The sequence below is a fragment of the Ranitomeya variabilis genome, chromosome 4 (genome assembly GCF_051348905.1).
Source record: "Ranitomeya variabilis isolate aRanVar5 chromosome 4, aRanVar5.hap1, whole genome shotgun sequence".
Classification (NCBI taxonomy): Eukaryota; Metazoa; Chordata; class Amphibia; order Anura; family Dendrobatidae; genus Ranitomeya; species Ranitomeya variabilis.
Window position 1 is genome coordinate 532,526,114 of NC_135235.1, and position 144,179 is coordinate 532,670,292.

Sequence of the window (144,179 nt, forward strand, 5' to 3'; positions counted from 1 at the left end):
AGCATGAGGTATCTGCTGGGCGTGCAGCACGTGGGTGACTCACACCCTGTACCTGGACTTAGGATAGGGGGAGGGGAGGCTGTCACATCAGGGAAGAAGGAAGCCAGGATCGCAGCGATGTATGGAGGTGACCTGGGGAACAGGTGATAACAGTGCCATAGGGGAGGGGGTAGCTTACCAAACTAGAAACTGTTGTGGGCATCAGTGACTGGGCACTGGTAGTAAAACTATAGGCAGTAGAATACCTGTAAAAATCAATACATATACTGTTACATGGGCATATTAGTGCGAAATGGGACATTATGTAGTAGCAGGTTAGAAGACGTATATTGGGTGAGGGGGTGGAGAGTTCTGTGTTTAGTCGGTGCCATGTGCCTGGGGAGCATTATGGGCAGGTATAGTATGTGAGTCTAGGTGGAAACCTGGGGATTGAGGGGGACATGACATCAATATTTTTTTAAATGATTTAGTGTATATGATGTAGGGTTAATGGCGTCTCCATAAAGCCACAAGGTGCCTTTGGGTGTTGCTTTATGAGGGGACAACTGCCTATAGAGAAGGGTTAATTGTATTTGTTGGTCCTCCTGTTACTACAGAGGAGGTGGCGCATTGTCAGAGGTGTGAGGCTGGGGATACAGCTGCCCACAGGGAGGGTGCAGAGAGACAGGTAAATATTGAGGGAGGGGAGAGATGAGGGCAGGAGGGAGGGAAGGGACCCACGCATGCACACAGTGACTGTCCCTGCCTCCCCCCCCACACACACACATCCAGGGACCTCTCATCATTGTGGGTCCCTCCTCCCCTGTACAGGGAGACCCTCCTCATAAGCTAGGGTGCAGCGCACACCCCCACATTGCACGCTCACTACACATAGAATAGGGGAGGGTGCATATAACATTGGGTATTACACATCACACCGCACATGCCTCCTCACACACGGCTTCTGTACTGTCAGGATCACAGCTTTTAATTAAGCATCCCCCCTAACACCCCTCCCTCTGCTTCTCTCCCCCTCCCTCCTCTTGGAAGCCAGAGAAGAAGCAAAGAAAAGCGGAGGGGGAACAAAGGCGGGGGGCAAGAAAAGAGGGGAGACAGTCTGAGGAAGAGGAGAGGGGCACTGGGCACTAGACTGCAGAAGAGCTGCCAGGTGAAGGACTGGGCATCCTCATTGCTGAGACTACAGAGAGCATTGTGCATGGAGCCTACAAGCTGAGACAGCTGGAGACCAGTGCAGAGACAGCAGCAGAGACAGGTGCTGTCTGTCCGTCAGTGCGGAGAGCGTCTGGCACCTGCTGACTACAGACATGGGCAGTGGGTAAGATAGTGAGGGCACCAATCTCCTGCCTACAACCCTCCAGGGGCTAACACTTCCCACCGCATCCCATTCCCATTTTATTTGTTATCGATATCATTGCACTCACTTTATATTATCGGCATATGGGGCCCATGCTTTTGACCATTGCTGGGTCCTGACCTTGCTCTGTTTTTGGAGGATATTTCAAGTCTGGGTCCTATATCCACCAATACACTTCTGATATTTTGTATATTTTTGAACAATCTGGTTATTTTTGTGTAATAGTCTTTCATTATCATCAGGATATTCCATCGATGTGCACTGAGTTAACCGGGTGGACATTTTCCCTACATCCAGGATCTTGTTTTTGAGCGACCTCCTCTTTTTCATAAAAGGAGCCTATTTCTATTAGTAGCTTCTTATGTACATTCATGTTGCCCGGTACACCTTCTGTCTACTAGTGCCTCATATGTTTGGGGGGGCTCTGCCCCCTACATTTCCATTTTCATCCATTTGCACCCTCAAACCATGAAGCCTTTGGAGAAATTTTTAAAGAAGCAGAGCTCCCATCTGTCAGGTCCCAGAAATTTACACCGTAGGCAAAGTGTGTCCAAAATTTTGCCCTCATTTTTGCGTGATACCCCGGGAGATTCCTCTAGTGGTGAAAAAGTTGAAGAAGACCCATCTGGAGCTCCACAACCTTCTCATGACTGCTTAGAGCTGCCTGATGGACTACGCTCCCCACTCTCCTTCTCATCTGATGAACTGTCACCTTCAGAGCCTTTGACACCACCGCCAGGTTCTGTTGGATGGTCCCTTACCCCTCCCGGACCACTTCTTGCCCCGGATACTCCAGAATCCCTCTTGGGCAGAGTACTGGACCAGTTACTGACTGCACCTAGACTGAGCGATGCAGCTGGTAAGTAAAGGGTTAAAGCTCAAAATGGATGATGTATACATTGGATGGTACAAATGATACTTTATGTCTGGACCATGAATAATGGAATTTCCAGAAATGTGGACTAATCTTGACACATAGAGGATTAGTGAACATGTTCTGCATATTATATAGTGATGATGTCTTGTTTTTTATGAAGCCGGTGATTCATGTTGTGTGTCACAAACTGGTATATGACGTCCTGTAGGAAATAACAATACCTGTTTTGTAGCCCATGTATCTAGGGAAGGTTAGAGACTTATGGGTGTATAGGTTCCTAGCTATATTGAGTCTTAGTATAATTTTTAAGTTCAGACATGTAGAGGAACACAAATACATGGAAAACATACACTGTCCCCATAGATGCTGACCTGTAATGGGGTAGTGATGGTCACTATGACTGATATATTACTGCGCACTGAACCAACATGGCCTACTGCAAGAAGTCAGTCTGATATAGTGTTAAAAGGTTCAGAACAATCTGCCATGTAAAGGGAAGGTGATAATTGGTGTCTACTGCCAAATTCCAGACTGGAACACTATTTGTCCAATAGACAGATCCATTTTGCTGTTTTTGTGAGTCCCACAGATTTTGTATAGAGCAGCTGAGCACATGTTCACCCAAAGCTCCATTCAAAGGCATCCTTGCTGGAGTCAGGCAGCTGGGGGAAAGTGTTGAGCAGGGTCCCCAGTTCTACCAATCGTGGGGGTGCCAATGGTCATACCCCCACGGATCTATCATATTTCTCAAATCAAGTGGACAGGTGATATATGTTTTTAAAATGAAATATCCCTCTTTTAAATTAGGGATGTTATTCAGTCCAAAGAGTCTTATGCTTATGTGTCGAGACTTATGATGACTACAGGAAAATCCCCTTCTTGACAACTTTTCATGGTTAAAATTTACTTAATGGGAACCTGTCACCAGTTTTTTAACTTATAAACCATACCTATTACCTCTAATAGAATGTAAATGAGGTTCCTGCATCCTCTTCATACTTTCAGAGGTGCCCCTGCACACCTCCAAAACAGTACATGTCCTGCACTGCAAGCAAATTGTGTGGTCTGGTCTGATGGGCGTACCAAGATCGAGCTGAGCGCAACCTTGGTCCCTTCATGACCAACAGAGAAAAGAGAAACCAAGCGCACTACCATATAAAAAATACCTCAATAAAGTAGGGGGGCAAAGTCAGTGGTAAATACTGTAAGACATGACCAAGAGAGAACCTTGGTCCCTTCAAACGCCGCCTCTTCTATCTGGGTGGAAGTAGATAACGTCTGTCTTCCACACATTACTTGAAGTCTGCACAGTGGAATCGGTGACGTGTACAGGCGCGCCTCACTCTGCCATATTGATCATCCACAGCTACAGTTTTTTTTTTCAGATAAACTTTGTTTTCCTCACCCTCCACAGGTTCAATTCTAAGGCCGGGGTCACACTTGCGAGTGTGATGTGAGAAACTCGCGCATCAATACCCGGCACTGCCGCCGGCACTCGGGACCAGAGTGTGAGGCTGCATGGAAATACATGTAGCCGCACGCTCCGGTCCCGAGTGCCGGTGGCAGCGCCGGGTATTGATGCGCGAGTTTCTCACATCACACTCGCAAGTGTGACACCGGCCTAAGTCTATACCACTGCTCCTTGTGTCTATTATTATCTGGAGTGCTGATATCACATTGAAAGCGCTGCAGCCAATCAGTGAGCTAAAGCGGTTCTGAGTGACTCGTACCATCAACTTGAGCAGAGCCGCTGAGCTCCGTTATTGGCTACAGAGCTGAAAACAATAACAAACATTGGGAGCAGAGGTAGAGACTCAGTGATGGACCCGGGGAGGGTGAGTAAAACTCAGCTTTTTTTTATTTCACAAACTACAGCAGGGAGAGCAGAGTCTTCCAAAACCAAAAAACCTCTGTAATTATGAAAATGCTTATTTCTAGCCATACACACTGTGAGTTACATGACAGATTGCTTAAAAAAGGTATTGACCGTCATGCAAGGACTACCAGCCGGAAATTATACTGAACCTGTCACCGGGGTTTCCCCTGGCCATCACCTTTAAGGCCTCTTTTACAACATACTAGTGCTGTTAAAAAGTCCCCAATCCAGTCTGCAGATCCTCAAAAGACCTTTCATTATACTCACAGACGGCACGGTCCCGTCCAATGGGCGTATCCTACATCATCCACCTGGTGTCCCCCATCGGGCCCCTGCGCAGGCGCAAAGTACTGTACTGTGCATGCGCCAGCTTCTGGGTCATCGGCGCTCTATGGCCTTTCCTGGAACAGTACTTTGCTCTGTCCTCCATCCACATGAAGCAGGGAAGGAGGACAGCGATTAAAGGAAGAGAGGAAGCATCAGATCAAAACCAGAGACTCCCATCGGACGGGACCGTACAATATGTATTTCCAATTTCCTAATTGGGACATAGATTTTTTTTTATTTTCTGTAATGAAGAATAATAGTAAAAACTTGGATTAGGCTAAAATAGCCCCCCAAAAGCTGGTAATCATTATTACTATTAGACAATGACTGCCATTTAACAATCTAATAAAAAATCTATGAATGAGATTACTCAGATCAATGACTGGTATTAGAATTAGGGGTTCTTGTGATTTTCATGGGTAATATTATCATTAGCGCTTATGAATGGTCCCCATTGACAATTTCTAGTTGAAACTCACAATTCATCCATTACACGATGAAGAAACGTAAGGGGTTGTCTCATGTTTCCGTCTTCAGGAGCCCAGCTCTCCCCAGCCTTGTGGCTTCCTACTTGGCATGGAACGGTGCGCTCCTGAAGATTGACAGTTCGGGATGGTGGCATGGTACGAACTGTGCACGTTACCAGGGCAGCTTTGTAGTGATCTGGCTAGCTTCAGAGCAGCCCTTACAAGCTCTATAGCAAAAAGCTTGCAGGTGTTTACTCCTTATCTAGGAGACCTGACACCTCAATTTGGTAACAAACTGTACACTACAGAATTAAAAATCCCTTTGCTCTTGAGAACAATAGATAAATTGCAAAGCTCCTTTTTTTACAAGCATTTTGCAATTTTACCCATATAATAAAATGAGACAATCCCTTTAAAGGTGTTTTTTTTTAATCACCTATCCTAAGGATAAGACAATAATTTCAGGTTTGTGGTGGTCCTGCTGATCAGCCGATTAAAGGTGCAATCCCTCCCTGGTGAACACCCACGTTGATAAACGTTCCCATGGATAAGCCATCAATATAAACGTCCTGGAAAACTCTTTTCATTCTCTTGTATAACCTATAATCATAGATGATTTTACTCTTTTGGTGTGTTGGTGGGTTATTTCGGAGTTTCAGAGAGACTCATCAGTAATCCCTTGGATCTGTTGGGTGGTGTCAAAGCACGATGACTTCCATTAATTAATCAATGTGAACAGAGCTTTACTACATTGCCTGTAAATGAAAATATATTTACAGTCAGGGTTGTAAGTATAGTGGTTACCCACAGGCAGTGGCGTAACTACAAAGTTATGGGCCCCGGTGCGAACTTCCAAATGGGGCCCCCCCCCTACCTCCGTGACGCCCCCCCACCCCCTTCCCCTAGATACGCCTCGGACTGTTGCAGGAATCTCCTGCACTGCAACATGGTGTTGGGTGCCAGCACAGCCCGCACAGTGGTATATCCAGCACAGCCCGCACAGTGGTATATCCAGCACAGCCCGCACAGTGGTATATCCAGCACAGCCCGCACAGTGGTATATCCAGCACAGCCCGCACAGTGGTATATCCAGCACAGCCCGCACAGTGGTATATCCAGCACAGCCCGCACAGTGGTATATACAGCACAGCCCGCACAGTGGTATGTACAGCACAGCCCGCACAGTGGTATATACAGCACAGCCCGCACAGGGGTAAATACAGCACAGCCCGCACAGGGGTATATACAGCACAGCCCGCACAGGGGTATATACAGCACAGCCCGCACAGGGGTATATCCAGCACAGCCCGCACAGGGGTATATACAGCACAGCCCGCACAGGGGTATATACAGCACAGCCCGCACAGGGGTATATCCAGCACAGCCCACACAGGGGTATATACAGCACAGCCCGCACAGGGGTATATACAGCACAGCCCGCACAGGGGTATATACAGCAGAGCCCGCACAGTGGTATATACAGCACAGCCCGCACAGTGGTATATACAGCACAGCCCGCACAGTGGTATATCCAGCACAGCCCGCACAGGGGTATATAGAGCACAGCCCGCACAGGGGTATATACAGCACAGCCCGCACAGGGGTATATACAGCAGAGCCCGCACAGGGGTATATACAGCAGAGCCCGCACAGGGGTATATACAGCACAGCCAGCACAGGGGTATATAGAGCAGAGCCCGCACAGGGGTATATACAGCACAGCCCGCACAGGGGTATATACAGCACAGCCCGCACAGGGGTATATACAGCACAGCCCGCACAGGGGTATATAGAGCACAGCCCGCACAGGGGTATATAGAGCACAGCCCGCACAGGGGTATATACAGCAGAGCCCGCACAGGGGTATATACAGCACAGCCAGCACAGGGGTATATACAGCACAGCCGGCACAGGGGTATATACAGCACAGCCCGCACAGTGGTATATACAGCAGAGCCAGCACAGGGGTATATAGAGCACAGCCCGCACAGGGGTATATAGAGCAGAGCCCACACAGGGGTATATACAGCAGAGCCCGCACAGGGGTATATACAGCAGAGCCCACACAGGGGTATATACAGCAGAGCCCGCACAGGGGTATATGCAGCACAGCCAGCACAGGGGTATATAGAGCACAGCCAGCACAGGGGTATATAGAGCACAGCCAGCACAGGGGTATATAGAGCACAGCCCGCATCTCATCTCCCCCCCCCCCGATAATGGCCCCACAGTCCGGTGAAAAAGAAAAAAAAAACCTCTCCTCACCTTTCCTTTTGCCCGCGCTGCTCCTGGTGGCTGCAGTCTGCCCAGGACACTGCAGGTGCGCGATGATATGACATCATCGCGCACCCGCAGTGTACTGTCAGAGGCAGAGCGGGGAATGATGGGAGAGGGAGCGTCAGGTGACGCTCTCCTCCATCATTGCATTGAACTATACCGGTGTCATAGACGCCGGTATAGTTAAATGCGGAGGCGGCGGCGGCGGCGGCGGCGGGGGGGAGAGGAACAGTGCAGCGGCCCACTACTGGCATCGGCTCTTCTGGCATTTGCCAGAAGTGCCCGATGTCCAGCCCGGCCCTGCCCTGACCTGCCGGCCCGGGGCCCCTGACCTGCGGGGCCCGGTCGCAATGGCGACCGCTGCGACCGCGGTCGTTACGCCCCTGCCCACAGGATCACTTGGTCTAACTATGACGGGTCTAGTAATATTGCTGTAGTGGAAATCAATTTCCTGTGAACTTCCAGAGCTATAATTTAAAGAGTTAACCAGTGGCTACTAGACTCTTCTGGTGCATCTTATCCAGGGGAAACATCCAGCCTTGTCGGAGTAGTCTCAGTAGACATGACTATGGGGTGGATTATGATGAAATTTGCAGGGTCCGCTAACCAAAATCTCACATTTGATTATATCTGTTCCGATTTTTCATATAAAAATAGGCAAAGATGACATTGGAGAGAAAAATCCTGAGAATAATATCTGGCAAAATGAAACATTGACCTGCAGGGACCACAGCGTCCGTGGCTTGTGTCGTTAAAAATTAAAAATAAAAATTGCATTATCCCTTTATGTCCTTGAAGAAGACCTGTTACCTATGACATGTCTGCTTTAGTACAGAACAGTATTTTATATAATACAAATATTCTGTAGCATTTTCTTCCAATTCTTGGTTGTGCTGTTCCTCCAGTTTTTCCACTAGAATCTTTATGCAAACTCAGTTGGGGGTTGTGATATTGTCCAATCAGTGTTGACAGTGTAGGGACACACTCCTTTGACAAGGAGAATAATAACACCCACTTGTCAAACTGTTAATACATTAGATGCTCCAAAATAGTTATTTTTTAGGGAACATATTTACTAAAGCAGACATATCAGAAGAGATTACAGCTCCTCATCAAGGGTTTTCTCTTCAAGGCGACCCGTGCACATATGCTACTTTTGGGAGTATGAACATCATAGAGAGGAGTTTACTACACTGCACTTTGGTAAAATCAGCTTTTTGCTGAGGGTGCTGAATTGGTGACTCCTATTTGAGATAACAGTTTAATGAGGTTGTGTCATCTCTCTTCTGGAGCACAACACTCCCCTGCCTCCCAGCTTCCTGCTTGCTAGTCCTGGTAGTTGCAGTAATGTCGTTCTTCCACCAGGGGGAGTGATATTACGTCTGAAGGCAATAAAGGAGATCTCTTTACCAGGTATCACAAACCACACAACACACTTCACACTCCAGGCCGCCAGGGGGAGCTATGCTCCTATCTATTAGGGCACTCCTCACAGTTGGGTAAAACTGGTGGTTTGGCATAGGAAGTTAGTCAGAGTCAGGAGTCAGAGGCAGAGAGAAGCTGGCTGGAGTGAGCTCCAGTCAGATCCAGACTGCGGTCTGAGGAGGACGAGCGTCCTTGGAGCTGCGCCTGCCCCACGTGCGGCAGCATCCAAAGAAAGAGACATTGAAGGGATTTGTGTTGCAGTGAGTGAGAAAGGAAGTCATAGCAAAAAGGAGAGGAAACCAGAAGGAGTTCTGCCCTGCGAAAGGCTGCCTCCTTCTGAGGCGCAGTAACCCGGTAGCCAGAACACAGAGGAAGTAAGGATCTCTACGCTTTACTTCAGAGACTGGCAGGACAGTTAATTCTACGTTGGCTGCCCGACCTTATACCGAGGAGGCACAGTGGCAACTTGTGGGGGCCGGGGCGTAGTAGAGTCCCTGTAAAAAGCCTTAGGCCACCAGTCATACGGGTTTGTCCTATCCTATCCATCAGGGGGACAGAGAGAAAGAGACTTAACATCCAGAATAGTTGTGAGGACCTTACCGAGAAGCTCAGCAGGGAGGTACTACAACACACAGGCGCTAGAGGAAGGCTACTGATTTCCACCTGGATAAGGGGACTCTGGATTTGCCTTCGGACCGGCCGGACTCTTGCCTACCCTGTGGTCCATACCCTGGACTGGGGACACTGAAGCCTTCAGTAAAGGTAAAGAGACTGTAACCTTGTGTTCTCCTTTATTCACTGCACCTTACATCCTTCACCATCTACAATCTACACTAAGGGAAGCCCTGGGGATACACTTCACCTGTGGGAAGGTATACCATCTATCTGCCATAACATCACCCCAGCGGACCCCTAAGCAGCGTCGGTCACCCTGACCGAATACCACAGGTGGCGTCACAAATATTATCCCTTTAAAGACCTTTCCCCCAATTATCAACGGACGTCCCTAGGGCCACGGACCGGGTCAGCCACCGTGACATCCCCCCTTGAGAACCGAAGGGCCTGGCTCCGAGTACCCCATTGCCCTACTGGGGGCGCTCCACTAGTGGCAGAGCGTTCCCAGGGCATCATTGCTGCTGACCTGAACTGTGTTGCAAGCAGGGGCAGTTTTCAATCTGCAGCATCAGAAGTGCTCAGAGACCCTGAGGATGGCCGGATCGGGAGCTATCGGTGTACTCCAGCGATCTGGCCTGCTTCAGAGAAGCACATAAGCTTTATCAGAGGAAAGCCCAACGACTGTTCGGACACTGCTACTAGACTGCAGCGGTGGCCAGTAACCTAGGTAATGGGCGGTAACAATCAAATTAAAAAATATTCTGTTCTTCAGAGTGATTGTACAATCCCTTTGCAATTTTAACCCCTAAAGAATGAAAATAGCCCATAAATGGCTCATGCGCACAGTAATTCCATTGGCTTAAGAACAGTGTACTCTGGAATCTTTCAGATTCTGTATAATAGCAATATAGGAACTCCTATAGAAAACAAAAATTGTGGGGAAAAACAGATGAAACAAAATGCCAATTTACCATCAAATAATTCTCACTGGCACAACTCCATGCAGGTGTTAATGTGAATGTGTAATCTTTCGGTGATGCCTTGACTGGTTTAGCACGCTGGTGTCAGTGCTTCTCGTTTATATGGAGGGCTAAGAGTGATATTTTTAGGTCTGATTAAAACACAGATGCTAAGCCTAGTAACCAGAACTGGATAAGTAAGAAATGATAGGATTGATGTCTGTCAATGTAAGCTGTGGGTTGCGTAACTCTGCTTTTAAATTATTTCACCTGCTCTTGATGGGGATTTACTGCTCCTGGTGTTGTCACCATTCAGACTATGGCCTCATTCAGACGTCCGATTATCTCACGTATGAGAATAACTTACCGATTACTTTGATCAGGGTTTGATCAGAAACTGGTCCCAGTGCCATCCGTTCATCTCGTATGTGGAGAAAAAAAAGTTCCTCCACATTCTCCTATGTGACAGTCAATGAAAACAAACATTTGAGTGCGGTCCGATTTTTTTCACGGACCCATAGCCTTGCATTGCTGATTTTGAGTTGATCCTCGGATCAAAATCAGACAAGTCTTCGTGATTTTCCGTAGATCGCTTGGTCTGTGAAAAATCACGGACATGTGAATGACCCCATAGACCATCACACGTGCGAATGATATCAGTAAAAACCACCGATAGCACTTGTATGCGAAAATTGGACATTTGCATGAGGCCTTAGGACAGACCTGTGGCTCATGATATGTGACTCGCGGCTGCCTGCCAACTTGGTGCATTAGCACTAGGTTTAGCAAACAGAGGAGCAGGTCTCCAGATGGTGACTTTTGTGAGTAACCCCTCACAGAAGAGCAGATCTGGATGAGCAGATACTGTCACCGGGGTTGGAGAGATAAATACTAAACTGAACATAGGATGATACTGCCAGATAGAGGGGGGCTAGAAGCTGGATGTGATAGTGTGGTGGGAATGCTTGATGCAAGAATACTGATGTTGATAAGGTGGGAACCCCTGGATCTAGGTATGTTGCCTCAGTGTTATTTATTTGTGGAAGCTTTGACTGTCATTATACCGATAATGGGGGCTCTGGGTGTCACTACTGTGAGCTTCTTTTAACCGTTTCAGGCTTCGAAAGCTGAGAAGCGGCTAATAAGTGACATGACCATTCTTCTGGTGGCTTCTGTTTGGAAACCGCCCAGTAGTCTAGATATACAGTTAAAAAACCGCCAGTGGCAAAGACACACTAAAGAAAAGGCGCTGCTAGCATTTTCCTGAAGCATCTTCCGCTTCAAAAACTCAGCGGCTGCATCGGGGTATAAAATACGTCACGTACACACACCCTAGGGCTACATTCCCAAGGTGAGTTTTGACGTTGCAGATTTTCTGCACATATTAGCTAAATTAGGCTGTGTTTTTTCTTCATTGCATTTGTGAGTGCATTTTTAACATGATTTTTATTGTGTTTTTGACCCTGCAGTTTTTGTCTCTTTTTGGTATGTCATGTTTTATATAAAGCTGCTTTGTTTTTGATACTTGCTGGTATTTGGCTTTGACAACTTTATTTATACATTCAGTGTCAGACTGGGCTGACAAGGGCCCACCAGTAACATAGAATCTAAAGACCTACTGTTGATTAATTTCTCTGTAAATATTAAATCAAGTGTATTAGTACTGCTTTTATCAGCATTCCTTGACATGGACCCACCTGGGAATTCTCCTACCCTCCGGTGGGCCAGTCCAAGGTGGGATACAGTCATGTATTGATTAAATGTTTTTAGTGTGTTTCTGCAGCAAATGCTTATGAATTTTTTTACCTGCGGATGTTCCACATCTGATGTGATTCCAGCGTACTCACAAGAGAAATTGTCATGTTGTCGATTGCAATAAGGCAGCATAAAAACAAGCACAGTGGTCATGAGATTTCTAGAAATTCCATTCACTTTGCTGGAAATGTAATATGCTGTGTTTTTTGTTCAGAAAAAATACAGTGTCAAAAATTCACCAAAAACTCATTGTGGGAACTTAACTTAAGACATCTCTAGTTATATGATATTTCTGGTTGTAGCAAGGTATAAAGGATTTGGAGGAAAACTTCAGGCAAAACTCATGAACTGAGATTTGTTCAAACTACTTTTCACCCCACAGGCTTACTCGCTAGTTATTAAAGATCTAGCAAGTATCTCCACTCCATACCACCTTCTGTTTAGAAAGATGATAATCTATAACAGTATGCATTTACTTTCCTCACTGACATAGCTCTATCATATTCCCCAGTGCTTTACAGACATCATCACTGTCCCCATTGGGGCTCACAATCTAAATCCCTATCAGTATGTCTTTGGAGTGTTGGAGGGAGTTAGAGAACCTGGAGGAAACCCACGCAAACACGGGGAGAACATACAAACTCCTTGAAGATGTTGTCCTTGGTGGCATTTGAACCAAGGACACCAGCATAAATTAGAAACAGAGATAACCACTGAGCCACTGTGCTATAAGAGGCTACCTTTCACCAGATAGGTTAATTAATGGTGTTTTCAGTATATATCGTATATACTTGTGTATAAGCCGAGATCTTAAGCACACATTTTTGTGCTGAAAAAGCCCCCCTCGGCTTATACACGAGTCATTGTCCAGAAAGCTGGCGGGCGAGCGGCGGAGCAGCTGCAGAATCCGGTGGCTGTGACATCATACTCACCCTCCTCGCGCGGTCGCTGCACGTCCCTGTATCTCTGTTGTCCCGGCGCCGGCAGCACTCCTCTCCTCTGCTCAGCGGTCACGTGGTACCGATCATTAAAGTAATGAATATGTATTTGTCTCCACTCCCATAGGCGTGGAGCACATATTCATTACTTTAATGAGTGGTACCATGTGACCGCTGAGCAGAGGAGAGCTGCCGGCGCCGGGACAACAGAGATGGAGGGACATGCAGCGACCGCATGCGAAGAGGGTGAGTATGACGGGGGAGGACGTGGAGCCATGCATAGAAGGGGGAGGACGCGGAGCCATGCATAGAAGGGTGAGGACACCGAGCCATGCATAGAAGGGGGAGGACGCTGAGCCATGCATAGAAGGGGTGGACGGGGAGGACGCCGAGTCATGCATACAAGGGGGAGGACGCCGAGTCATGTATACAAGGGGGAGGACGTCGAGCCATGCATACAAGTGGGAGGACGTCGAGCCATGCATACAAGTGGGAGGACGCCGAGCCATGCATACAAGGGGGAGGAAGAGGGAGAACACTGAGCCATGCATACAACTAGGAGACCGGGGGAGCTACACATAGCAGGACAGGGATGAGGGGACAATGCATGCCCGGCTTATACTCGAGTCAATAAGCTTACCCAGTTTTCCGTGGCAAAATTAGGTGCCTCGACTTATACTCGGGTCGGCTTATACTCGAGTATGTATGGTAGGTGGAATTTTTCATGTGTATAGCTAATTGACTTGAAGGCCGATGCGGCACCTAAAGATCTGAATAAGGGCAAAGTCACAAATCCGTCGGTTGCGGTCCAAGTGCAGACCGTGATGCACAGACTTTTTGTGGGTTTCCTGACACAAACTTGACAGCCTCATATATGCCTATGAGGCAGTTGAGTTAACGACAAGGGACTTGAGCCATCACACACGGACTTGTTAATGCAGCCTTAGGCCACGCTCACACTTTCAGTATTTGGTCATTATTTTACCTCAGTATTTGAAGGCCACGTTCACACGTTCAATATTTGGTCAGTTTTTTACCTCAGTATTTATAAGCCAAAACCAGGAGTGGGTGATAAATACAGAAGTGGTGACGTGTTTCTGTTATACTTTTCCTCTAATTGTTCGTCACCTGGTTTTGGCTTACAAATACTGATGTAAAATACTGACCAAATACTAAACGTGTGAACATGGCCTATGGCTAAAAATGGCTGTACACATTTGATAACAGTAGGTTGGTGGTTGAATAACCTTTGAATTAACAGTTTCACAACAGCCATACACAATTTTGTCCATTTTTGACAATGAGATTCTGGTAACATTCTTTAAGAAAAATGATTCTAGACTGGCGAATATCAGTCAAGTTCCCACGGTACCAAAAACATGGAGACTTCTCTGCTGCGTAAATGCTTCCAGAAAATCTGCTACATTTTTATTATTAATCTCATGCACGCGCTGCAAAATATATCCACAATGTAAATTGACAGGAGCTGTGGATTTCACATGTACGTGGGAGTTTCACTCTTTTCTAAGCAAAAAGGAGAAATGTTCGTCTTCCCCCCACACTGTATATTCGCTGCAGTTATTACTGCTGGACCTCGACTCTAGAGGTCTGCAGAAAATATGTGGGAACACTCATTGTTAAATTTCCCTTGATGAATGAAATTTGTGAATATTATCGCTCTTGCTAAATTCTGAATTAATGTATATCTAACAAGGGGAATGTGTCACTGGGTTTTTGCTACACCATCTGAGAGCCAGTGAAATAAATAGAGTCTGAAGGGCCCAGTTGCAAAATTTGAACCTGGGCCCCCACGTGCATGTTGGTCAGATGTATGGGCCCTTGTAATGTTCTAGATCCTATAAAGACATTTGTGTTTGCTCCTATGTAATAATGCCCCCCAATCTGTAATAATGTCTCCATCCTGTAATAATATGCCTATCCTGGACCCGTTCCTGTTTTAATGTCCCCCATCCTGGACCCCTTCCTGAAATAATGTCCCCCATCCTGGGCCCCTTTATGGTATGTCTCCCATCCTGGGCCCCTTCCTGTTACAATGCCTCCCATCCTGGACCTCTTCCTGAAATAACGTCCCCCATCCTGGGCCCCTTCCTGGTATGTCTCCCATCCTGGAACCCCTTCCTGTTACAATGCCTCCCATCCTGGACCCCTTCCTGAAATAACGTCCCCCATCCTAGGCCCCTTCCTGGTATGTCTCCCATCCTGGGACCCCTTTCACTAATAATTTTTTTCCGTTCTGCTGCTCTTCTCTAATATACATTAAAAAAATTAAACGATTCTTCTTACTTTCCCCCACTACCGCGACATGCAGCATGCTCCTCCATAACTGGTGCAGAGGCTGACAGCTGATTCTGACTTGCCCGCCACATGGTCGGGACATGATGCTGTGTGCTACCTGTGACAGGCATGCCGACATCAAGTGCTCTAATACATTTCAATGAATGTGTGTCCTCAGATGCGCATCCTGCTATTGTCAGTGAGTCCTCCTCCCATGGACTTGGTCACGGTCGCACCCTCTGCGACAGCAACTGTTACGCCCCTGCCGAGTGTAGTATGATGTAGGGGCTGAAATCAATTCCAGCATAGCATAACATACTGGGCTGCTTAAGGCAGCTTTGATAAAATCCCTGTTTTATCTACCCTGAATCTACAATGTATAACTCCTCCCCCACCACTGATTGGCAGATTTCTGCCTATGCACAGTGTAAACAGAAAATTGCCAATCAGCTGTGGTGGGCGGGGTTATACAGAGCTCATGAATATGGAGGACTACATGGCAGCAAGTTTACTAGTCCTCTAGTGATAATCCCTGCTATAAGGTATGGGCCTCAGTGGTTGTTCCCCCCATCGATCTGGCAGTTGTAACCTATACTTTGGATATGTAAGACTTAGGTTAGGGTGATCCTGGTCATGTGGCCAAAGTTCTGATTGTGCTGCCGTTACAATGCAACAATGGATATATGCAATTGTATATTTTTTATGTCTGCCATTAATTTCCATTGTAAACAAACAAGTATAAGAATTACGTCATGTTTTTCTTCCTGCATATACTTGTATTGACAGGCATAGACAACTAGACTTTTCAATACAACTGAGTCAACGGACGAGCAACGAATTTTGACCAAAAGAGCTTTCTTTTATCATATGTCTAGCTAATGAAAGAAAGAAAGAAGTTTGCCAGCATCCATGTAAGATCAGGAGAGTCCTTTATTTGGGCTCCATTACAGAAAATATACCCCGTCTTTCTCAAGTGACAAAGACCCCTGTGCAGACTGATATGTTGTGGATTTTCCATGAGCCCAAACAAAGAACTTTCCTCCTTTTCAATGGCTGCTGGCAAACCTTTTCCTTTTCTTCTGCTTGATATCCTAGGACTGCTGACACATGTATCCTGCCATATATTTGTGCCGCCCGGCTGTTGTGTTTTTGGGCCTTGCTAATGATATACGCCCATTCGACATTAAGAATATTAACCCCGGCTTATTTCCTGAAGGATCACCCCTAACACTGTGTGAATCTAGTGAAAGAATAGATAAATAAAGATTATTATTAATGGATCAATACTAAATTAACCCACTGGACTGATATCTGACAAATTTGTGATTATAAGGGCTCATTCAGACGTCTGTGCAAATCGGTTTGAGATCGGACTGCAGTGCTGACCCGAGCGTGACAGTATCATAGAAATACATGAAGCTCCCGCGTTCTGGTCAGGAGACCCACGGTCAGTCCATGCTTTAGTGGTCCGTGCTCAGACCGATTTACTCGGATGCCTCCCTGATCCATAAGCCTGCTTCCCCATGAGACATTTCCACTGTAGAAAATCTTACGGAAATGCTGACTTTTGGGGATATCCAGAATGGGCGTAATATTAGCATCTGCTGCGGATTTTGCATCAAACCCATTACAAATAGGCGGCAGAGTACAGTCGTAACTTCTTGCAGACTTCACCCCATTCATTGCAAAGGGTGAAATCTATTAATGAAAATCTCCAGAGTAAATTAACACAATGCAAAAGTAAAAAATGGACCACAGATTAATTTTCTGGTAGAAAATGCATAGAGTGTCTGCCCTGTGTGAACATACTCAGGGCTGTGGAATCGGTAAGCCAAACGTCTGACTCCGACTCCTCAATTTCCATGACACTGACTCCGACTCCACCAAAATAGGCTCCGACTCCACGACTCCGACTCCACAGCCCTGTATGCCGAAAGTGGATTAGACCTGCTTAGAATCAGATAGCGGTACCATCCTGTGATGCCGTACACACAGCCATTTATCTAGAGGTATACAAATTTGCAGTTTATTCCATCATAGTATTTGGGTCTCAGTCCTATCTAGCAGGGGTGCGGCTCATCAAAACTGCAGCAACTCTTGGTAAAACAGCACATGGTTTCCATCTCTCCGGTCTGGGTAGCAAAAATGTCATCTCAAACGCTAGGTCTGAATGTACCCTTATGGATTTTACTGTATTTGGAATCATTTTTGTATTGAACGAATACCAATGTAATGTTCTGATTGGAAAAAATTGCACCAAGCCTGCCATCCCTACATGTATACAGCATTTCTCAGAACAGATTGCAGAGCAGGTTGAAAACAGACTCGAAGTTCCCATGAACATCCCCTCCCCCCTCATTCCCACCCCCATCACTTCAATCAGCAAATCAAGCGAACTGACTATTCCTGTGAAAACTGAACTCTGCTGTACCGAGAAATGGCTGCATGTCAATACATGGTTCTAACATACAGGGCGCCGTAACAAGCGACACCCCCCATTAATACCCGCATGAATACGTTGCAGAATTGGCATATTTAGACTGGTTTGTTTACTAGAATAGAACTGGTATTTATTCTACGGGTTAAATTATATGCCTTACCCCCATTTTCATGTTGCCACTTGCAATGTGGAGCTATTATTATGGCCTTTAGTGGTGCAGAATGTGAGGCTGAGAACTGAGGGCCTGTCCTACTCTTACTAACAGGCTGCGTGGGCAGTAAGGACTGTCACTGTGTTTGCTCTCCCTGCAACACATGGGAGAAAGAGAGATTTAACCTTTTCCAGTCAAAAGATCCATCAATCTAAAAGGTTTTATTTTGTGCAAGTGGCGCCCTATTTTTCTTATAACAAGCGTCTTAAGTAACAACAACTATAATGATGTCTAGATCTTCTGCCTGTAATTAGGACAGGATCACACAGCTGGATCTCTATACACAAGGATCACCCGACGATAGACTATTATAACAGGATCACACAGCTGGATCTCTATATATACAAGGATCTCCTGACTATAGATTATTAAAACAGGATAACAGTTTTAGATCTCTGTATACAAGGCTCTCCTGACTATAGATTACTATATAACAGGATCACACAGCTGGATCTCTACTGTATATCCTGACTATAGATTATTATAACAGGATCACACAGCTGGATCTCTATATACAAGGATCTCATAATTATAGATTATTAGAACATGATCACACAGCTGGATCTCTTTAAAATATACAGTAATCTCCTGACTAATCTACAGTCAGGAGATCACTGTATATTATATAGAGATCCAGCACTGTGTGATCCTTTTCTGATAATCTACAGTCAATACATTACTCTAGACTATATAGAGATCCTATCCTGGTGACCTACAGTCAGGAGATCATTTCTAATTATATAGTATAGACATCCTACAGTGTGTGATCCTGTCCTCATTATCTAGTCAGGACATCAGTGTATATAGCGATCCAGTGTTGTGTGAAATTGTCCCGATAATCTAAAGTCACGAGATCACTGTACATTATACCGTATGTATACCCAGTGTTGTGTGTGATCGTGATCCTGTCCTAATAATCTACAGTCAGGAGATCCCTGGATATTATATATATATATATACTGTATATATATATATATATATATATATATATATATATATATATATATATATATATACCCATCAAATGGGTATCTTCTGGATCGCAGCTGGGAATCAAGATAGTCCGTATACATGATCGGTTGCCATGGACGACTACACCACCGTGTCACACCGAGGGGTGCCAGGCCTTTTGGCTTAGCTTGGCTCCATGTTACTTCACTCAGGCTGAGTCCTTGCAGAGCCACCTGCTCTGCAGTTTGCAAACCAACACTGACCCACCCAACCCTTTGCTGCAGGGTTTTTAAATGGAATCTGTGGCCATGGGCCACTTGTAATACCTGGCTTTGAGGGAGCAAACTGACCCACTACCATCCTTTAGTTCACTCCAAAACCTAAAGCCCATGCCGGGTTTTCTTAAATCTGGCTTGGGCAAATAGCTTGAGCATTTGACTTACCTCACTCACGATGACTTCTCTCCGGGCCTCAGGCACATGATATGGTTTCATTCGCACCCTTACGTGAGGCTCGGTGACAATGTCATGCTGGATGACAGAGGTACAACCGGGTAGTTCAGAGAATAGATCTGCATTCTCTTGCACTAATTTCTGGACCTATGCTATTTCGACAGAGTGTCTCCTATTTTTACCTCTCTCTCAGCTTCGACCTTGACCCGTGACAGAGGGTTCCCTGTTGGTACGACCGGGGTTGCCTCTGTGACCAAACATTCCCGGTCCCTCCAGGCTTTTAGTAGGTTCACATGATATAACTGTTTGGGTTTTCTCTTCCCAGGCTGGTAAACTTGGTAGTTCACTTCCCCCACTTTTTCCCGTACTTCATATGGACCTTGCCACTTGGCCATAAATTTACTCTCCGCGGTGGACACTAGCACTAACACCTGATCCCCTTCCTTAAAGGAGCTGACCGTGGCCCTTTTATTATATGTGTGAGTCTGTACGGCCTGGGCATGCCTCAGATGCTCCTTTACTACTGGCCTGATTGACGCAATCCGGTCCTGCATACTTGCCACATGCTCGATTACACCTCTATGTGGTGTTGGCTCCTGTTTCCACATCTCCTTAGCTACGTCCAGCAACCTCCTCGGATGTGTGCCATACAATAGCTCAAAAGGAGAGAAACCCGTGGAAGCATCGCTGATAGCGAACATCATACAATAGGTCAAAAGGAGAGAAACCCATGGAAGCCTCGCTGATAGCGAACATCAGATAGGGCAATAACATGTCCCAATCCCTCCAATTTGAGCATGGTCTTGAGGGTTTTGTTGAAGTGCCCAACTAATCCATCGGTCTGGGGGGTGATACACCGACATGCACTACTGCTTTATCTTGAGGAGCTTGCACAGTTACTTAATCACTTTGGACATAAAAGGAGTCCCCTGATCAGTAAGGATCTCCTTCAGTAGCCCAAGGTGACTGAACATGGCAAACAACTCATGGCCTATAAGCTTAGCCAAGGTGTGCAGAAGCGGAATGGCCTTCAGGTACTGGGTGGCGTAGTCTACGACCACTAATATGTGTTGGTGGCCCCAGGTATATTTTACTATCGGCCCTACCAGATCCATTGCAATCCACTCAAAAGGTACCTTATGATGGGCAGAGGTACCAATGGACTCCGGTAGTTCGTGCTGGGTGAGGTTAGTTGGCACTCCGAACACCTATCATAGTACCTCTGGACCTCCGCTGAGACCCCAGGCCCAATAAAATACTGCAGTATGTGTTCCTACATCTTTTTGGCCCCCAAGTACCCTCCCAGGATGTGGGTGTGAAGCATTTTGAGCACCGCCTGGCGGTTAGGATTGGGGCACTACCAGTTGTTCCACCACTTGATCCCGGATTTTATCCACTTTGTATAACAAATCCTGGTGGGTTGCCATGCGGGGGAAAACTGCCTATGGACCCGGTTGCTGAGCCACTCCATTTATTACTATCACCCTTTCTTGTGCCGGGGCCAGAGTGGGATCCTGGAACTGAGCTGTCCCGAATGTACCAGGGGACACTTCCAGCTCGGGGATCGGTGGGGTCCCCTCGATCTCTCCTGCCAATACCTCTAGGGGAGACCTATTGGGGTTACACTCTGTCCCTAGGTTGGCGACCCCTACGGCAGGTATGCCTGACTCGGGATCTTCGCATTCCGCACCCGGAATAACATTTAGCCTGGGAGGGTTAACCCTGGTCTCCCACAGGGACCATAACAGGGGCAAGTCTCTTCCCAGCACAGTCCCATATGGCAGGGTCTTCACCACTCCCACCACATACTTTATTTCTCCACATAGTGTGGAAAAAGTAACCTCCGCGATTGGAGTTCCCCATGTACACACACAACTCCCACATTCCGTCCTTTGAAGTTGTCCCTGGCAACAAGTGACCCATGGACCAGAGTCACTAAGCTCTTCGAGTCCAAGAGAGCCTCCATTTGGTACCCGTTGACGAGTACCTGGCACAGTTGGGGTTCGCTGCTGGCAGTGCCTGTCGTTGCAGTGCAGACTGGCTGGGTATACATAGAGACTCTGTGCATAAACCCGCAGTCCATAGGTTCAGCCGTCAGGGGACAGTTGGCAGCCACAGGTCCGGGCCCTTGGCACCGCCAATACCTAATAGCGGCATCACGACCAGTTTAGGGGACACAGGACCTTTGTCGCCCTCACTTCGGGGTACCCCCTCACTACATGCTCGGTTCTGATTAGGCCCAACAGAGGGTCGTGGACTTTTCCCAGGCTCCTGGGCTGGGGTGCCCGACATGACAGCCGAAGTGGAGAAGTGTCCTGTATAAAGTCCTGAGTGGCCGTATACCGCTCAACCAGTCCAACCACCTGGTTCAGAGTTCCCGGGTCCCCTTGTCCCACCCAATGCTGTATGGCTACTGGCAAAGCCCTCACCAGCTGGTTGACTACCACCCTCTCTACCATCTGGACAGGGGTTAAGGTCTCAGGCTGAAGCCATTTTTTTACCAGCTGCAGCAAGTCATATGCCTGAGACCTGGCGGGACCAGACTCTGCAAAGGAAGGTACACCCGCTGAGCCCGCACATATGTATTAACCCCCAGTCAGGCAAAGATCTCACCTCTCAGCTTCTCATAGTCCAGTGCATCGTTCTGACTTCGGTCCAGGTAGGCCTTCTGGGCATCTCCCGTCAGGAAGGGGGCCTGTTGTGAATTTGCTTTTTGCTCCCTCTAGTGGTTACTAGTTTTTTTACTCTGGTTTTTCTGTCATTCCTTTTATCCGCACCTGGGTCGTTAGTTAGGGGTGTTGCTATATAAGCTCCCTGGACCTTCAGTTCAATGCCTGGCAACGTAGTTATCAGAGCTAGTCTGCTGTGCTCTTGTCTACTGATCCTGGTTCCAGTTATATCAGCTAAGTCTGCCTTTTGCTTTTTGCTATTTGTTTTGGTTTTGTATTTTTGTCCAGCTTGTTCCTAATCTATATCCTGACCTTTGCTGGAAGCTCTAGGGGGCTGGTGTTCTCCCCCCGGACCGTTAGACGGTTCGGGGGTTCTTGAATTTCCAGTGTGGATTTTGATAGGGTTTTTGTTGACCATATAAGTTACCTTTCTTTATTCTGCTATCAGTAAGCGGGCCTCTCTGTGCTAAACCTGGTTCATTTCTGTGTTTGTCATTTCCTCTTACCTCACCGTCATTATTTGTGGGGGGCTTCTATCCAGCTTTGGGGTCCCCTTCTCTGGAGGCAAGAAAGGTCTTTGTTTTCCTCTACTAGGGGTAGCTAGATTCTCCGGCTGGCGCGTGTCATCTAGAATCAACGTAGGAATGATCCCCGGCTACTTCTAGTGTTGGCGTTAGGAGTAGATATATGGTCAACCCAGTTACCACTGCCCTATGAGCTGGATTTTTGTATTCTGCAGACTTCCACGTTCCTCTGAGACCCTCGCCATTGGGGTCACAACAGTTTGCCAGGCCAGTATTAAATGTTTAATGCATTGCAGAAGAGGGATTATAAGAAAGAAGATTCTGAGTTTTTTTTTTTTTTTTTTTTTTTCTCCTTCCCCTTTACCTCAGAGTGGCTATGCTTGCTGCAGACATGAATGTCCAGACCTTGATTACAAGTGTGGACCAGCTGGCTACTCGTGTGCAGGGCATACAAGACTATGTTATCAGAAATCCTAGGTCAGAACCTAAAATACCGATTCCTGAACTGTTTTCCGGAGACAGGTTTAAGTTTAGGAATTTCGTGAATAATTGTAAATTGTTTTTGTCCCTGAGACCCTGTTCATCAGGAGATTCTGCTCAGCAAGTAAAAATTGTTATTTCGTTCTTACGGGGCGACCCTCAGGATTGGGCTTTTTCGCTGGCGCCAGGAGATCCGGCATTGGCTGATCTTGATGCGTTTTTTCTGGCGCTCGGTTTACTTTATGAGGAACCCAATCTTGAGATTCAGGCAGAAAAGGCCTTGCTGTCTATGTCTCAGGGGCAGGACGAGGCTGAAGTGTATTGCCAAAAATTTCGGAAATGGTCCGTGCTGACACATTGGAACGAGTGTGCACTGGCCGCTAATTTTAGAAATGGCCTTTCTGAAGCCATTAAGAATGTTATGGTGGGTTTTCCCATTCCCACAGGTCTGAATGATACTATGGCACTGGCTATTCAAATTGACCGGCGGTTGCGGGAGCGCAAAACCGCAAATTCCCTCATGGTGTTGTCTGAACAGACACCTAATTCGGTGCAATGTGATAGAAAAACCGCAAATTCCCTCATGGTGTTGTCTGAACAGACACCTGATTTAATGCAATGTGATAGAATCCTGACTAGAAATGAGCGGAAAATTCATAGACGCCGGAATGGCTTGTGCTACTACTGTGGTGATTCTACACATGTTATCTCAGCATGCTCTAAACGTATAGCTAAGGTTGTTAGTCCTGTCACCGTTGGTAATTTGCAACCTAAATTTATTCTGTCTGTAACTTTGATTTGCTCACTGTCATCTTATCCTGTCATGGCGTTTGTAGATTCAGGTGCTGCCCTGAGTCTCATGGATCTCTCATTTGCTAAGCGCTGTGGATTTACTCTTGAACCATTAGAAAATCCTATTCCTCTTAGGGGTATTGATGCTACACCATTGGCAGCAAATAAACCGCAGTATTGGACTCAGGTTACCATGTGCATGACTCCTGAACACCGCGAGGTGATACGTTTCCTGGTTTTACATAAAATGCATGATTTGGTCGTTTTAGGGCTGCCATGGTTACAGACCCATAATCCAGTCCTGGACTGGAAGGCTATGTCAGTCTCAAGTTGGGGCTGTCGTGGTATTCATGAGGATTCCCTGCCTGTGTCTATTGCTTCTTCTACGCCGTCGGAAGTTCCGGAGTATTTGTCTGATTATCAGGATGTCTTCAGTGAGTCTGAGTCCAGTGCACTGCCTCCTCCTAGGGACTGTGACTGTGCTATAGATTTGATCCCAGGCAGTAAATTTCCTAAGGGAAGACTGTTTAATCTGTCGGTACCTGAACATACCGCTATGCGTTCATATATCAAGGAGTCTCTGGAAAAAGGACATATTCGTCCGTCTTCTTCCCCTCTTAGTGCGGGATTCTTTTTTGTGGCAAAAAAGGACGGATCTTTGAGACCTTGTATTGATTATCGGCTTTTAAATAAGATCACTGTCAAATTTCAGTATCCTTTACCGCTGTTGTCTGACTTGTTTGCCCGGATTAAGGGTGCCAAGTGGTTCACCAAGATAGACCTTCGTGGTGCGTACAACCTTGTGCGCATTAAGCAAGGTGATGAATGGAAAACCGCATTCAATACGCCCGAAGGTCATTTTGAGTACTTGGTGATGCCTTTTGGGCTCTCCAATGCGCCTTCAGTTTTTCAGTCCTTTATGCATGACATTTTCCGGAAGTATCTGGATAAATTTTTGATTGTTTATCTGGATGATATTTTGTTTTTTTCTGATAATTGGGATTCGCATGTGGAGCAGGTCAGGTTGGTCTTTAAAATTTTGCGTGAAAATTCTTTGTTTGTCAAGGGCTCAAAGTGTCTCTTTGGTGTACAGAAGGTTCCCTTTTTGGGGTTCATTTTTTCCCCTTCTGCTGTGGAGATGGACCCAGTCAAGGTCCGAGCTATTCTTGATTGGACTCAGCCCTCGTCAGTTAAGAGTCTTCAGAAGTTCTTGGGCTTCGCTAACTTCTACCGTCGTTTTATCGCTAATTTTTCTAGCATTGTGAAACCTTTGACGGATATGACCAAGAAGGGCTCCGATGTAGCTAACTGGGCTCCTGCTGCCGTGGAGGCTTTCCAGGAGTTGAAACGCCGGTTTACTTCGGCGCCTGTTTTGTGCCAGCCTGACGTCTCACTTCCCTTTCAGGTTGAGGTGGATGCTTCGGAGATTGGGGCAGGGGCCGTTTTGTCGCAGAGAGGCCCTGGTTGCTCTGTTATGAAACCTTGTGCCTTTTTCTCTAGGAAGTTTTCGCCTGCCGAGCGAAATTATGATGTGGGCAATCGGGAGTTGTTGGCCATGAAATGGGCATTTGAGGAGTGGCGTCATTGGCTCGAGGGTGCTAAGCATCGTGTGGTGGTCTTGACTGATCACAAAAATCTGATGTATCTCGAGTCTGCTAAACGCCTTAATCCGAGACAGGCCCGCTGGTCATTGTTTTTCTCCCGCTTTGATTTTGTTGTCTCGTATTTACCAGGTTCAAAGAATGTGAAGGCCGATGCTCTTTCTAGGAGCTTTGTGCCTGATGCTCCTGGAGTTGCTGATCCTGTTGGTATTCTTAAAGATGGAGTTATCTTGTCAGCTATTTCTCCGGATCTGCGACGTGTGTTGCAGAGATTTCAGGCTGATAGGCCTGAGTCTTGTCCACCTGACAGACTGTTTGTCCCGGATAAGTGGACCAGCAGAGTCATTTCCGAGGTTCATTCCTCGGTGTTGGCAGGTCACCCGGGAATTTTTGGCACCAGAGATCTGGTGGCCAGGTCCTTTTGGTGGCCTTCCTTGTCAAGGGATGTGCGGTCATTTGTGCAGTCCTGTGGGACTTGTGCTCGAGCTAAGCCTTGCTGTTCTCGTGCCAGCGGTTTGCTCTTGCCCTTGCCTGTCCCGAAGAGACCTTGGACACATATCTCCATGGATTTCATTTCTGATCTTCCGCTATCTCAGGGCATGTCCGTTATCTGGGTGATATGTGATCGCTTCTCCAAGATGGTCCATTTGGTTCCTTTGCCTAAGCTGCCTTCCTCTTCCGATCTGGTTCCTGTGTTTTTCCAGAACGTGGTTCGTTTGCACGGCATCCCTGAGAATATTGTGTCAGACAGAGGATCCCAGTTCGTTTCCAGGTTCTGGTGATCCTTTTGTAGTAGGATGGGCATTGATTTGTCGTTTTCGTCTGCTTTCCATCCTCAGACTAATGGACAGACGGAGCGAACCAATCAGACTTTGGAGGCTTATTTGAGGTGTTTTGTCTCTGCTGATCAGGACGATTGGGTGACATTCTTGCCGTTGGCTGAGTTTGCCCTTAATAATCGGGCTAGTTCCGCCACCTTGGTTTCGCCTTTTTTCTGCAACTCTGGTTTCCATCCTCGCTTTTCTTCGGGTCATGTGGAGCCTTCTGACTGTCCTGGGGTGGATTCTGTGGTGGATAGGTTGCAGCAGATCTGGAATCATGTGGTGGACAACTTGAAGTTGTCACAGGAGAAGGCTCAGCGCTTTGCCAACCGCCGCCGCGGTGTGGGTCCCCGACTACGCGTTGGGGATTTGGTGTGGCTTTCTTCCCGCTTTGTTCCTATGAAGGTCTCCTCTCCCAAATTTAAACCTCGTTTTATTGGGCCTTACAAGATATTGGAAATCCTTAATCCTGTATCTTTTCGTCTGGATCTTCCTGTGTCGTTTGCTATTCACAATGTATTTCATAGGTCCTTGTTGCGGCGGTACATTGTGCCTGTAGTTCCTTCTGCTGAGCCTCCTGCTCCGGTGTTGGTTGAGGGCGAGTTGGAGTACGTGGTGGAGAAGATCTTGGATTCTCGCCTCTCCAGGCGGAGGCTTCAGTACCTGGTCAAGTGGAAGGGCTATGGTCAGGAGGATAATTCCTGGGTGGTCGCCTCTGATGTTCATGCGGCCGATTTAGTTCGTGCCTTTCATGCCGCTCATCCTGATCGCCCTGGTGGTCGTGGTGAGGGTTCGGTGACCCCTCACTAAGGGGGGGGGTACTGTTGTGAATTTGCTTTTTGCTCCCTCTAGTGGTTACTAGTTTTTTGACTCTGGTTTTTCTGTCATTCCTTTTATCCGCACCTGGGTCGTTAGTTAGGGGTGTTGCTATATAAGCTCCCTGGACCTTCAGTTCAATGCCTGGCAACGTAGTTATCAGAGCTAGTCTGCTGTGCTCTTGTCTACTGATCCTGGTTCCAGTTATATCAGCTAAGTCTGCCTTTTGCTTTTTGCTATTTGTTTTGGTTTTGTATTTTTGTCCAGCTTGTTCCAAATCTATATCCTGACCTTTGCTGGAAGCTCTAGGGGGCTGGTGTTCTCCCCCCGGACCGTTAGACGGTTCGGGGGTTCTTGAATTTCCAGTGTGGATTTTGATAGGGTTTTTGTTGACCATATAAGTTACCTTTCTTTATTCTGCTATCAGTAAGCGGGCCTCTCTGTGCTAAACCTGGTTCATTTCTGTGTTTGTCATTTCCTCTTACCTCACCGTCATTATTTGTGGGGGGCTTCTATCCAGCTTTGGGGTCCCCTTCTCTGGAGGCAAGAAAGGTCTTTGTTTTCCTCTACTAGGGGTAGCTAGATTCTCCGGCTGGCGCGTGTCATCTAGAATCAACGTAGGAATGATCCCCGGCTACTTCTAGTGTTGGCGTTAGGAGTAGATATATGGTCAACCCAGTTACCACTGCCCTATGAGCTGGATTTTTGTATTCTGCAGACTTCCACGTTCCTCTGAGACCCTCGCCATTGGGGTCATAACAGGGGCCACTACTTCAGCCCACTGGACTCTGCTGTGCCTCGAACACGGTGAGGAAAGCCTCCAAATCGTCCTCAGGACTCATCTTCCTCAGCCCTGACCGGAATTTGTACCAGACCTCCAAATGGAACATGGTGTCTGGTGAGGATGTCTCTCACAGAGCCGCAATCTGCTGCATCAACAGGTTATTTATCCGCCGCTGTTGCTCATTATGGTGTTGCTGCAGCTCCTGCTTCTGCCACTGAATCTGCAGCTGCTGCTGCTCCTGTTACCACTGCTGTGTGAGGACAAACTGCCTGACTATTTCCTCCATCTTGTTAGCAGGCCTAAGCTGTAGCATTGCAGGCTTAATCACAGACATGCAGCACATTTTGGGGTATGCCTCAGTTCACACTGCCTGCATTCTCCAACCATATGTAGTGCAGCGGGATTGGTGCAGTGTGACAGACAGGCAGTGACCACAGGAAAGTTCAAAACAAAAAGTCTTTAATGTCCAATGTACTCACAAACGGAAAACAAATAGTATCCTCCGGATCGCAGCCAGGAATCAAGACAGTTCGTATACGAGATCAGTTGCCATGGGTGACTGCACCACCGTGTCACACTGAGTGGTGCCAGGCCTTTTGGTTTAGCTTGGCTCTGTGTTACTTCACCCAGGCTGAGACTTGCAGAGCTACCTGCTCTGCAGTTTGCAAACCAACACCGACCCACCCAACCCTTTGCTGCAGGGTTTTTAAATGGAATCTGTGGCCATGGGCCACTTGTAAGACCTGGCCTGGAGGGAGCGAACTGACCCACTACTATCTACAAGTTTGCTCCAAGAATAAAAGCCCATGCCGGTGGATCGCCCCCATGCACAGGGCAATGGGGCACTTGGCACCGGGTCCCTCTGTCTCGGTTCTGGGGATGTCACGGTGGCCCGACCCGGTCCATGGCCCTTCTGAGGGGCGTCCAAGTAAAGGTGAAGTTTGTCTGGTGTTCCTGACGCCACCTGTGGTATTCAGTCAGGGCGACCGACGCTGCCTAGGGGTCCACTGCGGTGATGGAATGGCAGCTAGATGGTATACCTTCCAACAGGTGAAGTATGTCCCCAGGGCTTCCCAGATGTGTAGGTGATGATGGTGGATGTTGTAAGGCGCAATGAATAACGAGGACACAAAGGTTGCAGTCCCTTTACCTTTTACTGAAGACTTCAGCGTCCGCAGTCCAGAGTACCGCTCACAGGGCTGGCTGAGTCCGGCCAGTCCGAAGGCACATCCAGAGTTCCCTTAGCCAGGAGGAAATCAGTAGCCTTCCTACTAGCGCCTGTGTGTTGTAGTACCTCCCTGCTGAGCACCACGGGAAAGTCCTCACAACCTTTTGTAGATGTTTCTGATGTTCTCTCTCTCTGTCCCCCAGATGATATGGATAGGACAACCCGTATGACGGGGTAGGCCTGGAGTTAATTTATAGGGACCCTAGAGACGCCCCTCTCCCACAGTTGCCTCCGTGTCTTCTTAGGTATTTAGGTTGGGCAGCCAACTTGGAATTGACTGTCCTGCCGTTGTCTGGAGTAATGCGTAGAGTCAGTACTCCCTCGGTGTTCCGGCCACCGGCTACGCGCCTTGGAAGAAGGCTGCCGATCTCGGGGCAGGACTCCTCCCGGTATTATCTCCTTGTGCTGTGACTTCGGTTCTCACTCTCCACAATATACTTCGCTTCATGTCCTTTCTTAGGATGCTGCCGCAATGATGTGCAGGCCACTGTCAGGATCCCACCCCTGACAGGACCTCTCTGGGTCAAACCCAGGCTGCTTCTCCCTCGATGTTATCTGGTCGAAGCCCAGTCTGCTTCTCTCTAACTTCCTATCCAACCCACCAGTTTTACCCGAGTGTGAGGAGTGCCCTAGTAGATAGAAGCTTTGCTCCCCCTGGTGGACTGGAGTGTAAAGTGTAGTGTGTGACTGTTATACCTGGCAAGGTGAACTCCTTTAGTACCATCAGACGTAACATCACTCCCCCTGGTGGAAGAGCGACATTACTGCAATGACCAGGACTCTGGGGCGCTGCATCGGGTTTTCTTAAACCTGGCTTGGGCAAATAGCTTGCCCAAGACCAAACTTACTTTTATTTTGCACTGCAATCACAGCTATATCTGTGACTGCAATGCACTCCAGCAGCCTTAATACGCTTCTATGCGCATGCTGGGGGACATATAGCGACCCTCGCATATAATACCTGTCACTGCCTCACAACCCTCAACTTAATATTAGGTTGCACACCCTTTGAAAGAAATAACTGCAATCAATCGCTTCCTATATCCATCAACAAGCTTCTTATACGTACCTCTCAGCTGGATTTTTGAACCACTCTTCTTTTGCAGAATTCTCCAGGTCTCTCTTATTAAGAGGGTGCCTTCTCCCTACAGAAATTTTAAGATGACCTAGGACGCAAACCCAGCATTCTGGCACTGGGCCTTACATTATGCCCAAAAATCCTTTGGTAATCTTCTGATTTCATGATGCCTTGCACACAATCACAGCACCCAGTGGCAGAGGCAGCAAAACGTCTCCAAAACATCCGTGAACCTCCACCATATTTGACTGCAGGTACTGTGTTTTCTCTTTATACGTCTCATTCCATTTTTGGTAAACTGTAGAATGATGTTCTTTACCAAAAAGCTTTATCTTGGTCTCAGCTCTCCAGAAGATGCTTTTCCAGAAGGATTTTGGCTTACTTGCGTACCTTTTAGCAAACTGCAGTCTAGCATTTTTATGTGTCTGAGTCAGCAGTGGGGTCCTCCTGCCATAGTGTTTCATTTAATTCAAATGTCGACCGATAGTTTGATACATGATGCATCTGGTACTGATGCTCCCTGAGCCTGCAGGCCAGCTTGAATTTCTTTGGAACTCGATTGTGGTTGCTTATCCATCTTCCGGAATATCCTGCGTTGCCAGCTTTCATCAATTTTTCTCTGCTGTCCACATCTAGGGAGATTAGCTACAAGTCCATGGTTTGTAAACATCTTGATTATGTTGCACTCTGTGGACAAAGGAACATTAAGATCTCTGGAAATGGACTTGTAACCTTGAGATTGTTGATATTGTTCAACAATTTTGGTTCTCAAGTTCTCAGACAGTTCTCTTCAACTCTTTCTGTTCTCCATGCTTAGCATGGCACACACAGAAACACATTGCAAAGATTCAGTCAACTTCTCACTTTTATCTGGTTTCAGGTGTGATTTTCATATTGCCCACACCTGTTACTTGCCACAGGTGAGTTTGAACAAGCATCACTAGCTTGAAACAAAGTGGTTTATGCACAATTTTGGAAAGGTGCCAACAATTTTGTGTTCCCCATTTCTGGAGTTTTGTGTGAAATTCTGTCAAATTTGCTTTTTTGTGTGTGTGTTTTTTCAATACGCATAAATGAGATAAACATGGGTATGACAAAACTTGTGTAATTGTAATAATTGTCTGCGAGAAATACTCCATTATTAGGAACAGTTTCAAGGGCGCCAACACATTCAGCTATGATTGTGTATATATATATATATATATATATATATATATATATATATATATATACTTCCTTCTCACCCCCCAATGGGGGTGTTTTTTTGTCCTTTCTCATTCTCGGGTCCTCTACCAGAGGCCTGGGAGTATGAGAGTTCTGCACAGGATCTTAGCTGTTCCCAGCATTGCACTTTTCTGGACAGAGAGCTCAGATGTTGCTCCTGGGATCTGTTGTAGCCATTTTTCCAACTTAGGGGTCACTGCACCAAGCGCTCCTATCACCACTGGAATCACTGTTGCCTTCACCTTTCACATCTTCTCTGGTTCTCCTTTGAGGGCCTGGTATTTCTCCAGCTTCTTATATTCCTTCTTTCTGATGTTGCTGTCACTTGACACTGCCACATCTATTGTCATTGCTGTCTTCTGATCCTTGTCTAGTATCACAATGTCTGGTTGGTGAGCGAACACCTGCTTATCCGTTTGGATCTTGAAGTCCCACAGGATTTTTCCCCTTTCATTCTCCTCCACTTTTTCTGGAGTCTTCCACTTGGACTTACGGGGATTTAGTTCATATGCTGTGCAGATGTTCCTGTATACAATTCCTGCTACTTGGTTGTGGCGTTCGGTATACGCTGTTCCTGCTTGCATTTTGCATCCTGCCACTATGTGTTGGACTGTTTCTGACATTTCTTTGCATAGTCTGCACCTTGGGTCTTGTCTTGTGTGGTATATTCCTGCTTCTATGGATTTGGTACTTAGTGCTTGCTCTTGTGCCGCTATGATTAGTGCCTCTGTACTCTCTCGGAGTCCAGCTTTCTCCAGCCATTGGTAGGATTTCTTCATGTCAGCCACCTCCATTATCTGTCGATGGTACATCCCATGCAGCGGCTTGTCTTGCCATTGTGCTTCATGTTCCTGTTCTTCCTTCCAGATCTGATGTTGTTGCTGCCTTAGGCTTTCTCTCAGCATCTCCTCTTTTAGTGAAATTTTCCTGATGTATTCCTGGATACTCCTTGTTTCATCCGCGATGGTTGCTTTGATGCTTATCAAGCCTCAACCACCTTCCTTTCTGTTGGTATACAATCTTTGGGTGTTAAGACTTAGGGTGGAGACCTCTATACATTGTGAAGAGCTTTCGTGTCTTCACACCTGCAGCTTCCATCTCTTCTTTTGGCCTGCACACTATGTCAGCAGGGTATCTGATAACTGGCAGGACATATGTATTGATGGTGCGGATTTTATTCTTCCCATTGAGCTGGCTCTTCAGTCTTACCCTTTGATGGTATTTGACTGTTGCTGCTTTCCTTGCCTCCTCATCATGGTTACCGTATACCTGTGGGATGCCGAGGTACTTGTAGCATGTCTGTACATCTGCTATGTGCCCTGCTGGTAATTCCACTCCATCAGTCTTGACTACCTTGCTTCTCTTTATTACTAACCGGCTGCACTTCTCCAGTCCGAAGGACATCCCGATGTCTTCGCTGTAGATCCTTATCAGGTGGATCAGTGAATTGATGTCTGGTTTGTTTTTTGCATACAGCTTGATATCATCCATGTAGAGGAGGTGGCTGATGGTGCTTCCACTCTTGAACTTGTATCCATAGCCAGACTCTGTAATTATCTGACTGAGGGGGTTCAAGCCTATGCAGAACAGCAATGAGGACAGTGCATCACCTTGGTATATGCCACATTTGATGGTCACTTGTGCTAGTTGTCTTGAGTTGACTTCCAATGTTATTCTCCATAGCCCAATGAGTTTAGGAGGAAAGTTCTTAATTTCCTGTTGACATTGTAGAGAGCCAAGTATTCATAGATCCCAGGCTTTCCTGTAGTCACTTCAGGCTGTGCTGAGATTGTTCTGTCAGGATCTTGAGTCTTGAGCGACTGCTCTATCTACTAAGAGCTGGTGCTTAGAGCCTCTGGTGTTGGTCCCAATGCCTTTCTGAGCTGGATTCATGTACTGATTCATATGCTTCTGCAGCTTGGTGGCTATGATGCCTGACAGGAGTTTCCATGTTGTTGTAAGGCAGGTTATTGGTCAGTAGTTGGATGGAACTGTTCCTTTATGATGATCCTTCATGATCAGCACTGTTCTTCCTTGTGTTAGCAAAGTTGGGTGTTGGCCTGCTTCTAGCAGTTGGTTCATCTGCTTTGCCATGTGTTCATGTACCGCCGTTAATTTCTTTAGCCAGTAGGTGTGGATCATGTCTGAGCCAGGTGCTGTCCAGCTCTTCATGTTCTTGACCCGCTGTTGGATGTCTGCTTCTGTAATGGTGACCGGTTCTCGCTCTAGGTGGTTGCGTTCATTCTCAGATCTTGCAGCCATATTGCACTGGTGTTGTGTGTTTTATCCTCCTCCCATATGTTCCCCCAGTATTGTTCAGTCTCTGCTATTGGTGGAGTTGCACCAGACAGTATGCTAGAAGATTCCAATATATATATATATATATATATATATATATATATATATATATATATATATATATATATATATATGTATATATATATATATATATACATATATACACTGTATATTATATACACAGCTCTGGCAAAAATGTAGAGACCACCACATCAAAACCCTGTCATGGCCAGCCCAATCTCCAGACCTGAACCCCATTGCAAACCTCTGGAATGTGGTCAAGAGGATGATGGATAGTCATAAGCCATCAAACAAAGAAGAACTGCTTATGTTTTTGCGCCAGAAGCAGTGTGAAAGACTGGAGGAAAGCATGCCAAGAAGCATGAAAGCTGTGATTAAAAATCATGGTTATTCCACAAAATATTGATTTCTGAACTCTTCCTGAGTTAAAACATTAGTATTGTTGTTTCTAAATGATTATGAACTTGTTTTCTTTGCATTATTTGATGTCTTAAAGTCCTGGGTTATTTTTTTTTATTTTGACCATCTCTCCTTTTTGGAAAAAAATAGAAAATTTATTGCTTGGAAATTCGGAGACATTTTGTCAGAAGTTTACAGAATAAAAGAACAATTTACATTTTACTGAGAAATATACCTATGAAGAGAAAAATCAGACAAACTGAGCATTTTGCAGTGGTCTCCTAATTTTTGCCAGAGCTGTGTGTGTGTGTATGTATATATATATATATATATATATATATATATATATATATATATATATATATATATATATATATATATATATATAGGGGGCGCTGCATGTGCTCCTTAGGATATGCATGGAGGCATATCTGTAGTTGTAAAGGTTGAAATAGCCACACACACCTCCCACCTAGGGGAGTGGCTGCAAGGATATAATGTGACCATGTGGGTCACATGATGGAGTGAGATGGATGGTCCTGAGTAGCCTGTGTGCCAGGTCCTGGAGGGCCTCTGTGTTGGTAGGTCCTGGGAGTAGGACTAGATCCCTGAAGAACACATGGGGGAAGCCTTGGACCTGGGGGCCTGTGTGTTGGACGGTCCCAGATGGGGATGGACGTCCTGAATAGCGCACAGAGAGGACGCGTGTGCAGAGTCCGTGATGGCACTGCGTTTGGGGAAGCTACAGCCCGTCTGAGGATCTGGACTGTCAGGTGGCCTGGTGAGCAAGGCATTGCCCGGGACGGTGATCCCAGTTTGGCAGCTTCCCTGTGAGAGAGAGTACTGACAGGAGTCAGCATGTGGAGCAGGAGCTCCTAGAAGGTAACCCAGCGTATGGGGAACCGTGCAGTCACCCATGGCAACTGGACAGAGTAAGATCCAGCATGATTAGAGACTGCAACCGTAATATCGTATGTTGGTGCCTGTTGTGCCCCATGGAGAATTAATGAACTGTATGGCGTGCGGTCACCCACGATTACTGGACACAGAGGTTCAGCGTGTTTAGTGACCGCGTTTTCATAGCCGTATACTATGATGTGAAGAGTTGATGTAAAGACTGATTGCTTGTACATATTTCTGTGGCTTATGACTCCATAATAAACCACATGGACTGTTAAAGTGAAAACCTGTGCCTAAGTACTTGAATCCCGTGCCAAGCGAGTGTCCCCCAATACACTCAGTAAGAGCAATCTTACAATATATAGTATATATATATATATATATATATATATATATATATATATTTTATTATTATTATTATTTATTTATATAGCACCATTAATTCCATGGTGCTGTACATGAGAAGGGGTTACATCAAAATACAAATATCACTTACAGTAAACAAACTAACAATGATAGACTGGTAAAGAGGGAAGAGGACCCTGCCCTTGCGGGCTTATATTCTACAAGATTATGAGGAGGGAGACAGTAGGGCGGGGGTTGCAGTATATATATGATGTACCGTGATCCCCTGACTGTAGATTACCAGGACAGGATCACACACTGCTGGGTATATACTGTAAATAATGTACAGTGATCTCCTGACTAGATTATTGGAACAGGATCACACAGCTGCTGCTTTGTGATGTAGAGTATACTGTAGGTAATCTTGCTCTGCTGATGTTTATGTGCACAGTATAGTCTCTATAATGAGGGCTCAGGTAGCACGTTTCTCTACATGCTATCACTAGGTGTGCCGAATGTTACCGACTATGACATGCCAGGGCACACACTACAGGTACATATTTGTGTTTCGTAACTGATGATCAGACATTGGTATAGATTAGGATATAAGGACATTGCCAAATAAGTGTTGTGAGGCTGCATGTGGGAGCTACATTGATACTAGTTCATGTAATCCTTCTTTTCTCTTCCATCAGAATTAGCATTGGATGATTTTATACTGACCCACACCCTATTTATACCGACAGAAGAGCTCCTGGTCCAGTTACAACAGTAATATCCTTCCAGTGTTTTTCTCTCTATCAATGTGTATATGTTGGGAACTAATGTATACTTTGGTGTATTATGCCCATGTGCTCATAAACTATACATATACCAGGTCAGATGTAGTATGATGCACAGCATTTTTTATTTCCAGGTTGCTAAAGAACTGATAAATGAAGAATGTTGGGTATCTTGGATGGATGTTTACATTTTCTACATTTACAATTTGCCCTTGAAAAATCACCTGTAAATTAAAAGAGACTGCTTTTGCATTGGTTGCCTACCCTTAGGATAGGTTATCAATGTCCAATTGGTGGGGGTGCAACAGACTGACACAATCGCCAATCAACTGTTCTCAGTGTTGTTGGTGACCAGAACTGACCACTTACGGACCTGCAACGCACAGCTCCCTCTACTGTATAGTGGTTATCAATGTCCAATTGGTGGGGGTGCGACAGACCGACACCTCCCCGCCGATCAGCTGTTCTCAGTGTTGTTGGTGTCCAGAACTGACCACTTAAGGACCTGCAACGCTCAGCTCCCTCTACTGTATAGTGGTTATCAATGTCCGATTGGTGAGGGTGCGACAGACCGACACCTCCCCGCCGATCAGCTGTTCTCGGTTTTGTTGGAGTCCAGAACTGACCACTTTGGGACCTGCAATGCTCAGCTCCCTCTACTGTATAGTGGTTATCAATGTCCGATTGGTGAGGGTGCGACAGACCGACACCTCCCCGCCGATCAGCTGTTCTCGGTGTTGTTGGTGTCCAGAACTGACCACTTACGGACCTGCAACGCACAGCTCCCTCTACTGTATAGTGGTTATCAATGTCCAATTGGTGGGGGTGCGACAGACCGACACCTCCCCGCCGATCAGCTGTTCTCAGTGTTGTTGGTGTCCAGAACTGACCACTTAAGGACCTGCAACGCTCAGCTCCCTCTACTGTATAGTGGTTATCAATGTCCGATTGGTGAGGGTGCGACAGACCGACACCTCCCTGCCGATCAGCTGTTCTCGGTGTTGTTGGTGTCCAGAACTGACCACTTACGGACCTGCAACGCACAGCTCCCTCTACTGTATAGTGGTTATCAATGTCCAATTGGTGGGGGTGCGACAGACCGATACCTCCCTGCCGATCAGCTGTTCTCGGTGTTGTTGGTGTCCAGAACTGACCACTTAAGGACCTGCAACGCTCAGCTCCCTCTACTGTATAGTGGTTATCAATGTCCAATTGGTGAGGGTGCTACAGACCGACACCTCCCCTCCGGTCAGCTGTTCTCGGTGTTGTTGGAGTCCGGAAATGACCACTTTAGGAACTGCAACGCACAGCTCCCTCTACTGTATAGTGGCCACGGCCATGTACTGCCACCTACTGATTTGAATATGGGTCGGATGTGCACTACCCGGCCACAGCCACTATACAGTAGATAGAGCTGTGCAGCTCCATAACTGGTCAGTTCCAGCTGGCACCGAGATCAGCTGTTCGGTGCTGGTGTCTGGTGTCGGAACCCCTAACCAATCAGACATTGACAACCTATCCTAAGGATAGACAACCAATAACAAAGTAGTGGACAACCTCTTTAAGAGAATTGAAATGTCCTCATTTTAGAAATATGCTCTCATATTTTTGGGAAAGCTTGGCGATAACCAATATGGTTGCCATCATAGTTCACACTGAGGTAATTGTATGATTTTCCTCAGACCTAGAATATGCAATGTTTTACAGAAGGCTTATGAATAAGTCAAAAGTGTCCACTGTTTGCTCTTATTTTAATCCCACTGCTCCGCTGAATAATCTGTTTTGTCTTTTTGTTCTAGAGATATGGGTCTTTTTATTTTGAGCTAATTTTATGATCTTTAACAAGGGGGTGTGGCTTATGTAGTAATAATGCACACCAGCCTAAAAACACCCACCCCCCAGAGAATCCTGTGGGCAGTGCCCCTTGTAGATACCAAAAAAATCGCATTAAATATAAAGGCCCATATGTCTGGAACCATATAGCAGATTATAAAAAAGAAAAAAGATGAATGCTTGGGGGAGCAACTGGAATAAAACAAGAGTAAAAATTAGCCACGTTTGACCTGGTGACAGGTCCTCTTTAAAAGGTTATTCCAATCTTACAGCCTTATAGGATTAGCATAGAGACAATCATAGGGAAGATTCAGTTTTATCGGTAGTCATGAAACTTTTACTGAAGCTATGAACCTATATTAGTGAGTCTTAACATTTGCTGCCAGGATCCACAAAATTGCCTTATTATCTTTCTTTAAGGAATAGTTGTCCATTATAGGGAAAAACAATAGTCTACTTTTTCTTTCCCAGAAACAGCGTCCCTCTTGTTTATTGGGTGTGACTGGTACTAGTTTAAGGTACCGTCACACTAGGCGATATCGCCAGCGATCCGTGACGTTGCAGCGACCTGGATAGCGATATCGCTGTATTTGACACGCAGCAGCGATCTGGATCCCGCTGTGAAATTGCTGGTCGCTGCTAGAAGGTCTGCACTTTATTTGGTCGCTAGGTCGCCGTGTATCGCCGTGTTTGACAGCAAAAGCAAGGATACCAGCGATATTTTACACTGGTAACCAGGGTAAGCATCGGGTTGCTAAGCGCAGGGCCGCGCTTAGTAACCCGATGTTTACCCTGGTTACCAGCGTAAAAGTTAAAAAAACAAACAGCACATACTCACCAGCGCGTCCCCCAGCCTCTGCTTCCTGACACTGACTGAGCGCCGGCCCTAAACTGAAAGTGAAAGCACAGCGGTGACGTCACCGCTGTGCTGTTAGGGCCGGAGCTCAGTCAGTGTCAGGAAGCAGAGGCTGGGGGACGCGCTGGTGAGTATGTGCTGTTTGTTTTTTTAACTTTTACGCTGGTAACCAGGGTAAACATCGGGTTACTAAGCGCGGCCCTGCGCTTAGCAACCCGATGCTTACCCTGGTTACCCGGGGACCTCGGCATCGTTGGTCGCTGGAGAGCGGTCTGTGTGACAGCTCTCCAGCGACCAAACAGCGACGCTGCAGCGATCGGCATCGCTGTCGCTATCGCTGCAGCGTCGCTTAATGTGACGGTACCTTTAGTCTTAATCATTTAAATAGGATGCTACTTTTTTTTGTAACCTTTTTATTCATTGTCACCTGAAGAAGACAGTGATTGGCTGTTGAAACGCGTTGTGATTAAAGATTTTAAATCCCTAACCTGTGCTTCGGTGGCCTCTGTCGTCAGCGCTCCATCCAGACCGCTTTACTTTTTTCAATTTAAATAGGATACTAGGCACGGATCATGGACATAAATGGTGCTATTTTGTCAGCTGTATCAAATGCTTTATCTTTTGACAATTGTTGGCACTTCTGGGAACAAAGATTTTATATTGGTCCACATATTGCAGAAAGCTGTCTGCCAAAGGCTCTTTCGACCCACATCTATTCCTTCTGACCCCGTACACATGCACACTGGGCTCTGCTGAGCGTGTGTACTCAATAGCATCTAATTACATGTCATTCGGAAGAAATTGTCTATTCGTTTGGTCAAACACAATACATCCGTTAAAACAGTATAAAGAAGCAGGAAAAAAAGCAAAAAAAAGTATTGTTTCATCATGTCACATAATTTGGAATGGGTCTATATTTTTATTGACATTTTCCTTAATATAAAAACTTTCTGCGGCTGTAGTCGACATAGCTCACCGACATGGGAAGGAAGTGATGCTGTACAAAAGAAGCAAGCTGTGCTCTGTGCTGTTCTTCATCTGCTGGACACGTACAAGGATTCTCTACAAGAAGAGGAGAAGACCTTTCAGCTTATCAAGGTTAGAGAAGACGCCATGGGGACCAGGACAAAAGGATACAAATATATAGCCACAGTCAGCGTTGTACTTGCTTTGCTGTGTTTAAAGGGGTTTTCTCATCTTCAATCCTCAGGAGCGCATTGCTCCCTTGCCTTCTGGCTTCCTGCCTGCCAAGGGGCGGTGTGCTCCTCATTGACAGGTTGGCTATGCCACTGGTGTACTCACACATGCTGCAAGCAGAGAACAGTTTTGGCCACCCTCAGAGCAGTGCTCCCTCTTTGCCTAGAAAATAATCCAACTTGAATTTGTATTATTTTTAACGAGGGGCAAATTAAAAAGTTCCTTGTTTTACAAATATTTTGCAATGTTATCCATTTACCAAGATGAGTAAACCCCTTTAAAGCATTTCATGGCTGAGGCAGAATAGCTTGGTCCACCTCCAACCACTGGTGGTGAAGATACAGAATAAGCTGAAAGCAACTGAACGGTGTTGGTTCTTTAACTCTCATATAAATTATTGAGGGTCACGGAAACAGCACATCATGATGAAGAACGCTGTTTCCGTAACTTGAGAGTTAGAAAACAGTTTGTCTGGCTGTGATACAGTTTCTGAAACTCTCGATAACTCAATAACATTTGTAGAAACATTACCCATGTTTCCCAGGTCTTCCATACAACCTTCACAAATCATAATTTTAGAGGCCAGATTGGAAAATAATGCCTGCATGTTGTAAAGGGGAAACTGATCAGTTCAGAACAATGGGGTCTGTATGGAATTCAGACTGTTCTAAGTGGCAGGCGGGAGGCAAGCGAGACAAGACATCAGTTTGACAGAACTGGGTTAAAGGGTCAATCATTTGTGTAATTGAAGTCTCATGGTCAAATGCACCTGATAAATACATACATATACACATGGGATCACAGGCCAAAGGCTCACATGGGATTATAGGTCAAGGAGAAGAATGGATGAAGAACTATACATTTGAGAAACATTTTCCTCCTCAATAATGCTTTGATTCCTTGCAGGATTTCTATGTCCTGGTGATGCGGGATGCTCCAAACATTCCTCAGCTCGAGGGCAATGTCATCAGGCTGCATCGATTGGTGGAGACAGCTGAACTCAGGTAGAATAAATCACTCTTATTTTTGTTTTATAATCAGTGATGTCCTCACATTGATAATACATGAAGCCAAATTCTGACTTTCCTCCTCCATTACCTATTGTATTTGACTAAATAGTCATTTGTACCATCACAATATTTTACCGTAGAGAACTCCTATGTAGGCCATGTTCACACATACGGTTTATGTTAGTGGGTTTAATGGCAGATAGGAGCTAGCGATAGTTTGTAGTCCTCCTTTGGAGGATGCACAGATCTCAGTCACTAGCAATAAATTACCATGTGGTAATATAATGTCAGTGTACAAAAGTATTAATACTCTCCAAAATGCACAGGACATCAAAGAACCAAAAATAAAAGCAGTATATTGGAGGTCTGAGCATGATGATGCTTCAAGTGAGGCTACAGTGTTGTCAAGGGGTCCTGGAGATAGGACCAGATTGGGGAGCGATGAGAAAGGGAGGAGAAACAGGAAAAGGACTAGAAAGCTGTCCGCTTGCCGCATATTTGCATCTTCTTCTCAGGAGTCATCACTTGTCATGGAAGTCAGCGGAGTGGACGTCTCGGAAGGCAGATTAGTTTAATTTTTTTTTGAGAGGCTAATTAGAAGTGCGTCTACCCTTTTTTGCGTGAAAACAAGTGTTTTAATGGTCGGTGGTGCACCAGATAGGATTTATTCTAAGGAAGCGTGCTTAAATTTATGGGCACAGTACCCTTGACAGATCTGTACAAATGTTGGAACCCCAGGTGCAGCTTCAGAATGGTCTTCCTAGACTTTCTTTAATTTTTTGTTTTTGTTTTATATAGGTTATGTTTTTGTAGATATTTTATAAAATGATGTATACCTTGATATTGGTTATTTAATTTAGGAGCTATTGAGGGAAATTACCACTGTCAAGCAGCACGCTTAGCGTATTTATTGAATTGAAGAGGGGGAAAATTAGACATATTTATGGCAAGTTGGGGAATAACCAACCTAGTCATTCTGTTAAAGTGGCTCATTCACGTTTAGCAAAAAGGCAGTTAACATAGGCTTTCTGAGTTCTGTCACTGATCTTGGAGACTTCTTCTGTAGGTTCAAGTACATCTTGTCTGGGGCATCGGATACTGTATAGTGGCTGACCTCTGCATCTTTGATCCTGAGCTTTGCCCATTTCTTGGTCTCATTCATGCTGAGAAATAATGATTTTACACACCTGCCTAAAGCTTTTGGACAGTACGGTACATAGTAAGCAATGTATGCAGAGAGTTGCCTTATGGACATTACTAAAGTAGCCTTTTTGCAGTCACAATTCTTGAGATTCACTTTTTGGGACCAAATGTGGGATTATTTTATGAGTTAGTCTTGTTTTCTGTTATCTAAAATCTCATCATTACCACATTACAGTATCTTTGATATGGATGTATAATTGTAAAATTAGGAGACACATCACAATATCTCATCTTCTACATTCAGGCTTACAGATGGCAGTGCTGCTCCTTGCTCTAAACAAGTCAAGCCTCTTTTCAGACATTTCCGCCGGATTGACTCCTGCCTGCAGCCTCGGGTAGCATTCAGAGGTTCTGATGAGAGTAAGTTTCCTATTTTTACACTAATTGGAAACTGTACCTGAAACCATACTGGCCATAGACCTTTAATAGCTCCTATCAACCCAGGCTCCTCCATTAATATGGATGTCTTGCTCAAGTGAACGCATATGTTATTTCCAAAAGGGGGGAGGGAAGCAGCTGGCAGACACCTCTGGGAGAAACAAAGGGTCTGAGAGGTAAAATGCCACCTGTCGGATCCTTGTATTGTCTGGAGACCTCTATACATGGTTGAACAGATCATGTTGAAATCAGCAGGATCTGTCAACTATAATTGAATATCTGTATCTGCCTGTGTGCTATAGAGCAAACCCTGAGCCAATGCAGTGTAGTATTCCAAGCTTCTTGCTATAAAACCAGGAGTTATGGCCACTTTATTTCTCTTTACGTCATCTCAGGGAAGGAAGAGCAGACTGCTTTTATAGGCCTATTAATTCTATGTCCCATACATTGGCTTCATCAGTACCACCCTATGGCAGATAGCCAGACTCCACTGCAATGGCCATTTATGTCCCACAGAGGACATTATCTATGCATATGTGCTTAGTATTCATGGTAGACTGTTGAAGCCGTAGGTCTGGATGGTGACACGTGTTTAATTAACAGTTGGAAGGGTTGGGTATATCAAGGCTGACGAGTGCAGACTAGAACCACCACTCTTTTTCTTTGTACTGCAGATGTTTTACTTTACCGAGTGGGATTGTGCAAATGTTATAAAAGGATTTAGAGGGTACATTTATAAAGGTGTGTCCTGCTTTGTTGGAGTATTTTCTCTGTGTGAAAAGACAAGTTCTCACCTCCACTCAAGGTTGTCTCTGTACTCCATGGATACAACGTGGGATATCAAAAATAAGATGCAGAGTAGATCAGTCATAGTATCATGAATTCAGGGCAGAATTAGTGTTTGACCATAGCAGAGGTGTATCTAGGGTTTCTGGCACCAGGGGGAAGAATTCAGTTTGGCGGACCCCCCCCCCCCCCCCCGAACTTATGCGATTTTCACACTCAGTCATGTGCCCACGAGCTCCTCTCCCTAATACTCTCAATGTTCAGTGAAAAACTGAGAGAAGCAGAAGAGAAGCTCGTTGTCACAGGACCACAAGTATGTGCATATGAGTGATGTGTCCATGTGACGACTACTGGAACCTGCAGAGCTGAATCCTGACATCGCAGCTACTAAATTCTCACAACTAATGCACTGCACTTTTAGGATTCTCCCTTGCCAGTGGACAATGTCAGCACAAGCATGCGATTTGTGTACGTCTGGCCACATTCCGACTAGACGTGCCTCGCTCAGTTAATTTTCATTCACGGAGGCCACACATGTCTAGTTAGCACGTGACCACATGTATGTAAATCGCCAGCACGAGAGAATCCTGACAGCGTGCAGGGCGCACTGTGAGAAGTCAGAAGTCTGCAGTCACAAAGAATGACTGCAGACTCATCACAAACCTGGACATCCCCTTTAATGCTCCTAACATAAATAAAAACATGAGAGTTAGTCAGTATCACAAATAACATTTACATCCAGGTACCTTATAGATGGCGTCGTCTCGCGAGCCGTTCTCCTTTTCTTCATCTTGTCCAGATCCCATGATGAGTTTTCTCATCCACAGCCGTCTCTGCAGACCTCCATCTTCTCCGCTCTTTTGCAGAAAATCTCCACATGACGCCCCTAAAGATACAAGTGTCATTAAAATGCTTCGGAATAAAAAATTGCCCCTCACTATATTGTCTGTGCAAAATATGACCCCACACTGTCCCTCTTATGGTACATGCTCTTCACACTGACCTCTCCTTTCCATACCGGCCCCCTCTTCACACTGTCCTCTCATACTGTGTCCCCCTATAGGGCCCAGTATTTATACTGTACTCTCTCATCACACTCCCCCTCCTTGGTATACTGTCCCCTCCTGGCCGTGCCGTGGCAAATTTTAGGCCACGCCTCTGACCACACCCATTCATAACTAGCCACACCCATATCCACGTCCCAACCACACCCATTTAGCACTGCTCATCACATTGTTTCATAAAGACTAATTATAAACAAAAAAATATGGCCACACAGTGCTCCATACTGTATAATGGCCACACATGATGCTCCATACTGTATAATGGCCACACATGATGCTCTATACTGTATATTGGCCGCACATGATACTTCGTACCGTATAATGGCCACACATAGCTACTCCTACACATGCGGCTGCGCTCCGTACACACGCGCTCCGCTCCATACACCTCGTACACACACGGCTCCGCTCCGTACACCTCGTACACATTTAGCTCCGCTCCATACACCTCATACACACACGACTCCGCTCCGTACACCTCATACACACGGCTCTGCTCCGTACACCTCATACACACACGGCCCCGCTCCATACACCTCATGCACATTCAGCTCCGCTCCATACACCTTTTGCCTTTTGAAAAGCTTTTTTATAATTTTTTCTATTTTTCCTCTGGCGCCCCCTTAGGGTCGGCGCCCTAGGCGGCCGCCTAGTTCGCCTATACGTTCGGGCCGGCCCTGACTATGCCTACAAAATTAATAAATTAGATTTTGACAGATTATGAGTTTGTTGCAAACTATCACCCTAGTCTTGTCAAATAGGTAAAATGACATGATAGTTATAGTATTTTAAGGAAATTTACCTTTTGCCTGGCATTACTTCACTATGTTAGACCTTCTTGCCCATCTCTGTGCATGTTGTCTTGTAATAATCTCATTTTTTCTGTCACCAGTCTTCTGCAGGGTCTACATGCCCGACCATTCATATGTTACCATTCGGAGTCGACTTTCTGCATCTGTTTCCGACATCCTCAGCTCTGTTTCTGAAAAACTACAGTATTCAGAGGAACAAGGACAGAGAGAGGAGCCCCTTATCTTGGTTGCTGTTACTAGCGCTGGTGGTGAGTAGTGTTGACTCTTTTTGGGTAGTTGGGTCAGGAATCTATAGGATCAGGGTGATTCAAAAAGAATGGTGCAAAAGTAAAGGCCTGTAGTTAACATAACATGAAAGTGTCCTTTGACTGAAAATCAAAGCAAAACTGGCTTAGTTGCCCATTATAACCAATCACCACACAGCTTTCATTTTTCAAGAGCTAAATGAAAAATGTGCTTACTTAGTGTTAAACAAGATGGCGACATCAACCGGGTTCTCTTGTGACTGTACAGGGAAACTTTCAGAATAAATTTGGTAAATGCGTTCCATATAGAAACTGGATTGCGTGCTGGGTGAAACAATACAAAACCACTGGGTGATCATGTCATGGGAAAAGTCAGGGCCGCACAAAGACTTCAGAAGAGACAGTGAACAGGATTAGAGCAATGTACGAGCGTAGTCCTAGACATTTGATCAGGATAATGACCTAGTATGGAACTACATGTGCCCAGCACCACGGTGTGGTTTGACTCCCAAAATGTCTGCATGGTAAGCCCTACAGATTACATCTCCTTCAGGAGCTGAACCTACATGACAACTTGAAATGCCATGACTCTTAAATTGACTTACAAGGCCAATTGGAAGAGGACAAATTCACTGACAGGATGGTGTTCAACGATAAGCCTATGTTTCACCTCAGTCGCACAACCTTAGAATTTGGGGCTTAGAAATATCATTGTGCCCTTATCAAGGACACCAGCGGCTCACTGAAAGTATGTTTGTTCTGTGCAATGAGCAGGCGCAAAGTTTTGGCCCCTTCTTTATTTACTGAGGACACTACTACCTGGACATGTTAATGGAATGGCTTATGTGACAGACTACTTTGCCAGATCTTGATTTATTAGTAGGATGATGCAGCTCCACATTTCCATTTGGATGTACACCAATACCTTAATGAAACTCTACCGGAACAATAGGTTGGCCTCCCTGTAAATGATTCACCGATGTTGCGCTGACATCCATAGTCACCAAATCTAACGCCCTATGACTTCTTTCTGTGAGGCTACATCAAGGACTCAGTGTATCTACTCCCCCAGCCACAGAATCGAAATGACCCAAAACGCATCACTTAAACAATGGAGTCCATATCAGAGGATATTCTGGCACACGTCTGGGCAGAACTAGACTACCGCCCAGACATCTGTTGTGCCACAAATGGAAATCACTTTGTAGTGTGTAGATAAAGCTTGGATTGGTAGGGTGTCTTTTCATGGTAATACGCTTGTGTTAAGTTCTGTTGGTTATGAATACCAAGGCTATAATTTTGCCCCATCCTTTTTGAATCACTCCATCTGTATGTGATATTTATCTATAACAGAGAGATTAGTCACCCTGTGTGTAATTTTGGGTTGGCATAATTGCTGTTCATGGCAGGGACACTTCCATTATTCTGTAGTGATAGCTCTTGAGCAGGGTCATTGAGAAGATAAGTGTAGCGGGGTACATATGTTTAAGTATGTGCCCTGAGCGGTGCCGGGGTATCCACTTGGGCCTGTGACATAGATTGTAAGGTCTTATATAAGATAAATGTTATAGAATCATTTTTTACCTGCTTATTTTATTATCTAAAATGTAGTAGGAGTATGTAGCTGGGGGAAGATAATGGGGGTTGGTAGCATCTCTGGAGTAGGAGTCTGTCGCTGCTAGTGAGATCTTGTCACTATGTGTGCACGTGACTAGATGTGTGTGGAGTGATGGAAGGAGGGGTCGCCCCAGCGTGATCATGCATGTTCGGAGCTCAGCGCTGCCTGGGTATATGCGTGTGTCTGTGTGCGTGCTGTGGAGGCGGAGGGAGAGCTGCTAGGACTCCATTTCTGAGGGAAGACCTGTCAACGCTTGTGAGTGTCATTGTGACACAGGGAGTTGAAGGCACTGTCAGAGTACGTCTTTGTGCTCTTCTTTTGTAAAATATAGTGGACATTAACTCTTTTATGTATACAGGAGAGAAAGCTGCTGTAAAATTCACTATATAGCCTGTACTTAATAGGCGATAGGTTATTGGTAATCCTATCTCCTACATGCCAAAATGACAGTATTCATAGCTTATCCCCATCCTTCAGCTGTCAACCTGACAAGTAGCGGAGTCAGAGCATTACCTGGAAACACCACCGAAATAATATTCCTAAACAGCAAGCCAACCCTAATCGGGGCATTTTTCTTGCGGTATGTTAGTTCAGCTGGACAGGAAGCAGCGATAGTTAATTACAGGAGAGAACTCATTTTTCAAGTGCAAAGATGGGGTAAAAAAATGTAATTTTGCCATTGCTTTTTTAATTTTGTTTTTACGACATTCTTTGCACTATTTTCATCACAATGTGCGTGTTGATAACAAATGGAAGGAAGACCATGTTTAACTATACGACATACCGCCATGAGATATGACAGTGTTGATAGATATGTTCCATGGTCCTCCAACTGCGGGCCTCTTCCAATACCATTGCCTTTATAAAAATGTACAGTAGACTTTCCACTGTCCTGTATTGTGTTGTTGCATCCGTTTTCTTCCTCCCGTAAGATGCATTGGATGTGCTGTTAGCATGCATTTGCCATAAGCCCTTCTACTTAATGGAAGTGGCAGTGCTCCATCATCACAAGAGCTCGAGTATCCAGTGTTGTCACCTACCGCCACATTGTTTACTAAGGATCTACCGCCACGCTGCTGCCTAGAAAACAGCATGGCTATAACATTATTCAGAAGGGAGTCTGAAAGACGGAAAGACTCCCTGGTGAATAATTACAATGGGAAAGTCTGTTCTGTACCAGAGTCTCTCTGTAATAAGCACAGATAAAAATAAATGTGTATTGTACACTGGCGAGGTGGGCTTCGAGTATTTGCTGATTTTTTTCCCAGTCTAGGCGTGACGTTTTTGTGTTGCTTTTCCCCAGTGGCTACATGAGGAAAAAAATTAAAAGTAGCACAAAATGTAATGTTTTTAGATGTGCGATGCAAGCATCAAACATTTAACCCCTTCATGACTAGGCTATTTTCTGGGTGGTTTTGCACACTCATTTTTTCCTCCACCTCTTTCGAGAGACATAGCTTTATTTATTTTTACCCTCGACCTTGTTTGCTTTGTTTGCGGGATGAGTTGCAGTTATGAATAACACCATTCATTTTACCATGTAATGTACTGGTTTTTACGGCATTCATTGTGTGGTTAAAATGTCCCGAGAACATGATTCTTCAAGTCAGTATGATCACAGAGAAACCAAACTTGTTAAAGTTTTTTTTTATTTACTTGATGAAAAAAAAAATATAGAAAGTTGTGTCGCATTTTTTGAGACTTGTGGCAATTTTCATCCTTACGTCAATGGATGACGGCTTGTTTTTTGGCGTGGCAAGCTGACCCTCTAAGTGACACCATTTTGGTGTTCATACGACCTTTAGATTGCTTTGTATTGCATTTTTAATTATTTTTTGCTTTTTGACTTTTACCATTACTTTAATACTTTCATAGATCAGATTTTCATGGACCGGGCAATACCAAATGTTTATTTTTTTAATTTCCTTATTTTTAAAGGGGGAGATTCAAATGTATATATACAGTATATGTCTGCCTGTCTGTGTGTGTGTGTGTGTGTATATATATATATATATATATATATATATATATATATATATACTGTATATATATATATATATATCTATATATATATATAGAGAGAAAAAAAAACAACCAGCACCCCTAATGTGAACACGTGCAAAGCTGCAAGCTGCATCATATAGACAAAAAAACACAGCAGCACATGTACATGAATCTAGGCCATGTGAAAACACAGACAAATATTCAATATGAATTATACTTAAAAATTTTTTTTTTTTTTACACATTTTTTTCAAAATTTTTTTCTTCATAAAACTTACAGTAATGAAGATTCTTAGCGCATAAATTGGCCAATTCATGTGTGCCCATCAACCACGGCAAGGTGATCTCCCTCTGATGGGTCCTACTCTACCGTACATGCCACTCTTGGGCCACCAGCCTACAACTATGGACAAAACATGTCACTCTGGGCTAAACCTACAATTTATGGGCAGGTAGAGCTGATTACCGCCACCTGCAAGGTCAATAAAACTATAAGTTTTCTGAAAAAAAAATTTTTGAAAAAAATTTGTAAAAAAAAAATATTTTTGAAGTATAAGGCTATGTTCACACGGTGCGTTTTTTGGTGCGGATCCGGAGCGGAATTTCAGCTGCGGATCCGCATCCGTTTTCCATGTAGGTTACAGTACAATGTAACCCAATGGAAAACAAAATCCGCTGTGCCGACGATCCTTTTTTCCCCAGGAAAATCCGCGCGGATTTGCCTGCGGAAAAAAGAAGTACCATGTCAATTCTTTCTCCGGATTCCGCTGCGGGTTTCCAGCAGCACCAATAGGAAACTGCATTTGGAAACCCGCAGTGGAATCCGCAGAAGAAAAAGGATCAAAATCCGCAGCTAAAATCAGCGCTGAATTTTAGCTGCGGATTTTCAAAACAGGACAGGAAAAAAAACTGATGAAAAAACTGAACGTGTGAACGTAGCCTAATTCATATTGAATATTTGTCTGTGTTTTCACATGGCCTAGATTCATGTACATGTGCTGCTGTGTTTTTTTGTCTATATGATGCAGCTTGCAGCTTTGCACGTGTTCACATTAGGGGTGCTGGTTGGTTTTTTTCTCTATTTAGTTATTGGATGTGGCTGCATCCATACTGATCTTGCACTCCTCCCATTGACCTTGCAGGTGGCGGTAATCAGCTCTACCTGCCCATAAATTGTAGGTTTAGCCCAGAGTGACATGTTTTGTCCATAGTTGTATTTTGAATTTTGAAAAAAAATTTGTAAAAAAAAATATTTTTGAAGTATAATTCATATTGAATATTTGTCTGTGTTTTCACATGGCCTAGATTCATGTACATGTGCTGCTGTGTTTTTTTGTCTATATATATATATATATATATATATATATATATATATATATATATATATATATATAATTTATTTTTTTTTATATATATTTATATATTCATTCAACCTGCAATTGTTTGCTCTATATACTGCAATGTGATAATATACCACAGTATTGCAGTGCAGAAGAAAAATCATAGTCTCCCATAAAGTACAGCGTGTGACTCGGCTTTACAGGAGTAATGACGTAGCAGCCATGGAAGCCTTCAGCTATTTTTGGCCTCCATGGTAACCCATTGATACTTCACAATTGCATTGCAGTGGGGTCAATTGGCACATGAAATGGTGTGCCCCTCGGACAGTTAGCATTAAAGGAGTATTCCCATCTCCAAGATCATATCCCAATATGTTGTAGGTGTAATAGCAATAATATTAGCAAATACTTCCAATTAGAAATGTAGTATAATTCTTCTGATTCTCTGTCACTTACCCCACGTGCAGGGCATTGCAGTAGCATAAGTATCCATAGTTACGACCACAGGACAGTTAGTTAGCTGTTAGTGGTTGTAAGTAACCATGGATACCTAAGCTACTGTAATGCCCTGCACATGGGGTAAGTGACACAGCGAATCAGAAGAACTATACTACATTTCTAATTGAAGGTATTTGTTGTTAATAATAATAATAATAATAATAATAATAATACATTTTCTACATATTGAGATAGATCTTCAAGATAGGAATACCCCTTTAAATGATGCTGTCAGAGAATGCAGCTGTGTGTAGTGTGGGCTGAGCTTATGTTCCCATTCCATAACAGACACGGAACATGGGACATATTAGTACATCCTGTGTCTTGAAAGGGTTCAGCAATGGTACAATACTGCTGTATAATGTCTTTCAACCTGCTGCTTCTGTCTGTGTGCTACAGAAAAAGAAGAGCAGGAATGCCTCTAATTCTATAAACTATGAATAGGAAGTCATAGCAGACAGTCTCCACCCTCCAGCTCAGAAACAACTGAAAATTAGAGATAGAGTTTGCAGAGGGAAATCTGGTGAAAATGTGCAGAATACAAGTAATGTAATGACCAGAAATAGTGTAATTCCTCATCTACTACAAACGAAAGCTTATTCCGAAAAGTCACTTGAAGCAGAACCTGTCTTAGATCCTACAGAAAGTAATTTCTGGAAAATTTACTAAAATTAGTAAATTGTATAAAGTGTTGGTCATCATTGGTGTTTCTAATTTTCCATCCCCTGCTTAGTCTTTCTTTGTCTCTTTTCAGACAAGGTTCTCCTGAAGCCGGATGATGGTTGTATCTTCACCACGTTGGGTATAAACAGCCACCTGTTTGCGTGCAATCGAGAAGAGCTGCGCACTTTGGTAAGAGCAGTTTTCAGAACCGTTGGCAACGGCCTTGGTGCTCAAGATCTGTTGCATAATAAGTATTGGGTGTAACAACAAAGGCTAGCAGATTTGTGCTTGGTGGCAAGTCTTGGAGCACGTTATGTAATAGGATTTATTAGGCGATTTAGGTTTAATATTTCTGACTTGTGGTAGGAGACAAAGATGTCCTGAAAAACCAGATCCAAGACCTAGATCTTCAAGTCTTTGAAATCTGTGTATAATGTAGTCATGAGTATGGTATGTCGCAGCAAATCTTTGACAGTATCTGAGCAAGAACCATTTCAGCGGTTATGTAAAAGGGAATAGGGGCATTTTTTTAATTTAAATGGATGTATTTTTAACAAAAAATGTATTTTTGTAATTGAGTCTGATTAATAATTTTGCACTGTTGCCTTCTATAGCCTCTGTATTGCGCTGGGTGCAGAATGAGTTTACTCAGAATCCATCAGTGATCTCATGATCTCATTCGGACAGCCTAGTAAGAGTGGTTCTAACTCTTCTATCTGACTAGTTTTGAACTACTCTCATCTGATTTATAACTAAAGATCACATAAAGGTTGAATGTGCAGGGACACATAGAGCCCATAAACTGTGCAAAAAGTTAAATTTCTGTTGAAGTCAACATGCAGAAATGATTTTTAGCCCCAAATACTTGTGTTTAAGTAAAAGAAAATGTTGCCAGAGGTGGACAACCCCTACAATCATATGTCACAATTTATTTGCTCTTTAGGTTCCTTTACCAGAAGAGGTTCAGTTGCCCCCTGAGGATTCTCATATTCATCGGATTGAGGCAGAAGATCTTGCCAATCACCTCAGTGCTTTTCACTGGGAGCTGTTCAGCTGTGTACATGAGGTGAGGTTGTTTTATTATATAATTCCTTATTGCTGGGTCCTGCACTTCATCCCAATGGAAGCTACAACATTGTATCTTCAGAAGAACATGGAGAACCAGCAGGTCACCCATCGAATGCATCTTCACTTACCAATCATTGGCTTGAACATACTTCAGTTACGCCACAAAAATAGACAAAGGCTGTAGCAGCACCCACTGATATTCTTACGCCTAATATTACTTTAGACTAGAACCTAAAGCCTTAAGAAGACGATTGTCCATGCCCTAGGGTACAGCCGTTTTTCATACGTGTACACTTTTCTTAAAGCCACTTTTATAAGTACCTTTATTGGCCCAGTTCATGATTACTACGGTATGATGGTACCTGACCATTTTGTCGCTAGCTGTCCACTACCCCTTAAAGGCCTCCATTTGCTGTAAAGATCCCCATCTTTGAACCCACCAAATGTGGTGAGACCGGCTGGTATATGAGGTCATTCCAGTTGGAGGAAGAAGAGTTGGGTATGTTGAATTACAATGCCGTATCCTTTTGGTCTCCAGCAAGATAAGCCACCGCCAGAGATTTCTGGCACTAGTTTACTGCCTACTCCCTAGTGAAGACTCATGCATGTTCCACTAAGATGAGCGTGCATGTGTATGGGGGAATCGTACAAAAGAGCTGTTGGTGGAACGAGTATATGGTGTATAGGCGTCTTAGCCTTTCCAAATATGAACTGAGTTTTTCCGATAGATATTTTGGAGAGGAAATAGAAACAAATGAAAATGTGATAATGTGGGGAATAACCTCTACTCGGCATTAGCGCTCATTTTTTTCAATAACACATATTATTTGGCACCATGTGGAGGTTGGATTTAGGATTGCAGCACAATATCATACAAATGGTGGTGGAAGAAAGCAGCCATAGCTTTCTCATCTCATACAACTGTATTAATGAGCTACTGGACAAGAAAATACATGAGCACATGCATGATATTATCAGTACTCAAAGAAAAACAATTCCTGTGGTTTTAGATCCAATTGTTTGCACTTTTCCTCACAAATTGGGTTGTGAGGGGCGTGCCGTCCCATCTATGACCAGATTTCTTATAGTATACAGAGGTGAGACTACATTATATGAACAGGTGTTAACGTGTAATAAATAGCGGGTCACCGGGAGGTAACTGAGGCCGAGGCAGCTGTTCTTCAGACCTGGCGGTAAGTTAGGAAACAGGCCCCTGGGCAGGTGGGGATGCAGGTAATAATACACTTATCACACGGGGAGTGGCGGAGATAATAAGTTGTGGATAGGAATGACTGGTGTGTGGTTGATATCATCCATGACAAGGCAAGTCTATGATTGCCTCAGGAGCCAAATGTTTACCTGTCAAATCCTGTGCAGAAGTGAACACATTTTTGGGTGATTTTAGGGTGAGAGTTTGTCTGACAAACCATAAAATCTTTAAATCTTTCATAGCACTGACACAAATTACCACATCAGTCTGCTACAGACACACCACATCTGACCTACACACTGAGTCTGTATACAGAATACACACCGGGGATCAGCAACACCCATAATGATTTATAGAAAGTGTACATTATTCTGTATCACGCTCATCTCAGCTGCTACAGAACATCTTGTTTTGCAGAGGAATTCGGAGCTTCACTGACTGAATACAGTGAAGCATTTCTTCAAAATGAGATTTGTGTATTATATGGAATTCCTGCTAAAATAAATGATTAAGAATGTTAGAGGCTTTCTTAAAACTTGCATAACATCTTTATTCTTTACAGAGTATAGGCCTTTATACAGTGCAGTGTCCTACCGTCCAATGCCAGCCACAGTGTCCTCCAATACAATCCCAGCCACAGTGTCCTCCCATCCGATGCCAGCCACAGTGTTCTCCCATCCAATCCCAGCCACAGTGTCCTCCCGTCCAGTCCCAGCCACAATGTCCTCAAATACAATCCCAGCCACAGTGTCCTCCCGTCCAATGCCAGCCACAGCGTCCTCCCATCCAATCCCAGCCACAGTGTCCTCCAATACAATCCCAGCCACCGTGTCCTCCCGTCCAATGCCAGCCACCGTGTCCTCCCATCTGATGCCAGCCACAGTGTCCTCCCATCCAATGCCAGCCACAGTGTCCTCCCATCCAATGCCAGCCACAGTGTCCTCCCGTCCAATCCCAGCCACAGTGTCCTCCCATCCATTGCCAGACAGTGTCCTCCCGTCCATTGCAAGCCACAATGTCCTCCTGTCTGATGCCTGCTACAGTGTCCTCCTGTCCAATGCCAGCCACAGTGTCCTCCAATACAATCCCAGCCACCGTGTCCTCCCGTCCAATGCCAGCCACCGTGTCCTCCCATCTGATGCCAGCCACAGTGTCCTCCCGTCCAATGCCAGCCACAGTGTCCTCCCGTCCAATGTCAGCCACAATGTCCTCCAATACAATCCCAGCCACAGTGTCCTCCCGTCCAATGCCAGCCACAGCGTCCTCCCATCCAATCCCAGCCACAGTGTCCTCCAATACAATCCCAGCCACCGTGTCCTCCCGTCCAACGCCAGCCACCGTGTCCTCCCATCTGATGCCAGCCACAGTGTCCTCCCGTCCAATGCCACCCACAGTGTCCTCCTGTTCAATGCCAGCCACAGTGTCCTCTCGTCCATTGCCAGCCACAGTTTTCTCCCGTTCAATGCCAGCCACAGTGTCCTCACATCCATTGCCAGCCACAGTGTCCTCCCGTCCATTGCAAGCCAGTGTCCTCCCATCCGATGCCAGCCACAGTGTCCTCCCGTCTGATGCCAGCCACAGTGTCCTAATGTCCATTGCCAGCCACAGTGTCCTCTTGTCCATTGCCAGCCACAGTGTCCTCCCGTCCAATGCCACCCACAGTGTCCTCCTGTTCAATGCCAGCCACAGTGTCTCGTCCATTGCCAGCCACAGTTTCCTCCTGTTCAATGCCAGCCACAGTGTCCTCCCGTCCATTGCCATCCACAGTGTCCTCCCGTCCATTGCCAGCCACAGTGTCCTCTCGTCCATTGCCAGCCACAGTGTCCTCCCATCCAATGCCAGCCAGAGTGTCCTCCTGTCCATTGCAAGCCAGTGTCCTCCCGTCCGATGCCAGCCACAGTGTCCTCCCTTCCAATGCCAGCCACAGTGTCCTCCCGTCCGATGCCAGCCACAGTGTCCTCCCGTCCAATGCAAGCCACATTGCCCCCACGTACAATGCCAGCCACAGTTCAAGTCCCAGTATACTATGCAGAATCATTCTTGTGTCCCAGAACAATATGCTACTTAGGTAGCCAACTTTTAACAATATTGTCAGATTGGTCACATTCAGTAGTTTGGGAAAGACGGGTGTCAACCACGGTGGGATCAGTAAAGGCAGCCACATTGGATATCTCACGACTTATCCTGAATAGAAGATATATCTATAACAACAATATAATAAAAGTGTTAACAACCTTACAAAAGAGGACGACCCAAGTATCTATATTTACCGGTGTGATCGTCTCCTGTCTGTATTCTCTCATTATCCTGGACTATTAATAAAAGCTTCCTGTCTCCCCAGGTCTCACACTTTGATAATATATTAGAGTAAGGAGATTATAGAGATGGAATAAGAACAGGCGCAGACATGTATGAAATGTAATCAGCCTGGGTGTAATGTGTGCAGAGTGTCTCCTCTCTGTTTTTGTGCAGTGAGAGCGTGTAAATGTCCTGATAATGCCACGACAGGGGGTTCACACGCATTGTTTGCATGGAAATGGAAGATATCTTGCAAACACTGCAAAACAGCCAAGATGGGACATGTCCGCACGCAGCATTTAGCTTCCTTTATTAAATAAGCTTGGCCGTGTGGTTATTGAGTCTTTATAGCCTCAAGGACGATGGGTTATTGATGGAAGGGTCACCTGGCACGTTGATTGATGAAGAAGCCAATATTCATGCACATTTGCTGCCGCGACCGCACAAAGCTCTGATCTTGGAACCCTTCTCCATTCTTCATGGAATTACATTGTGTGTCCTTATTCTGTGCATACTGGCTACATGCAGATGATGTGCCTCGCCCGTTTAAAGACTATTCTAAATTAAAATAACACAAAAATGTTTAAATAAACTAAAGGGCTGCCAGTCATATACAGAATATCACATGCATACACACTGTAGGACACCTTGTGGATGGGAGATAAACCTTGAGTAATGCTGTAGTACACATGGGACTAAAGGCCCCGTCTCACTTAGCGACGCTAAAGCGATCCCGACAACGATACGACCTGTCAGGGATCGTTGCTGCGTCGCTATGGGGTCGCTGGTGAGATGTCAAACAGTGAGATCTTCCCAACGATCGCTGCTGCGATCTCACTGTTTGACATCTCACCAGCGACCTGTAGCGACCTGTACAACGATGTCACATGGGAGCTATTATGACGATTCAGTGTCTGAGTCGTCAACGAGGTCGTTGGTAAGGTGTCAAACACAGCGATGTGTGCTACCCAGCGGGACCTCAACGATCAAAAAAAGGTCCAGGCCATTCCGACACGACCAGCGATCTCACAGCAGGGGCCTGGTCACTGGTACGTGTCACACATAGCGAGATCGCTACTGAGGTCGCTGTTGCGTCACAAAACTTGTGACTCAGCAGCGATCTCGCTATCGATCTCGCTTAGTGAGACGGGGGCTTAAAAGGGGTTAATCAGCCTTGACAGGTTGATTATGAGCAGCAGAAAAGTTGGGAGAGACTGCTGCTCACCATATCTCCACCCCTGGGTGTGGTTCACTTTGTAAAATGAGACCTGTTTGTTTATCTCACATGTCTGTGTGAATGGAGGTGTGCAGATCTCCTGGATTGAGTGCCTTTGCTAAGGGACTAAGAAGCTGGACTCTAAAGGTACCGTCACACTAAACGATATCGCTAGCGATCCGTGACGTTGCAGCGTCCTCGCTAGCGATATCGTTTAGTTTGACACGCAGCAGCGATCAGGATCCTGCTGTGATGTCGCTGGTCGCTGAATAAAGTTCAGAACTTTATTTGGTCGTCCGATCGCTGTGTATCGTTGTGTTTGACAGCAAAAGCAACGATACCAGCGATGTTTTACACTGGTAACCAGGGTAAACATCGGGTTACTAAGCGCAGGGCCGCGCTTAGTAACCCGATGTTTACCCTGGTTACCAGCGTAAAAGTAAAAAAAACAAACAGTACATGCTCACCTGCGCGTCTGCTTCCTGCTCTGACTGAGATCCGGCCCTAAAGTGAAAGTGAAAGCACAGCGGTGACGTCACCGCTGTGCTGTTAGGGCCGGAGCTCAGTCAGTGTCAGGAAGCAGACGCTGGGGGACGCGCAGGTGAGCATGTACTGTTTGTTTTTTTTACTTTTACGCTGGTAACCAGGGTAAACATCGGGTTACTAAGCGCGGCCCTGCACTTAGCAACCCGATGTTTACCCTGGTTACCCGGGGACCTCGGCATCGTTGGTCGCTGGAGAGCGGTCTGTGTGACAGCTCTCCAGCGATCAAACAGCGACGCTGCAGCGATCGGCATCGTTGTCGCTATCGCTGCAGCGTCGCTTAATGTGACGGTACCTTAACCAGCACTATTGTATGGACTTGTTACTTTATGTTTCAGTTTGTGGCTGATAAAGGCTGTATTTATGTTTTCCTGTGATATGGTTTATGAGGACTTTAAATAGAAACGGTTCTTGTGATACCTGAGATCGCTCCCAAGTGAGTATCATTGTTGCAACACATATAGCAATACAATGGTCTGAGTGCGATATGATGTTTTGTCAGGTCATACTCGAAGAGCAAATGTGATGATCTGCACCTCTCCTAAAGTTCAGGACTTAAAAGAGTTAAAGATTGTGATTACGCACACATATGCAAAAGGTTCTCAGAGCAGTCCTTAAATCGCTCCTTAGGGGGCAGTGTGATGAGAAAGTGTAATACTGTGATGGAAAGTTGTAACCTTCACATTGCCGTGGTGAAATGTGTTATTGCAGGTAAACCTTGTTTTCACACGTTTTGGCAACAAATCCACAATAGACTGCAGTGTTGTAATAGATCAAATATGTGTGAAGGCGGCACAGCTGTCAGGGTGTGGGAACCTTGTACTTGTGAGTGGTGGCTGCACATGGGTTGTGTGTAACCTAGTAGTTGTACAGAGCTCTATTCTGGTGCCCACAAAAATGTATGGGGCCTCGTACCTCTCTATGACTGATATCATTCAAAGGCATACAGAGATGACATGCTCCATCGGATCCTGTAAAGTAAAGCATTGTAAAGGAGAACAATTCTGTAATGTGGTGCAGCATGGGGGACTATACTGTGGCTGCAGGTGCCACATGGGCGACTACAGTGGGGAAAAAAAGTATTTAATCAGACACCAATAGTGCAAGTTCCCCCACTTAAAAAGATGAGAGAGGCCTGTAATTGACATCATAGGCAGACCACAACTATAAGGGTCAAAATGAGAAAACAAATCCAGAAAATCACCTTGTCTGATTTGGCAAGATTTATTTTGCAAATTATGGTGGAAAACAAGTATTTGGTCATTAACAAAAGTTCATCTCAATATTTTGTTATGTATCCTTTGTTGGCAATGTCAGAGGTCAAACGTTTTCTGTAAGTCTTCACAAGGTTGGCACACAGTGTTGGTGGTATGTTGGCCCATTCCTCCATGCAGATCTCCTCTAGAGCAGTGATGTTTTGGGCCTGTCGCTGGGCAACGCAGACTTTCAACTTCCTCCAAAGGTTTTCTGTGGGGTTGAGATCTGAAGACTGGGTATGCCACTCCAGGACCTTCATATGATTCTTATGAAGCCACTCCTTCATTCCCCTGGCGGTATGCTTGGGATTATTACAATGCTGAAAGACCGATCCACATTTCATCTTCAATGCCATTGCTTGTGGAAGGAGTTTTGCACTCAAAATCTCACAATACATGGCCCCATTCATTCTTTCATGTACACAGATCAGTCGTCCTGGTCCCTTTGCAGAGAAACAGCCCCAAAGCATGGTGTTGCCACCCCCCATGCTTCACAGTAGGTATGGTGTTCTTTGGATGCACCTCAGCATTCTGTCTCCTCCAAACATGACGAGTTTTGTTTCTACCAAACAGTTCTACTTTGGTTTCATCAGACCATATGACATATTCCCAATACTCTTCTGGATAATCCAAATGCTCTGTAGCAAACTTCAGACGGGCCTGGACATGTACTAGCTTAAGCAGGGGGACACGTCTGGCACTGCAGGATCTGAGTCCCTGGTGGTGTAGTGTGTTACGGATAGTAGCCTTTGTTACGATGGTCCCAGCTCTATGCAAGTCATTCACTAGGTCCCCCCGTGTGGTTCTGAGATTTTTGCTCACCATTGTTGTGATCATTTTGACCCCACGGGGTGAGATCTTGCGTGCAGCCCCAGATCGAGGGAGATTATCAGTGGTCTTGTATGTCTTCCATTTTCTTATTATTGCTCCCACAGTTGATTTCATCACACCAAGCTGCTTATGAATTGCAAATTCAGTCTTCCCATCCTGGTGCAGGGCTACAATTTTGTTTCTGGTGTCCTTCGACAGCTCTTTGGTCTTCACCACAGTGGAGTTGGGAGTGGGACTGTTTGAGGTTGTGGGCAGGTGTTTTTTATACTGATAGCAAGTTCTAACAGGTGCCATTACTACAGGTAATGAGTGGAGGACAGAGGAGCCTGTTAAAGAAGAAGTTACAGGTCTGTGAGAGACAGAAATCTTGCATGTTTTTAGGTGACCAAATACTTATTTTCCACCATAATTTGCAAAATAAATCTTACCAAATCAGACAAGGTGAATTTCTGGATTTGTTTTCTCATTTTGACTCTCATAGTTGTGGTCTACCTATGATGTCAATTACAGGCCTCTCTCATCTTTTCAAGTGGGAGAACTTGCACAATTGGTGGCTGACGAAATACTTATTTCCCCACTGTATATTGTGTTTGCAGGTGCCGCATGGAGCACTATATTGCAGTTGCAGGTGCTGCATGGGGGACTATATTGCAGTTGCCACATGGGGGACTATATTGCAGTTGCAGGTGCCACATGGGGGACTATATTATAGGTGCTGCATGGGGGACTATATTGCAGTTGCCACATGGGGAACTATATTGCAGTTGCCACATGGGGGACTATATTGCAGTTGCCACATGGGGGACTATATTATAGGTGCAGCATGGGGGACTATATTGCAGTTGCCACATGGGGGACTATATTGCAGTTGCCACATGGGGGACTATATTATAGGTGCAGCATGGGGGACTATATTGCAGTTGCAGGTGCCGCATGGAGGACTATATTGCAGTTGCAGGTACCACAAGGGGGAATATATTGCAGTTGCAGGTGCCTCATGGGGGACTATAATGTGTTTACAGGTGCCGCGTGGGGTACTGTATTGCAGTTGCAAGGATGTAATGAGCCTCCATACAGCCTCCATTCATGGTTCTACTATCAGAATTACATGTCTTCCAACAGAACCACTGGCAATGTTAAGTCTACAAAGCCTTGCACAAGGTCCAGTTTTACAATTAGTGTTCCTTTATATCTGCATAAACTTTAAAGGGGTGGTCCATCTTGGGTCATATTCTTTACATATTAGGGCATATGGATGTCATAGAAGAGGGGCATCTGCTTGGCATCCATTTAGTGAAACATTGCCCTGGGGGACTTAATGCCACTATGTATTACTCAGTCACCCATTCAATGGAATAAGCATCATGTATAATTACATTTTACCTGTAGGGGCTGCACAGAATTTCCCCAGTAATGGCTTGGGGGAGGAGAAGCTAAACTTTTCAAGATCAAATGAGATAGATCACATTTTAAGGGGTAAAAAGCAGTATATAAATATTGTTGAATATGTCAACCGATTGGAAGAAATATTCCTGGGATCCACATCTATGTCAAGAACTGGACGCCAGAAATGGAACAGTGGGTGTTCATGGACGGCTCCCTATTTGCTTCTATGGGCATTCTAACAATAGCTGAGCCGTCTTATACATTCGTGGCATATCCCGTAGATACGTTATAAATGTCAGAGACGGCAATAAGATTTGTGTTTTACTTTGCAGTTTTGCTGATGAAGATGTACTAGGGCATAAGAGTAACTAAGTTACCTAGTTTTCTTACCCAAATTTTCTTTTTTTTACATCTTTGGTTACTTAAGAATTTTAGAAAACAACAAGCATTGCAGAAAATGATCTGTGACCTATAATTTGTGGTTTATCACTGCACGTAAGTCTGAATTCCTGGATGATGCTGGGAGGGGGCACCAGCAACTCAGCGGGTTAGAAAATGATTTAGTCAAACACCATATTGTGTCACAGCGGGGGATGCTGTGGTTATTTTACTTTATTGCAAATTAAAAACAAAAAAAACATCAATTTCTGAACAGTCACCGGTATAAGCTGAAAAAGATCCTTCGGGTGATATTGCCCATTGCAGCCAAAGCTATATGCCCAACAGCCACCATACTAGGTTATGTTTATGGTTCTCGCGGCCCAATGATGCTCGCTATTATGTTTTCAAAACAAAATTCCACTTCTCATTAATATCTCACCAGCAGTACCTCATATTGTATCAATGCTAATGTTTGCTTTCTTCTCTATTCATAACTAAGGCTAAACTCAGACTTCTTCTGAGAGAACTAAACTGTAAAAGGTCACTCAACTTCCCCAAATTCATGTTAACACAGTAAAAAATAGTGGACATATGGAGTATAAATGCAGGATCAGACTACACAGGACTTGTTTGTAGTCTGTTACCATGGAGAAACATAGAACTGCATAGGAAACAAAGCAACATTTGTAATCAATACATGTTGCTAATTTTCACCATTTTCTTTATTTTACAAGCATTGGCTTCGTAAGAACATTTGTGACAACAGAGTAGATACAATTTAGGTAGCAGAAGACTTAACCAGTGAATGATCTTGTGTCTTTTCAGCTGGAGTTTGTAGACTATGTGTTCCATGTGGAGCGGGGACGCAGGGAGACAGCAAATCTGGAGCTACTCCTGCAAAGGTGTAGTGAGGTACAACACTGGGTCAGTACCCAGACCCTGCTCTGTGAGGCACCAGCGAGACGCACTCAGCTCCTCAAGAAGTTCATCAAAACAGCAGCAATGTTAGTATATTGCCCTTTGTCTCTCAATGATCACACTCTTTTATTACCTAAATATCACCTGCTTTAATATACTAATAATTTTGAGTATTCTTCCTATTTTCTTCTCTCCTTCTGTTTCTCCTTCACACTCCTCCCTATCCGTCCCTCTATCTCTCTTTTTTCTCCCATCTCTGTCCCTTTTTTTCTTCCTCTCTCGCTATTCCTAACTGTTTCCCTCACTACCTCTCTTGCTTCTCTCCCTCTCTTTCTATCTCCCTCCCTCTCTCTCTTTACCGCTCACCCACTTTCTCCATCCCTCTCCTCTATTCCTCTGTATCTCTCACTTGCTCTCTTTTCTTTCTTCCTTTCTCTCTGACTCTCTCCCTCCATCTCTCTCTTCCTCTTCCTATCTCTCTCTCCCTTTTCTCTCTCTCCCTACTCTTAACGCTCTGTCTACCTCCCCCTTCTCTAGTTCTTCTCTCCCTCACTCTTGCCTCTCTCCCTGCTATCTCCATCTATGGAAGTTCTATCCATTATATGTGTAAATAGTAGGATATAGCTGTATTTCAATAAATTACACAATTAGGTGGTGCCTTGAGTTTCTAAACCTTCTACCATTTCGTCTTCTTACTTCCATAATTCAGTAAATGCTATATATCTTTATACTGTCTTTTCTAGCCTCAACTGTTCATTATTTCTCTCTATCCTGGTCTCTCCACAGTTGTAAACAGAACCAGGACCTCCTATCGTTTTTTGCTATTGTAATGGGTTTGGACAATGGTGCTGTGAGCCGCCTACGTGTTACCTGGGAGGTAAGAAGAAATTTGTAGCCTTCTCACTCAACAGACTATAAAAATACAAATCATAGGACAGGTACTGATATACAACCAAAAATGGGGCAAAATCTGAACTCCAATATGGCGCTTCTTCCCTTCTGAACTTTGTACTCTGCCTCAAAAGTAGTTTTCAACCACATATGGGGTATCGGTGTACTCAGGAGAAATTGCACAACAAATTGTATGATTATATACTTCTCTGAAGCATCTGGGTTTTTTAAAAGTGCTTACCACATAGCTAGGCAAATTCCTTGACGGGTTTAGTTTTCAAAATGGTGTCACTTGTGGGGGGTGTCCACTGTTTAGGCACATTAACGACTCTCCAAATGTGACGTGGTATCCGCTAATGGTTCCAGCCAATTTTGTTTTAAAAAAGTCAAACGGTGCTCTTTCCCTTTCAAGCTTGGCTGTGCACCCAAACAGTAGTTTTTCCCCACATATAACAGTTGTTGGACTCCATTTTCTCCTGTTATCCTTGTAAAAATGTAAACAATTGTGGCTAAAAGAACATTTTTATGGAAAAAATGTTTTTGTTTTTTTTTTTTCACGGCTCAATGTTATAAATTTATGTGCCTTGCACCCAAACAGTGCTGTTCTCCCATATATGGGGTATCAGCGTTTCTCCTGTTACCCTTGCGAAAATGAAACAAATTTGGGTATAAAGTAAAATTTTTGTGAAAAAAAGTTAAATATTCCATTTTTCCTTCCACATTGATTCAGTTCCTATGAAGCACCTGAAGGGTTAATACACTTCTTGAATGTGGTTTTGAGCACCTTGAGGGGTGCAGTTTTTAGAATGGTGTAAATTTGGGGTATTTTCTGTCATATAGGCCCCTCAAAGTAACTTCAAATATAACGTGGTTCCTAAAAAAAAAATGGTTTTGTAAATTTTGTTGGAAAATTAAAAATCACTGGTCAACTTTTAACGCTTCTAACTTCCAAACAAAAAAAAATGATGTTTCAAAAATTGTGCTGATGTAAAACACACATGTGGGAAATCTTATTTTTTAACTATTTTGTGTGACATAACTCTGGTTTAAGGGCATATCAATTGAAAGTTTGAAAATTGCTAAATTTTCCAAATTTTCTTTTCTTCACAAATAAAACTCAAGTCATATTAAACAAATTTTACCACCATTATGAAATACAATATTTCAAGAAAACATCTCAGAATCAGCGGGATCCATTAAAGCGTTCCAAAGTTATTACATCATAAAGTGACACTAGTCAGAATTGTAAAATTTGGCCTAGTCATGAAGGTGAAAACAGGCTTGGGGGGTGAAGGGAACCTGTCATGCCCCCAAATGGTGTTAACCTGCAGGTTGATAGAATTACAAAGCTGTCCGGCCGCCTTACTGAAAGCTTGATTCCTTAGAGGAAATTAACTTTAAGGGTAAGTTCACACAGGGCGTTTTTGCTGCGTTTTTTTTGCTGCTTTTTTTATGCTAATTTTCAGCTGCTTTTTACAGTACCAGAAATCTCATGCACACACACTGGGTTTTTGTGTGGTCAGTATTTTGTGCTTTACAGCGCTTTTTTTTTACATAGGGCATGTCACTTCTTTCAGCTTTTTTCCAGCATTTTCCACCCATTGACTTGAATGGATGGTGAAAAAACGCTGCAAATACGCAAGGTTGACTTTTCTTGCAGCGTATTTGCTGCAGAAAAGTCAAGGACAGCCGGATGTGACCTCACACTCCGCTCTGCTACCTCTAGATGGCAGGCTGCATGATGCGTCCATGCAGCCTGTCACCCAGCAGAGAGGACCCGAACCCCATTCACTTGAATGGGGGGTCCGACAATACAGTATTTGACACGCTGGCATATGCATAACAGTGCGGCAAATACCGCGGCTTCCACTCTGTCAGAAGACAGTGGGGAGCGCTCAGCTGTGATCGGAGGTGTAAACTCACCTCCGATCACTGGTGTCAGCTGATGGGACTACTGCTCCCATCATCTGACACCTACAGCCGCTAATTACAGTGAGAGCAGGAGCGGCGGATGGGAGTTTTCATCTGCCGCTCCTGCGCTATAAATAAATACTTTAAAAAAAAAACGGCGTGGGTTCCCCCCTAATTTTGATAACCAGCCAGAGAAAACTCACAGCTGGGAGCTGCAACCCCCAGCTATCAGCTTCAGCAAGGCTAGTTATCAAGAATAGAGGGGTCCTTACACTTTTTTTTAAATTATTTAAATACATAATAAAAAAAAAAAGGCGTGGGGTCCCCTCCATTTTTGACAACCAGCCTTGGTAAAGCTCACAGCTGAGGGCTGGTATTCTAAGGCTGGTAAGAGGCCATTGATATAGCCCCCCCCCAGCCTAAAAATATTAGATGCTCCAATTCTGGCGCTTTGCCCGGCTCTTCCCATTTGCCCTGTAATTAACAAAATCGAATAGCACGTAATAATCACATGGGCTGAGAGCATATTTTAATCTCCAGCTCTCCCCACCTCATACGACAATAATAATTCCAGTGTAGTACTCCAATATGAATAGAAATGCAAGAGGAAGGAGTAAACAACAACACTACCAAAAGAAATAAAAGAAAATTCTTTTTATTAAGTAAATAAACCAACAAACCAGCATAACCTTTAAATACAAAGGATCACAGATAAAATAAGGAGGAAACAATGCCAGTACCCAGAGGAGATCTAACCGATCAATAGTACGGCATAGGTAAAGCACAGGCATCAGCACTCGGGTGCAGACTAGCGTCCACATAATAATACCAGTGACCAAAGCCTATCATTCCATAATAAACACCCATGTGCAGCTGCCCCCAAAGTAAGGCGCTATATTAGATGATGTGCTTACCCATAGTGAGTCCAGATCGGCAAGGATCTCCCCGCAACCCCTGACGCTCGTTTTGCGTGCCCGCTTTCTCAAAAGGGGAAGTAGCATACTTATGTGTGAACTTACCCTATTTCTCTAAGGAGACGCCGTTTTTTTAGCCCTAGAGGTGTGGCCTCAGTCTCTGATCAGTGAGTGGCAGCTGTAAGTAGGCCCTGGTTCTTTGATTGACAGCTCGCTCTGCAGTGCATCTGTGTGATTGTAGCTGTGCCGCAACACCTCTATGACTGAAAGCTGGCAGATCCTGAGAGGACTAAAGTTCATTGGAGAATAAAACAAGCTTCCCTAGTTCAAATTATGGAGGCTAAGTGTAATGCATGTCCATTATTTTGGATCTTGTTGATGTACTATTTGTATGCATTGTATGTGTCCCTTGATTGGTTGTTGATTATATCTTTTGATATTTTGTATGTTTTTGCATTAATGTAAATTGTATTATTTAAATTAGCCATTGAGTCCAAAAACAAAAATTCATAGCGGTCCTGTGAACATATGTGTCAGAATCTACTTTACAATAAATACTAACCTTGTATGCGAAACATGATTCCGTTTCTACAAATGAGAGCCCAGTTGACCCGGGGATCAATTTATCCTGAGCATTATTAGACTCCTCGCATGTTAATACCCGGCACTGCCACCGGCACTCGGGAGCGGAGCCGGCGACTGCATGTATTGCTATGTGGCCGCACCTTCGCTCCTGAGTGCCGGCGGCAGTGCTGGGTATTAACATTCGAGACTCGGCCGTGTTTCTCGCATGTGTAATCTTGGCCTCAGAGAGACTCTTCTGCCCAGTGCTTGAGACACTGCTTCCGTGCATCTGTGCATACGTCTTCACTTGTGTCCTCCTCCTGGGAGTTTATTATGCTTAGGTTTTTTTAAATTTTGCTAATAGGGGAGAAGAAACCCATTTTCCCTATTAGTAAAGAAAAGTTGTGTGATAAAAAGTAGCAGGAGAAAGTGAAATGTTAAGGAAAGGATGTTTAAAGTTTCTTAAAGTGGTTTCCCACAACTTTTTTAAACCTTAAAAGAGGGAGGGGATCGTTATGATAAAAAAATACGGTAATTGTTACTTACCACTCTAATCTACCACTGCTCAGAAGTGATTATGTCTTGTCCTTTCAGTCAAGCTGATCACTGAGGCCACCGATTGGCTGCAGAATTAGGTGACTGATGGATGGGCTATCTTTGTCACTGGCATGACATCCTATCCATCGGATACCTGACTCTGCAGCCAATCAGTGACTTCAGCAGTCAGGTGACTGAATGGACCTGATGTCATCAGATCAGGTCCATTCAGGCTGGTGTGGTAAGTAATAAGTATTTATTTAATTTATAACAAAAGAAAGTTGAGAAACCCTTTAAGATTGCGGTTTCCAAAGAAGCCTCATTGCTAATATGAGGTAGAAAAACCAAGATCTGCAAATACAATATTTTGCCTTTATCACCTGTACAAACCTGAAGGATGTTGTATGATAACTGTCTTAAGAAATTAATTCCTTCTTTCCTAGAAATTACCTGGAAAGTTTAAGAATCTCTTTAGAAAGTTTGAAAATTTAACGGTGAGTCCTAGACATGTTTAATAAATTCTCTGGTGAGAAGTCTACTTAATTTTACAACATAGAATACCGTAATTCCTGAAGGTTCAATAATAATGTTGAAACTGGAACGTGGAGAAATAACCTTTGCAATGATGCCCCATTGGGCATTTTACCTATGGAGCTCAATGGGAAGCACCTGGTTACTCCTAAAAATTGTGCTAAACTTTCTCTGATTTATAAAGGATATTACTTAACTAATTTTCATTTAGTTAAAGGGGCTGTCCACCAATGGAGATTTAAATAAAAAAAAATGCATGTAATTGGGGCTAAGATAAATTTTTAAATTGTGTTTCATTAAAATGTTGCACCATTTGGCTTTCATAGTCTTTGTGTCACTCTGACTACAGAATGAAATAACTGCGGATCCGTCAGTAAGCCTGTTATGACAGTGTGACATTGTCTTTTCTGAGCTCCTCTCAGCGACTTATGACCACAGACCACATCAAAGAGCTGGTAAAAGCCAAACAGTGAAATATTTTTAATGTAACCCTGTTGCAAAAATTATAAGCCCCAAACACATGCACTTAACTAATAAAAATGTCCTCCAGAGGTGGACAACTCCTTGAAGGAATTTTCTTTTCCAATAACACCTTTATCTTCCTTTAATAGGACCCCTGCAGGAATCATAAGTCATATCGTGAGATGGTCTCTCGTATGCGGCCCCCTGTAATCCCATTTATCCCCCTTATCTTGAAAGGTAAGCAGATATTAATACCAATTATAGCTAGACTCTATTTGTATCTCCTAAATATCACTTTGCTCTCTATCTTTGGACTTTGCGGTATGGCCTATCTGCCAATCAAGTGTGGCTGTCAGACCTTAAAGACCACTGGCAGACCCCCAAACCCGTGGGTGATTTCAGCTGGAGCTATAGAAAACGATCAGTTACAGTGCAGTTCTGTCTACAGTACGAACTGATGTAGTGATGTATAACCCACACCTATTTTGCTACACAATTGTAAGAAGACTTGCCATTCCAATTCCTGGGAAAGCTGGGTCGACTAAAGTGGAACTTTCATAGCCTATCTTTTGTGATTTTTTTTATTTAAGCGGTCTTTTACAGGATTTTTTACAACCATTAAGAAAAGCAAAAACCTGGCTAGAGCCCAGGGCCGGACTGGCCATCGGGCAGTTCTGGCAAATGCCAGAAGGGCCGGTGGCAGTAGTGGGCCGCTCAAGTGTGCCGCTGTCGGCACACTCCCCCCGCTGTCGGCGCACTCCCGGCCCCGCATTCAACTATACCGGCGTCATAGACGCCGGTACAGTTGAATGCAATGATGGAGGAGAGAGCGTCTGCTGACGCCCCCTCTCCCATCATTCCCCGCTCTGCCTGCCGCTGACACTGCGGGTGCACGATGACGTCATATCATCGCGCACCTGCTGTGTGACCGGGCGGGCAGACTGCGACTGCTGAGACCAGAGCCAGAGCAGCGCGGGGCAGGAGGAAAGGTGAGTAGAGTGTTTTTTTGTTTTTTTTTATCAATGAGTGATGACTGGATTGTGGAGCTATTGGGGGGGGGGGGGGGGCTGTGCTGCATTCCATTCTATGGGCCTCTGCTGCATTATATTCTATGGGGCTGGCTGCATTCCATTCTATGGGCCTCTGCTGCATTATATTCTATGGGGCTGGCTGCATTCCATTCTATGGGCCTCTGCTGCATTATATTCTATGGGCCTGTGCTGCATTATATTCTATGGGGCTGTGCTGCATTCCATTCTATGGGCCTGTGCTGCATTATATTCTATGGGCCTGTGCTGCATTGTTTTCTATGGGCCTGTGCGGCATTCCATTCTATGGGCCTCTGCTGCATTATATTCTATGGGGCTGGCTGCATTCCATTCTATGGGCCTCTGCTGCATTATATTCTATGGGGCTGGCTGCATTCCATTCTATGGGCCTCTGCTGCATTACATTCTATGGGGGCTATGCTGCATTACATTCTATGGGGGCTGTGCTGCATTACATTCTATGGGGGCTGTGCTGCATTACATTCTATGGGGGCTGGCTGTATTACATTCTATGGGGGCTGGCTGTATTACATTCTATGGGGCTGTGCTGCATTACATTCTATGGGGGCTGTGCTGCATTACATTCTATGGGGGCTGTGCTGCATTACATTCTATGGGGGCTGTGCAGCATTACATTCTATGGGGCTGTGCTTTATTATAGTCTATGGGGGCTGGCTGTATTACATTCTATGGGGGCTGTGCAGCATTACATTCTATGGGGCTGTGCTGTATTATAGTCTATGAGGGCTGGCTGTATTACATTCTATGGGGGCTGGCTGCATTACATTCTATGGGGGCTGAGCTGTAATGCTGGATACAGCTGTAATTATATGTTATATAGTCGTGTTACACTCCCCTCACTTCTTGTAGCCTACAAGTGTACAAAGATATTATACAGTCACCATGTGACAAGTGGGCCTGTGTGACTTCAAATGCCAGGGCTGAATTTTAGTCCCAGTCCGGCCCTGCTAGAGCCCCTCTCTATTAGAATATGAGACTAATGATTATTTTAGTCTACACTCTGTCCCATGTGTCTTTTCCTCCTTTCCCTGCAATAATTTTTCCACTCTCCCCTTCCGTCATCAAAATTATCACTAATTGCACCACACTTCTGAGTTATCATGGGGGGCTATTTTTTGCTGGTCATTATAGAAGATGGTATGGCTGCTACCCTGATATTTATGACCATGGCTTTTTAAAGAGTTCCTAAAATTTCCAAAAAAGTTCTTTTAATTCTCTTGAGTTTGGTTGGTTACCCACCAGTTGCTCACAATACCCTTGAGAATTGCATAGCTTGGGAGACAGAGCGGAATACGGAAGGAGTACAGCTAGTTTAATATAAAGCATAGACTTTGCACACTTCTCGGCTCTTTTGAACGATTGGTGGGGAAATCATTGAATTCGAGAAGTTCTAAATATCAAATTTTTGCTTGGTCTTTTACCTGTCTATTTAGAGTATCCATTAAAGGGGTTATTGAGGACTATTTAAATTTTTAACTAGGGGCCTAACAGGCTACCTACCTGCCTATTGTACCCGGCGCCGATTTCTGCTGGAATACAGCAGTCACGGATCTCGCCTGTCGGCAATTCATTGGCTTCTGCTTACATCATGTTGGCAGAGCAGCAGCTTCTCTTCCTTTCTTTTGAAGATCGTGACTGCCGGCGTCATGCTGATTGACAGCCGGCTTCCCGGAGCTGGCTGTCAATCAGCATGACATTGGCAATCACACTCCGCCGACAGAGCAGCCGGGATGAAGAAGAGTTGCTCTGTTGATGTGGAGTAGCTGAATCTGGTAGAACAGGTAGATAGTTGCCTCTGTTACCGACTACCTGCCAGTTAGTTTTTAGGTCCATAGTAAAATAATAATATAGTCCTTGACAATCTCACTAAGGATTACACCAGATCTTTCCATCCCTTTATCACTTGTGAGGCTAGAATAGAGAAGCATGTGGTGCTATTCTGCCATGATTATATACATACACTGCTCAAACAAATAAAGGGAACTCTTAAACAACAGAATATAACTCCAAGTAAATCAAACTTCTGTGAAATCAAATCTCCACTTAGGAAGCAACACTGATTGACAATCAATTTCACATGCTGTTGTGCAAATGGAATAGAAAACAGATGGAAATTATTGGCAATTCTCAAGACACAATCAATAAAGGAGTGGTTCTGCAGGTGGGGACCACAAACCACATATCAGTACCAATGCTTTCTGGCTGATGTTTTGGTCACTTTTGAATGTCGGTTGTGCTTTCACACTCGTGGTAGCATGAGATGGACTCTACAACCCACACAAGTGGCTCAGGTAGTGCAGCTCATCCAGGATGGCACATCAATGCGAGCTGTGCAAGAAGGTTTGCTGTGTCTGTCAGCATAGCATCCAGAGGCTGGAGGCGCTACCAGGACACAGGCCAGTACACGTGGAGGGGGCCGTAGTAGGGCAACAACCCAGCAGCAGAACCGCTACCTCAGCCTTTGTGCAAGGAGGAACAGGAGGAGCACTGTCAGAGCCCTGCAAAATGACCTCTAGCAGGCCACAAATGTGCATGTGTCTGCACAAACGGTTAGAATCCGACTCCATGAGGATGGTCTGCGTGCCTGACGTCCACAGATGGGGGTTGTGCTCACAGCCCAACATAGTGCAGGATGCTTGGCATTTGCCACAGAACACCAGGATTGGCAAATTCACCACTAGCGCCCTGTGCTCTTCACGGATGAAAGCAGGTTCACACTGAGCACATGTGAGAGACATGACAGAGTCTGGAGACACCGTGGAGAGCGATCTGCTGCCTGCAACATCCTTCAGCATGACCAGTTTGACAGTGGGTCAGTAATGGTGTGGGGTGGCATTTCTTTGGAGGGACGCATGGCCCTCCATGTGCTCGCCAGAGGTAGCCTGACTGCCATTAGGTACCGAGATGAGATCCTCGGACCCCTTGTGAGACCATATGCTGGTGCGGTTGGCCCTGGGTTCCTCCTAATGTGTCAGCAGGTCCTGCAAGATGAAGGCATTGAAGCTATGGACTGGCCCGCCCGTTCCCCAGACCTGAATCCGATTGAACACATCTTTTACATCATGTCTCGCACCATCCACCAATGTCACGTTGCACCACAGACTGTGCAGGAGTTGGCAGATGCTTTAGTCCGGGTCTAGGAGGAGATCCCTCAGGAGACAATCTGCCGCCTCATCAGGAGCATGCCAAGGTGTTGTAGGGAGGTCATACAGTCACGTGGAGGCCACACACACTACTGAGCATCATTTCCTTGTCTTGAGGCATTTCCACTGAAGTTGGACCAGCCTGTAATTTGATTTTCCGCTTTGATTTTGAGTATCATTCCAAATCCAGACCTCCATGGGATATTAATTTTGATTTACATTGATAATTTTTAGGTTTTTCAACACATTTCACTATGTAATGAATAAAGATTCGCAACTGAAATTTTTAATTCAGTGATGTGGTATTTTAGTGTACCCTTTATTTTTTTGAGCAGTGTATATATAATGTATAGGCCATGTGGTTCAGTCACACTGTAGATATAGTGTGAACAGGTCTTCTAGGTTTATTCTATGTGGTTGTCATGTCTCTCTCTGACCCTCCTTTCTTCTCTCACAGACCTTACCTTTTTACATGAGGGAAGCAAAACGTTCCTTGATGGACTTGTAAACGTGGAGAAAATGGTGAGCCCCAGAATAGCACCCTGTGTTTTATCGCTTTTAATTTGTCGTACACGAAATTCAATTACAGAACGCATGACTGAGAGATAAAGCCTATAGATCGCATAGGGGAGACCACTGTGTGTACCCCCCGACATCACACTCGGCAGCAGAATGTTCTTTGCTTTCCGAAGACCAGGACCCTCTGTGATACCTACCCTATAAATATCCTGCTGGAACACGATTTTCACTTGGGAAAAAAAAAAAAGAAGAAGTAGCAGAACATTTGTTTTAATGATTCGGGAGTATGGGGTTGTCATGGTGACTGTTCTCTCTTCACTTCACAGCACGCTATAGCAGAGAAAGTGAGGACTGTGCGGAAATACCGGAGCAGCCAAATGAGTAAGTGCATGAAGGGGTTAGACCCAAAGTGTGAAATCATTTTGCACTTAGGTGCCTGAGCTGCGTACACACTTAGTTCCAACTTTATAGAGCATAGTAATTGGAATGGTAATGACTAAAAGCGACTCCCCAGTCTCCAGTATTGGAGATTAGCTTGCCATGTTCTACCTGGTGAGGTTCATCCTGCTGTTATGCAGCACGGACATAAGGCTTCTTTCACACTTCAGTTGTTTGGCGTCAGTCACTTCCGACATAGTGACGGATCGACGGATCCGTCACAATTGTTGAGAAAACGGTTCCAACGGATCCGTTTTTTTGACAGATCCGTTACTTGGGGGTTGTCTGGGAAAAGTATCTACTTTTTGGAGCATGCGCAATTGAAAAAACGGATTGGGGCGACGGATCCGCCGAAATGACGGTCGCGACGGATCCGTCGCCCATAGGCGGCCATTCTATGGAATGACGGACGCGACGGATCCGCTGCGAACCGTCATTTCGGCGTTGACAAAAAACGTTTCAATGTCCGTCTATATCTAGACAACGTCCGCCAAATTTCGACGGATCCGTCGCATGACGGATGGAACTGACGACCATCCGTCACAATCCGTCGCCAATGCAAGTCTATGGGAAAATAACTGATCCGCCAAAAAAAAAATGACGGATCCGTTATTTGAGGAAACTGGCGGTTTTAGACTGACGCCAAAAAACTGAAGTGTGAAAGAGGCCTAAGGTGTTGGTGCAGCAGTGGGAACAGAGACCTTTGTGGCAGGACCGCAACTGGCATAGCTGTCATGGTTCTCAATGGCAAGAGAACGTAGTAAAGCATACAAAAAGGACTAGCTCTTGGAAGATGGGAACTCGAGCTGACTGTGAGCTAAACCTACCGCACAAATAACAGTGGCCGGGTAGCGTGCCTACGTTTTATCCCTAGACGCCCAGCGCCAGCCGGAGAACTGACTGACCCTAGCAGAGGAAAATACAGACCTGGCTTACCTCTAGAGAAATTTTCCCCAAAAGGCAGACAGTAGCCCCCACATATATTGTCGGTGATTTCAGAGGAAATTGACATACGAAGTATGAAAATAGGTTTAGCAAATTGAGGTCCGCTTACTAGATAGTAGGAAGACAGAAAAGGGAACTTCACAGTCAGCTGAAAACCCTTTCAAAACACCATCCTGGAATTACTTTAAGACTCTAATATCAACTCATGACACCAGAGTGGCAATTCCAGCTCACAAGAGCTTCCAGCCTCAGAAATAAACAATCACAGAGAACTGGAACAAAAATGCAAAACAAACTTAGGACTACAAGTCCAATTTAGCTGATAGTAGTCTAGGAGCAGGAACATGCAACAGAAAGGCTTCTGGTAACATTGTTGGCCGGCATAGAAATGACTGAGGAGCAAGGCTAAATAGACAACTCCCACATCCTGATGGAAACAGGTGAACAGAGGCGATGAAGCACACAAGTTCAGTACCACCAGTGACCACCGGGGGAGCCCAGAAACCAAATTCACAACAGTACCCCCCCCTCAAGGAGGGGGCACCGAACCCTCACCAGAACCACCAGGGCGATCAGGATGAGCCCTATGAAAGGCACGGACCAAATCGGAGGCATGAACATCAGAGGCTGTCACCCAAGAATTATCCTCCTGACCGTAGCCCTTCCACTTGACCAGATACTGAAGTCTCCGTCTGGAAACACGGGAGTCCAAGATCTTCTCGACAACGTACTCCAACTCACCCTCAACCAACACCGGAGCAGGAGGCTCAACGGAAGGCACAACCGGTACCTCATACCTGCGCAACAATGACCGATGGAAGACATTATGAATAGAAAAAGATGCAGGGAGGTCCAAACGAAAGGACACAGGGTTAAGAATCTCCAATATCTTGTACGGGCCGATGAACCGAGGCTTAAACTTAGGAGAAGAAACCTTCATAGGGACAAAACGAGAAGACAACCACACCAAGTCCCCAACACAAAGACGAGGACCAACACAACGACGGCGGTTGGCAAAATGCTGAGTCTTCTCCTGGGACAACTTCAAATTGTCCACCACATGCCCCCAAATCTGATGCAACCTCTCCACCACAGCATCCACTCCAGGACAATCCGAAGACTCCACCTGACCGGAAGAGAAACGAGGATGAAACCCCGAATTACAGAAGAAAGGAGAAACCAAGGTGGCAGAACTAGCCCGATTATTGAGGGCAAACTCCGCCAAGGGCAAAAAGGCAACCCAATCATCCTGATCCGCAGACACAAAACACCTCAAATAAGTCTCCAAGGTCTGATTAGTTCGCTCGGTCTGGCCATTAGTCTGAGGATGGAAAGCAGACGAAAAAGACAAATCAATGCCCATCCTAGCACAGAACGCTCGCCAAAATCTAGACACGAATTGGGTTCCCCTGTCAGACACGATATTCTCCGGAATACCATGCAAGCGAACCACATTTTGAAAAAACAGAGGAACCAACTCGGATGAGGAAGGCAATTTAGGCAAGGGAACCAAATGGACCATCTTAGAGAAACGGTCACACACCACCCAGATGACAGACATCTTCTGAGAAACAGGGAGATCAGAAATAAAATCCATGGAGATGTGAGTCCAAGGCCTCTTCGGAATAGGCAAAGATAACAACAATCCACTAGCCCGAGAACAACAAGGCTTGGCCCGAGCACAAACATCACAAGACTGCACAAAACCTCGCACATCTCGCGACAGGGAAGGCCACCAGAAGGACCTAGCCACCAAATCCCTGGTACCAAAGATTCCAGGATGACCAGCTAACGCAGAAGAATGGACCTCCGATATGACTCTACTGGTCCAATCATCAGGAACAAACATTCTACCAGGCGGGCAACGATCAGGTCTATCCGCCTGAAACTCCTGCAAGACCCGACGCAAGTCTGGGGAAACAGCAGATAATATCACTCCATCCTTAAGGATACCTGTAGGTTCAGAATTACCAGGGGAATCAGGCTCAAAACTCCTAGAAAGGGCATCCGCCTTCACATCTTTAGAACCCGGTAGGTAAGAAACCACAAAATTAAACCGAGAGAAAAATAACGACCAGCGCGCCTGTCTAGGATTCAGGCGCCTGGCAGACTCAAGATAAATCAAATTCTTGTGGTCAGTCAATACCACCACCCGATGTCTAGCCCCCTCAAGCCAATGACGCCACTCCTCAAAAGCCCACTTCATAGCCAAGAGCTCCCGATTACCAATATCATAATTTCGCTCAGCGGGCGAAAATTTACGAGAAAAGAACGCGCAAGGTCTCATCACGGAGCAGTCGGAACTTTTCTGTGACAAAACCGCCCCAGCTCCGATTTCTGAAGCGTCGACCTCAACCTGAAAAGGAAGAGTAACATCAGGCTGACGCAATACAGGGGTGGAAGAAAAGCGGCGCTTAAGCTCCCGAAAGGCCTCCACAGCAGCAGGGGACCAATCAGCAACATCAGCACCCTTCTTAGTCAAATCAGTCAACGGTTTAGCAACATCAGAAAAACCAGTTATAAATCGACGATAAAAATTAGCAAAGCCCAAAAACTTCTGAAGGCTCTTAAGAGAAGAGGGCTGCGTCCAATCACAAATAGCCTGAACCTTGACAGGGTCCATCTCAATGGAAGAGGGGGAAAAAATGTACCCCAAAAACGAAATCTTTTGAACCCCAAAAACGCACTTAGAACCCTTTACACACAAGGAATTAGAGCGCAAAACCTGAAAAACCCTCCTGACCTGTTGGACATGAGAGTCCCAGTCGTCCGAAAAAATCAAAATATCATCCAGATACACAATCATAAATTTATCCAAATATTCACGGAAAATGTCATGCATAAAAGACTGAAAGACTGAAGGGGCATTTGAAAGACCAAAAGGCATTACTAAATACTCAAAATGGCCCTCAGGCGTATTAAATGCGGTTTTCCACTCATCCCCCTGCTTAATTCGCACTAAATTATACGCCCCACGAAGATCAATCTTAGAGAACCACTTGGCCCCCTTTATTCGAGCAAACAAATCAGTAAGCAGTGGCAAAGGATACTGATATTTAACCGTGATTTTATTCAAAAGCCGATAATCAATACACGGCCTCAAAGAGCCATCTTTTTTAGATACAAAGAAAAAACCGGCTCCTAAGGGAGATGACGAAGGACGAATATGTCCCTTTTCCAAGGACTCCTTAATATATTCCCGCATAGCAGCGTGTTCAGGCACAGATAGATTAAATAAACGACCCTTTGGAAACTTACTGCCCGGAATCAGATCTATTGTACAATCGCAATCTCTGTGCGGAGGTAGTGAACCAAGTTTAGGCTCCTCAAAAACGTCACGATAATCAGATAAAAATTCCGGAATCTCAGAGGGAATAGATGACGAAATGGAAACCAAAGGTATGTCCCCATGAGTCCCCTGACATCCCCAGCTTAACACAGACATAGCTTTCCAGTCGAGGACTGGGTTATGAGATTGCAGCCATGGCAATCCAAGCACCAACACATCATGTAGATTATACAACACAAGGAAGCGAATAATCTCCTGGTGATCCGGATTAATACGCATAGTTACTTGTGTCCAGTATTGTGGTTTATTACTAGCCAATGGCGTGGAATCAATACCCTTCAGAGGTATAGGAACTTCCAGAGGCTCTAAATTAAACCCACAGCGTTTGGCAAAGGACCAATCCATAAGACTCAAAGCGGCGCCAGAGTCGACATAGGCGTCCGCGGTAATAGACGATAAAGAGCAAATCAGGGTCACAGATAGAATAAACTTGGACTGTAAAGTACCAATTGAAACAGACTTATCAACCTTCTTAGTACGTTTAGAGCATGCTGATATAACATGAGTTGAATCGCCACAATAGAAGCATAACCCATTTTTTCGCCTAAAATTCTGTCGTTCGCTTCTGGACAGAATTCTATCACATTGCATAATCTCTGGCGCCCTCTCAGTAGACACCGCCAAATGGTGCATAGGTTTGCGCTCCCGCAAACGCCGATCAATCTGAATAGCCATTGTCATGGACTCATTCAGACCTGCAGGCACAGGGAACCCCACCATAACATCTTTAATGGCATCAGAGAGACCCTCTCTGAAATTCGCCGTCAGGGCGCACTCATTCCACTGAGTAAGCACAGACCACTTACGAAATTTTTGGCAGTATATTTCAGCCTCATCTTGCCCTTGAGACAGGGCCATCAAGGCTTTTTCAGCCTGAATCTCTAAATGAGGTTCCTCATAAAGCAACCCCAAAGCCAGGAAAAACGCATCCACACTGAGCAACGCAGGATCCCCTGGTGCCAAAGCAAATGCCCAATCCTGAGGGTCGCCCCGGAGCAAGGATATTACAATCCTGACCTGCTGTGCAGGATCTCCAGCGGAGCGAGATCTCAGAGACAAAAATAATTTACAATTATGTTTGAAATTCTGGAAGCGAGATCTATCCCCGGAGAAAAATTCAGGCAAAGGTACTCTAGGTTCAGATATAGGAGCATGAATTACAAAATCCTGTAAACTTTGAACATTCATAGCGAGATTGTTCAGACCTGTAGCTAAACCCTGAGGATCCATTTTCATCAGGTGAAGTCAGAACCATTCAAGGATTAGAAGGAGAGAGAGACGAAGGCTGCAGTAAGCAGAGAAGCTAGTAAATCAACTAATGAGCAAACTCAGAAAAAAAAAAAAAAAAATTCTCTGCAGACTTCTTTTCTCTCCTTTCTTCTGCCAATAATTTTAACCCTTGGCCGGCCAAACTGTCATGGTTCTCAATGGCAAGAGAACGTAGTAAAGCATACAAAAGGACTAGCTCTTGGAAGATGGGAACTCGAGCTGACTGTGAGCTAAACCTACCGCACAACTAACAGTGGCCGGGTAGCGTGCCTACGTTTTATCCCTAGACGCCCAGCGCCAGCCGGAGGACTGACTGACCCTAGCAGAGGAAAATACAGACCTGGCTTACCTCTAGAGAAATTTTCCCCAAAAGGCAGACAGTAGCCCCCACATATATTGTCGGTGATTTCAGAGGAAATTGACATACGAAGTATGAAAATAGGTTTAGCAAATTGAGGTCCGCTTACTAGATAGTAGGAAGACAGAAAAGGGAACTTCACAGTCAGCTGAAAACCCTTTCAAAACACCATCCTGGAATTACTTTAAGACTCTAATATCAACTCATGACACCAGAGTGGCAATTCCAGCTCACAAGAGCTTCCAGCCTCAGAAATAAACAATCACAGAGAACTGGAACAAAAATGCAAAACAAACTTAGGACTACAAGTCCAACTTAGCTGATAGTAGTCTAGGAGCAGGAACATGCAACAGAAAGGCTTCTGGTAACATTGTTGGCCGGCATAGAAATGACTGAGGAGCAAGGCTAAATAGACAACTCCCACATCCTGATGGAAACAGGTGAACAGAGGCGATGAAGCACACAAGTTCAGTACCACCAGTGACCACCGGGGGAGCCCAGAAACCAAATTCACAACACATAGCTGAGCTATATACCACAAGGGAGCAGGGCAGACTAAGCGATGAGGAAGCGGTGTAGGTTCAGGAGCAGACCACCTCCGATAAAGAAGCAGAATTATCTCAGCATTGAGGAATCATAGTACAAATGCTGAGTTGTACTAGAAGGTCAAAAGCAGAGCTGACCCACCAATGTAGCAGAGCTGAGTATGCAGCAGAGCCCAATACTGCAGAGCTGGCAATGCGATATAGCAGGGTTGACTTAGCGATGTAGCAGATTTGATCAGATGTATGAAACAAAGTAGCTGGGTTTACCAGGAGTTTCAAATAACAAAAATGGTGTAATGTCAACTACCTGAATACTCAGGCCTACATGGCACAAGAGAGTGACATCAGCCCAATGAGGAATAGACAGAGACGGCTGATGGAGCCAGAACAGTTGATTAACGGGTTGCAGTTCAGTGAGAGCATTCAGCTATTTCGGTATATGCCTTTCATTATGGACAGCTACTGTGCATGTAAAATCACATGTACACTGCAAAAGGGGGACACAGGACCCCACTCTCTGTATAATGTAGGTTCTTGTGTATACAGAATGTGTATACAGGCAGTATAACTCATGCACGGAGCTTCGTACGGTACACTATACTGATTTAGACAAAGGCAAAGGGCCACTAGTTGCAGCCACGTGAAAAGTTATGTTATGTTAGAGTCTAATCGACAATTAGTTCATATTGGTACCTGCATGTCACGGCCATAGTGATCAGAGCTGTCAGTTTCCAGCTTCACAGCCTAGTTCTAGACATCAATTCTTATAACCGTACTCTTAGCTCCACCCTGTGGCAAAAACTGGTATTGCCTCATGTGAATCATAGAAAAATGTTATATTTGTCAGTACAGGAAAGATATATATCTTGGTACCGTGTTAGCCAGTAGATAGAAAAATATTTAGAATTGAGAGTTCTCAGTGGTTGATACCTTTTAATGGCTAACTGAAAAGATGGTAACAAATTGCAAGCTTTCGAGACTACACAGGTCTCTTCATCAGGCAAAGACTAAAAGAAATTTTGAAGAATCACATATTTATACACAACATAGCACAGAAAAAAAAATATATAGGAAAAAACCATGGATAAGACAGGTGACATGAAGCAGAATTACCATGAATGATAAATTTTATGGACATAACTGTTTATCATTCATGGTAATTCTGCTTCATGTCACCTGTCTTATCCATGGTTTTTTCCTTTTTTTTTTCTGTGCTATGTTGTGCATAAATATGTGATTCTTCAGAATTTGTATTATTCTATGCCTGATGAAGAGACCTGTGTAGTCTCGAAAGCTTGCAATTTGTTACCATCTTTTCAGTTAGCCATTAAAAGGTATCAACCACTGAGGACTCTCAATTCTAAATATTTTTATATTTGTCAGTAGTCGTTATTTTGGGTGTAATCCTAATTTCATTTTATTTTTCTCTTTACTCTACCTTTATCTTACTTTAGGGCTGGACTCCGATGTCTCCCCGACTCACTTACAGAATAAAGCTTACGTGCGTCAGTTTCAAGTGATCGACAATCAGAACTTGCTTTTTGAGCTGTCCTACAAACTGGAGCCTAATGCGCAGTGACCGGAGCACTGTATGCCAATCAGAACGTATATGGCACAGGGTGCTGTATACTCAGATATAGCTATATGAGGAGGAATTGAAGATATCACATAGATTGTGCTACATGGGTCTGCTCAGTAATGGACAGAAGTATCCTCCTATGGTGTGATGCACTAAGAAAGGAGAATTCTGACACCCTCTCAAAGGAGGAATGGGTGTCATACATTAGGTTATAGACCGGGAGATATTTTTGTAAGAAGATGACATGTACAATTCACTTTGTACTATTTTCTTATTGGGGGAAATCGAAGGGTAATAATTCTGTATAAATACATATATATATATATATATATATATATATTGGGTTGCCGTCCTGCATTTGAAGTTTGGCAGGATACAAGGTTATGTACAGAAGTATTAATGGGAATATAGAAATCTTGCTGTATATAATACGTGTTGTATTTTGGGAGGTGGGTATATTTAAATGATAGAGGATGCGCTGACACACAAATGTGTATAATATAAATATATGTTACAGTACATGAGGACATGAAACCTGGAGAAAGACGGATCATGGACATGAGGATAAGTAGGGAGGGAGGGGGTTACAGGGTAACACCAACCAAACATGGAAAATTCAGGACATTTGGACGTTTGCCAACCTATGAATTGGAGGAGGTCTCCTTACCGATCCCTGCTGTGGTGGCCGTATTATCAGCACTTTGTGGTGCCTGAGCACTTGTTCCTCCAAAAGCTATCTACCGCACCGTACCTTGGACTCCACCAATTATGCATGTGTTCTGTATAGGGAGAGAGGAAAAAGCCATTGTCAGACATCTCTGGCGGAGGCTTATCTCCCCTAAGACAAATTTGATTATGTTGAAATCCAACCACCCAATCCTTGTCTATTCCCTTGGCACATGTTGGAAGACCTCTGTAATCATTAGATGATCAGCTGATCTTATTGAAAATAGCGGGTTCAGCTGTATTATTCCAAAGTGTATACAGTATTAAAAGGGGTCTCTAAAGCAAGATTTTTTTAAAAGCAGCTCAGAATGGGTTTAAATAATAAAAGAAGTCAAACTCACCAATCCCTCCTGCTCTTGTTACATTTACCTGTCACCTGCCAGTCTTGGCACTTCATGTAGCAGCTATGAAGGCCTGACATGGACATGTGACCGCTGCAGCCAGCTACACCCAGTAATGGACTGCAGCGGTCACATGTCTTTGTTGGGGTGAAATCGCTGTAGCAGGCATTAGAGAGACTGGCAGGGTAATGGAAAGTGGTGAAACTGAAGTGTCAGGAAATTGGTAAAGGGAGTATGACTTGTTTTACTACTTTAACTATTTTGATCTGTTTTTTTTTTTAATTGGCTTTTTGGATGGATAACCCTTTTAAGGGAGGAGGCTGCAATATTATATGATGACCCTTTACGTCCACCATTGTATGGGCACCATGGGTGATGAAGTCATCGCAATAGCTAGAAATCTATGAGGCATACAATCTTTCAGAGGTAGGATATACAATTATATGAAAAAGTTTGGGCACCCCTATTAATCTTAAGCTTAATGTTTTATAAAAATAGTTATTTCAGTTTCATATATCTAATAACTGTTTCTGCCTTGAAATGAGGTTTATTGTACTAACAGAAAATGTGCAATCTGCATTCAAACAAAATTTGACAGGTGCATAAGTATGGACACCCTTATCATTTTCTTGTTTTAAATACTCCTACCTACATTTTACTGACTTACTAAAGCACTTTTTTTGGTTTTGTAACCTCATTGAGCTTTGAACTTCATAGCTAGGTGTATGCAATCATGAGAAAAAATACTTAAAGTGGCCACTTGCAAGTTGTTCTCCTGTTTGAATCTCCTCTGAAGAGTGGCAACATGGGCTCCTCAAAACAGCTGTCAAATGATCTGAAAACAAAGATTATTCAACATAGTTGTTCAGAGGAAGGATACAAAAAGCTGTCTAAGAGATTTAACCTGTCAATTTCCACTGTGAGGAACATAGTAAGGAAATGGAAGAACACAGGTACAGTTCTTGTTAAGGCCAGAAGTGTCAGGCCAAGAAAAACATCAGAAAGGCAGAGAAGAAGAATGGTGAGATCAGTCAAGGACAATCCTCAGACCACCTCCAGAGAGCTGCAGCATCAACTTGCTGCAGATGGTGTCACTGTGCATCGGTCAACTATACAACGCACTTTGCACAAGGAGAAGCTGTATGGGACAGTGATGCGAAAGAAGCCGTTTCTGCAAGCACACTACAAACAGACTCAGCTGAGGTATGCAAAAGCACATTTGGAGAAGCCAATTTCTTTTTGGAAGAAGGTCCTGTGGACTCATGAAACCAAGATTGAGTTGTTTGGTCATACAAAAAGGCGTTATGCATGGCGGCAAAAAAAAACACAGCATTCCAAGAAAAACAGTTGCTACCCACAGTAAAATTTGGTGGAGGTTCCATCATGCTTTGGGGCTGTGTGGCCAATGCCGGCATCGGGAATCTTGTTAAAGTTGAGGGACGCATGGATTCCACTCAGTATCAGCAGATTCTTGACAATAATGTTCATGAATCAGTGACAAAGTTGAAGTTACGCATGGGATGGATCTTTCAGCAAGACAATAATCCAAAACACCGCACCAAATCTACTCAGGCATTCATGCAGAGGAACAATTACACTGTTCTGGAATGGCCATCCCAGTCCCCAGACCTGAATATCATTGAATATCTGTGGGATCATTTGAAGAGGGCTGTCCATGCTCGGCGACCATCAAACTTAACTGAACTGGAATTGTTTTGTAAAGAGGAATGGTCAAAAATACCTTCATCCAGGATCCAGGAACTCATTAAAAGCTACAGGAAGTGACTAGAGGCTGTTATTTTTGCAAAAGGAGGATCTACTAAATATTTGTGTCACTTTTCTGGTGAGGTGCCCATACTTATGCACCTTTCAAATTTTGTTTGAATGCAGATTGCACATTTTCTGTTAGTACAATAAACCTCATTTCAAGGCAGAAACATTACTGTGTCCAACAGTTATTAGATATATGAAACTGAAATAGCTGTTGCAAAAAAAACATTTTTTAGAAAACATTAAGCTTAAGATTAATAGGGGTGCCCAAAGTTTTTCATATAACTGTATCTTATCCTATTTTTCCCTTAAGGTATGTGGTCATGACCTACCCAGCTGAATGGGTATTATTACTTTAAAGGGGTTTTCTGGGCACATAGAATTTGCAATGCTTTATTAATCTGTCAGAAATTAAGAAACTTCAGAATTTACTTGCTGTTAAAATTTTGCTTGGTCCTGAACTATCACATGCTGTGATGTGACCTCCGGCTCCATACTTCCTACTACAGTTCATTTAAAGCATAGACTCTAAAGATTTGGGGTCTGTGCTTTGGATGGCTCAGCCAGCAGCACTGCAGTGTGCTCTAAATGGTAATGTCATGGGGCCCGTGGTCTGTGATCCTCAGCAAGTTCATAGTGAGTAGGATTGTGAGCGTGGAGGCTCCACAGAAAACAAGTAATCTTATCAACTTGTGGCCAAAGAAGATGATGTTTGACTTTCCACAGTGCTAGATTGCATTATAATAAATTAATACATTGGATGTGTCATTCCCCCCCCAAAGTACACTGAGCCTATGTGGTCCTAGTGTCAGCAGCTGGAACATTATTGTCTGGTAGATAATCTCTAGACAGTGCATAGTAGGTGGAGTGTGAGGAATGAGAAATTGTGTGTGCAGGGATTTATCCTTCTTGAGACTGTATAGGAGACTCAGGATGGTACTTTGTAGGTGGAATGGGCAGGCACAGATGATGGGACTGTGTGAGTTTAGGAAAGGTAGTCTAGGGGCACATAGGGAGAACTGGCAGCAAATTCAGGATGCAAATAATAGACCAGTAAGATGGCTGAAGGGGAGCTCAACAAATAAATAAAGGTAATAGGGTCGTTTGGTGACTCATTACAGGGACAGACAGATTTTTCTTTATTTTTTATTTTTTTTTGCCCAGAAAACCCCTTTAACTTTGCAGCAAATATCATAATACAAACATCCATTTTGTTTAGCATTATGACATACTTTATAGTGTAATAGTATTACTTATATAAAATGCAGTCAGCCATTTACATCCATGGTCCAGTCTGTCGTCACTGGTCTTCAGTTGGGATACTAGAATTCCCAGTGTGCTCTGACAACCATACATAATATTGTATCTCCAGTTTCCCAAGAAAACAGTTATAGCGCAGGAATCTACAGCATGATCATTTTACCAGATCACCCCATTAGTGATTTCTGCCGATAACCGGCTGTACGGGAGCGAGCATCATAGTACTGTACAGCACTGAATATGGGTAGCGAAGAGCAACTAGCAGGATGCTGCATATTTTAGTGTAGGCTGCAGCACAGACTTCAGGAGGTCCGTATTGCAGGTTATCGGCATAAGTCGCAGAGTCCTGCACTATACAGCTCTGGCAAAAATTAAGAGACCGCCACATCAAAACCCTGTCATGGGCAGCCCAATCTCCAGACCTGAACCCAATTGAAAACCTCTGGAATGTAATCAGGAGGATGATGGATAGTTACAAGCCATCAAACAAAAAAGAACTGCTTACATTTTTGCACCAGAATCAGTGTGAAAGACCAGTGGAAAGCATGCCAAGACGCATGAAAGATGTGATTAAAAATCATGGATATTCCACAAAATATTGAACTCTTCCTGAGTTAAAACATTAGTATTGTTGTCTCTAAATGATTATGAACTTGTTTTCTTTGCATTATTTGAGGTCTGAAAGCACTGGTTATTTTTTTTAACTTTGACCATTTCTCCTTTTCGGAAAAACAATACAAAATTTATTGTTTGGAAATTTGGAGACAAGTTGTCAGTAGTTTATAGAATAAAAGAACAATTTACTCAAAAATATACCTATGAAGAGAAAAATCAGACAAACTGAACATTTTGCAGTGGTCTCTTAATTTTTGCCAGAGCCGTAGTTATTTTCTTGTGAAACTGGAGATACTCTTTTAGATTGGACCGTAGACACACAGATACATTGGCCCCAATTTTTTCATGCCAGTCTTGATGAGGATGCGAGGTGGAGTGCGAGGCGCCTGATTCATTAAGAGGCACAAGTCTCGTAATGAATCAGGCAAGGCATGAAGGAGGAGGTGCTTTGACACAAATCTTACTCCAGTCATATCGCATACGGCACCGCTCATCATAAATTTGACAAACGGTGGTTGCCACATCCCAGCTCCGTTCTCGAAACTGGGCAAAAATGGTGTGAAAATGCCAAAAGTAGCAACATTTTTGAGCAGCTTCACCTTGCCCCAAAATTTTGTGACTTTTCAAATTTTTTTTATTCCGGATTTCTGTCTTAAAAGCTTTGATGAATGGAGGCTGTTGGCATTTCTCTTAGGTATAATCCCAGCTCTTATCTATTTGATTCTTGTCATGTAATACACATCGTACTTATCAAATAAGGATACGGAATGAAATAGTGCAGTTGGCTGCTATTGATAATGATTTGGCAACGTGTCATCAGATAAGCCCTGCTGTGTGCATGCATATACCCACTGTTATACATATAGGCCTATATAGCTATATAGGTGTAACGTGTGCAAGTATTCATGTTCTTATAAGTCTATGTAGACACCTGTGCACTTATGTAGCCCAAAGGTGCGTATGTACCTTCAAGCTGTATAGAGTGGTCAGGTTAGAGCTCGTCTGGACGGGTTCATGTACCATGTTGGAGTTCGTGTAAAGGTTTTTGTACTGAGAAGAACTGTATAAATGTTTTATATCTGTTTATTTTAAGCTTATTATGGCAAGCTGCAGACATTTAGCACTTAAATGGGCAAAGAGACCCAGAGTAGAAACACTGGAAAGGCCATATAGAGAAAGCTCTCAGCCATTAAACAGCGTTTACAACATGCCTTGTGGTCGATTTATGAGTTTTTTTTGTATGTGTGTAGCCTACATTCTTATTTATGCTTAAACATAGGTATGAACTTGGAGCATCCATTTCTTTCTGGCAGTAGAATACAATGTCGCTTTAGGGCTCATTCACATGTCAGTTTTTGTCATATATGAGAAAAACTGACCACATTTCATCAGTTATTTTTAATCATCCGAGTATGGTCAGTGTGTCATCAGTTTTTCTTGTATGTGAAAAGGAAAAAAATCCTCTATTCTTTGCATATGCTACAGTCCGTGAAAATCAGTCCGCACTCGGATGTCCGATTTTTTTTTTTTACAGACCCATCGTCTTGCATTGCCGATTCTGATCGGAACGTTTGGATGAAAATCGGACATGTCTCCGTGATTTTGTACAGACCACTCCGCCCGTGGAAAATCACGCAGATGTGAATGACCCCATTCACTATTTTAGGTATCAGTGCAAGCCGTGAAAAACACGTATTGCACTTGTGGCGCCCCAGGGTCCTGGTCGTCACAGTGGCATCGCTTTCCTCACGGGGAGAGTGATGTTATGCTTGAAGGCAAGAAGGGATAACTGTAACCAGGTAACACAAGCATGCAACACATTCACACTCCGTGCCACCAGGGGGAGCTTTTGATCCTATTTACTAGGTGACTCCCCATATATATGGTAGTCTGTAGGGAAAGTTAGTTAATTCTTGCCAGGAAACAGACTGGATGAGTCTGAGGCAGAAGAGGGTTTACGGAGCTGTGTAGCCGCAGTGCAGCAGTTCCTGGAAAGAGACATTCAGAAAGCCGAATTGATTGCAGTGAACGTGCATGAGAGCAAAGCACAGGAGAGGATACCAGGGGGAGACCAGCCCCGAGCAGGCTGCCTCCTTCTGAGGCGCAGAAACCGGTAGCTGGAACACCGAGGATCGTAAGGCTCTCCACGACTTACATCAGAGACCGGCAGGACAGCTGAACTCCACGTTCCCTGTCCGCCTGAGTACCCAGGAGGCACGGTGGCACCGTTAGAGGCTGGGGCGTGCTAGAGTCCCTATAAACCGCCTCAAGTCACCAGTCATACGGGTCGTTTCCTATCCTATATGGGGGACAGAGAGAGAGATAACATCTGTGAGGACCTTATGTGAAGCCATAGGCAGTAAGGGACTACACCACCACGGCGCTAGAGGAAGGCTTTGATTTCCACCTGGAAAAGGGGACTCCTAACTTGCCTCCAAGCCGGCCGGACCCTACCTGCCCTGTGATCTGGTGCCCCGGACTGTGGCTGCCTGAAGTCGACAGTAAACAAGGTAAAGAGACTGCAAACCTGTGTCCTCGTTCTTTACTGCACTCCTCACCATCCACCATCTACACACCGGGAGCCCTGGGGATATACTTCACCTGTGGGAGGTTATACCATCTAGCTGCCATAATATCACCCCAGAGGACCCTTTAAAGCAGTGTCGGTCCTCACTGACCGAATACCACAGGTGGCGTCACGAACATAAACTTTATTCCCTTTAAAGACCTTTCCCCTTTTACATGGGCGCCCAGGGTCATGGACCCAGTACCGAGTACCCCACGGCCCTGGCGGGCGACTCACACTCATATGTGAAAAACGGACATCTGAATGAGGGTACATTCTGTACAATCAACTGAAAAACTAATAGACCACTACATTATACAATATACAATATTATAGGGGTTTATTTTAGAAACACAAACATGTTAATGTGACATTATTAAGATAAGCAACTGAGGTATCTTCACAAATAACATTTCTTGGACAATACACCCCATAATCCGTTAATCTGTACAGTAAAACTCAGATCTGAACCTGCAATATGGGGTGCTCCATGCTTGGTAATATGGACCCTTGAGGTGTTCCCCTAGAAAAGGTGGTTATTTAGCTGCACTTGTGATCCACATCAATGGATGCCGGAAGTACCGTATTATATGGCCAGTACAATGCCAACAGGAACATCTTCCCCATGATGGCACAGTAGGTCCTGGAATTTCCAGTTCTGAATTCCGGTCTTGTTGGAAAGGATCAGATCCATGCTACAATTCTAGTGCTACATTTTCATGTTTCTTAAGTCTCACTAACACTTGCTCTTGTCTTTAGCCATATATAATGATTGCTATTATGTGTGTATGCCTACGTTCCAATCCTGAATAGCATCACTGCCTTGCCTACCATTGGATACTGGTTTTAGCCATGGGTGCACTCCACAATCAAGTTATACAGTAGATGTTTAAAGAAACATACACATTGCCACATCTGTCCATGGGTTTTGTATAATACTGCAGCTCTCCGTCACTGAAATACTTGGTTCTGAGCAGATACCACTTATAACCTGTGGACAGTTGTGGTACTTTACAGCCCCATTAAATTGGAGTACAGAAATATATCTTCCTTCAAACTTTGGTTCCTTTATCTGGATACAAAAGATCAAAAATATATGGTGATAATTGAGAATGAACCTACAATAAAGAAAATTATAAGCAATTAAAAAAGATTTTGCACCCAGTTTGGGTAATGTCCCCTTTACAAGCGGGGGTATAGACAAGGTTGTACTTTTAGCTAGACTCCAGCCCTGACATTGTTTAGATTTGAATTTGTGTTGGACTGTGAGTGTGACCATCATACTTTCTTCTCAAAACCCATTTTTCATATCCAGTATAAAGGCATGTGGAGGTGGTTTTCTGCTCAAGACGCTATGTGAAACAGTATAGGCAGTAATAGCACGTGGAAGGCCACAGAGGCGGTTGTCCCAGATTCCAAACTCTATTAGAGGTCCAAAATGTTGACCCCCCCTTTCCCTGCGCATATGGTCAAATGAGCTAGGATGCCACTGCACTAAGCTGTTTGTTCTTGGAGCAGTGCCCAGACGTAGTGAGTGCCTGCCTGGTGAGATGACAAAGCTCTCAGCATAATGAAGTGAGCGTTGTCATCTCAGTCCCTGACTATGCAGAGCACAAAATCAGCTTGCTCGATATGATCTCCCGCAACTTCCCACCTCTCTTCTCTCGTGTGATTTTGTAAAAAGAGCTATTCCAAATTTATGAAAGTGTCCCCTGCAAAAAGAAAAAAAAAAATCACATTATAGTAATTTTACATATGTTATCTAACCCAAAAGCAACAGGTTAGAGATATGGTAATAAAATAGTTACATTTAAAACAAAATGTAAAACATATTCAATGCTATGGAAGGGTTTTAGCCACGTGTGGAAAAATGCTGCAAAGTAAGAAATCTTCAAAAAATAGAAGCGTTAATAGTTTACTTTTTATTAATCAACAAAATGCAAAGCAAATGAATAAAAGAAAAATCTAAATCAAATCAATATTTGCTGTGATCACCCTTTGCCTTCAAAACAGCATCACTGCTAGACACACTTGCACACAGTTTTTGAAGGAACTCGGTAGGAAGGTTGTTCCAACCATCTTGGAGAATCACAGATCTTCTGCGGATGTAGGCTCGTGCTCTATGTGGCCATATCAACACTTCCAGGACTTGTTTCTCTTTATGCTGAAGATATTTCTTAATGATATTGGCTGTATCGGTGGTGTCGTTGTCCTACTGCAGAGCCTACATCCACAGAAGATCTGTGGTTAGTTCTCAAAGATGTTTTGAACAACCTCCCTTCTAAGTTCCTTCAAAAACAATACAAGTGTATGTAGAAGAATTGATGCTTTGATGCAGTTTTGAATGCAAAGGTGGTCCCACTAAATAATGATTTGATTTAGATTTCTCTTTTGTTGATTCACGTTGCAGTTTATTAATCAAAATAAACTATTCACACTTCTATCTTTGAAAGCATTGCAGCATGTTTCCATACTTGCTTATTGAACTGGTGGAAGGAACTTACAAAATACTGAGTCCACATGTTAAGGTCTGCAAAATACTTGTCTTGCCCCGGGCACTGGCAACTCACGCTACGCCACTGCTAATAATACATGGGTCTCGCTCTTGCTTAGTAATGCCTGGTTTCTTACTCTTTTAGTTCCCATTACCCTGTTTTCTTTTGATTGTGGACAACCACTTTAACATTTCAACTGGTTATTACTTATTCAATCCATTGTGATCAATTGTAAACCAAAAAGAGGACCTAGCCCCCAACTCCTCCCTTTTTTGCAAGTGTAAAGCTAGCCTTGTCAATCATCTTTTATGCTGTTAACATCCATTACATTGAGGGAAAGATGTTTTACTTAACCAGAAGGTTCTGCTCTCCTGTGACTCTATGATGCAGTGTGGCTGCCTCTAGGGACCTGTTAGATGAAAACACGCATGGTGAAGAACAGAGAAAGCAGATTATACAGCTAATAGCCATAAAACTGCAGGGGAGGCCATCTTAAATATGGATGAGCAGCAGGAAGTAGAGAACTTCACACATAAAGCTGCAGCTACCGCTCAGATAGCACTGCAGACATTGTGCTGATCAGCAACATCACACGAGGTACAATCAGCAGCGCTGCATGTATTAGATTTAGGGGAAGAAAACCAGATTCCAACATCTGACGAATGTGGAAAAAAGATGAACAATATAGATCTAGGCTTCTGCAAATTTATCCTACAACCCCTATAATTCTTAAGAGAGGATGTGTTCTGTTCTTCTACACCTCTCCGGAACGGGCACTGAATACACACCATAGCTGCATGAAAATCTATAAGGATAAATAGTACCATGCTCTTCCTTTGTCGCCCCAAGGGAACGGGTGCTCAATCCAGGAAAAAGCATGCAATATCCATCTATGAAGAAAAGAGATGGCACTCACCGTCCTAAAATGTCCTTTATTACTCAGGACCCGTGGAAGCGCGGTAGCACGAAACGGCCGTCATCCGCTCTTTGTTCACATTGTTCACCTACTGAAGACTTTTCTGTCGTAATAAAGTTTGGATTTTAGGACGGTGAGTGCCATCCCTTTTCTTCATAGGTGGACATATATAAGAATTGAGATAGACTAGGACATGGTTTCCATGTGTAACAGATGAGGTGGAAGCCATGGTCAAGATGTGCCCCATCTGCGCACCTTCACGATACAGGAAAATGGGGAACCTTGGCGATACGCCTCTGCTGACCACATGCTGACACTTCACATGGCAGGCCAAGACCAGATGTAATGGACATGAATGAGCGACACCAAAAGTCCAAATATAAACTTTTCTTTACTGAACAACTTGATGAGAAGTATATACATCAGATAGTAGGCACTACATTTCAAGAATACTTCCTCTGCACAATCCAGAGACAGGAACTTTATGGTTACACGTTGAGGTACATTACTTCCATTACATGTTACATCAGTCCAGCAAACTATTATGGGAACCTCCATATTCCCATGAGGATTGTACACCTCGAGATGTGTCGCTACGTCCCCTAACAGCTAGTCTCAACTCGTGAGGACTAGTGATGAGCGAATATACTCGTTACTCGAGATTTCCCGAGCACGCTCGGGTGTCCTCCAAGTATTTTTTAGTGCTTGGAAATTTAGTTTTTATTGCCGCAGCTGAATGATTTACATCTGTTAGCCAGCTTGATTACATGTGGGGATTCCCTAGCAACCAGGCAACCCCCACATGTACTTATGCTAGCTAACAGATGTCATTCAGCTGCGGCAATAAAAACTAAATTTCCGAGCACTAAAAATACTCGGAGGACACCCGAGCGTGCTCGGGAAATCTAGAGTAACGAGTATATTCGCTCATCACTAGTGAGGACCTGTCTGACTGAGGTACGTTGGTATGACTCCTCACTACTACTCTCCAAGTGCATTCAATGATGGCCACATGTGCCTTGCTGTGCCACTGCATCTTCAGCTTCCCGGCGAACTTGTGTCCCAGGCTGGCCTCTTCTCTATGACCCTAAGGGTACCGTTACACTAAACGACTTACCAACGATCACGACCAGCGATACGACCTGGCCGTGATCGTTGGTAAGTCGTTGTGTGGTCGCTGGGGAGCTGTCACACAGACAGCTCTCTCCAGCGACCAACGATCAGGGGAACGACTTCGGCATCGTTGAAACTGTCTTCAACGATGCCGAAGTCCCCCTGCAGCACCCGGGTAACCAGGGTAAACATCGGGTTACTAAGTGCAGGGCCGCACTTAGTAACCCGATATTTACCCTGGTTACCATTGTAAAAGTTAAAAAAAGAAAAAAAACACTACATACTCACATTCCGATGTCTGTCACGTCCCCCGCCGTCAGCTTCCCGCACTGACTGTGTCAGCACCGGCCGTAAAGCAGCACAGCGGTGACGTCACCGCTGTGCTCTTCTTTACGGCCGGCACTGACAGTTTCTTTCCGTCAATATGGTCATGTGAGGGCTTATTTTTTGCGGGACTAGTTGTACTTTTGAACGACATCATTGGTTTTACCATGTCTTGTACCAGAAAATGAGAAAAAAATTCCAAGTGCGGTGAAATTGCAAAAAAAGTGCAATCCCACACTTGTTTTTTGATTGGCTTTTTTGCTAGCTTCACTAAATGCTAAAACTGACCTGCCATTATGATTCTCCATTACGAGTTCATAGACACCTAACGTGTCTAGGTTATTTTTAATCTAAGTGGTGAAACGAAATTCAAAACTTCGCTAAAAAAAAAAAATGCGCCATTTCCCGATACCCGTAGCGTCTCCATTTTTCGTGATCTGGAGCCGGGTGAGGGCTTATTTTTTGCGTGCTGAGCTGACGTTTTTAATAATATCACTTTTGTGCAGATACGTTCTTTTGATCGCCCGTTATTGCATTTTAATGCAATGTCCTGGCGACCAAAAAAACGTAATTCTGGCGTTTAGAATTTTTTTCTCGCTACGCCGTTTAGCGATCAGGTTAATGCTTTTTTTTTTATTGATAGATCGGGCGATTCTGAACACGGCGATACCAAATATGTGTAGGTTTGATTTTTTTTTAATTGTTTTATTTTGGATGGGGCGAAAGGGGGGTGATTTAAACTTTTATATATTTTTTATTTTTTTCATATTTTTAAAAACATTTTTTTTAACTTTTGCCATGCTTCAATAGCCTCCATGGGAGGCTAGAAGCTGGCACAACTGTATCGGCTCAGCTACATAGCAGTGATCATCAGATCGCTGCTATCTAGCTGAAATGCAGGCTTGCTATGAGCGTCGACCACAGGGGGGCGCTCACAGCAGGCCGACATCAGTAACCATAGAGGTCTCAAGGACCTCTATGGTTACTATCCTGATGCATCGCCGACCCCGATCATGTGACGGAAGCGCCGGTTAAATGCCACTGTCAGCGTTTGACAGCGGCATTTAAAAGGTTAATAGCGGCGGGTGAATCGCGATTTCACCCACCGCTATTGCGCGCACATGTCAGCTGTATAAAACAGCTGACATGTCGCGACTTTGATATGGGCTCACTGCCGGAGCCCACATCAAAGCAGAGGACCCGATATGCGCTGTAATAGTACGGGGCATGTCGGGAAGGGGTTAAGCCCATGTCCCATGACGATCTGGACAGTTTGGTAAGCGGTGACATCAGTGATTCGATCTCTCACCATGCCAGCCGGGAGACGCTGAGCGTGAGAACGCGGCGGCAGTGAGGCTGGTGGTGATGTCATTAAGGTTACCGTTGATCACTGTAGTCACATTCTCACGCTCAGCTCAGTGTGAGCTGGTTGGAGTGGTGAGCAGCTACATCACTGATGTCACTGCTCACCAAACCATCCAGATCGTTGTAGGACATGGGTTTAACGGATTATCGGCAGGAAGGTGACTATAACTTTGCTTTTCTATTTTTTTGTTCAATAAATGGGAAAGAGAGGGTTGGGGAGTTTTTATATCAAATAAAATACTTGACTCTGTCTGTGTCATTATTACATTTCACTATGGGGTTAATAATGGGGGTGTTTTAAAGACGCCTCTCCATTACTAACTGCCTGACTTGATGTCAGCATCCATAAAACAGCTGATATTAACCCCACAACTATTACCCCACTTGCCACTGCACCAGGGCAAGTGGGAAGAACGAGGCTAAAACCCAGAATTCACGCATCTTGAGGATGCGTCATTTCTGCAGCAGCTGACCGCTGAAGTTCTTAGTCTGGGAGGAGGCCAAAATGCATGGCCCCTTCCTAGGCTATTAATATCAGTCTGCAGCTGTCTTGTTTATCCTTTGATGGTTAGCAAATATAGGGGGACCCCACTTCATTTTTAGGGAGGATATCCCCTATAATAACCAGTAAAGGCTAAGGAAACAGCTGTGAGCTGATATTAATAGCCTGGGAACCTTTATGGGTACTGGCCCCTTCCCAGAGTATTAACGTCAGCCCCCAGCCATCGGCTTTCCCTTAGCTGGTTATGAAAATTAACCCCTTCATGACCTTGGGATTTTTCGTTTTTCCGTGTTCGTTTTTCACTCCCCTCCTTCCCAGAGCCATAACTTTTTTATTTTTCCGTCAATTTGGCCATGTGAGGGCTTATTTTTTGCGGGACGAGTTGTACTTTTGAACGACATCATTGGTTTTAGCATGTCGTGTACTAGAAAACAGGAAAAAAATTCCAAGTGCAGTGAAATTGCAAAAAAAGTGCAGTCCCACACTTGTTTTTTGTTTGGCTTTTTTGCTAGGTTCACTAAATGCTAAAACTGACCTGACGTTATGATTCTCCAGGTCATTTCGAGTCCATAGACACCTAGCATGACTAGGTTATTTTTTACCTAAGTGGTGAAAAAAAATTCCAAAGTTTGCTAAAAAAAAAAATTGCGCCATTTTCCGATATTCGTAGCGTCTCCATTTTCCATGATCTGGGGTCGGTTGAGGGCTTATTTTTTGCGTGCCGAGCTGGCGTTTTTAATGATAGCATTTTGGTGCAGATACGTTATTTTGATCGCCCGTTATTGCATTTTAATTCAATGTCGTGGCGACTAAAAAAAACGTAATTCTGGCATTTTGAATTTTTTTCTCGCTACGCTGTTTAGCGATCAGGCTAATGCTTTTTTTTATTGATAGATCGGGCGATTCTGAACGCGACGATACCAAATATGTGTAGGTTTGATTTTTTTTAATTGATTTATTTTGATTGGGGCGAAAGGGGGGTGATTTAAACTTTTATATTTTTTTTATTTTTTTCACTTTTTTTCACTTTTTTTTTAAACTTTTGCCATGCTTCAATAGCCTCCATGGGAGGCTAGAAGGAGGCACAGTACGATCGGCTCTGCTACATAGCAGCGATCTGCTGTTCGCTGCTATGTAGCAGAATTGCAGGTGTGCTGTGAGCGCCGACCACAGGGTGGCGCTCACAGCTGCCGGGGATCAGTAACCATAGAGGTCTCAAGGACCTCTATGGTTACAATACTGAAGCATCGCCGACCTCCGATCAAGTGACGGAGGTCGGCGATGCCGTCATTTCCGGCCGCCCGGCCGGATGCGGTAGTTAAATGCCGCTGTCTGCGTTTGATAGCGGCATTTACCTAGTTAATAGGTGGGGCAGATCGCGATTCTGCCCGCACCTATTACGGGCACATGTCAGCTGTTCAAAACAGCTGACATGTCCCGGCTTTGATGCGGGCTCACCGCCGGAGCCTGCATCAAAGAGGGGCTTCTGACCTCGGACGTACTATCCCATCCGAGGTCAGAAAGGGGTTAAGGGGGACTCCACACCATTTTTTTTAAGTTATTTATTTATTCAATATTAATCCCTTCTCATCATTTGCAGTATATACAGTATATGCCATGGTTTGGAGGTACTTCCCGACCGATGAAGTATATATACATCATGGTGATCCCCCGCTCACAGGAGGCTGATATGACAGCTGGCACTTACAGCCATTAGTGGTGCCCGCATCGCTCCCGTCAGTTTAACCCTTTTCCGTCATCGGGTAATAAAATGCCAATGTTGGACTCCCCCTGCCAAAGCCCACACCTTTCCGGGCACATGACAGCTGATATATACACCTGACATGTGCCCGCAACAGCCACGGGTGGAATCATTGCGATCCACCCGCAGCTGTTTATGAGTTAAATGCCACTGTCAATCTATGAGAACAGCATTTAACTCGTGCTTCTGGCAAGCGTGCCGGAAATCCCGCCCATCGGTGACCCCAACTGTCGGATTGCACTTTTTTTGCAATTTCACTGCACTTGGAATTTTTTCCCTGTTTTCCAAAACAATACAGAACATGTTAAAACCAATGATGTTGTTCAAAAGTAGAACTCGTCCCACAAAAAACAAGCCCTCACATGGCCATTTTGACCAAAAAATAAAAAAGTTATGGGTCTGAGAAGAAGGGGAGCAAAAAGTGAAAATGCAAAAACAAAAATACCTCTGGTCGTTAAGGGGTTAGCCCATTGATATCGATCGCAGCATTTAGAAGGCATTTAGAAGCTCCCTCTGCCCTCCGAACTGAGCCCCCATGAGGTCACAGCGAGGGGCAATCAGAGTTTAAAAAGTGAAAGTCCCACAGAGGGACTTAGAAAAAAGGTTAAAAAAAAATTGTAAAAATATGTTTAAAAAAAATAATCACAAAATAGTAAAAAAATAAATAAGCAAAAAGTACACACATTTGGTATCACTGCATTTGAAACGATCTGACCTATAAAACTGTCCCACTATTTAATGCGGTCAGCGAACCACGTTAAAAAAAAGAAGAAGCAAAAAACGATTCTTTATCATCATAGTGCCGATCAAAAAGTATAGTAAAACACGATCAAAAAGACGAATGTACTGTATATAAAAAAGATATACCATAGCTGAAAGTTTTATATTCTCCTGCAAAAAACAAGCCGCCACACAGCTCCATCAGCAGAGAAATCAAAAAGTTATAGCGCACAGAATAAAGCAATTCAAAAATAATTATTTTTTCTATAAAATAGTTTTTATTGTGTAAAAGCGCCAAAACATAAAAAAGTATAAATGTAGTATTGCTGTGTACTGAACTGAAGAATAATGTTACCTTATCAATTTTACCACATGTGGAGCAGCATAAAACCTCCCTCAAAAAAACTTCCTGAATTGCTGGTTATTGTTCATTCCATAGAAAAAGAAAAACTAAGGCAACTCACTCATTGAGAAATCCAAAGCTTGGGTAATCAGCAGTGCAGCAGGAACACTAATTGAATGCAGAAAAATCCAGCTTCAAGGATCCTCTAAAAGCGTGTTTTATTGAAAAACATTAAATTAGAAATTACGCATTTCAGGCGATAAGGTCTTTAGTCTTTGCAATGACTGAAGACCTTATCATCTGAAACACATCTACTATACCATTATTCCACCTCAAGGGGTTGTTATATCTATGCTTTTTTGTTTACCTCAACTTATGTTAATGTTTTTCAATAAAAATACGCTTTTAGATGATCATTGAATCTGGATTTTTTCTGCATTCAATTTGTTCATTCTGCCTCCCAAAAATCTGAATAGAAGGCGATCAAAAAATGGCATCTGACCGAAAATGGTAAGAATAAAAATGTCAACTCGTCCCGTTAAAAAAAGCCCTCACATGACTCTGTCTGTCAAAATATAGAAAAATAATAGCTATCAAAATATGGGAATGCAATAAAAAGCGTCTTTTAGGGTATGTGCACACGTCAGGATTTCTTGTAGAAATTTTCCTGACAAAATTCGGACATTTCTGCCAGAAATCCACATGCGTTTTTTTCGCGTTTTTTTTATGCGTTTTTGGTGCGTTTTTTCCCAAATGCATAGAATTGCGGGAAAAACGCAGAAAATCCGCAAAATTAATGAACATGCTGCTTTTTTTACCGCAATGCGTTTTTTTCACAGAAAAAAACGCACCATGTGCACAAAACATGTAGAATGCATTCTAAATGATAGGATGCATAATGTATGCGTTTTAATGAGTTTTTATAGCGTTTTATCACGAAAAAAACGCAGAAAAAACGCAAAAAAAACTGAACGTGTGCACATACCCTTAGTGTGTGACAGCAGCCAAACATGAAAAGCTATATAAATCTGGTATTGCTGTAATTGCACCGACCCGAAGAATAAAGTCATTTAATCACTTATACCGCTCGAGGAGCGATGTAAAAAATAAATAGAACTAGAAATAGAAAAAAGCAAGTTTCCACTCAGGTCCATTATCTGTAAACGGAAATATAGGGGGCTTCCACGTTATAGCACAAAGGCTCTGGAGAAGCACTATGGCTCCTCACCCTCCAAAAGAAATCCAGCAAATTATACACTCCCAAATCCAAATGCCCCTCTCCTTTCTGAGCCACAGTGTGCCTAAACCACATTTAGCGTCCACATGTTTGGCGTTTCTGTAGCAATGAGAACCTGCTTAATTTACGGGTGCTTGTTTCCAGAAGCATGAGCTGGGCACTACCACGTACTGGTACAACGTACTGGTGACTACAACGTACTGGGCACTACAATGGCAGTTTGGAATTTTTCACCCAGCTACATTCAATGCTGCTTGTTTCTGGAAAACACATATGGAATAAAAGGCTTCATACCTGTTATAGATAAATTCCCAAAGATGCATCATTTTCCAAAATGAGGTCACTTGAGGGGGATTCTGCTATTCTAGCACTTAGGGGTTCTGTGTATGGAGTCCCCAAACTATTCTAGGAAAATCTCTGCTTCAGGAGGCAAATAGCGCTCCATCCCTGCCAAGTCTCGCCATATGGCTAAGCAGTACTGTACAGCCACATATGGAGTATTTTTACATTCAGCAGAAATTGTAGGACACATTTTGGTGCCATTTTTACCCATTTCCCAGTGTGAAAATATAAAATCTGGGGCTAAAACAACATTTTTGTGGTGAAAATGTAATCATTTTTTCTTCTGTGACCAATGGTATAAAATTATGTGACACACCAGTGTTGTCAATCACTGCACCCCTAGAAAAGTTCATTGAGAGGTATAGCTTGTAAAATGGGGTTACTCATGGGGTTTCTGCTGTTTTGGCACCTCAGGGGCTCTGCCAATGTGACATGGCACCCACAAACCAGTCCAGCAAAATCCGAAATACAATATGGCGCTACTTCCCTTCTGAGGTTTGCACTGTGCCTCAAAAGTAGCTTTTGCCCACATTTGGGGGCAGGGCTGCCACTAGAAATTTCGGGGCCCCATACTGGCAAAATTTCTGGGGCCCCCTTGAGACTCCGCCCAGGCTCCACCCCAGCCCCGCCTCCACGCTCCACCTCTCAAACTGTCCACAGTCCCACCGCTCTCTCTTGGAAAAACTCCACTTCTCACCTATCACACATTGACAGTTCCCATCACCAGATCACACATATAGCCGGCAGCTTTTGTTTTGGCCAAAAGATTTTTTAAGCCACCAAAATGACAAGGTAGACACTTTTGGCCAGGCCCTACTCTACTGTAACCTATTAAATATTTGTTAAAATATGCAATACAATTTAGGTATATTTTTATTTATTTTTCAATTTTTAAAATGACATATAATACCACATACAAGGAACAAATACCACAGCACCATGACCAGACACCATATTATCACCACAGTGACCTATAATACTATCTACAAGGCACAAATACCGCCACACCATGACCAGATGACATATTACCACCACAGTGATCGAATAATATCAAATACAAGGAACAAATACCACAACATCATGACCAGACCACATATTACCACCACATAGTGACTGAATATTACAATACTGATCAATAATAAAAAAACTCACAATACAATCACCATAAGTGCCATTATACACAGGAGATCTGTACTTAGTATGCAGTGTCTGTGTACAGGTAATACAGTTATCACTGGTGACATTATACACAGGAGCTCTGTATATAGTGTATAGGTAATCCAGTGATCACTGGTGACATTATACACAGGACCTCTGTATATAGTATACAGTGTATAGTGTCAGTGTATAGGTAACACTGACTCACCAGTGACGTCTCTAGGTGAAGTCCTTCATCTTTCATCCCGCACAGACCGCCATCACTTCATCCAGCCAGGACTCATCTCTGCAGGAAATAACAGTTATCTCGAGTTCCACTTGCAGAACACATTACTTAATTTTCCCAACTTCTACATTACACCACATGAAGAAGGCGACATAGTATCATTCTACACAGTAATAGGACCGCCCCTCCATTTTAAACAGTGTACTCAAAAAATAAAATAAATACATCACTGCAGTAATAATATCCCTTAATTAGCCCCTATGGTAATAATATTCGCCATCCTTGCCCCCGTGTGTCTCATTCCTGGCGTCAGCCATATGTTCTCCCATTCTGCCCCGTGTCCAGCATTCTGCCCCAGTGTCCAGCAATCTGCCCCAGTGTCCAGCAATCTGCCCCAGTGTCCAGCAATCTGCCCCAGTGTCCAGCTTTCTGCCCATGTCCAGCTTTCTGCCCCTGTGTCCAGCTTTCTGCCCCTGTGTCCAGCGTTCTGCCCCTGTGTCCAGCATTCTGCCCATGTCCAGCTTTCTGCCCCTGTGTCCAGCAATCTGCCCCTGTGTCCAGCATTCTGCCCCTGTGTCCAGCAATCTGCCCGTGTCCTGCTTTCTGCCCCTGTGTCCAGCGTTCTGCCCCAGTGTCCAGCAATCTGCCCGTGTCCAGCTTTCTGCCCCCGTGTCCAGCATTCTGCCCCCGTGTCCAGCTTTCTGCCCCCGTTTCCAGCTTTCTGCCCCCGTGTCCAGCTTTCTGCCCCAGTGTCCAGCTTTCTGCCCCAGTGTCCAGCATTCTGCCCCAGTGTCCAGCATTCTGCCCCAGTGTCCAGCTTTCTGCCCCTGTGTCCAGCGTTCTGCCCCTGTGTCCAGCGTTCTGCCCCAGTGTCCAGCGTTCTGCCCCAGTGTCCAGCGTTCTGCCCCAGTGTCCAGCGATCTGCCCCCGTGTCCAGCGTTCTGCCCCCGTGTCCAGCGTTCTGCCCCCGTGTCCAGCTTTCTGCCCCCGTGTCCAGCGTTCTGCCCCCGTGTCCAGCTTTCTGCCCCTGTGTCCAGCTTTCTGCCCTGGGCCGCCCGGATCGCCGTTCTCATTAAAAAAAAAAAAAAAGTTCTGCTTACCTGCCGCGCTCCTGCTCTCTCCACGCAGCTGAAGCGTGCACTCGCCGGCGACTGACAATGACTTCAGACGCCGGCGACATGCATGCTGCGGCTGACGTCAGCTGCCAGCCTCGGATTGGCTGGCGGCTGTTAACTATTGACGTGTGGGCGCGGGCCCGCACGTCAATAGCGTTAAACAGCTGCAGCGCCGGCCGCCGCTAAGGGCCCGGTTCAGCCTGCGGCTGCCGGTAGGGGCCCGGTGAACAGATGAGACGGGGCCCGATACGGGCCCCCTCTGCTCACCGGGCCCCATACGCCAGTCACGGCTGTAATGCCCTGATGGCGGCCCTGTTTGGGCTATCGTTGTAATTAGGTGAAATTACATAACAAATTTTGGGGTCCATTTTCTCTTGCTATCCTTGTGAAAATTAATAAAATGGGGCTAAAACAAAATTTTTGTGGGAAAATAACTTTTTCTCATTTTCACAGATCAACGTTGGAAAATTCTGTGAAGCACTTGTGGGTTTAAGGTGCTCATCACACATCTAGTTAAATTCCTTGAGGGGTCTAGTTTCCAAAATTGGATCACTTGTTGAGGGGGGTCCACTTTCTAGGCACATCAAGACCTCTCCAAACGCAACATGACACCAGCAGACTATTCCATCAAAGTCTCAGTTAAAAAATGTCACTCTTTTTCTTAGCCCTGTTGTGCACCCAAATATTAGTTTTCCCCCACAAGTGGAGCATATGTGTACTCAGGAGAAATTGCATAACAGGTTTTAAGGTTCATTTTCTCCTGTTCCCCTTGTGAAAATATAACATGGGGTCTACAAATATTTTTGTGGGAAAAATATGATTTTTTTTATTTCCACAGCACAACGTTAAAAACTTCTGTGAAGCACCTGGGGGTTCAAGATGCTCGCAACATACCTATATAAGTTCTTTGAGGGGTCTAGTTTCGCAAATTGGGTAATTTGTGGGGGGTTTCCACTGTTTAGGCACATCAGGAATTCTACAAAACACAACAGGGCGTCACCTAATCAGACCAGCCAATTTTGCATTAAAAAAGTCAAATGGTGCTCCTTCACTTCCAAGCCCTACTGTGCCCCAAAACAATAGTTTTCCTTTACATATTGGGTATCAGCTCACTCAGGAGGAATTGCACAACAAACTGCATGGTGCATTTTCTCCTGCTACCTTGGTGAAAATAACAAAAAATTGGGGGTAAAAGAACATTTTTTGTGGGGAAAATGTGATTTTTACTTTCATGGCATAATATTATAAATTACTGTAAATTAACTGGGGATTTCAGGTGCTCACCACACATCTAGTTAAGTTCCTTGTGGGGTCCAGTTTCCAAAATTGTGGAGGGTTTACACTGTTTAGGCAGATCAGGGGCACTCCAAACGCGACATGGCGTCTGCTAATTATTCCAGCAAATTTTGCATTCAAAAAGTCAAATGGCACTCCTTCCCTTCCAAGCCCTGCCATGCACCCAAGCAGTAGTTTTACCCCACATATGAGGATTCAGAGTGTGCAAGAGAACTTGCACAACAAAGTTCAGGGTGCATTTTCTCCTGTTACCCTTGTCAAAACCAAAAAAATTTTGTGAAAAATCTTAGTTACTTACAGGTAAAAGGATTTTACAGAGCCCATGACAGCACCACCTGAGAGAGGGTATTTGATCACCAGGACAGGAAACCTACTGAATAAAAAGGCGGTACCTCTCCTCCGCATCAGTTTGGGTTTCAGAGCATGAGAGGACCTCCAGACAGTTAATAACATAGCCATCACCGAATACATTTTTATTAACACCCTTAAAAGTTCACACCACAAGTGACAAAGCGGGGGAGGGAATATAAGTGTGCTGTTATGGACTCTGTAAAATCCCATTACCGATATGTAACTTAAGGTACCTTCACAGTAAGCGACGCTGCAGCGATAGCGACAACGATGCCGATCGCTGCAGCGTCGCTGTTTGATCGCTGGAGAGCTGTCACACAGACCGCTCTCCAGTGACCAACGATGACGAGGTCCCCGGGTAACCAGGGTAAACATCGGGTTACTAAGCGCAGGGCCGCGCTTAGTAACCCGATGTTTACCCTGGTTACCAGCGTTAAATGTAAAAAAAACAAACAGTACATACTTACATTCGCGTCCCCCGGCGTCCGCTTCCTGCACTGACTGAGCGCCGGCCCTAACAGCAGAGCGGTGACGTCACCGCTGTGCTGTAGTTTCACTTTCACTTTACGGCGCTCAGTCAGTGTGGGAAGCGGACGCCGGGGGACGCGAAGGTGAGTATGTACTGTTTGTTTTTTTACATTTTACACTGGTAACCAGGGTAAACATCGGGTTACTAAGCGTGGCCCTGCGCTTAGTAACCCGATGTTTACCCTGGTTACCAGTGTAAAACATCGCTGGTATCGTTGCTTTTGGTGTCAAACACGACGATACACGCCGGTCTGACGACCAAATAAAGTTCTGAACTTTGTTCAATGACCAGCGATATCACAGCAGGATCCTGATCGCTGCTGCGTGTCAAACTAAACGATATCACTAGCCAGGACGCTACAACGTCACGGATCGCTAGCGATATCGTTTAGTGTGAAGGTACCTTAAGATTTTTTCCTTCTCCCATGACAGCACCACCTGAGAGATTTAAATAGATCAAAGCACCCTAGGGAGGGATAACCGCTTGCAGTACCTTTCTCCCAAAGGATAGGTCAACAGAGGAGGATAGTTTAAGGCGATAGTGTCTATAGAAGGTGGAAGGGGAAGACCATGTGGCTGCTTTACATATTTTGTCTATCGACACCTCCGCTCTTTCAGCCCAGGAGGTCGCCATGGCCCTGGTGGAATGGTCTTTCAGGTCTTCAGGAACCGGCCTATTACTCGAGGTGTATGTGAAGCTAGTGGTGTCCCTAATCAATCTAGCTATGGTCCCCCTTGTAACACCAAGCCCCTTACTGATCCCCTGGAAAGACACAAATAAGGCATCACTCTTCCTCCATTGCCTTGTCCTGTCTAAGTACTGTATTAAGGCCTCCTAACGTCTAGTGTGTGAAGTCTGCGTTCCTCTGCAGTTTTTGGTCTTCTACAGAAGGAGGGAAGAACTACCTCCTGAGTTCTATGAAATTTTGAGGACACTTTGGGGAGATAAGCTGGATCTGGCCTAAAAATTACGCTATCATTTGATACCTGCATAAACGGATGATTAATGGATTGAGCCTGTAGATCACTAACCCTGTGGGCTGACGTCAGGGCCACTAGTATCACTGTTTTAGTGTCAGTATTTTATATGATGCTTCATGTAGGGGCTCAAAGGGTGATTCTGTTAAGGCTTCAAGGACTAGATTTAAGTCACAAGGAGGCATTCTTGGAGCTGGCATTGGTCTTGACCTCTGGCATGCTTTAATGAACCTAGCCACCCACTTAACAGCCACCAGGTTATAGTTATATAGGGCCGCTAAGGCGGATACCTGCACCTTAAGGGTGCTGGTGGCTAGGCCCACTCCATACCTCTCTGAAGGAACTCTAATATAGCTCTGATTTGGACCTTAACCCCAACATACTGCCCTGAAAAAGCTAACAATTTAGCCTATATCCTGCCGTATATCCTAGTTGTTACAGGCTTCCTACTGTGCATCAGGGTAGCGACTAAAGCCGCGGAGAATCCTTTCTGTGCTAGCAGCGCCCCCTCAAAGTCCTCTCAAAGTCCTCCTTGCCCATGAGAACCATGGTCTCTTGGGCCAAAATGGAGCAATGAGGATACCATCTGCTCCTTCCTCCCGATTCTTCCTCAGAACTGCTGGAATCAACATTAACAGGAAAAATGCATAAGCCAGTTGGAAACTCCAAGGAATCTTTAGTCCATTGCATATGATTTTTCTCCTCGGTTTAGAGACCAGAAGATTTTTGTCTTCCTGTTTTTTTCTGTTGGTAAACAAGTCTATTTCTGGCTGCCCCCAAAGATTTACAGTCTGCTGGAAAATTGAAGTATCCAGTTTCCACTCCCCCTGTTTTAAGGTTGTCCGGCTGAGAAAATCTGCTTCCTTGTTTTCCTTTCCCTTCATGGGTAGTGCCGAAAGTTGCAGATGATGTCCCTCCATAACCTGGATAATTTCTCGCGCTAGCCACATTAGGGGTTGGGATTTTGTGCCCCCTGGTGATTAATATAGGCAACTGAAGTCCTGTTGTCCGACATTATGCGAACATGGTTTCCTTCCAAATGGGGAAGAAACTCTATTATTGCCTTCTTTATTGCCAGCAGCTCCTTGTAGTTTGAGGAAAGTCCCACTTCTGCCTCTGACTCGCGACAGATTCCTAGGATCCCGCCACCAGGTCATGGAGTCTACTGCTTCCCGGGAGAGCATAATCTTCCTCTCTAGGTGATCAGCAAGCTTCCTTTCTCCCTCTAGGAAATCCTGCTGTAAGGCCCTGGAATGGCTCAGGCCCACTGTACTGTTGGAATGCACAACGTCATTGATCCTAGTAGGGACATAGCTTTCCTCAGGGACATGATCGGATTGGCTAATACTGCTGACACTAGGGTTATAATTCTGTCCTTGTTCCCTTCTGGCAGGAATGCCTCTCTGAGTCCAAAATAAGCCCTAAGAAGGATTGAACCTTCAGAGACTGCAGCCTCGACTTCTCGATATTTATCATCCAACCGAGTCTTGACATAGTGGCCTGGCTACCCTTCAGTTGAGCACTGCAGTCGTATTCTGTCCTGCAGATCACTAGAAAATCGTGCAGATATGGCACTATTAACACATTCAAATGTACTGTCACCTCCAGAACTATTTTGGTGAAAACTCTCGGGGCCATGGACTGACCAAAGGGCAGAGCCCTGTACTGCAAATGTCTGAGTTGTCTGTCTATATACACAGCTACCCTCAGGTCCTGCTGGTCTTCCTGATGGATGGGGACATGGTAGTATGCGTCCTTTAAGTCTAAGACACTCATGTAGCAGCCTGGGAAAAAGATCTTTATTGTCAATTTTATCGACTCCATCTTGAATGGTTTGTAGACCAGGAACTTGTTGAGGCCCTTCAGGTTGATGATTGTCCTGAACGACTGGTCGAACTTCCTTATCAGAAACAGGCAGGCACCCCAACCAGTACTCTCTTTTGCTGTAAAAGTAACGCTTCCGCCACTAGGGCCTGTTGTTCCTTCCAGGATCTGGGGGACGAGATCCTGAAGCTGTGCCTGGGGGGGAATGTGAACTCCAGTCTCAGCCCTGATTATATTATACTGAATACCTAGGCATTGGCCGGGAGTTCCTCCCAGGCAGGTTGGAAGTGGGACAACCTTCCTCCTACCAGGGACAGTCCATCACTTGGAGGATTTTTGGCTCCTCGAGATGGAACCCCCAAACATGAAACCCTTGCTTCTTGGTTTCTTATCCTTCCAGTCGCCCAGTTCCTTGGCGGGTATATTCTTGCTATAGCTTCTCCTATGAAAGGAGCTTTTGAACTGAGGGCGGTACACATTGGGAAATCCTTTTTTCTTATCTGCTGTCTTGTCCAGTATATCGTCCAAGACTTGACCGAAAAAATATTTCCCTTCACATAGGATAGAGCATAGCCTAGTCTTGGACTGGGCATCTCCTGGCCAGCTTTTGAGCCATAAGGCTCTGTAGGCAGCATTAGACAGGTTTGCCGACGTGGCTGCTAATCTAACAGAGTTGGTCGAGGCGTCAGCCAAGAAGGAAGATGCTCCCTGCAACAGCAGAAGGTCTGCCAGGATCTTTTCTCTCAGGATTTTGTCTCTAAGATGGTTGCCAAGCTGCTGTAACCACACCATCATAGATCTTGCTGTGCAGGTCACTGCTATTGCCAGTTTTAATGAGCCTGCCGATGATTCCCAGGCTTGTTTTAGGAAGACTTCTGCCTTCTTATCCAAGGTATCCCTGAGAGTCCCTATGTCCTCAAAGGGCAACGTAGATCTTTTGACTGATTTTGCGACTGCGACGACGATCTTTGGGGTCTTCTCCCATATACATGCCTCTTCCTCATCAAAAAGGATACCTCCTTTTTAAAGAAGATGGTAGAGGACCTTTCTTTTCCGGCCTCTTCCACTCTCTACTAATGAGCATTGTTATCTTCTCATTAACTGGAAAGGAATGCCTCTTCCTCTGCTCCAAGCCACTGAACATAATGTCCTGGACTGTTCTGGTAGTCTTGGGATCAGATATGCCCATAGTGGACCTTATTGCCGTAACCAGCTTGTCAGTATCCTCAGCGGGAAGCAGGGTCTACCCCCTGTGTCCTCATCAGAGGAGGAAGAGGAGGAGGACTAATCCGTCAGGCCCGCATCTTGCCCCTTAAACCCTACTGATCATTCAGATTCTGATGACAGTAGTTCTGGCATTCCCCTCTTCTATTTGTCCCACCATTTGTTTTAAGGACTCCTGGACCTCCAACCTAATGACGGCCTTCAGGTCCATAGCGAACACGGGGGTTTCTTCCACGACAGTCTGCTGTATACACCCTGGGCAGAGCCTCTTACTATAAGTGCACGGGAAATCCCTCTTGCACAGGGCACACTCCCTATTGTTCTGCTTTGAACTACATTTCAGGGGCCTTTCCTAGTAAAGGAATACACAGAAAAAGGGGACCTGTTTTAATACAGTGCATTTTCACGTAGATCACGCACCATTCAGCTGATCACTCTAAGGTACCGGAGACGGAGGCTGAGCTGGTTCTGAAGAACATTTCCTGCTGGAGGTGGGCTCCTGACCTGCCTTACTTTTCAGGCTGGTCCTGCTGCTTGCATGACTGCCATCTCTGAGTCATTGCCGATGAAAAGGCTCCTTTGTTAACTGCAGCGAAGATGATGGTGGTGGTGGCTGCTACTGTGGTGGCGTTGGGTGACGCTGCTGCTGTTGCTGCTGCAGATCCTCCATGATCTGGATTGCTGAAGGAAATGCCACCATCTTCCCAGGCACATCCCCTTAAATATAAATTGGCCCAGCTCACTTCTGGCTCTGAGTCACCCGCCTGGGCAGTGGGGTACTCGGTACCGGGACGGTCACGCTTAGAGGGGATGTCACGGTGGCTGAGACCTGGTCCGTGGCCCTGGGCGCTCATCACTTAAAAGGGGAAGGTCTTTAAAGGGATTTGTGAAGTCTATACTCATGATGCCACCTGTGGTTCTCGGTCAGTAGGACCGATGCTGCTTAAAGGGGTCCTCTGGGGTGATGTTGTTGCAGCAAGATGGTAACGCTTCCCACAGGTGAAGCGGGGTCCCCAGGGCTCCCAAGGTGTATGGCAAGGATGGTGTATGCCGGTAAATAAATGGAGGACACAGAGTTGTTAAGTCTTTACCTGGTTTACTGGTAGGAGCAGTCCACAGTCCAGGAGGCAAAGGTGATCCCTCTCCCAGGTGAGGTCCGTAAGCCTTTCCTACTTGCGCTGATGTGCGAGGTCCCTGCTGCCTGAAGCTTGCTAGCAAAGTACCCCTTCCTTCTCCTGTCCTGGGACAGGTACCTGTATGGTGGGCAGCTTGAGCCGTTTTACAGGGTCTCTATCATGACCCGGTGTCAGGACTCTGAACATTTTGATTACCTTTTGTGCACTACTGCCCTTTTCCAAGATGGCGTCTTTGATCTCATGTGCACTGTGTCTTCCTGCTATATAACTCCACCCCAGCCTTTAGTCTGTGCTAGAGTATTTTGCCTTGCATCCAGCTCCACCCTGGTGACTCCCTAGCTTTGCACCTGCACCTGCACCTGCTCCTGTGAACCTGTGTGGAGATCCTGCTACTCAGCTCTGAGTTTCTGCTGCATACATCGGTTTCGAGTAATCCTCCATCTGGCTGCTTGTGTTTGTTTCCATCTGCATTTGCTGGACATGTAAGCTGTTGCTGCTCTGCTTAACCCTGAGACTTTTACCCAGGCCTCCCTGGTTGTGCTAAGATATTATTTGAACTGCCTTATAAGCATATCTATCTGTGTTTGGACTACCAAGGACTTATTCGTGTCAAGTATCCTCAAGAATAATTGTGCTTCATAGACTTTCTGTGTGATTGCACTTTCCTCTGAAGTTTCCTATAGACTGTTAAGCTGCGTTTATATTTACACCAAGTGTTGTGGACTTGAGTTTCTCTCTGCACCTGTTTGAATCACCGTGTGATAATATAGACTTTACCACTTATAAAACTGTGTCCTGTAGTTGTCTTGTTCCATGCAAAGAGTCTCCTGAGTTATCTCTTATAATCATTACACCCGGGCTCTTCAGGTGCTGCTTTGTCTTCAGGTGTGGTGTGGGCAAATCACATACAGATCTAAGCCCTCCGGTTCTGCTAAGTGTCCTAGAGTCCCACAAAAGCTCCCGATGCCCGGTCTCTGCTCTTCGGCTCTGAGGGTGCCCGGTCACAGTTCCCCTCTGATTGCTTTTCCAATCCTGTGATTCTTCCCTCAATTGCTCCACTGCACACAACAATCCCTCGGGTTCTAGTCCTTTCCTGGAGCTACAGTTCAGTCCTGGCTGCACGGCCCCATAGTCTGCACTCTGCTCCAGACTTCCTTTTTCCTCAGTGTCTCTCTCCAACTCATCTCCTTGGTCTCCCTGGACCAACTGCCTAACTCTTCCTCCAGGCCAGAACACTAAAAGCTGAGGGAAGCTCCCCTGAATCCGGGTCCTGAGCTCCCCTTCTGGCCTGGATTCAGAATGTGTTTTGCAGGTGCTTACCTGGTAAAGAGAATCCTCCTTGCCTCCAAGCATGATATCGTCCTCCCCGAAAGGAAGGCAACATCACTAACAATCGGTTACCTGAGGTGTTACAGCTCCATCTCCTGCAGTTCAAATCCAGTGCGCTGTGTGCAGGGATCCCTGTAGCCCTGCGCATGCGCAGTCCTGGATGGCCGCTGTAGTTCCCCGGCGTGCTACGTCATCGGGATGCGCCATACAGTACAGACCAAAAGTTTGGACACACCTTCAAATTTAAAGATTTTTCTGTATTTTCATGACTATGAAAATTGTACATTCACACTGAAGGCATCAAAACTATGAATTAACACATGTGGAATTATATACTTAACAACTGTGAAACAACTGAAAATATGTCTTATATTCTAGTTTCTTCAAAGTAGCCACCTTTTGCTTTGATGACTGCTTTGCACACTCTTGGCATTCTCTTGATGAGCTTCAAGAGGTAGTATAAGACTTTTTTTCAGTTGTTTCACACTTTTTTGTTAAGTGTATAATTCCACATGTGTAAATTCATAGTTCATGAAAATACAGAAAAATCTTTAAATGAGAAGGTGTGTCCAAACTTTTGGTCTGTACTGTATATCATCCTGCGTCCCGCGCGTGCAAAGACATGGGCAGCCTCGCTTTCCGGCGCACTCGGCCTCAGGACATTCCGGCTTCCTCCAGCATCCCTCCCTCTGGGGCGCTCCTGCAACTTCAGTTTGAGAAGCCCAGGACCTCGTGTCAGCTAGGAGATTTACCCAAGAGGTCTCAGCCCGCATGGCACTGCACCAACCTCCCACTTGGCGTTACCTCACCCATAGACAGCATCCCTCATTCCTGGACACCCCCCCGGTAAGGTGTACCGCTTCATTGTGCAGGTTCCCACGAGGATGGGAAACCGAACTGATGCGGAGGAGAGGTACCGCCTTTTTATTCAGTAGGTTTCCTGTCCTGGTGGGCAGATACCCATTCTCAGGTGGTGCTGTAATGGGAGAAGGGAAAATAAAGTTAAATGTTAATTTTTTCCTTCCACATTCCTGTGAAGCACCTGAAGGGTAAGCAAACTTCTTGAATGTGGTTTTGAGCACCTTGCAGCGTGTAGTTTTTGGAATGGTGTCACTTTTGGGTATTTTCTGTGATATAAGGCTATGTGCACACTTTGCTGGGTCCTCTGCGGGTTCTCCCGCAGCGGATTTGATAAATCTGCAGGGCAAAACCGCTGCGGTTATCCCTGCAGATTTATCGCGATTTGTTTTGCGGTTTCCGCTGCGGGATTACTCCTATACTATTGATACTGCATATGCAGCAATATGCAGCATCAATAGTAATGTTAAAAATAATAAAAAATGGTTATATACATGCAGCGCCCCAGAGTCCTGGTCGTTGCAGTACTGTTGCTCCGCCACTAAGGGGGGCTATGGTACGTCTGATGGCACTGAAGGAGTTCATCTGACCAGGTATCACAGACACCAATACATTTCACAGTCTGGCCTCCAGGGGGAGCTAAGGGCACTATGCATTAGGCCACTCCTCACAGTCTGGTAAAACTGGGGGTTGGATAGGAAGTTAGATCAGAAAGCTGACTGGGTTGGAACCAGGCAACACCTTGTGGCAGAGGGTGTTGTAGGGGAAGATTCAGAGGGGTCCCTGTCAGGGGTGGGATCCTGACAGAGGCCTAGCAACCAGAGAGAACGCTACGGGACCGCGCCTGCACGATATAGCGGCGGTACCCCAAGAAAGGACAAGAAGCGAGGTTTATTGTGCTGAGTGAGAAACGAGATCAACGCAACAAGGAGAATACCAGTAGGAGTCGTGCTGTAAGACGAGGCAACATCCTACTGAGGCGCGTAACCGGTGGCCGGAACGCCGAGGAAGTATAGAGCTCCAGGCCAAACTTCAAACCTACGGCAGGACAGTCAGTTATAGCGGGCTGTCTCACCCAATTGACCTAGGAAGACACAGGGGGGGCAACAACAGGAGTGGGGCGACGCTAGAGTCCCGGAAGAGCTCCGAGCCTCCCCGTCATACGGGTGCGTCCTAACCATAAGATCTGGGGGACGTGGAAGAACATCAGAATCGAGTTGTGAGGGAACACGAGAAACAGACACAACAGTTGTGGGGACTATCCCGTGAGCACAGCAGGGGAGGACCGCAACACACAAGCGCTAGAAGGTCGGCACAGATTTCCACCTGCAAAGGGAACTCTGGAGGTGCCATCGGACCGGCCGGACTTGCGCAGCCTGGTTAACCGTATTCCAGACTGAGGATCCTGAAGCCTTCAGTAAAGAGGTAAAGAGACTGCAACCTGGTGTCCTCGTTATTTACCGCGACCGGCACTTCACCGCACCATAACGACATCCCACACCTCCACCTTCATTGCACGCCCCTCAGCAGGGTCACGGACCGGGTCTAGCCACCGTGACAACCCCAGAGCAGAGACTCAGAGGCCCGGTACCGGGTACCCCTCGGCCCTGCGGCAGTGGGGGCGCTGCAAACTTGGCGTCACGAACAGGATCTACTTAAGCCTGAAGAATCAGGTCATGTGTGCCTTGGAACTGTGATTTATTGTACTTGGACTGTGACTTATTGCAAAGGCTGTGTGTTGCCACTTGCCGCCAAAAGTTCCCGCCAAAACCCGCCGCCATTACAGCGCTAAGGAGAGCGCAGGAGAAGAAGAAGGGCGTGGAAGTGGGCGTAGACAAGCTGAAGAGCGCGAAAGACAATGGCCGCCCAGTCTAAATATTTCTGTACCTTGAGGACGTGTCCGTCAGCAGCCGAGATCCGCCTCCTGATTCTCAATGGTGGGCGGAGACAGAGAAAACGAAACCGCCCACGAAGGAGAGAGCGGGAAAAGGACCAGGAAGAGGAAGTCAGCGACATGGAGGACGCCATGGCCAGCCACCCGGAGCTGGAGCGTGGGGCCGGAGTGGATGAGCGTGGCGACCAACTCCGGCGGACGCAGCTGAGCACTGAGGCCGGGTGGAAGAAGACCTTCATCGGGAGCCTCATCAGACGTCTGTTGGCAGCCTCGTCTGGTCCGGAGCAAGAAAGAAGTTCCAGCGCTCCGAAGCCAGAAAGCAAGGCCCTGCCGGAAAGCGAGGTGCTGCAAACGGAGATGACAACGCCGCAGCGCAAGGCCCTGCAACTAGCGTTCCAGACCCCAGCGGAGACGGAGCAGATCGGCACCGGAGGGACCGCATCTGAAGCAGGTATGAAGAACGACCCTGCCTCGCCAGCAGAGGACTTGCTGATAGGCCCCGTCGCGGTACCCCCTCTCCCTGGGACCTATAGACTCCGGCGCCTTACACCCTGGGATCAGGTCCCGGGTATGGAGCACATCTTAAAGGCCCCGAGCTCGCCGATCCCCTTGCCGGGCGAGGTCTATGCGGAGCTACGGCCGCCAGAGCGAGAGTAAACCTCGATGCCATGGATATGTAAATAGTTAACTGTTTGTTTCCCTGCTTTTTGCTGCCACAACCCGACTAGGGTTAACTCTTAAAGGGATCCCTTAGTTTACCCGGGATCCCTTCCTCTGCTTTTGCTTTTGTTTCCTGTTTTATCATTGTTGAAAGTACTGCTGGATCATGAACACTGCATGATTACAAACTTATTGTAAATAGTTTGCACCTTCTTAAAGGTGCTCTCTACTGGTTTTACACCAGGAAAGGACTCTTTGCGAAGACACTGGTCTTGGAACCAGCACCGGAGTCCTTACGGCAAACAGACTTGCAGCTTGAGAAGTTGCACTACCTCATAGAGACTTGGTCCCCTCTTAAAGGGGATGTTCACATATTGCACTTATGAACAGTGTTGCCTTAAGATGGTTAAATGGCAATAATGTCTTGAAAGAAGAAGTTAAATATAGCTAACTAGTTGATTGTGAGAAATGTTTAATGATGTTGATAGAAGAATGAGGACAGAAAGTGAACCCGTACGGGGTTAGTCAGTGAGTCCTCCTAGGAGCCATACAGAGATGGCTCAGTAATCCTGAACTGAAAGATGGATGATAAGTTCTATACCGTGTATAGCAGTAGAAAGGCAGTAGGCCCGGGCAGAAAGGGGCGGTCCTGTAACAGAAAGGAGAGGCAGTAGGCCTGGAGCAGATAGGACAGGCGGTCCTGCAGATGTAAAGAAGGAGAATGCAGAAAAGTTGATTAGCCTTATAATGTTTTATAAGAAGGTCTTTAGTGGATTCAGCGAGAACGTCCTTAAAGGCAAAGTTGAATTATTGTTCAAACACCAACATCACCAGGGGCTGGCTGGCAAATTTTAGCCTGGGGGGCAAGCACACAGCAGTGGCCCATGAGTAGCGGCCCATCGTTAAAAATGTTGTCCGATCTTAAGCTACAAGTCTAAAGTCACTATACGTGAATCCTCACATCATATGCACTGTGCGCTGTGAGGATTCTCTGGTGCTGTTGGTGGGATCGGGCAGTTATGTGATCAAGTATGTGATGTGTGTATTCCCAGCCACATTACAACTACACTGTTTCTGGCCTTGCTCTATACAGGTGTATTAAGTGAGGCCGAGCAAGGCTAGTTGTCATGTATGCAAATCACATACCTGAAGTCACACGCCCACCGAATCAGCACAGCACTGCGAGCAATGGGAGGATTCCCAAGTAAGTCTAAAGTCTGCAGTCAAAGAGTGACTTGTAAAGGTACCGTCACATTAAACGACGCTGCAGCGATATCGACAACTATGCCGATCGCTGCAGCATCGCTGTGTGGTCACTGGTGAGCTGTCACACAGACAGCTCTCCAGCGACCAACGATGCCGAAGTCCCCGGGTAACCAGGGTAAACATCGGGTTACTAAGCGCAGGGCCGCGCTTAGTAACCCGATGTTTGCCCTGGTTACCAGTGTAAATGTAAAAAAAAACAAACACTACATACTTACATAGCCCTGCCTTCAGCTTCCCTGCACTGTGTAAGCGCCGGCCCTAACAGCAGAGCGGTGACGTCACCGCTGTGCTTTACTTTACGGCCGGCAGTGACACATTCAGTGCAGGAAGCTCTGAGCAGCGCGGACGCCGGGGGACGTGACAGACATCAGAAGGTGAGTATGTAGTGTTTTTTTTTTTACTTTTACAATGGTAACCAGGGTAAATATCGGGTTACTAAGCGCGGCCCTGCGCTTAGTAACCTGATATTTACCCTGGTTACCATTGTAAAACATTGCTGGCATCGTTGCTTTTGCTGTCAAACACAACAATACACGCCGATCTGACGACCAAATAAAGTTCTGGACTTTCAGCAACGACCAGCGATATCACAGCAGGATCCTGATCGCTGCTGCGTGTCAAACAGAACGATATCGCTATCCAGGACGCTGCAACGTCACGGATCGTTGTCGTTCTTGTTGCAAAGTCGTTTAGTGTGAAGGTACCTTAACTTAAAACTGGGCAACCCCTTTAACATGTTTGTCTTCGGCTGCTTCATAGCCTATATTCCTACACTATTCCTATTGCCTGTCTGACAGCTGCTCAGTGAAAAACCTGACACTACTCGGATCAGCTCAGATGAGCGTTTCTACTGATCAGGCAAATCACATATTATGCTCATGTATTATTATTTTTAAACTGGATACATATTTTCAGATATGTAGTAAAGCAAAGTATGTTATGTTTCTTATCATTACCTAGGAATTTTTTTTTTACAATGCTCTATACTGGTCACACCTGGACCTGCCTACAGAACCTCAGATATCACACATGGAACCATATAATTTTCAGTTTTAACCCCTCAACCCCCAAGGGTGGTTTGCACGTTAATGACCGGGCCAATTTTTACAATTCTGACTACTGTCCATTTATGAGGTTATAACTCTGGAACGCTTCAACGGATCTTGATGATTCTGTCATTTTCTCGTAACATATTGTACTTCATGATAGTGGTAAAATTTCTTTGATATTACCTGTGTTTATTTGTGAAAAAAATGAAATTTGGTGAAAATTTAGAAAATTTCGCAATTTTCCAAATTTGAATTTTTATGCCCTTAAATCACAGAGATATGTCACACAAAATTGTTGTGAATTAGACTTTTTTGGCTCCCTCTTGTGGTCACTAGTGATATGACTCTGGGATTGTCTTTCCTCAGTTTGGCACCCTCCTGGGTCGTTAGTCCAGGGGTGTTGCTATATAAACTTCTTGGATTCTCAGTCCAGTGCCTGGCATCGTTGTAATCAGTTCCTTTCTGTTTGCTCCTGTCTGCTGGTCCTGGATCTTGCAAAATTAAGCTAAGTCTTGCTTCCTTGTTTTTTGGTTATTTGCATTGCTATTATTTTTTGTCCAGCTTGTACTAAATGTGATTCCTGATTCTGCTGGAAGCTCTAGGGGGCTGGTGTTCTCCCCCCGGGCCGTTAGACGGTTCGGGGGTTCTTGAATATCCAGCGTGGAAATTTTGATAGGGTTTTTGCTGACCGTATAAGTCATCTTACTATATTCTGCTATTAGTCAGTGGGCCTCTCTTTGCTAAATGTCTAGTTCATTCTTACGTTTGTCTTTTCTCCTTACCTCACCGTTATTATTTGTTGGGGGCTTGTATCCAACTTTTGGGGTCTTTTCTCTGGAGGCAAGAAAGGTCTATCTTTTCCCTTCTAGGGTTAGTTAGTTCTCCGGCTGGCGCGAGACGTCTAGAACCAACGTAGGCACGTTCCCCGGCTGCTGCTATTTGTGGTGCTAGGATTAGATATATGGTCAGCCCAGTTACCACTGCCCTATGAGCTGGTTTTTTGTGTTTGCAGACTTGGTATGTATTTTTGAGACCCTCTGCCATTGGGGGTCATAACAGTATGCCAGGCCAAGGTTGAATGTTTAATGCATTGCAGAAGTGGGATTACAAGAAAGGAAAGTCTGAGGGTTTTTTTTTTTTTTTCTTTCCTCTCTTTTTTCCTCCCCTTTACCTCTGAGTGGCTTGTGCTTGCTGCAGACATGAATGTCCAGACTTTGATTACAAGTGTGGATCAGCTTGCTGCTCGTGTGCAGGGTATACAAGATTTTGTTACCAGTAGTCCAATGTCTGAACCTAAAATACCTATTCCTGAGCTGTTCTCTGGAGACCGATTTAAGTTTAGGAATTTCAGGAATAATTGTAAATTATTTCTATCTCTGAGACCCCGTTCATCTGGAGATTCAGCTCAGCAAGTAAAAATTGTTATCTCTTTCTTACGGGGCGACCCTCAGGATTGGGCCTTTTCGCTAGCGCCAGGAGATCCGGCATTGGCAAATGTTGATGCGTTTTTTCTGGCGCTCAGATTGCTTTACGAGGAACCCAATCTTGAAATTCAGGCAGAAAAAGCCTTGTTGGCTATTTCTCAGGGGCAGGATGAAGCTGAAGTGTATTGCCAAAAATTTCGGAAATGGTCCGTGCTTACTCAGTGGAATGAGTGTGCTCTGGCCGCAAATTTCAGAAATGGCCTTTCTGAAGCCATTAAGAATGTGATGGTGGGTTTCTCCATTCCTACAGGTCTGAATGATTCCATGGCGCTGGCTATTCAAATTGACCGGCGTTTGCGGGAGCGCAAAGCCGCAAATCCTCTGGTGGTGTTGTCTGAACAAACACCTGATTTAATGCAATGTGGTAGAATTCAGACTAGAAATGAACGGAAAAATCATAGACGTCAGAATGGGTTGTGTTTTTACTGTGGTGATTCTACACATGTTATATCAGCATGCTCTAAACGCCTAACTAGGGTTGTTAGTCCTGTCGCCATTGGTAATTTGCAACCTAAATTTATTTTGTCTGTGACTTTAATTTGCTCATTGTCCTCCTACCCTGTTATGGCGTTTGTGGATTCAGGTGCTGCCCTGAGTCTTATGGATCTGTCGTTTGCCAAGCGTTGTGGTTTTGCTCTTGAGCCATTGGTAAATCCTATCCCTCTTAGAGGTATTGATGCTACGCCATTGGCGGAAAATAAACCGCAGTTTTGGACACAGGTAACCATGTGCATGACTCCTGAACATCGGGAGGTGATTCGTTTTCTTGTTCTGCATAAAATGCATGATTTGGTCGTTTTGGGTCTGCCATGGTTACAGACCCATAATCCAGTCTTGGATTGGAAGGCAATGTCTGTGTCAAGTTGGGGCTGTCAGGGAATTCATGGTGACTCCCCGCCGGTGTCTATTGCTTCCTCTACTCCTTCGGAAGTTCCTGAGTATTTGTCTGATTACCAGGATGTATTCAGCGAGTCCAGCTCCAGTGCTCTTCCTCCTCATAGGGACTGTGACTGCGCTATAGATTTGATTCCAGGTAGTAAATTTCCTAAGGGAAGATTATTTAATCTGTCTGTACCTGAGCATACCGCAATGCGTTCGTATATCAAGGAATCTCTGGAGAAGGGGCATATCCGTCCATCCTCTTCCCCTCTTGGTGCGGGATTCTTTTTTGTGGCCAAGAAGGACGGATCTTTGAGACCTTGTATTGACTATCGGCTTCTGAATAAAATCACTGTTAAATTTCAGTATCCTTTGCCTCTGTTGTCGGACTTGTTTGCCCGGATTAAAGGTGCCAAGTGGTTCACCAAGATAGATCTTCGTGTTGCGTACAACCTTGTGCGCATTAAGCAAGGAGATGAATGGAAAACTGCATTTAATACGCCCGAAGGTCATTTTGAGTACTTGGTGATGCCTTTCGGGCTCTCTAATGCTCCTTCGGTGTTTCAGTCCTTTATGCATGATATTTTCCGGAAGTATCTGGATAAATTTATGATTGTTTATCTGGATGATATTCTGGTTTTTTCTGATGATTGGGACTCGCATGTAGAGCAGGTCAGGATGGTGTTTCAGGTTTTGCATGAGAATGCTTTGTTTGTTAAGGGCTCAAAGTGTCTCTTTGGAGTACAGAAGGTTCCCTTTTTGGGTTTTATTTTTTCCCCTTCTGCGGTGGAGATGGACCCAGTCAAGGTCCGAGCTATTCATGATTCGACTCAACCCACGTCAGTTAAGAGTCTTCAGAAGTTCTTGGGTTTTGCTAACTTCTACTGTCGTTTTATCGCTAATTTTTCTAGCGTTGTTAAACCTTTGACGGATATGACCAAGAAAGGTTCTGATGTTGCAAACTGGGCTCCTGCAGCCGTGGAAGCTTTTCAAGAGTTGAAGCGCCGGTTTACTTCAGCGCCTGTTTTGTGCCAGCCTGATGTCTCACGTCCCTTTCAGGTTGAAGTGGATGCTTCTGAGATTGGGGCAGGGGCCGTTTTGTCGCAGAGAGGCCCTGGTTGCTCTGTAATGAGACCATGTGCTTTCTTCTCTAGGAAGTTTTCGCCGGTTAAGCGGAATTATGATGTTGGCAATCGGGAGTTGCTGGCCATGAAGTGGGCATTTGAGGAGTGGCGTCATTGGCTCGAGGGTGCTAAGCATCGTGTGGTGGTCTTGACTGATCACAAGAATCTGATGTATCTCGAGTCTGCTAAACGCCTGAATCCTAGACAGGCCCGTTGGTCATTGTTTTTCTCCCGTTTTGACTTTGTGGTCTCGTATTTACCAGGTTCAAAGAATGTGAAGGCTGATGCTCTTTCAAGGAGCTTTGTGCCTGACTCTCCTGGAGTCGCAGAACCAGTTGGTATTCTTAAAGAGGGAGTAATCTTGTCAGCCATTTCTCCGGATTTGCGACGTGTGTTGCAGAGATTTCAGGCTGGTAGACCTGACTCTTGTCCACCTGACAGACTGTTTGTTCCTGATAAGTGGACCAGCAGAGTCATTTCCGAGGTTCATTCCTCGGTGTTGGCAGGGCATCCGGGAATTTTTGGCACCAGAGATCTGGTGGCTAGGTCCTTTTGGTGGCCTTCCTTGTCACGGGATGTGCGGTCATTTGTGCAGTCCTGTGGGACTTGTGCTCGGGCTAAGCCTTGCTGTTCTCGTGCCAGCGGCTTGCTCTTGCCCTTGCCTGTCCCGAAGAGGCCTTGGACACACATTTCCATGGATTTCATTTCAGATCTTCCGGTGTCTCAAGGTATGTCTGTCATCTGGGTGGTATGTGATCGCTTTTCCAAGATGGTCCATTTGGTATCTTTGCCTAAACTGCCTTCCTCTTCCGATCTGGTTCCCTTGTTCTTTCAGAATGTGGTTCGTTTACACGGCATTCCGGAGAATATCGTGTCTGACAGAGGATCCCAGTTTGTTTCCAGGTTCTGGCGATCCTTTTGTGCTAAGATGGGCATTGATTTGTCGTTTTCGTCTGCCTTTCATCCTCAAACTAATGGACAAACGGAGCGAACTAATCAGACTCTGGAGGCTTATTTGAGGTGTTTTGTTTCTGCAGATCAGGATGATTGGGTGACCTTCTTGCCATTGGCTGAGTTTGCCCTTAATAATCGGGCTAGTTCCGCTACCTTGGTTTCGCCATTTTTTTGCAACTCTGGTTTCCATCCTCGTTTTTCCTCGGGACATGTGGAGCCTTCTGACTGTCCTGGGGTAGATTCTGTGGTGGATAGGTTGCAGCAGATCTGGAATCATGTGGTGGACAACTTGAAGTTGTCACAGGAGAAGGGAAAAGATAGACCTTTCTTGCCTCCAGAGAAAAGACCCCAAAAGTTGGATACAAGCCCCCAACAAATAATAACGGTGAGGTAAGGAGAAAAGACAAACGTAAGAATGAACTAGATATTTAGCAAAGAGAGGCCCACTGACTAATAGCAGAGCAGAATATAGTAAGATGACTTATACGGTCAGCAAAAACCCTATCAAAATTTCCACGCTGGATATTCAAGAACCCCCGAACCGTCTAACGGCCCGGGGGGAGAACACCAGCTCCCTAGAGCTTCCAGCAGAATCAGGAATCACATTTAGTACAAGCTGGAGAAAAAATAATAGCAATGCAAATAACCAAAAAACAAGGAAGCAAGACTTAGCTTAATTTTGCAAGATCCAGGACCAGCAGACAGGAGCAAACAGAAAGGAACTGATTACAACGATGCCAGGCACTGGACTGAGAATCCAAGAAGTTTATATAGCAACACCCCTGGACTAACGACCCAGGAGGGTGCCAAACTGAGGAAAGACAATCCCAGAGTCATATCACTAGTGACCACAAGAGGGAGCCAAAAAAGTCTAATTCACAACACAAAATACTTAATAAGTAACATTTCCCACATGTCTACTTTACATCAGCACAATTTTGGAACCAAATTTTTTTTTTTGCTAGAGAGTTATAAGGGTTAAAAGTTGACCACCAATTTCTCATTTTTGCAACACCATTTTTTTTAGGGACTACATCACATTTGAAGTCACTTTGAGGGGTCTATATGATAGAAAATACCCAAGTGTGACACCATTCTAAAAACTGCACATCTCAAGGTGCTCAAAACCATATTCAAGAAGTTTATTAACCCTTCATGGTTAAAAGTTATCAACAAAGTTGTTGTGCAATTTGTCCTGAGTATGCTGATACCCCATATGTGGGGGTAAACCACTGTTTGGGCGCATGACAGAGCTCGGAAGGGAAGGAGTGCCGTTTGACTTTTCAATGCAAAATTGATTGGAATTGAGATAGGACACCATGTGTTGTGAACTCTATTTCTGGGCTCCCTCTTGTGGTCACAAGTGGTACTGTGTGAGTGCTGTCTTTCTGCAGGTTTGTGACTGGCATCAGCTGTCTCGTTATCTGTGGGCTGGTTTTCTATGTAAGCTCACTTGGACTCTCAGTCTATCCCTGCTGTCGTTGTATTCAGTGCTATTCTGATTTCTCCTGTCTACATCCGTAATCAGTCTCTCCAAGAGAAGCTAAGTTCTGTTTGCTTATTCTTGCTCATCTATGTTCAATATGTTTCCTAGAATATTATGAGTTTTGTCCAGCTTGCTAATATGTGATTTCTCTGCTTGCTGGTAGCTCTGGGGTGCTGAGTTGCTCCCCCCACATCATTAGTTGGTGTGGGGGTTCTCGCATTCTCTGCGTGGATATTTTTGTATAGGGTTTTTTACTGACCGCACAGATCCCTTGCTATTTTCTGCTATCTAGTGTTAGCGGGCCTCATTTGCTTAACCTGTTTCATCTCTGCGTTTGTCTTTTCCTCTTAACTCACCGTTATTATTTGTGGGGGGCTGTTCTATATCTTTGGGGTTATTTCTCTGAGGCAAGTGAGGTCTTACTTTATCTCTAGGGGTAGTCAGTTTCTCAGGCCGTGAAGAGACGTCTAGGATTTCAGGAAACGTTCCACGGCTACCTTTAGTGTGTTTGGTTAGGATCAGGTTTTGCGGTCAGTCCAGTTACCACATCCCCAGAGCTTGTCCTATTTTCTCTGACTTAGCTGGTTAGATTTGTGATCCTAAGCCACTGGGATCATAACAACCATGTCACGTTTGGAGAGCCCCTGAAGTGCCTAAACATTGAAACCCCCCACAAATGACACCATTTTGGAAAGAAGCCCCCCTAAGGAACTTATCTAGATGTGTTGTGAGAGCTTTGAACCTCTAAGTGTTTCACTACAGTTTATAACGCAGAGCCGAGAAAATTAAAATTCTTTTTTTTCCACAAAAATTATTTTTTAGCCCTCAGTTTTGTATTTTCCCAAGGGTAACAGGAGAAATTGGACCCCAATAGTTGTTGTCCAATTTGTCCTGAGTATGCTGATACCCCATAAGTGGGGGGGAACCACCGTTTGGCGCATGGCAGAGCTCTGAAGGGAAGGAGCGCCGTTTGGAATGCAGAATTAGATGGATTGGTCTGCAGGCGTCACGTTGCATTTGCAGAGCCCCTGATGTACCTAAACAGTAGAAACCCCCCACAAGTGACCCCATATTGGAAACTAGACCCCACAAGGAACTTATCTAGATGTGTTTTGAGAACTTTGCACCCCCAAGTGTTTCACTACAGTTTATAACGCAGAGCCGTGAAAATAAAAAATCCTTTTTTTTCCCACAAAAATTATTTTTTAGTCCCCAGTTTTGTATGTTCCCAAGGGTAACAGGAGAAATTGCACCCCAAAAGTTGTTGTCCAATTTGTCCTGAGTACGCTGATACCCCATATTTGGGGGGAACCACCGTTTGGGCGCACGGGAGAGCTCGGAAGGGAAGGAGCACTGTTTTACTTTTTCAACGCAGAATTGGCTGGAATTGAGATCGGACGCCATGACGCGTTTGGAGAGCCCCTGATGTGCCTAAACAGTGGAAACCCCCCAATTCTAACTGAAACCCTAACCCAAACACACCCCTAACTCTAATCCCAACCATGACCCTAACCACACCCCTAACCCTAATCCCTACCCTAATCCCAACCGTAAATGTAATCCAAACCCTAACTTTAGCCCCAACCCTAACTTTAGCCCCAACCCTAGCTTTAGCCCCAACCCTAACCCTAACTTTAGCCTCAACCCTAGCCCTAACTTTAGCCCCAACCCTAACCCTAACTTTAGCCCCAACCCTAACCCTAACTTTAGCCCCATCCCTAACTCTAATGGGAAAATGGAAATAAATACATTTTTTAAAATTTTATTATTTTTCCCTAACTAAGGGGGTGATGAAGGGGGGTTTGATTTACTTTTATAGTGGGTTTTTTAGTGGATTTTTATGATTGGCAGCCGTCACACACCTTGTGGCCACAAACTGCGACTGCACAAGTGACACTGCCGCGGTGCCTTATGGGATTCAGGGGACAGAGGCCGGAAGTCCCAACTGGTGATTATATATAGATTTAGCGGAGACCTGTGTGATAGATACTGTGCTGTACCCAATCCATCACGTGTGATACTGTGCTGTACCCAATCCATCCCGTGTGACTGTGCTGTACCCAATCCATCCCGTGTGACTGTGCTGTACCCAATCCAACCCGTGTGACACTGCTGTACCTAATCCATCCCGTGTGACACTGTGTTGTACCTAATCCATCCCGTGTGACACTGTGCTGTACCTAATCCATTCCGTGTGACACTGTGCTGTACCCAATCCATCCCGTGTGACACTGTGCTGTACCTAATCCATTCCGTGTGACACTGTGCTATAACTAATCCATCCTGTGTGACACTGTGCTGTACCTAATCAATCCCGTGTGACACTGCTGTACTTAATCCATCCTGTGTAACGCTATGCTGTACCTAATTCAACCCAGGTGACACTGCTTTACCTAATCCATCCTGCATGACACTGTGCTGTACCTAATTCATCCTGTGTGACACTGCTGTACCTATTCTATCCCGTGTGACACTTATGTACCTAATCCATCCTGTGTGACACTGTGGTACCTAATCCATCCTGTGTGATACTGCTGTACCTAATCTATCCCGCATGACACTGCTGTACCTAATCTATCTTGCATGACACTGCTGTACCCAATACATCCTGTGTAACACTGTGCCATGTGTAATACATACTATTTGCTGTATCTAATGCTATCTTGTGTGATACTTTGTACTGACGTCGGGGCCAGTGGGGGCGCTAATGTTGAGGCCGGTGGGGGGGTTACTTGTTATGATCCGGTGACTTTGGAGCCGCATGAAACTTTCTCTGGAGTAGGTGGAAACTGTACTGACCGCAAAACCTGAACTAACACCGCAACTAGAAGTAGCCGTGGGGTGTGCCTAACAAACCCTAGACACCTCGACACAGCCGGAGGACTAAATACCCCTATAGATGGAAATAGGAATACTACCTTGCCTCAGAGCAGAACCCCAAAGGATAGGCAGCCCCCCACGAATAATGACTGTGAGTAGGAGAAGAAAGACACATGCAGGCAGAAAACAGAATTCAGCAAAAGAGGCCACTCTAGCTAAATAGGGAAAGATAGGACAGAATACTAAGCGGTCAGTATTAAAACCCTTCAAAAATATCCACAGCAGATAATACAAAAAGTTCCACAATCTAACTAAAGACATGGAATGTATATCTGCAACTCCTGAGAATCCAACAAGACTGAGAAAATACTGAAACAATCAAACTGGACAAAAAAACAATGAATAGCACGGAATTATTAAGCACACAGCATGTGTGCCACAAAAACAGAACCAGACACTTATCTTTGCTGATTTGGCAGCAAGGCAGAAGAAACCAAACAAGGACACCTCCAAAACCATGGACAACTGGCAAGGACTAATGAATCCTGCAAGCCTAAATACCCCAGTCAGAACTGCAATCAGCAGATACACCTGACCAGGACTGCAACTCAGGGACAACTGCATTACCACCTACAACCACCGGAGGGAGCCCAAAAGCAGAATTCACAACAGTTACTGATGTCGGGGCCAGTGGGGGGTACTGATGTCGGGGCCAGTGGGGGGTAATGATGTTGGGGCCAGTGGGGAGTGTTATGGACCTGGTGGTTAGGAGCACCCGAAGTGACCTGATGGTTAAAACGGAAAACCTGGGACAAGCTCTGAGGAGGTGGTAACTCTACTGACCGCAATCCCTAATCCTATCACACACACTAGAAAAAGCCGTGGAGCATACCTAACTCTCCCTAGACGCCTCTTCACAGCCTAAGAGCTAACTACCCCTAAAGATAGAAATAGCAGCCTACCTTGCCTCAGAGAAATTCCCCAAAGTAAAGGTAGCCCCCCACAAATATTAACTGTGAGTTAAGAGGGAAGTGACAAACACAGGAATGAAACAGATTTTAGCAAAGGAGGCCGAATCTTCACTAGATAGACAGAGGATAGGAAAGGGAACTATGCGGTCAGTATAAAAAACTACAAAAACCACGCAGAGTGTGCAAAAAGACCTCCACACCGACTCACGGTGTGGTGGTGCAGCTCTGCACCCCCAGAGCTTCCAGCTAGCAAGGAAATATCATAATAGCAGGCTGGACTGAAACATAGCATGTACTGAAAAATATATTCAAAAACCGATGAACAGCAAATGACTAGCAAGGACTTAGTTTCTGCTGGAGTAGACAGGTCATCTGAGAAATCCAAGAGAGATCTGAACCAGTACTGAGACATTGACAGCTGGCATGAACTAACGACCTGGGCAGAGTTAAATAGGGAAGCCAGCAGCAGCAATAAACCAGGGCAGCTGAGAAAGCCCACCTCAAAGATCAGCAGTTCCACTCAAAGCCACCAGAGGGTGCCCAAGGACAGAACTCACCAAAGTACCATTCACGACCACAGGAGGGAGCCCGAGAACGGAATTCACAACAGTACCCCCCCTGAGGAGGGGTCACCAAACCCTCACCAGAGCCCCCAGGCCGATCAGGACGAGCCAAATGAAAGGCACGAACCAAATCGGCAGCATGGACATTGGAGGCAACAACCCAGGAATTATCCTCCTGACCATAGCCCTTCCACTTAACCAGGTACTGAATCTTCCGTCTCAAAATACGAGAATCTAAAATCTTCTCCACCACATACTCCAACTCTCCCTCAACCAACACCAGAGCAGGAGGATCAACGGAAGGAACCATAGGCGCCACATATCTCCGCAACAACGACCTATGGAACACATTATGGATAGCAAAAGAAGCTGGAAGGGCCAAACAAAACGACACAGGATTGATAATTTCAGAAATCTTATAAGGACCAATGAAACGAGGCTTGAACTTAGGAGAAGAAACCTTCATAGGAACATAATGAGAAGACAACCAAACCAAATCCCCAACACGAAGTCGGGGACCAACACAGCGACGGCGGTTAGCAAAACGTTGCGCCTTCTCCTGAGACAACGTCAAATTGTCCACCACGTGAGTCCAAATTTGTTGCAACCTGTCCACCACAGAATCCACACCAGGACAGTCAGAAGGCTCAACCTGCCCTGAAGAAAAACGAGGATGAAAACCAGAATTACAAAAAAAAAGGCGAAACCAAAGTAGCAGAACTAGCCCGATTATTAAGGGCGAACTCGGCCAATGGCAAGAAGGTCACCCAATCATCCTGATCAGCAGAAACAAAGCATCTCAGATAGGTTTCCAAGGTCAGATTGGTTCGTTCGGTTTGGCCATTTGTCTGAGGATGGAACGCTGAAGAAAAAGACAAATCAATGCCCATCTTAGCACAAAAGGAACGCCAAAACCTAGAAACAAACTGGGAACCTCTGTCAGACACAATGTTCTCCGTAATGCCATGCAAACGAACCACATGCTGAAAAAATAATGGAACCAAATCAGAGGAGGAAGGCAATTTAGGCAAGGGTACCAAATGGACCATCTTAGAAAACCGATCACAAACCACCCAGATGACAGACATCCTTTGAGAGACAGGAAGATCAGAAATAAAATCCATGGAAATATGTGTCCAGGGCCTCTTCGGGACAGGCAAAGGCAAAAGCAACCCACTGGCACGAGAACAGCAAGGTTTGGCCCGAGCACAAGTCCCACAGGACTGCACAAAAGAACGCACATCCCGTGACAAGGAAGGCCACCAAAAGGACCTGGCAACCAAATCTCTGGTACCAAAAATCCCAGGATGACCAGCCAACACCGAACAATGAACCTCAGAAATAAACCTACTAGTCCATCTATCAGGGACAAACAGTTTCTCCACTGGGCAGCGGTCAGGTCTATCAGCCTGAAACTCCTGCAGCACCCACCGCAAATCAGGGGAGATGGCAGACAGAATCACCCCCTCTTTAAGAATACCAGCCGGCTCATGAACTCCCGGAGAATCAGGCAAAAAACTCCTAGAAAGGGCATCAGCCTTCACATTCTTAGATCCCGGAAGGTATGAGACCACAAAATCGAAACGGGAGAAAAACAGTGACCATCGAGCCTGTCTAGGGTTCAACCGCTTGGCGGACTCGAGGTAAGTCAGATTCTTATGATCAGTCAGGACCACCACGCGATGTTTGGCTCCCTCTAGCCAATGTCGCCACTCCTCAAATGCCCACTTCATAGCCAACAACTCCCGATTGCCGACATCATAATTACGCTCGGCAGGCGAAAACTTTCTAGAAAAGAAAGCACACGGCTTCATCAAGGAGCCATCAGAACTTCTCTGAGACAAAACAGCCCCTGCCCCAATCTCAGAAGCATCAACCTCGACCTGAAAAGGGAGCGAAACATCTGGCTGACGCAACACAGGGGCCGAAGTAAAACGACGTTTAAGCTCCTGAAAGGCCTCAACGGCCGCAGGGGACCAATTTACCACATCAGCGCCTTTCTTCGTCAAATCAGTCAAAGGCTTAACCACACTAGAAAAATTAGCGATGAAGCGACGGTAATAATTAGCAAAGCCCAGGAACTTCTGAAGACTCTTCACAGATGTAGGTTGAGTCCAGTCATAAATGGCCTGAACTTTAACAGGATCCATCTCGATAGTAGAAGGGGGAAAATGAAGCCCAAAAAGGAAACCTTCTGAACTCCAAAGAGGCATTTAGAGCCCTTCACAAACAATGCATTAGCACGAAGGACCTGGAACACCATCCTGACCTGCCTTACATGAGACTCCCAATCATCCGAAAAGACCAAAATATCATCCAAATATACGATCATGAACCTATCCAGATACTTCCGGAAGATGTCGTGCATAAAGGACTGAAACACAGATGGAGCATTAGAAAGCCCGAATGGCATCACCAGGTACTCAAAATGGCCCTCGGGCGTATTAAATGCTGTTTTCCATTCATCGCCCTGTTTAATACGCACAAGATTATACGCCCCTCGAAGGTTAATCTTGGTAAACCAACTAGCCCCCTTAATCCGAGCAAACAAATCAGACAACAGAGGCAAAGGGTACTGAAATTTGACCGTGATTTTATTGAGAAGGCGATAATCTATACAGGGTCTCAGAGAGCCATCCTTCTTGGCCACAAAAAAGAACCCTGCTCCCAACGGCGACGAAAACGGGCGAATATGCCCTTTCTCCAAGGACTCCTTTACATAACTCCGCATAGCGGCATGTTCTGGCACAGATAAATTGAACAGTCGGCCCTTAGGGAACTTACTACCAGGAATCAAATTAATAGCGCAATCACAGTCCCTATGAGGAGGTAGGGCACTGGACTTGGGCTCATCAAATACATCCTGGTAATCCGACAAAAACTCAGGGACTTCAGAAGGAGTGGAAGAAGAAATTGACATCAAAGGAACATCACCATGTATTCCTTGACAACCCCAACTAGACACTGACATTGATTTCCAATCCAGTACTGGATTATGAAGCTGTAACCATGGCAAACCCAACACGACAACATCATGCAAATTATGCAACACCAAAAAGCGAATATTTTCCTGATGTGCGGGAGCCATGTGCATGGTCAGCTGTTGTGAACTATATTTCTTGGCTCCCTCTTGTGGTCACTAGCGGTATTACACTTGGATCATCTTTCTCCAGGTTGGTACCCACCTGGTTCGTTAGGCCTTGGGTGTTCCTATTTAGACTTCCTGGAAACTCAGTCTAGTGCCTGGAATCGATGTAGTCAGTCTATGTCTGTTTGCTCCTGACTCCTGGTCTCCTGTTCTTTGCAAGATAAGCTTAGTCCTGCTTTCTTATTTTTGTTTATTCGCTTTGCTTCTATTTTGTTCCAGCTTGTTCATAATGTGATTCCTGATTTTTGCTGGAAGCTCTAGGGGGCTGATATTCTCCCCCCACACCGTTAGTCGGTGCGGGGGTTCTTGGATTTTCAGCGTGGATATTTTTGTAGGGTTTTTGCTGACCGTATAAGTCTCCTTCCTATTTTCTGCTATTAATTAGTGGGCCTCTCTTTGCTAAATCTAGTTCATTCTTACGTTTGTCTTTTCTTCTTACCTCACCGTTATTATTTGTTGGGGGCTTGTATTATAACTTTGGGGTCCTTTCTCTTGAGGCAAGTGAGGTCTTATTTTCTCTGAAAGGGTTAGTTAGTTCTCCGGCTGGTGCGAGACGTCTAGAATCAACGTAGGTACGTTCCCCGGCTACTTCTAGTTGTTGTGCTAGGATTAGATATACGGTCAGCCAAGTTACCACCTCCCTATGAGCTGGTTTTTGTGTTTGCGGACTTAGCTGGAACTTCTGAGATCCTCTACCACTAGGATCATAACAGTATTCCAGGCCGAAAGTGAATATTTATTGCATTGCAGAAGCGGGATTAAAAGAAAAGAAGTTCTGAGTTTTTATTTATTTATTTTTTTTCTTCTTCCCCTTTTTCCTCTGAGTGGCTTGAAGCTCTGCTGCAGACATGAATGTTCAGACTCTGATTACTAGTGTGGATCAGCTTGCTGCACGAGTGCAGGGCATTCAGGATTTTGTTATTAGTAGTCCTATGTCAGAGCCTAAGATACCTATTCCTGAGCTTTTCTCTGGTGATCGATTTAAATTTGGGAATTTTAGGAATAATTGTAAATTGTTTCTATCTTTGAGACCGCGTTCGTCTGGAGACTCAGCTCAGCAAGTTAAAATTGTTATCTCTTTCTTGCGTGGCGACCCTCAGGATTGGGCTTTTTCATTGGCGCCAGGAGATCCGGCATTGACAAATATTGATGCGTTTTTTCTGGCGCTCGGATTGCTTTATGAGGAGCCCAATCTTGAAATTCAGGCAGAAAAAGCGTTGCTGGCTATCTCTCAGGGCCAAGATGAGGCTGAAGTGTATTGCCAAAAATTTCGGAAATGGTCTGTGCTTACTCAATGGAATGAGTGTGCTCTGGCCGCAAATTTCAGAAATGGCCTTTCTGAAGCCATTAAGAATGTGATGGTTGGTTTTCCCATTCCTACAAATTTGAGTGATTCTATGGCTCTGGCCTTTCAGATAGATCGGCGTTTGCGGGAGCGTAAATCTGCTAATCCTCTGGCAGTGTTGTCTGAACGGACACCTGACTCAATGCTATGTGATAGAATTCAGACTAGAACTGAACAACAAAATCATAGACGTCAGAATGGGTTGTGTTTTTACTGTGGTGATTCTACACATGTTATCTCAGCATGCTCTAAACGCCTAACAAAGATGGTTAGTCCTGTCGCCATTGGTAATTTGCATTCTAAGTTTATTTTGTCTGTAACTCTAATTTGCTCATTGTCTTCCTACCCTGTAATGGCATTTGTGGATTCAGGTGCTGCCCTGAGTCTTATGGACTTGTCGTTCGCCAAGCGCTGTGGTTTTGTCCTGGAGCCTTTGAAAAATCCTATTCCTCTTAGAGGAATTGATGCTACGCCATTGGCGGAGAATAAAGCGCAGTATTGGACACAAGTGACCATGTGTATGACTCCTGAACATCGGGAGGTGATTCGTTTTCTTGTTCTGCATAAAATGCATGATTTGGTCGTTTTAGGTCTGCCATGGTTACAGACCCATAATCCTGTTTTGGATTGGAAGGCAATGTCTGTGTCAAGTTGGGGTTGTCAGGAAATTCATTGCGATTCCCCGTCGGTGTCTATTGCTTCTTCTACTCCTTCTGAAGTTCCGGAGTATTTGTTGGACTATCAGGATGTATTCAGTGAGTCCAGGTCCAGTGCCCTTCCTCCTCATAGGGACTGTGACTGCTATAGATTTGATTCCTGGTAGTAAATTTCCTAAGGGACGATTATTTAATCTGTCTGTACCTGAGCATGCCGCAATGCGTTCTTATATAAAGGAGTCTTTGGAGAAGGGACATATTCGTCCATCCTCTTCCCCTCTTGGTGCGGGATTCTTTTTGGTAGCCAAGAAAGACGGGTCTTTGAGACCTTGTATAGACTATCGGCTTCTGAATAAAATCACGGTCAAATTTCAGTATCCTTTGCCACTATTGTCAGACTTGTTTGCTCGGATTAAGGGTGCCAAGTGGTTCACCAAGATAGATCTTCGTGGTGCGTACAACCTTGTGCGCATTAAGCAGGGAGATGACTGGAAAACTGCGTTTAATACACCCGAAGGTCATTTTGAGTACTTGGTGATGCCTTTTGGGCTTTCTAATGCTCCTTCAGTGTTTCAGTCTTTTATGCATGACATCTTCCGGAAGTATCTAGATAAATTTATGATTGTTTATCTGGATGATATTCTGTTTTTTTCTGATGATTGGGATTCTCATGTAAAGCAGGTCAGGATGGTGTTTCAGGTTTTGCGTGATAATGCTTTGTTTGTGAAGGGCTCAAAGTGTCTCTTTGGAGTGCAGAAGGTTTCCTTTCTGGGTTTCATTTTCTCCCCTTCTACAGTAGAGATGGACCCAGTCAAGGTCCGAGCTATTCATGATTGGACTCAACCCACGTCTGTTAAGAGTCTTCAGAAGTTCTTGGGTTTTGCTAATTTCTACCGTCGTTTTATTGCTAATTTCTCTAGCGTTGTTAAACCTTTGACGGATATGACCAAGAAAGGTTCTGATGTGGCTAATTGGGCTCCGGCAGCCGTGGAGGCTTTCCGGGAGCTGAAGCGCCGGTTTACTTCGGCGCCTGTTTTGTGCCAGCCTGATGTCTCACTTCCCTTTCAGGTTGAAGTGGACGCTTCTGAGATCGGTGCAGGGGCTGTTTTGTCGCAGAAAGGCTCTGGTTGCTCTGTGATGAGACCTTGTGCTTTTTTTTCTAGGAAATTTTCGCCTGCGGAGCGGAACTATGATGTTGGTAATCGGGAGTTGTTGGCCATGAAGTGGGCATTTGAGGAGTGGCGTCATTGGCTCGAGGGAGCTAAGCATCGTGTGGTGGTCTTGACGGATCACAAAAATTTGATGTATCTCGAGTCTGCTAAGCGCCTGAATCCTAGACAGGCTCGTTGGTCGTTGTTTTTCTCCCGTTTTGACTTTGTGGTCTCGTACCTGCCTGGTTCGAAGAATGTGAAGGCCGATGCTCTTTCTAGGAGTTTTGTGCCTGACTCTCCGGGAGTCTCAGAGCCAGCTGGTATTCTTAAAGAGGGAGTAATCTTGTCGGCCATTTCTCCTGATTTGCGTCGTGTGTTGCAGAGATTTCAGGCTGGTAGACCTGACCCTTGCCCACCTGATAGACTGTTTGTTCCTGATAAATGGACCAGCAGAGTTATCTCCGAGGTTCATTCCTCAGTGTTGGCGGGGCATCCTGGGATTTTTGGTACCAGAGATTTGGTGGCTAGGTCCTTTTGGTGGCCTTCCTTGTCGCGGGATGTGCGTTCTTTTGTGCAGTCCTGTGGGATTTGTGCTTGGGCTAAGCCTTGCTGTTCTCGTGCCAGCGGGTTGCTTTTGCCCTTGCCCGTCCCGAAGAGGCCCTGGACACACATTTCCATGGATTTCATTTCAGATCTTCCGGTGTCTCAAGGTATGTCTGTCATCTGGGTGGTGTGTGATCGCTTTTCCAAGATGGTCCATTTGGTGCCCTTGCCTAAGTTGCCTTCCTCTTCTGATCTGGTTCCTTTGTTCTTTCAGAATGTGGTTCGCTTGCATGGCATTCCTGAGAATATCGTGTCTGACAGAGGATCCCAGTTTGTGTCCAGATTCTGGCGATCTTTTTGTGCTAAGATGGGCATTGATTTGTCGTTTTCATCTGCCTTTCATCCTCAGACTAATGGCCAAACGGAGCGAACCAATCAGACGCTGGAGGCTTATTTGAGATGTTTTGTTTCTGCGGATCAGGATGATTGGGTGACCTTCTTGCCATTGGCTGAGTTTGCCCTCAATAATCAGGCTAGTTCCGCTACTTTGGTTTCGCCATTTTTCTGCAACTCTGGTTTTCATCCTCGTTTTTCCTCGGGTCATGTTGAACCTTCTGACTGTCCTGGGGTGGATTCCGTGTTGGATAGGTTGCAGCGGATTTGGAATCATGTGGTGGACAACTTGAAGTTGTCACAGGAGAAGGCTCAACGTTTTGCCAACCGCCGCCGCGGTGTGGGTCCCCGACTTCGTGTTGGGGATTTGGTTTGGTTATCTTCTCGGTATGTCCCTCTGAAGGTTTCCTCTCCTAAGTTTAAGCCTCGCTTTATTGGTCCTTATAAAATTTTGGAAGTCCTTAATCCGGTGTCTTTTCGTTTGGATCTTCCGGTGTCATTTGCCATTCACAATGTGTTCCATAGGTCTCTGTTACGGCGGTACGTTGTGCCTGTGGTTCCTGCTGTTGACCCTCCGGCTCCGGTCTTGGTTGAGGGCGAGTTGGAGTACGTGGTGGAGAAGATCTTGGATTCTCGTCTCTCTAGACGGAGGCTTCAGTATCTGGTCAAATGGAAGGGCTATGGTCAGGAGGATAATTCCTGGGTGGTCGCCTCTGATGTTCATGCGGCCGATTTGGTGCGTGCCTTTCACGCTGCTCATCCTGATCGCCCTGGTGGTCTTGGTGAGGGTTCGGTGACCCCTCCTTAAAGGGGGGGTACTGTTGTGAACTATATTTCTTGGCTCCCTCTTGTGGTCACTAGCGGTATTACACTTGGATCATCTTTCTCCAGGTTGGTACCCACCTGGTTCGTTAGGCCTTGGGTGTTCCTATTTAGACTTCCTGGAAACTCAGTCTAGTGCCTGGAATCGATGTAGTCAGTCTATGTATGTTTGCTCCTGACTCCTGGTCTCCTGTTCTTTGCAAGATAAGCTTAGTCCTGCTTTCTTATTTTTGTTTATTCGCTTTGCTTCTATTTTGTTCCAGCTTGTTCATTAATGTGATTCCTGATTTTTGCTGGAAGCTCTAGGGGGCTGATATTCTCCCCCCACACCGTTAGTTGGTGCGGGGGTTCTTGGATTTTCAGCGTGGATATTTTTGTAGGGTTTTTGCTGACCGTATAAGTCTCCTTCCTATTTTCTGCTATTAATTAGTGGGCCTCTCTTTGCTAAATCTAGTTCATTCTTACGTTTGTCTTTTCTTCTTACCTCACCGTTATTATTTGTTGGGGGCTTGTATTATAACTTTGGGGTCCTTTCTCTTGAGGCAAGTGAGGTCTTATTTTCTCTGAAAGGGTTAGTTAGTTCTCCGGCTGGTGCGAGACGTCTAGAATCAACGTAGGTACGTTCCCCGGCTACTTCTAGTTGTTGTGCTAGGATTAGATATACGGTCAGCCAAGTTACCACCTCCCTATGAGCTGGTTTTTGTGTTTGCGGACTTAGCTGGAACTTCTGAGAACCTCTACCACTAGGATCATAACAGACAGCTGAGTCCAGTACTGAGGTTTATTCTTGGCCAATGGCGTAGCATCAATTCCCCTTAAGGGAATAGGACTCTGCAAAGGCTCCAAGGAAAAACCACAGCGCCTGGCAAACTCCAAGTCCATCAAGTTCAGGGCAGCGCCCGAATCCACAAATGCCATAACAGAGTAGGACGACAGTGAGCAAATCAGAGTAACAGATAAGAGAAATTTAGGCTGCAAAGTACTAATGGTGACAGACCTAGCGAACCTCTTAGTGCGCTTAGGACAATCAGAGATAGCATGAGAGGAGTCACCACAGTAAAAACACAGCCCATTCTGACGTCTGTGTTCTTGCCGTTCAGCTCTGGTCAAAGTCCTATCACATTGCATAGGCTCAGGCCTCCACTCAGAGGACACCGCCAAATGGTGCACAACTTTGCGCAAACGCCGATCAATCTGAATGGCCAAAGACATCGACTCATTCAGACCAGCAGGCGTGGGGAACCCCACCATAACATCCTTAAGGGCTTCAGAAAGACCCTTTCTGAAAATTGCTGCCAGGGCACACTCATTCCATTGAGTAAGCACAGACCACTTTCTAAACTTCTGGCAATATACTTCTGCCTCATCCTGACCCTGACATAGAGTCAGCAAGATCTTTTCTGCCTGATCCACAGAATTAGGTTCGTCATAAAGCAATCCAAGCGCTAGAAAAAATGCATCCACATTAAACAATGCAGGATTTCCTGGCTCAAGGGAGAATGCCCAGTCTTGCGGGTCACCACGCAACAAAGAAATAATAATCTTTACTTGCTGAATGGGATCACCAGAGGAGCGGGGTTTCAGAGCAAGAAACAGTCTGCAATTATTTTTGAAATTCAAAAATTTAGATCTATCCCCAGAAAACAAATCAGGAATTGGAATTCTAGGCTCTAACATCAGATTCTGAACTACATAATCTTGAATACTCTGTACCCTAGCAGTGAATTGATCCACACAAGAGGACAAACCTTGAATATCCATATCTACACCTGAGTCCTGAACCACCCAGAGGTTAAGGGGAAAAGAAAGACAAAACAAGCTGCAAAGAAAAAAAAATGGACTCAGAACTTCTCTTATCCCTCTTTTGAGATGCATTAACACTTTGCAGGCCAGCTGTACTGTTATGGACCTGGTGGTTAGGAGCACCCGAAGTGACCTGATGGTTAAAACGGAAAACCTGGGACAAGCTCTGAGGAGGTGGTAACTCTACTGACCGCAATCCCTAATCCTATCACACACACTAGAAATAGCCGTGGAGCGTACCTAACTCTCTCTTCACAGCCTAAGAGCTAACTACCCCTAAAGATAGAAATAGCAGCCTACCTTGCCTCAGAGAAATTCCCCAAAGTAAAGGTAGCCCCACACAAATATTAACTGTGAGTTTAGAGGGAAGTGACAAACACAGGAATGAAACAGATTTTAGCAAAGGAGGCCGAATCTTCACTAGATAGACAGAGGATAGTAAAGGAAACTATGCGGTCAGTATATAAAAACTACAAAAACCATGCAGAGTGTGCAAAAAGACCTCAACACCGACTCACGGTGTGGAGGTGCAGCTCTGCACCCCCAGAGCTTCCAGCTAGCAAGGAAATATCATAATAGCAGGCTGGACTGAAACATAGCATGTACTGAAAAATATATTCAAAAACTGATGAACAGCAAATGACTAGCAAGGACTTAGCTTCTGCTGGAGTAGACAGGTCATCTGAGAAATCCAAGAGAGATCTGAACCAGTACTGAGACATTGACAGCTGGCATGAACTAACGACCTGGGCAGAGTTAAATAGGGAAGCCAGCAGCAGCAATAAATGAGGGCAGCTGAGAAAGCCCACCTCAAAGATCAGCAGTTCCACTCAAAGCCACCAGAGGGTGCCCAAGGACAGAACTAACCAAAGTACCATTCACGACCACAGGAGGGAGCCCGAGAACGGAATTCACAACAGGGGAGGTGCTGAGGTCGGAGCCAGGGGCTGATATTGGGGGCGGTGGGGGGATACTGATGTTGGGGTCAGTGGGTGGTACTGATGTCGGGGGCGGTGAGGGACGCTGAGGTCGGAGCCATGGGCTGATGTCAGGGACGGTGGGGGGTATTGATGTCGGGGCCGGTGAAGGGCACTGAGGATGGAGCCGGGGGCTGATGTTGGGGGGCAGTGGGGGGGTACTGGTATCGGGGCACTGAAGTCGGAGCGGGGGGCTGATGTCGGGGCCGGTGATGGGCGCTGAGGTCGGGGGTGGTTACTGATGTCAGGCCGGTGGGGGGCGCTGAGGTTGGAGCCGGGGGCTGATGTCGGGGCCGGTGGGGGGTACTGATGTTGTGGCTGTTACTGCACATGTGCGGGAATAGCGGTGACGTGAATGTCACTTGCGCAGGTGCAGTTCGTGGCCTGCACAAGAGACATAGACAGGCCCGATGGTCCCTGTTTTTCTCCCGTTTTGATTTTGTGGTCTCGTATCTTCCGGGTTCTAAGAATGTTAAGGCTGATGCCCTCTCTAGGAGCGTTTTGCCTGATTTTCCTGGGGTCCTTGAGCCGGTCGGCATTCTGAAGGAAGGGGTGATTCTTTCTGCCATCTCCCCTGATTTACGACGGGTTCTTCAGGAATTTCAGGCTGAAAAACTTGACACACCTGATGAATGCTGCGATCCAGAGACAGCAGCACTACCACTTATAACCACCGGAGGGAGCCCAAGAGCAGAATTCACAACACACGTCACCGCTATTCCCGCGCATGCGTAGTAACGGCGCCCAGTTTGTAACTATTATATATATATATATATACATAAATACACACACACACTCATACACAAACACTCATACACACATATATATACATACACACTCATACATTATATATATATATACATACACACTCATACACACATTATATATATACATACACTCATACACACATTATATATATATATATATCTATATATATATATATATACATACATTCACACATTATATATATATACATACACACTCATACACACATACTCATACACACACTCATACACATATATATATATATATATATATATATATATACACACACATACATACTCATACACACACACTCACAATGCTGTGCAGCTGCCCTTGTGGACTACTAACACCATGGATTCATGCCCCATATCCTATGCATAGCAAATGACAGCTCTGATCTTCAGCAGCTCAGCTCCTGCTTCTCATCGAAGCGCTATCCACCATTCTTCCCACCGGCCGCCGAGTCCCCAGCTCCCCGCCTCTTCTGCCCCACTCTGCGTCGCCAGCAGTGGCAGTGTGACGAGGTCGCAACAGATGACCTTATCACTCTGCTGCACGCTAGGCCACGGAGCGGGAAAAAAACGCGATGCTCTGTGTACTATATTGCGGCCGCAATCAAAAGTACAGTGTCGGTCCTCCAGCGGCCCTGATCAGCCGCCTGGGGGGAAAATGCATCCCTGCCACCCGGCCCAGCCCGCCACTGAACGTCACATGCCTGAAGCTACATTTTTTATCCACAATTTTGGAAAGGTGCTAACAATTTTGTTGGGACCATTTTTGGGTTTTGTGTGAAATTATGTCTAATTTGCCTTTCTTGTTTTTTTTTTGTATTGATCCAATGCGTACAAAGGAAATAAACATGTGTATAACGAAGCATGTGTAATTGCAATCAGGGAATTATGATACAGACTCCACAGAACTGCCTTACTACTGGGCATATACATAAAATGCAGCACAGATTCATCTCAACTCAAAACTTAGATCCTTAGATAAGGAACAGAACAGACATTTATAGAACATTTCAGAACTTTCCCAAATTCTTATGGCAAAAATTTGAACTACTGGATGTACTTTTACATTTTAGGAGTCGGAGACCGTCCAAGTTATTCCCATTCCAATTCCGACTCCATCAAAATGGACACCGACTCCACAAATCCAACTCCACATGTCACAAGTGTGTCACGCCTACTTGGAAGATCTGGGGTAGAAGATCATTGCGTGTTTGGATCCCACATTAAATGAATTTGATTTTCTTTGATGCTAAAGAGGTTAACGACTCTTTCTATGCTGGTCAGAAACATGCATCTCCATTTCAGCTGCTTCTGATCTGGTCACTATCTCTTCCTATAAAACCTGGCCAGAGGTTCTTTGTTCTGTCAGTGAAAGCTCTGCTTCCTTGCTCTCAGGAGATGTTGTGCTGAATAGCAGTTCATTGTTGCTATTGGAGATTCATCTTCCGCTGCTGTGTGCTTAAACTAAGTGTTTTGAGAGTAGTTGTTGTAGAGGTGCTCTGTTGTACATGTGTGTTTATCTCCTGGTCCATGTTCCCATTTTGTTTATTCCTCCCTGTCCCTATCCTCTTCCCTATTGTTGGTTAGTGCTTTTGTATGATAGCTAGTTTATGTTATCCCAGTCTTGTTCACATTACATTTCTGTCCCAGGCTCCATGAAGTGGGGGAGGGGAAAGACCAGGCATTAAAGGGAATCTGTCACCTGAATTTGGTGGGCTATGTAAATGCCCTGTTTTCGATCCTATGGGCGGTGTTTCTTCTTTTTTCCTCCACCCCATCCTTCTCCGCTGTCTGCAATACTTTCCGGAAAAGGAGTAGGTGTCCTCCATAGTTCGCGTGTGCGCAATGCAATCTTGTCTCGCGCACGCGCAGTATGCTTTGCCCAGCTTTACTGCGCATGCGCCAGCGCACTATGTCCCGGAACACAGAGAAATACTTATGGAACATAGTGCACGGGCACATGCGCAGTAATGCTTTTCGGCTTTGCCCGCAGATGGGCAAAGCATACTGCGCGTGCGCGAGATAAGATTGCATTGTGCACGCACAAACTATGGAGGACACCTACTCCAATTCCGGACAATATTGCGGACAGCGGGGAAGGATGGGGTGGAGGAAAAAAGAAGAAACACCGCCCATCGGACCGAAAACAGGGCATTTACATAGCCTGACAGATTCCCTTTAACAGGAGCAGAGTGAGGTGAGAGACTCGGGCCTCTGTGCCATTGTAAGGGGTTACAAAGACTGACGTGCGCCTTCACCCCTTTAAGTGCATCCTGGTAAACCGTGATCTCTAATTACTGTATGCATATTGTTGTATAGCTCTGTGAATGTTATTTATAGGTGATAAGTGTATTTATTTAAAGTATTATAGCTGCTGCTGCAGAGTGTATATTGTCTTGTTATAGGGAAAGTGCAGTGCTTAGTTCAGCCACAAGATGGAGGCACATAGAGTATGGGATTGTACATAGAAGAAGGTTAAACATAGGAGGGGCAAGGTGGATAAGGCAGGAGGGACTTCCTGACAGTTCTCAGTTGGGACCAGGGCGCCCATGCAGCTCACTTGGGCTAGCCAGCCCCGGGCAACACCATGCCACGCAATGTTGAAGAAGTTTAAGGCCCAGCCTTATAACATCCCTGGACAGAACCTCATCAGAATAAGCAACAGCAACAGAGATAGCGGTGCAGTATTAGTGGGACTGCAGTTGCTAGAGAAGGCTAAGCAATATGGGCAGGTTGCTCATCATGTGGCAGCTTATTGCCCTCAGAACCGGTGTGAAAAGGCTGAGGGAGTCCTCAAATAGAGTAAGGCTGAGCAGAGAGGACGCTGAGGGATCAAAAGGTACGGTCCGTCCCGGAAGCGAGCTTAGCGACGGAGAGAGAAGGACAGGGACAGATGAGGAGTTGCACGTTGTGAAACCTGATGTTGATGCTGGAAAGAATGTGGATATGCTGCGCACAGAACCAAGTAAAGCTGTTGTTGTTAAAGCTGAGCTGGATTGTGTCTCTCTTTGTGTGATACCGTCGACAAGGAGCCTGCAGATGCCCAGGGAGGACCCTGATGGTGTAGAGACCCAGGACGCAGGTATGCCGAAGGAAAGGCACTATTGTACTGTGCGGAGAGGCCAGGGTGTGATACAGGGATTGCTCTCAGCCATGACTACTGCTCTGGCCCACCATCAAGAGGACAGGGATAGTTAGGCTCCCAGTTCCAGGAACAGTTTGAGTTCCCCCTCCCTACCATCACAGCGTGACACCACAGCTCTGATTGCGATAATTTTCTCGGAGAAATACTTAACTTTCCTTAACAATTTGAAGGGAGCCAACACTTTCGCCCATGACTGTAAAACAAGGCAATGCATTATATAACTATAAATCTTCAAGGATGGTGTGGGCAGCTTCTCCACTCCTTTACACATGCAGTACAATAATGTGAAAGCTCTTGACTGATTTAACTGGCTGCATAACACACAATATTGCATGTCTTGGCAGCCAGCGATGCTGAGAGCAGGGCCAGAAGAAATAGACATTATATGAGACAAACTTTAAAATCAGGCAAAACTTGATGCCTGGCACCTCTGTTGATTAGGTGTTTTCAGGTAGTGTGGTAGTGAGATCTAAACAGTGTACAGAACTGTAATGTCCCAGCAGCAAACAGCTGATAGGTGGGGGTGACGGGTGTTGGACCCCACTAATTATAGTGCTTTGGAACAAAGCACTATACTGTTATTCCACCGTGGTAAACTTCTTATTATAGTGCTTTGGAACAAAGCACTATACTGTTATTCCACCGTGGTAAACTTCTTATTATAGTGCTTTGGAACAAAGCACTATACTGTTATTCCACCGTGGATAACTTCTTCTTCTTCTTATTCTTATTATAGTGCTTTGGAACAAAGCACTATACTGTTATTCCACCGTGGTAAACTTCTTCTTATTCTTATTATTCAGTCCGCACGTAATGCGGCCCGAACCGCTAAACTCACAGACTCCAGTGAGGTGTCATTTCGAAGCCAGCGTCCCCAAGAGGTGTGCTAAGTATTTTTCGTGCCGATCGGATTTGTAGTTTTTGCGCAATTTGTGTTTGAAAAAAGTCTTTCAATGCGTTTCAATGGAGAAATTTTCCTATACGTTTATAATGGGCTGGTTTCTGAGGCAATTTCTAAAAATAACTGCCACCTGGCTGATTAGCTCATTGATATGCGCAGTCAGACACAGTTACTATGCCAACGCCTATGAAATCTACATCAGCTCACCAGGTCACAAGTTTTGTCAGATAATATCAGCTCTTAAAGTGACAGTACAGCACAATTCCAAACCACTATCTGTAGTCTTATAATTATTAGATGGTGGCCCGATTCTAACTCATCGGGTATTCTAGAATATGCATGTCCACGTAGTATATTGCACAGCCACGCAGTATACAGTGCAGAGCCGCGCAGTACACAGCGCAGAGCCGCGCAGTACACAGCGCAGAGCCGCGCAGTACACAGCGCAGAGCCGCGCAGTACACAGCGCAGAGCCATGCAGTACACAGCGCAGAGCCGCACAGTATAAAGAGCAGAGCCCCGCAGTACACAGCGCAGAGCCGCGCAGTACACAGCGCAGAGCCGCGCAGTACACAGCGCAGAGCCATGCAGTACACAGCGCAAAGCCGCGCAGTATAAAGCGCAGAGCCGCGCAGTACACAGCGCAGAGCCGCGCAGTACACAGCGCAGAGCCGCGCAGTATAAAGCGGAGAGCCGCGCAGTACACAGCGCAGAGCCGAGCAGTACACAGCGCAGAGCCGCGCAGTAGACAGCGCAGAGCCGTGCAGTACAGAGCGCAGAGCCGCACAGTATAAAGCGCAGAGCCGCGCAGTATACCGCGCAGAGCCGCGCAGTACACAGCGCAGAGCCGTGCAGTACACAGCGCAGAGCCGCGCAGTATAAAGCGCAGAGCCGTGCAGTACACAGCGCAGAGCCGCGCAGTACACAGCGCAGAGCCGCGCAGTACACAGCGCAAAGCCGCGCAGTATAAAGCGCAGAGCCGCGCAGTACACAGCGCAGAGCCGCGCAGTACACAGCGCAGAGCCGCGCAGTACACAGCGCAGAGCCGCGCAGTACACAGCGCAGAGCCGCGCAGTACACAGCGGAGAGCCGCGCAGTACACAGCGCAGAGCCGAGCAGTACACAGCGCAGAGCCGCGCAGTACACAGCGCAGAGCCGCGCAGTACACAGCGCAGAGCCGCGCAGTACACAGCGCAGAGCCGCGCAGTACACAGCGCAGAGCCGCGCAGTATACAGCGCAGAGCCGCGCAGTACACAGCGCAGAGCCGCGCAGTACACAGCGCAGAGCCGCACAGTATAAAGCGCAGAGCCGCGCAGTATAAAGCGCAGA

General features: G+C 45.2%; 1 protein-coding gene across 1 annotated transcript; it reads left to right on the top strand.

Annotated features, from left to right (window-relative positions):
- The first annotated feature begins 932 nt into the window (after positions 1–932).
- RAPGEFL1 (Rap guanine nucleotide exchange factor like 1) lies at positions 933–81,755 on the top strand. Its single transcript, XM_077252385.1, has 15 exons — positions 933–2,213; positions 35,895–35,973; positions 39,618–39,768; positions 40,774–40,871; positions 42,325–42,440; positions 45,201–45,368; positions 51,579–51,676; positions 52,431–52,553; positions 62,502–62,680; positions 63,381–63,471; positions 67,855–67,905; positions 68,554–68,641; positions 73,075–73,139; positions 73,463–73,517; positions 81,495–81,755. Exons 1-15 carry the CDS (start codon positions 1,823–1,825, stop codon positions 81,617–81,619), a joined length of 1,878 nt encoding a protein of 625 aa, XP_077108500.1. The 5' UTR covers positions 933–1,822; the 3' UTR covers positions 81,620–81,755.
- The last annotated feature ends 62,424 nt before the right edge of the window (positions 81,756–144,179 follow it).

Coding starts and splice junctions, on each gene's coding strand:
- RAPGEFL1 (XM_077252385.1), top strand. CDS start 1,823: ATGAAGCCTTTGGAGAAATTTTTAAAGAAGCAGAGCTCCCATCTGTCA. Junction 2,214..35,894: donor TAGACTGAGCGATGCAGCTG/GTAAGTAAAGGG, acceptor CTCTTCCATCAG/AATTAGCATTGGATGATTTT. Junction 42,441..45,200: donor ATTCAGAGGTTCTGATGAGA/GTAAGTTTCCTA, acceptor TTCTGTCACCAG/TCTTCTGCAGGGTCTACATG.